The sequence below is a fragment of the Mya arenaria genome, chromosome 3 (assembly GCF_026914265.1).
Source record: "Mya arenaria isolate MELC-2E11 chromosome 3, ASM2691426v1".
Classification (NCBI taxonomy): Eukaryota; Metazoa; Mollusca; class Bivalvia; order Myida; family Myidae; genus Mya; species Mya arenaria.
In genome coordinates this window covers 58,381,585-58,525,763 of record NC_069124.1, presented here as the reverse complement: position 1 = coordinate 58,525,763, position 144,179 = coordinate 58,381,585, and the positions used below count along the sequence as shown (strand labels likewise).

Genomic DNA, 144,179 nt, shown 5'->3' with positions numbered 1-144,179 from the left:
GTGCCAGGCTGCAGTTCTGTGTAGAGATGGAGTTTTCTGTGTAGAGATGGAGTAGGCAACTAGTGCCCCGCTGCAGTTCTGTGTAGAGATAGAGTAAACAACTAGTGCCAGGATGCAGTTCTGTGAAGATATGGAGTGGGCAACTAGTGCCAGGCAGCAGTTCTCTGTAGAGAAAAAGTGGAAAACTAGTGAGAGGCTCCAGTTCTGTGTAGAGATGGAGTAGGCAACTAGTGCCAGGTACCAGTTCTCTGTAGAGATAAAGTGGAAAACTAGTACGAGGCTCCAGTTCTGTGTAGAGATGGAGCGAACAACTCGTGCCAGGCTGCAGTTCTGTGTAGAGGAGTGGGCAACTAGTGCCAGTTCTATGTAGAGATGGAGTGGTCAACTAGTGCCAGGCTGCAGTTCTGTGTAGAGATGCAGTAGGCAACTAATGCCAGGCTGCAGTTCTGTGTAGAGATGGAGTGGGCAACGAGTGGCAGGCAGTAATATTGTGTAGAGATGGAGTGGTTTACTAGTGCCAAGCTGCAGTTCTGTGCACAGCTGGAGGTGTCAACTAGTGCCAGGCTGCAGTTCTATGTAGAGATGGAGTGGGCAACTAGTTTCAGGCTGCAGTTCTATGTAGAGATGGAGTGGGCAACTAGTGCCAGGCTGCAGTTCTGTGTAGAGATGAAATGGCAACTAGTGCCAGGCAGCATATCTATGTAACGATGGAGTGGGCAACTAGTGCCAGGCAGCAGTTTTATGAAGAGATGGAGTGGGCAACCAATGCCTGGCTGTAGTTCTGTGTACAGATGGAGTGGGCAACTAGTGCCAGGCAGCAGTTCAATGTAGAGATGGAGTGGGCAACTAGTGCCAGGCACCAGTTCTCTGTAGAGATAAAGTGGAAAACTAGTACGAGGCTCCAGTTCTGTGTAGAGATGGAGCGTACAACTCGTGCCAGGCTGCAGTTCTGTGTAGAGGAGTGGGCAACTAGTGCCAGTTCTATGTAGAGATGGAGTGGTCAACTAGTGCCAGGCTACAGTTCTGTGTAGAGATGGAGTGGGCAACTAGTGCCAGGCTGCAGTTCTATGTAGAGATGGAGTTTTCTGTGTAGAGATGGAGTAGGTAACTAGTTCCCGGCTGCAGTTCTGTGTAGAGATGGAGTGGGCAACTAGTGCCAGGCTGCAGTTCTGTGTAGAGATGGAGTGGGCAACTAGTGCCAGGCTGCAGTTATATGTAGAGATGGAGTGGGCAACTAGTGCCAGGCTGCAGTTCTATGAGGAGATGGAGTGGGCAACGAGTGCCAGACAGTAGTATTGTGTAGAGATGGAGTGGATTACTAGTGCCAAGCTGCAGTTCTGTGCACAGCTGGAGGTGTCAACTAGTGCCAGGCTGCAGTTCTATGTAGAGATGGAGTGGGCAACTAGTTTCAGGCTGCAGTTCTATGTAGAGATGGAGTGGGCAACTAGTGCCAGGCTGCAGTTCTGTGTAGAGATGAAAGGGCAACTAGTGCCAGGCAGAATATCTATGTAACGATGGAGTGGGCAACTAGTGCCAGGCAGCAGTTTTATGAAGAGATGGAGTGGGCAACCAATGCCTGCCTGTAGTTCTGTGTACAGATGGAGTGGGCAACTAGTGCCAGGCAGCAATTCAATGTTGAGATGGAGTGGGCAACTAGTGCCAGGCTGCAGATCTATGTATAGATGGAGTGGGCAACCAATGCCTGGCTGTAGTTCTGTGTACAGATGAAGTGGGCAACTAGTGCCAGGCAGCAGTTTTATGAAGAGATGGAGTGGGCAACCAATGCCTGGCTGTAGTTCTGTGTACAGATGGAGTGGGCAACTAGTGTCAGGCAGCAATTCAATGTAGAGATGGAGTGGGCAACTAGTGCCAGGCTGCAGATCTACATGTATGTATAGATTGAGTGGGCAACTAGTGGCAGGATGCAGTTCTATGAGGAGATGGAGTGGGCAACAAGTACCAGACTGCAGTTTCTTGTAGAGATGGAGTAGGCAACGAGTGCCAGGCTGCAGTTCGGTATAGAGATGGAGTTTTCTGTGTAGAGATGGATTGGGCATCTAGTGCCAGGCTCCAGTTCTGTGTAGAGATGGAGTGGGCAACTAGTGCCAGGCAATGGTTCAGTGTAGAGATGGAGTGGGCAACTAGTGCCAGGCAGCGGTTCTATGAAGAGATGGAGTGGGCAACTAGTGCCAGGCTGCAGTTCAATGTAGAGATGGAGTGGGCAACTAGTTTCAGGCTGCAGTTCTATGTAGAGATGGAGTGGGCAACTAGTGCCAGGCTGCAGTTCTCTGCAGTGATGGAGTGGGCAACTCATGCCTGGCTGTATTTCTGTGTACAGATGGAGTGGACAACAAGTGCCAGGCTGCAGTTCTCTGTAGAGATGGAGTGGACAACTAGTGCCAGGCTGCAGTTCTTAGTCTAGATAGAACGGACAACTAGTGCCGGGCTGCAGTTCAATGTAGAAATGGAGTGGGCAACTAGTGCCAGGCTGCAGTTCCATGTTGAGATGGAATTGGCAACTGGTGCATGGCTGCAGTTCAATGTAGCGATGGAGTGGGCAAATAGTACCATGCTGCAGATCAATGTAGGCTGCAGTTCAATGTAAAGATGTAGTAGGCAACTAGTGCCAGGCCGCATTTCAGTGTAGAGATGGAGTTGGCAGCTAGTGCCAGGCTGCAGTTCAGTGTTGAGATCTAGTGGGCAACTAGTTTCAGGATGCAGTTCAGTGTAGAGATGGAGTGGGCAACTAGTGCCAGGCCGCAGTTCAATGTAGAGATTGAGAGGACAACTAGTGTCGGGCTGCAGCTCTATGTAGAGATGGAGTGGACAACCAGTTGTCGGCTGCAGTTCTATGTAGAGATGCAGTTGCCAACTTTTGTCAGGCTGCATTCCTACGTAGAGAGTGAGTAGACAACTAGTTTTAGGCTGCAGTTCAATGTAGAGATGGAGTGGATAAACAGTGTAAGGCTGCAGTTCCATGTAGGGGCAGAGTAGACAACTAGTGTCAGTCTGCAGTTCTATGAATAGATGGATTGGGCAAGTAGCTTTAGGCTGAAGTTCAATGTAGAGATGGAGTGGACAACTTGTGTTAGGCTGCAGTTCTATGTAGATATGTAGTGGATGACTAGTGTCAGGCTGCAGTTCTATGAAGAGATGGAGTGGACAACTAGTGCCAGGCTGCAGTTCTATGAATATATGGAGTGGGCAACTAGTGCCAGGCTCCAGTTCTGTGAAGAGATGGGAGTTTTCTGTGTAGAGATGGAATAGGCAACTAGTGCCCGGCTGCAGTTCTGTGTAGAGATTGAGTGGGCAACTAGTGCTAGGCAGCAGTATTGTGTAGAGATGGAGTGGGCAACTAGTGCCAAGCTGTATTTCTGTGCGCAGATGGAGGTGTCAACTAGTACCAAGGCTGCAGTTCTATGTAAAGATGGAGTGGGCAACTAGTGCCTATGCAATTCTGTGTAGAGATGAAGTGGGCAACTAGTGCCAGGCTGCAGTTCTGTGTAGAGATGGAGTTTTCTGTGTAGAAATGGAGTAGGCAACTAGTGCCCCGCTGCAGTTCTGTGTAGAGATGGAGTAGGCAACTAGTGCCCCGCTGCAGTTCTGTGTAGAGATGGAGTGGGCAACTAGTACCAGGCAGCAGTTCAGTGTAAAGATGGAGTGGGCAACTAGTGCCAGGCAGCAGTTCTATGTAGATATGTAGTGGATGACTAGTGTCAGGCTGCAGTTCTATGAAGAGATGGAGTGGAAAACTAGTGCCAGGCTGCAGTTCTATGAATATATGGAGTGGGCAACTAGTGCCAGGCTCCAGTTCTGTGAAGAGATGGGAGTTTTCTGTGTAGAGATGGAATAGGCAACTAGTGCCCGGCTGCAGTTCTGTGTAGAGATTGAGTGGGCAACTAGTGCTAGGCAGCAGTATTGTGTAGAGATGGAGTGGGCAACTAGTGCCAAGCTGTATTTCTGTGCGCAGATGGAGGTGTCAACTAGTACCAAGGCTGCAGTTCTATGTAAAGATGGAGTGGGCAACTAGTGCCTATGCAATTCTGTGTAGAGATGAAGTGGGCAACTAGTGCCAGGCTGCAGTTTTGTGTAGAGATGGAGTTTTCTGTGTAGAGATGGAGTAGGTAACTAGTTCCCGGCTGCAGTTCTGTTTAGAGATGGAGTGGGCAGCTAGTGCCAGGCCGCAGTTCGGTGTAGAGATGGAGTGGGCAACTAATGCCAGGTCACTGTTCAGTGTAGAGATGGAGTGGGGAACAAGTGCCAGGTCGCAGTTCAGTATGAAATGGATAGGGCATCTAGTGCCAGGCTGCATTTCTGTGTAGAGATGGAGTTGGCAACTAGTGCCAGGCTGCAGTTGAGTGTTGAGATGGACTGGGCAACTAGTGAAATGCTGCAGTTCAGTGTAAAGATGAAGTGGGCAGCAAGTACAAGGCCGCAGTTCAGTTTAGAGATGGAGTGGGCAGCTAGTGCCAGGCCGCAGTTGTGTAGAGATGGAGACAGGCAGCAGTTCAGTGTAGAGATGGAGGTGTCAACTAGTGCCAGGCTGCAGTCCTATGTGGTGATGGAGTGGGCAACTAGTGCCAGGCTGCAGTTCAATGTAGAGATGGATCGGGCAACTAGTGCCAGTCTACAGCTCTATATAGAGATGGAGTTGGTAACTAGTGCCAGGCTGCGGTTCTATGTTGAGGTGGAGTGGGCATCTAATGCCAGGCTGCAGTCCTATGTAGAGATGGAGTGGGCAACTAGAGCCAGGCTACAGTTCAATGTGGAGATGAAGTGGGCAACTAGTGCCAGTCTACAGCTCTATGTAGAGATTGAGTGGGCAACAAGTGCCAGGCTACGGTTCTATGTAGAAATGGAATGGGCAACTAGTGCTTGGCTGCAGTTCAATGTAGAGATGGAGTGGGCAACTAGTGCCAGGCTGCAGTTCAGTGTAGATATTGAGTGGGCAACTAGTGCCAGACTGCAGTTCTGTGTAGGCTGCGGGTCTATGTAGAGATGGAGTGGGCAACTAGTGTCAGGCAGCAGAATTGTGTAGAAATCGAGGCGGCAACTAGTGCCAAGCTGCAGTTCTGTGCACAGATGGAGGTTTCAACTAGTGTCAGGCTACAGTTCTATGTAGATATGGAGTGGACAATTAGTGCCAGGCTGCAGTTCTGTGTAGAGATGGGGTGGGCATCTAGTGCAAGGCAGCAGTTCAATGTAGAGATGGAGTGGGCAACTAGTGCCAGGCAGCAGCACAATGTAGAGATGGAGTGGGCAACTAGTGCCAGGCTGCAGATCTATGTATAGATTGAGTGGGCAACTAGTGCCAGGCTGCAGAACTATGTATATATGGAGTTGGCAACTAGTGCCAGGCTGCAGTTCTATGAGGAGATGGAGTGGGCAACTAGTGCGAGGCTGTAGTTCTACGAGGAGATGGAGTGGGCAACTAGTACAAGATTGCAGTTCTGTGTAGAGATGGAGTGGGCAACTAGTGCCAGGCTGCAGTTCTGTGTAGAGATGGAGTTTTCTGTGTAGAGATGGAGTAGGCAACTAGTGCCCCGCTGCAGTTCTGTGTAGAGATAGAGTAAACAACTAGTGCCAGGATGCAGTTCTGTGAAGATATGGAGTGGGCAACTAGTGCCAGGCAGCAGTTCTCTGTAGACATAACGTGGAAAACTAGTGCGAGGCTCCAGTTCTGTGTAGAGATGGAGTGGGCAACTAGTGCCAGGCACCAGTTCTCTGTAGAGATAAAGTGGAAAACTAGTACGAGGCTCCAGTTCTGTGTAGAGATGGAGCGAACAACTCGTGCCAGGCTGCAGTTCTGTGTAGAGGAGTGGGCAACTAGTGCCAGTTCTATGTAGAGATGGAGTGGTCAACTAGTGCCAGGCTGCAGTTCTGTGTAGAGATGCAGTAGGCAATTAATGCCAGGCTGCAGTTCTGTGTAGAGATGGAGTGGGCAACGAGTGGCAGGCAGTAATATTGTGTAGAGATGGAGTGGTTTACTAGTGCCAAGCTGCAGTTCTGTGCACAGCTGGAGGTGTCAACTAGTGCCAGGCTGCAGTTCTATGTAGAGATGGAGTGGGCAACTAGTTTCAGGCTGCAGTTCTATGTAGAGATGGAGTGGGCAACTAGTGCCAGGCTGCAGTTCTGTGTAGAGATGAAATGGCAACTAGTGCCAGGCAGCATATCTATGTAACGATGGAGTGGGCAACTAGTGCCAGGCAGCAGTTTTATGAAGAGATGGAGTGGGCAACCAATGCCTGGCTGTAGTTCTGTGTACAGATGGAGTGGGCAACTAGTGCCAGGCAGCAATTCAATGTAGAGATGGAGTGGGCAACTAGTGCCAGGCACCAGTTCTCTGTAGAGATAAAGTGGAAAACTAGTACGAGGCTCCAGTTCTGTGTAGAGATGGAGCGTACAACTCGTGCCAGGCTGCAGTTCTGTGTAGAGGAGTGGGCAACTAGTGCCAGTTCTATGTAGAGATGGAGTGGTCAACTAGTGCCAGGCTGCAGTTCTGTGTAGAGATGGAGTGGGCAACTAGTGCCAGGCTGCAGTTCTATGTAGAGATGGAGTTTTCTGTGTAGAGATGGAGTAGGTAACTAGTTCCCGGCTGCAGTTCAGTGTAGAGATAGAGTGGGCAACTAGTGCCAGGCTGCAGTTCTGTGTAGAGATGGAGTGGGCAACTAGTGCCAGGCTGCAGTTATATGTAGAGATGGACTGGGCAACTAGTGCCAGGCTGCAGTTCTATGAGGAGATGGAGTGGGCAACGAGTGCCAGACAGTAGTATTGTGTAGAGATGGAGTGGATTACTAGTGCCAAGCTGCAGTTCTGTGCACAGCTGGAGGTGTCAACTAGTGCCAGGCTGCAGTTCTATGTAGAGATGGAGTGGGCAACTAGTTTCAGGCTGCAGTTCTATGTAGAGATTGAGTGGGTAACTAGTGCCAGGCTGCAGTTCTGTGTAGAGATGAAAGGGCAACTAGTGCCAGGCAGCATATCTATGTAACGATGGAGTGGGCAACTAGTGCCAGGCAGCAGTTTTATGAAGAGATGGAGTGGGCAACCAATGCCTGGCTGTAGTTCTGTGTACAGATGGAGTGGGCAACTAGTGCCAGGCAGCAATTCAATGTTGAGATGGAGTGGGCAACTAGTGCCAGGCTGCAGATCTATGTATAGATGGAGTGGGCAACCAATGCCTGGCTGTAGTTCTGTGTACAGATGGAGTGGGCAACTAGTGCCAGGCTGCAGTTCTCTGCAGAGATGGAGTGGGCAACTCATGCCTGGCTGTAGTTCTGTGTAGAGATGGAGTGGGCAACTAGTGCCAGGCAGCAATTCAATGTAGAGATGGAGTGGGCAACTAGTGCCAGGCTGCAGATCTACATGTATGTATAGATTGAGTGGGCAACTAGTGGCAGGATGCAGTTCTATGAGGAGATGGAGTGGGCAACAAGTGCCAGACTGCAGTTTCTTGTAGAGATGGAGTAGGCAACGAGTGCCAGGCTGCAGTTCGGTATAGAGATGGAGTTTTCTGTGTAGAGATGGATTGGGCATCTAGTGCCAGGCTCCAGTTCAGTGTAGAGATGGAGTGGGCAACTAGTGCCAGGCTGCAGTTCAATGTAGAGATGGAGTGGGCAACTAGTGCCAGGCAGCAGTTCTATGAAGAGATGGAGTGGGCAACTAGTGCTAGGCTGCAGTTCAATGTAGAGATGGAATCGGCAACTAGTTTCAGGCTGCAGTTCTATGTAGAGATGGAGTGGGCAACTAGTGCCAGGCTGCACTTCTGAGTAGAGATGGAGTGGACAACTAGTGCCTGGCTGCAGTTCTATGTAAAGATGGAGTGGGCAACTAGAGCCAGGCTGCAGTTCTCTGTAGAGATGGAGTGGACAACTAGTGCCAGGCTGCAGTTCTTAGTCTAGATAGAACGGACAACTAGTGCCGGGCTGCAGTTCAATGTAGAAATGGAGTGGGCATCTAGTGCCAGGCTGCAGTTCAATGTAGCGATGGAGTGGGCAACTAGTACCATGCTGCAGATCAATGTAGGCTACGTTTCAATGTAAAGATGTAGTAGGCAACTAGTGTCAGGCTGCAGTTCTATGTAGAGATGGAGCGGGCAACTAGTACCAGGCTGCAGATCAATATAGGCTACAGTTCAATGTAGGAATTGAGTAGGCAACTAGCGTCAGCCTGCAGTTCAATGTAGAGATGGAGTGGATAAACAGTGTTAGGCTGCAGTTCCATGTAGGGGCAGAGTAGACAACTAGTGTCAGTCTGCAGTTCTATGAATAGATGGAGTGGGCAAAGAGCTTTAGGTTGAAGTTCTATGAAGAGATGGAGTGGACAACTTGTGTTAGGCTGCAGTTCTATGTAGATATGTAGTGGACGACTAGTGACAGGCTGCAGTTCTATGAAGAGATGGAGTGGACAACTAGTGCCAGGCTGCAGTTATATGTAGAGATGGACTGGGCAACTAGTGCCAGGCTGCAGTTCTATGAGGAGATTGAGTGGGCAACTAGTGCCAGGCAGCGGTTCACTGAAGAGAAGCAGTAGGCAACTAGGGCCAGGCTGCAGTTCTGTGTAGAGATGGAGTGGGCAGCGAGTGCCAGGCAGTAGTATTGTGTAGAGATGGTGTGGATTACTAGTGCCAAGCTGTAGTTCTGTGCACAGCTGGAGGTGTCAACTAGTGCCAGGCTGCAGTTCTAAATAGAGATGGAGTGGGCAACTAGTTTCAGGCTGCAGTTCTATGTAGAGATGGAGTGGGCAAGTAGTGCCAGGCAGCATATCTATGTAACGATGGAGTGGGCAACTAGTGCCAGGCAGCAGTTTTATGACGAGATGGAGTGGGCAACCAATGCCTGGCTGTAGTTCTGTGTACAGATGGAGTTGGCAACTAGTGCCAGGCAGCAATTCAATGTAGAGATGGAGTGGGCAACTAGTGCCAGGCTGCAGATCTATGAAGAGATGGAGTGGGCAAGCAACGCCTGGCTGTAGTTCTGTGTACAGATGGAGTGGGCAACTAGTGCCAGGCAGCAGTTCAATGTAGAGATGGAGTGGGCAACTAGTGCCAGGCTGCAGTTCTATGAAGAGATGGAGTGGGCAACTAGTGCCAGGCTGCAGTTCAATGTAGAGATGGAGAGGACAACTAGTGTCGGGCTGCAGCTCTATGTAGAGATGGAGTGGACAACCAGTTGTCGGCTGCAGTTCTACGTAGAGATGCAGTTGCCAACTTGTGTCAGGCTGCATTCCTACGTAGAGAGTGAGTAGACAACTAGTTTTAGGCTGCAGTTCAATGTAGAGATGGAGTGGATAAACAGTGTAAGGCTGCAGTTCCATGTAGGGGCAGAGTAGACAACTAGTGTCAGTCTGCAGTTCTATGAATAGATGGAGTGGGCAAAGAGCTTTAGGTTGAAGTTCTATGAAGAGATGGAGTGGACAACTTGTGTTAGGCTGCAGTTCTATGTAGATATGTAGTGGACGACTAGTGTCAGGCTGCAGTTCTATGAAGAGATTGAATGGACAACTAGTGCCAGGCTGCAGTTATATGTAGAGATGGACTGGACAACAAGTGCCAGGCTGCAGTTCTATGTAGAGATTGAGTTTTCTGTGTAGAGATGGAGTAGGTAACTAGTTCCCGGCTGCAATTCTGTGTAGAGATGGAGTGGGCAACTAGTGCCAGGCTGCAGTTCTGTGTAGAGATGGAGTGGGCAACTAGTGCCAGGCTGCAGTTCTGTGTAGAGATGGAGTGGGCAACTAGTGCCAGGCTGCAGTTCTGTGTAGAGATGGAGTGGGCAACTAGTGCCAGGCAGCATATATATGTAACGATGGAGTGGGCAACTAGTGCCAGGCAGCAGTTTTATGACGAGATGGAGAGGGCAACCAATGCCTGGCTGTAGTTCTGTGTACAGATGGAGTGGGCAACTAGTGCCAGGCAGCAATTCAATGTAGACATGGAGTGGGCAACTAGTGCCAGGCTGCAGATCTATGTATAGATGGAGTGGGCAAGCAATGCCTGGCTGTAGTTCTGTGTACAGATGGAGTGGGCAACTAGTGCCAGGCAGCAGTTCAATGTAGAGATGGAGTGGGCAACTAGTGCCAGGCTGCAGTTCTATGAAGAGATAGAGTGGGCAACTAGTGCCAGGCTGCAGTTCAATGTAGAGATGGAGTCGGCAACTAGTTTTAGGCTGCAGTTCTATGTAGAGATGGAGTGGGCAACTAGTGCCAGGCTGCAGTTCTTAGTCTAGATAGAACGGACAACTAGTGCCGGGCTGCAGTTCAATGTAGAAATGGAGTGGGCAACTAGTGCAAGGCTGTAGTTCAATGTTGAGATGGAATGAGCAACTAGTGCATGGCTGCAGTTCAATGTAGCGATGGAGAGGGCAACTAGTACCATGCTGCAGATAATGTAGGCTACAGTTCAATGTAAAGATGTAGTAGGCAACTAGTGTCAGGCTGCAGTTCTATGTAGAGATCGAGTGGGTAACTAGTGCCAGGCTGCAGTTCTGTGTAGAGGAGTGGGCAACTAGTGCCAGTTCTATGTAGAGATGGAGTGGTCAACTAGTGCCAGGCTGCAGTTCTGTGTAGAGATGGAGTGGGCAACTAGTGCCAGGCTGCAGTTCTATGTAGAGATGGAGTTTTCTGTGTAGAGATGGAGTAGGTAACTAGTTCCTGGCTGCAGTTCTGTGTAGAGATGGAGTGGGCAATTAGTGCCAGGCTGCAGTTCTGTGTAGAGATGGAGTGGGCAACTAGTGCCAGGCTGCAGTTATATGTAGAGATGGACTGGGCAACCAGTGCCAGGCTGCAGTTCTATCAGGAGATGGAGTGGGCAACAAGTGCCAGACTGCAGTTTCTTGTAGAGATGGAGTAGGCAACGAGTGCCAGGCTGCAGTTCGGTATAGAGATGGAGTTTTCTGTGTAGAGATGGAGTGGACATCTAGTGCCAGGCTCCAGTTCTGTGTAGAGATGGAGTGGGCAACTAGTGCCAGACTGCAGTTCTATGTAGAGATGGAGTGGGCAACTAGTGCCAGGCTGCAGTTCTATGTAGAGATGGAGTGGGCAACTAGTGCCAGGCTGCAGTTCAGTGTAGAGATGGAGTGGGCAACTAGTGCCAGGCTGCAGTTCTGTGTAGAGATGGAGTGGGCAACAAGTGCCAGGCTGCGGTTCTGAGTAGAGATGGAGTGGACAACTAGTGCCTGGCTGCAGTTCTATGTAGAGATGGAGTGGGCAACTAGTGCCAGGCTGCAGTTCTCTGTAGAGATGGAGTGGACAACTAGTACCAGGCTGCAGTTCTTAGTCTAGATAGAACGGACAACTAGTGCCGGGCTGCAGTTCAATGTAGAAATGGAGTGGGCAACTAGTGCCAGGCTGCAGTTCAATGTTGAGATGGAATGGGCAACTAGTGCATGGCTGCAGTTCAATGTAGCGATGGAGTGGGCAACTAGTACCATGCTGCAGATCAATGTAGGCTACAGTTCAATGTAAAGATGTAGTAGGCAACTAGTGTCAGGCTGCAGTTCTATGTAGAGATGGAGTGGGCAACTAGTGCCAGGCTACAGTTCTGTGTAGAGGAGTGGGCAACTAGTGCCAGGCTGCAGTTCAGTGTAGAGATGGAGTGGACAACTAGTGCCAGGCTGCAGTTCTGTGTAGAGATGGAGTGGGCAACTAGTGCCAGGCTGCAGATCAGTGTAGAGATGGAGTTTTCTGTGAAGAGATGGAGTAGGAAACTAGTTCCTGGCTGCAGTTCTGTGTAGAGATGGAGTGGGCAATTAGTGCCAGGCTGCAGTTCTGTGTAGAGATGGAGTGGGCAACTAGTGCCAGGCTGCAGTTATATGTAGAGATGGACTGGGCAACCAGTGCCAGGCTGCAGTTCTATGAGGAAATGGAGTGGGCAACTAGTGCCAGGCAGCACTTCTGTGTAGAGATGCAGTAGGCAACTAGTGCCAGGCTGCAGTTCTGTGTAGAGATGGAGTGGGCAACGAGTGCCAGGCAGTATTATTGTGTAGAGATGGAGTGGATTACTAGTGCCAAGCTGCAGTTCTGTACACAGCTGGAGGTGTCAACTAGTGCCAGGCTGCAGTTCTATGTAGAGATGGAGTGGGCAACTAGTGCCAGGCTGCAGTTCTATGAAGAGATGGAGTGGGCAACTAGTGCCAGGCTGCAGTTCAATGTAGAGATGGAGAGGACAACTAGTGTCGGGCTGCAGCTCTATGTAGAGATGGAGTGGACAACCAGTTGTCGGCTGCAGTTCTATGTAGAGATGCAGTTGCCAACTTGTGTCAGGCTGCATTCCTACGTAGAGAGTGAGTAGACAACTAGTTTTAGGCTGCAGTTCAATGTAGAGATGGAGTGGATAAACAGTGTTAGGCTGCAGTTCCATGTAGGGGCAGAGTAGACAACTAGTGTCAGTCTGCAGTTCTATGAATAGATGGAGTGGGCAAAGAGCTTTAGGTTAAGTTCTATAAAGAGATGGAGTGGACAACTTGTGTTAGGCTGCAGTTCTATGTAGATATGTAGTGGACGACTAGTGTCAGGCTGCAGTTCTATGAAGAGATTGAATGGACAACTAGTGCCAGGCTGCAGTTCTATGTAGAGATGGAGTTTTCTGTGTAGAGATGGAGTAGGTAACTAGTTCCCGGCTGCAATTCTGTGTAGAGATGGAGTGGGCAACTAGTGCCAGGCTGCAGTTCTGTGTAGAGATGGAGTGGGCAACTAGTGCCAGGCTGCAGTTCTATGTAGAGATGGAGTGGGCAACTAGTGCCAGGCTGCAGTTCTATGTAGAGATGGAGTGGGCAACTAGTGCCAGGCAGCATATCTATGTAACGATGGAGTGGGCAACTAGTGCCAGGCAGCAGTTTTATGACGAGATGGAGTGGGCAACCAATGCCTGGCTGTAGTTCTGTGTACAGATGGAGTGGGCAACTAGTGCCAGGCAGCAATTCAATGTAGACATGGAGTGGGCAACTAGTGCCAGGCTGCAGATCTATGTATAGATGGAGTGGGCAAGCAATGCCTGGCTGTAGTTCTGTGTACAGATGGAGTGGGCAACTAGTGCCAGGCTGCAGTTCAATGTAGAGATGGAGTGGGCAACTAGTGCCAGGCTGCAGTTCTATGAAGAGATAGAGTGGGCAACTAGTGCCAGGCTGCAGTTCAATGTAGAGATGGAGTCGGCAACTAGTTTTAGGCTGCAGTTCTATGTAGAGATGGAGTGGGCAACTAGTGCCAGGCTGCGGTTCTGAGTAGAGATGGAGTGGACAACTAGTGCCTGGCTGCAGTTCTATGTAAAGATGGAGTGGGCAACTAGTGCCAGGCTGCAGTTCTCTGTAGAGATGGAGTGGACAACTAGTACCAGGCTGCAGTTCTTAGTCTAGATAGAACGGACAACTAGTGCCGGGCTGCAGTTCAATGTAGAAATGGAGTGGGCAACTAGTGCAAGGCTGCAGTTCTGTGTAGAGGAGTGGGCAACTAGTGCCAGTTCTATGTAGAGATGGAGTGGTCAACTAGTGCCAGGCTGCAGTTCTGTGTAGAGATGGAGTGGGCAACTAGTGCCAGGCTGCAGTTCTATGTAGAGATGGAGTTTTCTGTGAAGAGATGGAGTAGGAAACTAGTTCCTGGCTGCAGTTCTGTGTAGAGATGGAGTGGGCAATTAGTGCCAGGCTGCAGTTCTGTGTAGAGATGGAGTGGGCAACTAGTGCCAGGCTGCAGTTATATGTAGAGATGGACTGGGCAACCAGTGCCAGGCTGCAGTTCTATGAGGAAATGGAGTGGGCAACTAGTGCCAGGCAGCACTTCTGTGTAGAGATGCAGTAGGCAACTAGTGCCAGGCTGCAGTTCTGTGTAGAGATGGAGTGGGCAACGAGTGCCAGGCAGTATTATTGTGTAGAGATGGAGTGGATTACTAGTGCCAAGCTGCAGTTCTGTACACAGCTGGAGGTGTCAACTAGTGCCAGGCTGCAGTTCTGTGTAGAGATGGAGTGGGCAACTAGTGCCAGGCTGCAGTTCTATGTAGAGATGGAGTGGGCAACTAGTGCCAGGCTGCAGTTCAGTGTAGAGATGGAGAGGACAACTAGTGTCGGGCTGCAGCTCTATGTAGAGATGGAGTGGACAACCAGTTGTCGGCTGCAGTTCTATGTAGAGATGCAGTTGCCAACTTGTGTCAGGCTGCATTCCTACGTAGAGAGTGAGTAGACAACTAGTTTTAGGCTGCAGTTCAATGTAGAGATGGAGTGGATAAACAGTGTTAGGCTGCAGTTCCATGTAGGGGCAGAGTAGACAACTAGTGTCAGTCTGCAGTTCTATGAATAGATGGAGTGGGCAAAGAGCTTTAGGTTAAGTTCTATAAAGAGATGGAGTGGACAACTTGTGTTAGGCTGCAGTTCTATGTAGATATGTAGTGGACGACTAGTGTCAGGCTGCAGTTCTATGAAGAGATTGAATGGACAACTAGTGCCAGGCTGCAGTTCTATGTAGAGATGGAGTTTTCTGTGTAGAGATGGAGTAGGTAACTAGTTCCCGGCTGCAATTCTGTGTAGAGATGGAGTGGGCAACTAGTGCCAGGCTGCAGTTCTGTGTAGAGATGGAGTGGGCAACTAGTGCCAGGCTGCAGTTCTATGTAGAGATGGAGTGGGCAACTAGTGCCAGGCTGCAGTTCTATGTAGAGATGGAGTGGGCAACTAGTGCCAGGCAGCATATCTATGTAACGATGGAGTGGGCAACTAGTGCCAGGCAGCAGTTTTATGAAGAGATGGAGTAGGCAACCAATGCCTAGCTGTAGTTCTGTGTACAGATAGAGTGGGCAACTAGTGCCAGGCAGCAATTCAATGTTGAGATGGAGTGGGCAACTAGTGCCAGGCTGCAGATCTATGTATAGATGGAGTGGGCAAGCAATGCCTGGCTGTAGTTCTGTGTACAGATGGAGTGGGCAACTAGTGCCAGGCAGCAGTTCAATGTAGAGATGGAGTGGGCAACTAGTGCCAGGCTGCGGTTCTATGAAGAGATGGAGTGGGCAACTAGTGCCAGGCTGCAGTTCAATGTAGAGATGGAGTGGGCAACTAGTGCCAGGCTGCAGTTCTATGTAGAGATGGAGTGGGCAACTAGTGCCAGGCTGCGGTTCTGTGTAGAGATGGAGTGGACAACTAGTGCCTGGCTGCAGTTCTATGTAAAGATGGAGTGGGCAACTAGTGCCAGGCTGCAGTTCTCTGTAGAGATGGAGTGGACAACTAGTACCAGGCTGCAGTTCTTAGTCTAGATAGAACGGACAACTAGTGCCGGGCTGCAGTTCAATGTAGAAATGGAGTGGGCAACTAGTGCAAGGCTGCAGTTCAATGTTGAGATGGAATGGGCAACTAGTGCATGGCTGCAGTTCAATGTAGCGATGGAGTGGGCAACTAGTACCATGCTGCAGATCAATGTAGGCTACAGTTCAATGTCAAGATAAAGTAGGCAACTAGTGTCAGGCTGCAGTTCTATGTAGAGATGGAGTGGGTAACTAGTGCCAGGCTGCAGTTCTGTGTAGAGGAGTGGGCAACTAGTGCCAGTTCTATGTAGAGATGGAGTGGTCAACTAGGGCCAGGCTGCAGTTCTGTGTAGAGATGGAGTGGGCAACTAGTGCCAGGCTGCAGTTCTATGTAGAGATGGAGTTTTCTGTGTAGAGATGGAGTAGGTAACTAGTTCCTGGCTGCAGTTCTGTGTAGAGATGGAGTGGGCAATTTGTGCCAGGCTGCAGTTCTGTGTAGAGATGGAGTGGGCAACTAGTGCCAGGCTGCAGTTATATGTAGAGATGGACTGGGCAACCAGTGCCAGGCTGCAGTTCTATGAGGAGATGGAGTGGGCAACAAGTGCCAGACTGCAGTTTCTTGTAGAGATGGAGTAGGCAACGAGTGCCAGGCTGCAGTTCGGTATAGAGATGGAGTTTTCTGTGTAGAGATGGAGTGGGCATCTAGTGCCAGGCTCCAGTTCTGTGTAGAGATGGAGTGGGCAACTAGTGCCAGACTGCAGTTCTGTGTAGAGATGGAGTGGGCAACTAGTGCCAGGCTGCAGTTCAATGTAGAGATGGAGTCGGCAACTAGTTTCAGGCTGCAGTTCTATGTAGAGATGGAGTGGGCAACAAGTGCCAGGCTGCGGTTCTGAGTAGAGATGGAGTGGACAACTAGTGCCTGGCTGCAGTTCTGTGTAAAGATGGAGTGGGCAACTAGTGCCAGGCTGCAGTTCTCTGTAGAGATGGAGTGGACAACTAGTACCAGGCTGCAGTTCTTAGTCTAGATAGAACGGACAACTAGTGCCGGGCTGCAGTTCAATGTAGAAATGGAGTGGGCAACTAGTGCAAGACTGCAGTTAAATGTTGAGATGGAATGGGCAACTAGTGCATGGCTGCAGTTCAATGTAGCGATGGAGTGGGCAACTAGTACCATGCTGCAGATCAATGTAGGCTACAGTTCAATGTAGAGATGGAGTGGGCAACTAGTGCCAGGCTGCGGTTCTATGTAGAGATGGAGTGGGCAACTAGTGCCAGGCTGTGGTTCAGTGTAGAGAGTGAGTGGGCAACTAGTGCCAGGATACGGTTCTATGTAGAGATGGAGTGGGCAACTAGTGCCAGGCTGCAGTTCTGTGTAGAGATGGAGTGGGCAACTAGTGCCAGGCTGCAGTTCTATGTAGAGATGGAGTTTTCTGTGTAGAGATGGAGTAGGTAACTAGTTCCCGGCTGCAGTTCTGTGTAGAGATGGAGTGGGCAATTAGTGCCAGGCTGCGGTTCTGTGTAGAGTTGGAGTGGGCAACTAGAGTCTTTGTAGAGATGGAATGGGCAACTAGTGCCAGACTGCGGTTCTGTGTAGGGATGGAGTGGGCAGCTTGTGCCAGGCTGCAGTTCAATGTAGAGATGGAGTGGGCAACTAGTGCCAGGCACCAGTTCAATGTAGAGATGGAGTGGACAACTAGTGCCTGTCTGCAGTTCAATGTAGAGATGGAGTGGGCAACTAGTGCCAGGCAGCAGTTCTATGTAGAGATGGAGTGGGCAACTAGTGCCAGGCTGGAGTTCTATGTAAAGATCGAGATTTAAAGTGCTGATCTATTTAGAGATGTGGGTGATTACCGGATTCTGGTTGTTGGGCTATTTACAGATGTTTAAGAGAACTGTATTATTGATGCAAGTCTATTGATATATATGGGAGAGGACTTGATTCCAGATAGTGCTCAATTTAGAGATGAGAAAGTAAACTAAATGTTGAATGCTGGTGTATATATAGCATGTATATATGTGGTAGACAACTGGATTCTGGACGCAGGTCTTCTAAGATGTGTGGGACACCATTGTATTCTGGATGCTGGATGCTAGTCTATTTAGATGAGTTGTAGACAACTGGATGGTTGTCTATTTAGAGATATGGGAGAGAAATGGATTCCAGATGATAGTCTGTTTAGAGATGTGAAAAAAACAACTGAATATTGGACATCGATGTATTGGGAGATGTGAGAGACAACTGGATTCTGGATGTCCGTGTATTGCGAGATCTGGGTGACAACTGGATTCTGGATGTCGGTGTATTGGGAGATCTAGGAGACAGCTGGTTTCTGAATGTAGGTGTATTGGGAGATGTGATAGACACCTGGGTTCTGGATAATGGTGTATTGAGAGAACTGGATTCTGGATACCGGTGTATTGAGAGATCTGGGAGACAACTGGATTCTGGATATTTGTGTATTGAGAGATCTGGGAGACAACTTGATTTTGGATGTCAGTGTATAGAGGGATGTGGGAGACAACTTGATTCTGGATGTCAGTGTATTGAGAGATCTGGGAGACAACTGGATTCTGGATGTCGGTGTATTGGGAGATCTGGGAGACAACTGGATTCTGGATGTCAGTGTATTGGGATATGTTGAAGACAACTGGATTCTGGCTGTCGGTGTATTTAGAAATGTGGGAGACAACTGGGTTCTGGATGTTGGTGTATTGAGAGATGTTAAGAGACAACTGGATTCTGGATGTTGGTGTATTGGAAAAAGTGAGACACAACTGGATTCGGTATGTCTGAGTAGTGAGAGATCTGATCAACAACTGAATTCTGGATGTCAGTGTATTGAGAGATGTGGGAGACAACTGGGTTCTGGATGTTGGTGTATTGGGAAATGTGAGAGACAACTGGGTTCTGGATGTTGGTGTATTGAGAGATATGGGAGACAACTGGGTTCTGGATGTCGGTGTATTGAGAGATTTGGAAGACAACTGGGTTCTTGATGTCGGTTTATCTGGAAAAGTGAGATACAACTGGGTTATGGATGTTGGTGTATTGGGAAATTGGAGAGACAACTGGATTCTGGATGTCGGTGTATTGGGAAATGTGAGACAACTGGATTCTAGATGTTGGTGTATTGGGAAATGTGAGAGACAACTGGATTCTAGATGTTGGTGTATTGAGAGATGTGGGAGACAACTGGGTTCTGGATGTCGGTGTATTGGGAAATGTGAGAGACAACTGGGTTCTGGATGCCGGTGTATTGAGAAGTCTGAGAGACAACTGGGTTCTGGATGCCGGTGTATTGAGAACTCTGAGAGACAACTGGGTTCTGGATACCTGTGTATTGAGAGATGCGGGACACAACTGGGTTCTGGATGTCAGTTTTTCTGGAAAAGTGAGATACAACTGGGTTCTGGATGTTGGTGTATTGGGAAATTGGAGAGACAACTGGATTCTGGATGTCAGTGTATTTGAATAAGTGAGAGACAATTGGATTCTGGATGTCAGTGTATTTGGATAAGTGAGAGACAACTGGATTCTGGATGTTGGTTTATTTGGAAAAATGAGAGACAACTGGGTACTGGATATTGGTGTACTGGGAAATTGGAGAGACAACTGGGTTCTGGATGTCGGTGTATTGGGAAATGAGGGAAACAACTGGATTCTGGATGTCGGTGTATTGGGAGATGGGGGAGACAACTGGGTTCTGGATGTTAGTGTATTGAAAGACCTGGGAGACAACTGGATTCTGGAGTTTGCTGTTTTGAGAGATCTGGGAGACAACTGGGTTCTGAATATCAGTGTATTGAGAGATCTGGGAGGCAACTGGATTCTGGAGTTTGGTGTATTTAGAGATCTGAGAGACAACTGGATTCTGGATACCTGTGTATTGAGAGATGTGGGAGACAACTGGGTTCTGGATGTCGGTGTATTGAAAGATGTGGGAAACAACTGGATTCTGGATGTCAGTGTATTGAGAGTGTTAGGAGACAACTGGTTGCTGTATGCTGGTCTATGAAGATACCTTGGTTCTAGAGGCTGGTCGATGAAGAGACACTTTAGTTCTGGATGCTGGTCTATGTAGTGATGAAGGGGACAAATGTATCCAGAGTTAATGGACCAATAAGTAAACTGTCTGGATGCTGTGTCTGTGTTGAGATGTAGACAGGAATTCAAGAATATGTTCATGAAAGTATAAAACAAGAGCTGTCACAGTATGTGACGAATGCCCCCGAATGTGACATTGACCTACGAACAAGGTCAGTACATGAAAAGTTGATCTTGCCTTTATGTGTCAAATACATATGGCAAGTTATTTTAAATTTCCTCTGAACATAAAAAAATACCATCCATACTTGACAACCTACACTGTTATGTCCTTATATTCAGAATTCCCTTGTGAATAAACACTTAGTGTATCTTTCACCTTAGAGGTAGGGACATGGGTCTTGCACAGGACACGTCGTCTTCGTATGTGGAACACATGTAGCAAGTTATTTTAAAATATGTCCTTACAAGGGTAAGTTACAGCCCAGACACGACAACCTATACTCTATGTCCTTATATGCAACACTCCATTGTGAATAAACACTAAGTGTGACCTTGACCTTTGAGGTAGGGACACGGGTTTTGCACAGGACACGTCGTCTTGGTATGTGGAACACATTTGGCAAGTTATTTTAAAATCTGTCCATACAAGGGAAAGTTACAGCCCGGACACGACAAACTATACTCTATGTCCTTATATGCAACACTCCATTGTGAATAAACACTAAGTGTGACCTTGACCTTTGAGGTAGGGACACGGGTCTTGCAGGCGACACGTCGTCTTGGTATGTGGAACACATGTGGCAAGTTATTTTAAAATCTGACCAAACAAGAGAAAGTTACAGCCCGGACACGACAACCTATACTCTATGTCCTTATATGCAGCACTCCATTGTGAATAAACACTAAGTGTGACCTTGACCTTTGATGTAGGGACACGGGTCTTGCACGCGACTAGTCGTCTTGGTATGTGGAACACATGTGGCAAGTTATTTAAAAATCTGTCCATACGAGGGAAAGTTACAGCCCGGACACGACAACCTATACTCTATGTCCTTATATGCAGCACTCCATCGTGAATAAACACTAAGTGTGACCTTGACCTTTGAGGTAGGGACATGGGTCTTGCACGCGACATGTCGTCTTGGTATGTGGAACACATGTGGCAAGTTATTTTAAAATCTGTCCATATGAGGGAAAGTTACAGCCCGGACACGACAACCTATACTCTATGTCCTTATATGCAGCACTCTATTGTGAATAAACACTAAGTGTGACCTTGACCTTTGAGGTAGGGACACGAGTCTTGCACGCCACACGTCGTCTTGGTATGTGGAACACATGTGGCAAGTTATTTTAAAATCTGTCCATACAGGGGAAAGTTACAGAGCCGGACGGACGGACGGACGGACGGACGGTGCGATTTTAATATGCCCACCTTTAGGGGCATAAAAAGCTTGAATAATATTTACATGTAAATTTTGAACTGAAAATAAAGATTTAATCAATAATTCAGACACAAAACATAAGCAAAGTTTAGAATGAATTAACCACTAACATCTTTACTTTATATGACATAAACAAAATGCACAACATGAAAATGATGAAGCAGTAAGTATTTGTTTTACCTAGCAACCAAATATTCATTAATAAAATAATAAGGCGCTCAAGAGGCACAAAACCGGGACAAAACAAATGCCTAATAAATCCAATAAAAGCATATCTTTCCTTTCTTGTGTATAACAGCAATCTATGTCATATTGAAAACATCTACAATGGGAAAAAGAAATGCCCTAACATAGGCTTTGTCTGAAGGTAAATAATAAGTGTGTATTATGTCATATTGTAGGTCATTTGTTTGATTTTAAATGCACCAACTGCATAAAGATATGACACGTGAATATGTTGAAAAGATAGTTCTCCAAGTGTGAAGCGCAAAAGACGTGTTTGTTAAACTGTCTTATAAATCTGATGTAAATACTTTTGATTAATATGAATATTCAATTAATCAATAAAACAGGCACAAATAACGCCAATGTAATGATACAGGAAAAGAATATGTGCTAAATATACCGTAGATATATTAAATAGAAACTACATGGACATGCCCAGTACCTTTTAAATAACACTTTGAACTTTATCCAAGTGCTACCAGCATAACAAACAAAAGAAAAAGGACCCATTGAAATGCATAAACCATGTTACCTAAACCTGTCAAAAAAAGCAACTAAGGTTGAACATAATGTTATTTAGTGTATTGATTTCATTACTACAAACAACAATTGCTACCACCAACAAGTTACTTTAAAGTCAGGTTATACATAATAGCTGCCAGCAAAGAGTGCCAAAAACAAACAAAATTGTTCAAAATCACAAAATTCATAGATCATGGCTATTTTAAAAAAGCCAAACCCAAACAATGACATCAACAGAAAGATTCTTCGAATGGTCGAGCTAAAAAAACACAAAAAGTCTACAAAATCCCAAAATTATAAAAATGAGAACCTAAGCAAAACAATGACACAGCTGAATTATTTAAATTTAAACATTTACCATAGCTACAAAACAAATGCCAAAACTAACTAAAACTAAATGCTAATATGTTACAGCAGATTTCTTCGAAACAACTTAATATATCAAATATGGCTAATAAAGAAAGCAAAACACACACACAAAAACATCATTTTCATCTGACATTATACATACACAATGGCTACCAAAACATCCTGAAACAAACTAATTCACTTGATACAAACACAATGGCTATTAAAATGCAAGAAAAACTAACAGTATAATAGATTATACAGATACCATGCCTGACAAAAAGAGTAAGAAAAACAGTACAATACAAACAATACATATTAAACAGATTATACATATACCATGGCTAACAAAACAGAACACAAAACAAACAAACAATAAAACAAATTATATATACAAAAAGCTAACCAAAAATAAACTAACAATACAAAAGATTAAACTTTAACCATGGCTAGAAAAAACAGCACAGTCAAAAATTCAACAGATTACACATATACCATGGCTTAAAACAGCACAAAAAACTAACTGTACAAATACAGCATGGTCACAAACAAAAAAGGCAAGAAAAAACAAAATAACAACACAAATAGGAAGCTTAAAACACTAGCAAAATTATTTGTAGCTATTAGCAAAAAAGCACTAAAAAAACTTACAGTACAACATATTAAACATATACCATGGTTAACCAAAAACAGCACAAAACAAACAGCATGAAACTAACAGTACAACAGATAAAACATATACCACGGTTAACCAAAAACAGCACAAAACAAACTAAAAGTGCCTAAAAAAACAGCATGAAACTAACAGTACAACAGATAAAACATATACCATGGTTAACCAAAAACAGCACAAAACAAACTAATAGTGCCTGAAATAACAGCATGAAACTAACAGTACAACAGATAAAACATATATTAAGGCTAACAAAAAAGAACACAAAACAAACTAACAGTACAACAGATTATACATACAACATGGTTAAAAAGAGTAAACCCAAAACAAACTAACAGTTCAACCAATTTTAAACATAGACCATGGCTAATAAACATTTGCACAATTTAACAGTTCAACTGATTATACATATACCATGGCAAACAACACAGGGCACCAAACTAACAATTAAACACATTATACCATGGCTATATATACAAAACAGAGCACAGAAAAACTAACAGTTCAACATAGTATACATGTACCATGGCTTACAAAACAAAGCACACTTTAACAATTCAACAGATTATACATATACCATGACATACAAGATAGAGCACAAAACAAACTAACAGTAAAACAGCACAAAACAAACTAACAGTAAAACATGATTCTTGAAATAACATTCTTACAAACAGCATGATTACCAACAATCAGGGCCAAGAAAAACAATTTAACATCACAATAGGGTGTTTGAAACACTAACAAAATTACACATACTATTGCTAACAATACAGAGCACCACACTAACTAACAGTACAACACATTTAATGCATATACCACAGCTAACAAAACAGCACAATTTAACAATTTAACAGATTATTCATATACCATGGCTTACAAAACAGAGCACAAAACAAACTAACAGTACAACATAATGCTTCAAATTACTTTCTTTTCTTAACAGCATTAATTGTATCTATTAGCAAAAAGAGCAAGATACTAAAATTAAAACAATGAAAATTGAAGTCAATAAATACAAATCATGGGTGTTTATGAAGAGCCCAAAACAACTAAACAAAACAACAATATACTTGTATAAACTTAAAACATAGACTCTGTTCATAAATACCATAAAATAGAAAAAACAACAACTAACAATACAACAGTATTCTTTAGGATTTTTACAATGTAGAACATGGCTTATAAAAGTTATACAGTTGACAACATAAACAAACAAAACAACATACTTAAAAACAAACTTAAAACTATACTATAAAGGCATTTATAACAAGGAAGAGCAAAAATAAACAAAGATAAACAATGTAATTCTTCAAAGCCACCTTATACATAGATAATGGCTTCACAAAAAGAGCCAAAAATAACTACTAACAATACAAAATAATGCCTTAAAGTCACTTATTGCATAGCCCATGGCTACAAATAAATAGGCAATATATGACATAAAAATACAATGGACCTTTTCAAAATCAGTTCATTAAATTAAAACCCATGGCTACCAAAAATCAGTTAAAACGAAACATACAACACAAAATCATTCTTCTAATATAATGTATATATATTTCATGGTCATTAACAAACACAGCCAGAACAAGCTAACATACAACAGAACTCTTCACAGCCACTAAAATACACATTATGGCTAACAAAAAAGAACAATATTAACAATGAACAGGACAACAAAATTATTTCAAGTCACTTTATACATTGTCAAAAGCTTTAGTATAACAATACAATTTACTTCTTCAAAATCACTTAACACTCAGATAGAGCATTAAAAAACTAACAATACATAATAAATCTTCACAGTTAATGCTTAACATATATTATAGGGTTACAAAATCAGGAGCCCAAAACTAAATAATGGTACAGCTGAATTATAAAAATTAGATGTGAAAAATGCCAAAACAAGCTTATTTTACAGCAGAATTATTCAAAACAATTTCAAAATTAAAAATGGTTAGCAAAACAAAACAAAACAACAAACAATACCATATGCTTCTAAAAAGTCACTTATTACATATACCAAGACTACCAACAATTTTAAGAAGCCACAAACAAAAGTTCTCATAGTCACTCAATATATGGCCATGATTACCAACCTTTTACCACAAAGCAAACTAACATTACAGCATAGGTCTTCATAATCAATCAAAATAAGAACATGACTACCAATTTCACCAAAAACTAAACTAAGAATTAAAATGATAATAATACAACTAAATAAAAACAATACAATAATAGTCTTCAAGGTCACTTAACAAATATAGCAAGGTTACTACAAAAGAAAAAAATGCATCACAACAGAATTCTTCAGAATCAGTTAATACATAGATGCTAGTAAAATGTTTTAACACCTAGACCTAGCTAAACAAACTACTAATGAAATTATATAAAACCATTTTACAAATACACAACAGTTACAAAAACAAATACCCAATTTTAAACAAACAAACAATACAACATAATTTAAAAACAATACTATACAACACTATTAGTTAAAGGTCCTGATTAGTTATAACATAGCCAAAGAGCAAACACAAAGTTAAAAAACAAAAACATAATTTTTCAAACTCACTGGTAACAAAAATCATGGCTACCAAGCAAAACACAAAATTTTTACAAAAACATCACACAAACTTGTTCAAAGAGACTAAACACTGTGGCTCCCAAATAATATATGACACAGCACAAATAAACAATACAACATAAGTATTCAAAGTCAATGAATACATAAACCAGATAAATAAAGCCAAAAACAAACAGAGCAACTTGTATTTTCAAAGAAAACTTAAATAGACCATGGCTGCATACAATAAACACATAATAAAAGAACAAGAATGATACATTTTAGTATAATCCTATGACAATTACTACAATAATAAACTTACAATATAACAAAGGAATTCTAAGTCACTTAATACCTACACCATGGCTACACAAAACTAAAAAAAACAAACCAAAAACAATACAACCTTATTCTTCTAAGTCACTTTTAATTTTTACAAGGACCAAAAAATAATCCAAAATAAGACAAACTTACAATATACTTCATAAAAATCACTTATTACAAAAACCATGGCGACCAAAAATAGTCAAAAACAAACTAACAAAATCATTCTTCAAATTAAATGTATACATATTTCATGGTCATGATCATTAAACAAATGATACAGAAAAAGCCAACGTTACAACAGAATTCTTCAATGCAACTAAAAACATAAGTTCACCATCAAGGCTTACAAAAAAGCAGGACAAAAAAAACTAACAATACAACAAAACATACACCATACCTTTTATAACAATACAATATAATACTTATAAATAACTTCAAACATAAACCATGGCTACCATAAAAAGAGCAAAAATCAAACAAACCTAATAATAAGAATAATCCAAAATTAGACAAACATACAACATACTTCATCAAAGTCACTTATTACAAGAACCATGGTTACCAAAAATAGTCAAAACCAAACTTACAATACAAAATCATTCTCAAAATTCAATGTATACATAATTCATGGTCAACAAAAAGACCCAAAACAAGCAAACATTAAAACAGATTTCTTCACAGCCACTAAAACATAGTTCATGACTGGCAAAATAGCATGACAAAACAAACTAACTATACAACAAAATATACACCAAAGCTTTTATAACAATACAACATAATACTTATAAATAACTTCATACATAAGTCATTGCTACCATAAAAAGAGCAAACAAAAACACTTATTTTATAAAGTCACTCAATACATAGAATAGGACTACCAAAATTACCCAAAACAAACTAACAATACAACACAATAATCTTCAAAAATTATGTTTAAAGTCACTTACTACATAGACAATGGTCACTAACAATAAACTACAACTAACAATACAACAAATTCTTCAAAGTCACACAATATGTAAATCTTGGCAACAATAACAAGAGCCAAAGTTTTAAAGTCACTTAATACAAACACCATGGCTTCAAAAAATGACCTAAACAATGGTTACAATACATCACATTTCTTTAAAGTCAACTAAGATATATGCCATGGTTAACAAAAACCCAAACAAACTAACAATAATAACAATCTTAGTCATCTTTCCTACTAGAATGAAAACTACAGGGACAAGCCCAGTAGTTCAAAACTACTGGGACCATATTAAACAAAATGATTGATGTTCATTTAATACATATAATTATCATGGCTTTCATCTAAAAACCCACTAAAATAACAACCATGACTATATACCAAAACATACAAAAAACTCAACAACATAATTCTTTAAATCACATATAAAAGTATGTAATGGCTATAAATAAAAAGACACAACACAAGCTTAAGTTACAACATAATTCTTCATAGCCTTTTATTATACAATCATGGCTTTAAAGAGCCAAAACAAACTAACAATATGCTAAATTGCTAAAACATATATCAATATAAACAATATTAAATACAGAGAAAACTATAGGGACCAATAATCAAACCAAAAATGACAAAATGATTTATGTTCATTTTATACATAATTATGATTATCATGGTGATCACCAAAAAACTGGTCCAAAGTCATTTATGAATAAAACTCAAGTTACAACAAAATTCTTTAATTAAAGACACTTTATAAAACGAGGCCAAAATCAAACAATATATCCTCATTCTTCAGTCAGTTTATAAACAATGGTAACAAAAAATGAGCCAAAAAGTTAAAGAACAGCACAATAATCTTCAAATTTTATTCTTTTAAGCCACTTACTACAAACACCATGGCCATTTTAAAAAGCCACAAAAAACTAACAATAGAACACAATTCTTCAGTAAATTAATATATAAAAGTTGGCTACAATAATAAAAGTCAAATCTTCAGAGTTAATTTATACAAGTCATACATCATAGAAATAACCAAAAATCCAAAACTATACATCCCAAATCTTCAAAGTCAAATAATATGTGTGCCTTGGTTACCAAAAGCTGATCATAAAATACATTTTTTGGGTCATCCTAACAAAAACCATAAAAAGAACCAAAAACAAGAAAACAATACAATAAACATATTCAAATTAAATATAAAAGAAAATGTTATTGTTACCAAAAAAGACAAAACACAACTTTCAGTCACAACAGAATACTTCAAAGCCACTTAATATATATATAAATCATAGCTAAAGGAGTCAAAAACAAACTAGCAATAAACAGATTGCAAAGATATATTTCAATAAATGAATAAGTAAAAAAGAACTATAAACAAATTACAACAAAATAATTGTTAGTCATTTAATTCATATAAGAAACAAACAACTATTAGTAAACAAAATAATGACTCAAAGTCAATTTAAAAACTTTAACTACAACAAAATTCTTAAAGTGACTAAAATATTCATATATCAAGGCTATCAACAAAAAGCAAAAATCAAACTATAATTAATATGTTATGCCTTAGCATGAAACCATTTACTTTGGCACATTAGTACTAATAGCCTTTTACTACTCCTAAAATAACAACAGAATTCTTCAGAGCCATTAAATACGTAAATACGTAAATCATGGCTAAAAAGAGGAGAAACAGACAAACAATGAACAATCAACATAATGCAAAACAATATTTTAAAAAAAATCATGGCTATAAACAAAATAAGCCAAAAGCAAACAAAACCATTAAGAATTTTGATTCTTAATAACAAAAAGTCCATTACTAGTACAAACCAAACTTCCAACAGATCTCTAAAAATTATCCTTATACATAATAATACCATAACAAAGTCATTAAAACAACAACAAATAACAAAACGAGAGAATGCTTATAGTACAAATAGCAAAGCTTCCAACAAAAGGAGCCAAAATAACAAACTATAATAACAACTTAGGGAAACAATATAATTCTACAATGACATTTGATGCATGTATCATGGTTAACATAAAGAGAGGAAAAAACAACTAACAAAACAACAAAATGTTTAAGTTATGTCACACATACTCACTGAATACCAAATGGGTCAAAATAAGGTAAAATATGCAGATAAAGTATGGTAACTATAGTTCATATAAAAAATTACCAAAACATGCAATCTTGACCTACACCCAACAAACTTGATCAAGGGTCACTTATTGTACACTCTTGTGTTATAATGACCTGATATTTATGTAAGGCACCTTCCCAATAGGTGTTTTGTCAGATATCAGTAGTTCAATATATCAGTTTAATGTATGACCCTTAACTCATTTGTTGAGTATAGTACCATGTTCTTGTTTTAAAGAGTTCTAAAACATTGATAGCAAAATATGACTACATGAAGGCTTTCCTATAATGAGTAAGTAAATACTTGTAAATCTGTTTATCAATGAAGTTCTTCTTGTATATGTTATTGAAATCCCTTCTTGTCTCCTTGTGCGTCCTTTCTTGACTTATGTTGTGAACTACTTGTTTGTCCACTCTTGAATAAAGTTTTTGACTTCTTGAATATCCTTTCATGAAATATTTTCTCAACTACTTGTTTTTCTTTTCTTGGATGAAATTAAGTTCTTGGTCCTTTCTTGAATGAAGTTCTTGACTTCTTGGATGTTCTTTTCCAGGAATTTACTGTCAACTGCCTGTGGGCCCATTCTTGAATGAAGTTGGTAACTGTATGCTTTTTATATCATGCACAATGTTAGTCACTACACACTTACTAGATCTAAATAGTTTGAACTCTCATATCTATGATTCACCATTTACATTTCTTTATTTGTTAAAAAACATATTTAATATGATGCCTAAAACTGACCTTTTTCAAAACTTTACAATAAGACCCTTTTTTGCTTGTCATCCAGCATAAAAAACTGATTTTATATCCAAACAAAATCAAAGGGAAATGGAAATACTGTTTTATGTTTATAAAATATTTATAATCTATACTATCCCTAGACTGATAATGAACTATTGGTTAATTTAAACAGAAGGTTTCCAAAGATATCTGGAGAGTGTTAGCTTTTTTGTTCAGTGTAGGGCTTGTCCCTGAAGTTTCATTTTTAGCATTATGGGGACAGATTTTAAAGAATCAAATGTTGCTAGAGCAGAGAAAATAGAATTAAGGCAAAGGCATACCACGCTTTTGGTTATGTCAGAAAGGATGGAGTTAACTACAAACACAGTAAATTATTGTTGGCAGGGGTCAAGTGTCTGTGGTATATATGGAAAGTTCTTTGTTGGAAAGGGTTTCTGCATGCATATTTGGATGAACATAGGAAATCAAGGTGGTTGGCATAGGATGCCTGTGGCCTTATTTGGAGGAACAGACAAATTTTTGATGGCTGGGAGAATTGCCTTTGGTTTATTTGCACAAACGGTCTATTAATGATGGCAGTCATAGGTACCTGCTGTTATATTTGGAAGAACAGAGTAAACAAGAGATGTTTGTCAAACATTATGCCCCCCCCCTGAGCGTCATGTTGTCAGGATTATTAGGAAAATTGAACAATTGAATGAAATATGCATGGACCTCCAAAGTCAAGCCATGGATGCAGGCAGTGTCAAGTTATCACACATACAAGCTTTTTGCATTCAAGGTCACTGTGACCTTGACCTTTGACCCGATGACCCCTTAATTAAAAGGGGTCATCTACAGGTCAGGCCCAACCCCCTAGTCAAGTTTGATGATCATAAATCCAGGCTCTGTTGACATATCACTGGGAGAAGCTTTCTTAACTTTTTCGTGTTAAAGGTCACTGTGACCTTGACCTTTGACCCAAAATCAAGGGGGTCATCTCCTGGTCAGGCCCAACCTTCATGTCAAGTTTGATGACCATAGGTCCAGGAATTGTCAAGTTTGCCTTCAAGGTCACTATGACCTTGACTTTTAATCTGATGACCCCAAATTAAATAGGGGTCATCAACTGGTCAGGCCCAACCTACAAGTCTAGTTTGAGGCCCATGGGTGCAGGCATTGTCGAGTAATCACTCGGACAACCTTTTATCAATCAAGGTCAATGTGACCATGACCTTCGGCCCAAAATCAAAAGGGGTCATCTACTGGTCAGACCCAACCTCCAAGTCAAGATTGAGGGCCATGGGTGCAGGCATTGTAAAATTACCAATCGGACAACCTTTTATCATTAAAGGTCACTGTGACCTTTACCTTTGACCCGATCACCCCTAAAATCAATAGGGGTCATCTAATGGTCAGGCCCAGCCTCCATGTCAAGTTTGATGACCATAGGCATTGACCTAGGCATTGATGATTAATCATTGGACAAGCTTTAAAATCCTTTTACCATTTAAGGTCACTGTGACCTTGTCGTTTGACCCGATGACCCCTTAAATCAATAGGGGTCATCTGCTGGTCAGACCCTATCTTCATGTCAAGTTTGATGATCATACGTCAAGGAATTGTTGAGTTATCACTCTGACAAGCTTTGGTCTACTGATGGACCAACCGACCGACTGACCTACCAACCGACCGACCAACCGACATGTGCAAGGCAATATACCCCTCTTCTTTGAAGGGGGAGTCTTATTATTTATATCAGCAAAAGGGCCAATGGTTATATTTAAAAGAATGAAGTAAGTTGTTAATTATATTTGAATGAACAGAAAATTGTCAATGGAAGGATAAGGGTGCCTGTAGCTTCAATTCAAATTCAAAGAACAGATTAAATTGTTGGATCAAGACATAGGGTGTCCATGGTTATATGTGATTGAACAGACATGTTATGATGGGAAGGACATGATTGATTGATTGTTGTTGTTGTAAGGCAAAGGGTTCCTGTGCTCATATTAGGAAGAACACAGTAAAATGGATGTTGGCACAAATAAAGTGACCAGCAGGAGCTTAAATTAGAAACTAGAAGCTAAGAGTTTTGATTGACCTGAATATTTAGTGACCAATAGGCTGAATGGAATCACCATGTCATGTCTAAGGATAAGGATAAGATCAATATTGAATACTGGTGAATATTTGGAAGAACAGAGTAGATTATTGTTGGAAGGCATGGTATGCCTGTGGTTATATTTAGAAGAATAGAATAATTTGCTGTTGTAAGACATAGAGTGCCTGTTTTTTATTAATAGTGTGCCTGTGTTTTATTAAGAAGTAAATATCTGATGAAAGGCATTAGGTGCCTGTGGCTATATTTGGACGAACAGAGTATATTTTTTGCTGGCTTGATTTGCAAATTGTTCCTGTGTTTATATTAAACAAACACATTCAATTGTTGTTCCAAATAGGGTGTCTCTGGCTATATTTGAACAAACAGAGTATATTTTTGCTGGCTTGGATGGCATAGAATGTCTGTGTTTAAATATAGAAGGCATAGTGTGCCTGTGATAATATTATAAAGTACAGATTCAATTGTTGTTGTAAGGCATAGGGTGCCCATGTTTATATTTTGAAGGACAGAGTAAATTGTTATTGAAAGGCATGTGTATGGTGCCCATGTTTATATTTGGATGAATAGCTTGTATTGTTGTTGAAAGGCATAGGGTACCCATGTTTATATTTGGATGAATAGCTTGTATTCTTGTTGAAAGGCATAGGGTACCACTGCTATATTTAGAAGAACATAGTGTTTTTGTTAAAAGGCATATGGTACCCATGTTTGTATTTTAAAGGACAGAGTAAATTGCTGTTGAAAGGCATATGGTACCCATGTTTGTATTTTAAAGGACAGAGTAAATTGCTGTTAAAAGGCATATGGTACCCATGTTTGTATTTCAAAGGACAGAGTAAATTGTTGTTGAAAGGCATATGGTGACAATGTTTATATTTTAAAGGAAAGAGTAAATTGCTGTTGAAAGGCATATGGTACCCATGTTTGTATTTTAAAGGACAGAGTAAATTGCTGTTAAAAGGCATATGGTACCCATGTTTGTATTTTAAAGAACAGAGTAAATTGCTGTTGAAAGGCATGTGTATGGTGCCCATGTTTATATTCTAAAGGACTGAGTAAGTTGCTGTTAAAAGGTATATGGTACCCATGTTTGATTTTAAAGGACAGAGTAAATTGCTGTTGAAAGGCATGTGTATGGTACCCATGTTTGTATTTTAAAGGACAGAGTAAATTGCTGTTAAAAGGCATATGGTACCCATGTTTATATTTTAAAGAACAGAGTAAATTGCTGTTGAAAGGCATGTGTATGGTGCACATGTTTATATTCTAAAGGACTGAGTAAGTTGCTGTTAAAAGGTATATGGTACCCATGTTTGATTTTAAAGGACAGAGTAAATTGCTGTTGAAAGGCATGTGTATGGTACCCATGTTTGTTTTTTAAAGGACAGTGTAAATTGCTGTCAAAAGGTATATGGTACCCATGTTTGATTTTAAAGGACAGAGTAAATTGCTGTTGAAAGGCATGTGTATGGTACTCATGTTTATATTCTAAAGGACTGAGTAAGTTGCTGTTAAAAGGTATATGGTACCCATGTTTGATTTTAAAGGACAGAGTAAATTGCTGTTGAAAGGCATGTGTATGGTACCAATGTTTGTATTTTAAAGGACAGTGTAAATTGCTGTCAAAGGGCATATGGTGCCCATGTTTGTATTTTAAAGGACAGAGTAAATTGCTGTTAAAAGGCATATGGTACCCATGTTTGTATTTTGAAGGACAGAGTAAATTGTTGTTTGAAGGCATAGTGTGCCAGTGATTATATTAAGACTAACAGATTCAATTGTTGTTGGAAGACATAGGGTGCCCATATTTATTTTTTTATGAAAAGCTTGTATTGCTGATAAAAGGCATTAGGGTGTCACTGCTTTATTTAGATCAGAGTGTGTTTTGTTAAAAGGTATATGGTACCCATGTTTATATTTCAAAGAACAGAGTAAATTGCTATTGAAAGGCATATGGTGTCCATGTTTAAATTGTAAAGGACAGAGTACATTGTTGTTGAAAGGCATATGGTGCCCATGTTTATATTCTGAAGGATAAAGTAAATTGCTGTTGAAAGGCATATGGTGCCCATGTTTATATTTCAAAGGACAGAGTAAATTGCTGTTGAAAGGCATATGCTGCCCATGTTTATATTTTAAAGGACATAGTAAACTGTTGTTAAAAGGCATATGGTGCCCATGTTTATATTTCAAAGGACAGAGTAAATTGTTGTTGAAAGGCATATGGTGCCCATGTTTATGTTTCAAAGGACGGAGTAAATTGTTGTTGAAAGGCATATGGTGCCCATGTTTATATTTCAAAGGACAGAGTAAATTGTTGTTGAAAGGAATATGGTGCCCATGTTTATATTTCAAAGGACTGAGTAAATTGTTGTTTGAAGGCCTAAGGTACGTTTGATTAAATCAAGAAGGAAGGATATTAAATTATTATTGAAAGGCATTATTAAGTGTGCCTATCAATATATTAAGCACAGATTCAATTGTAGTTGGAAGGCTTAAGGTGGTCATGTTCATATTGAAATAATCAGTGTAAATTGTTGTTGGAGGGCATAGGTTGCCTGTCATTACTATTAGAAGAACTGATCAAATTGTTGTTCACAGATGTTATAGGTGCCATTGTTACATTTAGAAGAAATGAGTAAATTATTGGTGGAAGGTATAGGTTGCCTGCAGCTTTATCTAAAATAACAGAGTAATTTGTTGTTGGGAGGCATAGTCTGCTTATGATTATATTAAGAAGAATGGAGTCTTTTTTTGCCTGAGTTTATATTGAGAACACATTAATTGGTTGTTGGAAGGCATAGTTTCTGTGGATATGTTTGCAATAACATATTGAATTTTAATTGGCATAAATATGGTGCCCTTGTAAATTGTTTGTTTTTTTCAAAAGGTCTAGCTTGCATGTGGTTATATTTAGATTCTCACAGTAATTTGTTGTTTGAATTGATATGTACTCTTTGGCATTTTTTCAAAAACAGAGTCATTTGTTGTTGAAAGGCATAGGGTGTCATTACAAAATATTCAAAACCTCATCTTTTTAAAGCATTGGTGAAAGGCAGAGTTGGATCAAACAACAACAAGTTGTTTGTACTACTTTCTAATTAAGATACACATTCTATTTTTTTCAAATAAGCAAAATTGTATAACCTCATTTTTATGTTGTGCATTTATGACATTGAATTTTTCAAAAAAAATATTCACATATTGTTCAATTACTACCTTCTTACACATGAAACAGTAGTTAACTAGAGCTGTCTCAGGAGTGACGAATACCCCCAAATGCCGCCTGGACACAGGAATGGCAAACCATTCCTTTGAAAAGAGGCCATAACTCCAAGGTTAATGCACACTGCATCTTCACATACACTGCATGTATTGTTTTATTTCAATCTGTTGAGTAATTTAGAAGTTACACTGCTGACAAGAAAAACTAGCCTTTCATGAGTTATCCTCCGGAAACCGTTATTCTACTTTTAGTAACAGTGACCTTGACCTTGGCCCCACCAGCCCCAATATCGAACTTGACCTGTATCTTCTGATGTTACACCTGTGTACCAAAAATTGTTCAAATCTGTCAAGCCTTTCATGATTTATCGTCCGGAAACCATATTTCTATTTTTAGTTACAGTGACCTTGACCCCACCAGCCCCAATATCGATCTTGACCTGTATCTTCTGATGTTACACCTGTGTACCAAAAATTGTTCAAATCTGTCAAGCCTTTCATGAGTTATCGTCCGGAAACCGTTTTTCTATTTTTAGTAACAGTGACCTTGACCTTGGCCCCACCAGCCCCAATATCGAACTTGACCTTTATCTTCTGATGTTACACCTGTGTACCAAACTGTATCTTCTGATGTTACACCTGTGTACCAAAAATTGTTCAAATCTGTCTAGCCTTTCATGAGTTATCGTCCGGAAACCATTTTTTCTATTTTTAGTAACAGTGACCTTGACCTTGGCCCCACCAGCCCCAATATCGAACTTGACCTGTATCTTCTGATGTTACACCTGTATACCAAAAATTGTTCAAATCTGTCTAGCCTTTCATGTGTTATCATCCGGAAACCGTTTTTCTATTTTTAGTAACAGTGACCTTGACCTTGGCCCCACCAGCCCCAATATCGAACTTGACCTGTATCTTCTGATGTTAACACCTGTGTACCAAAAATTTTTCAAATCTGTCAAGCCTTTCATAAGTTATCGTCCGGAAACCGTTTTTCTATTTTTAGTAACAATGACCTTGTTCTTGGCCCCACCAGCCCCAATATCGAACTTGACCTGTATCTTCTGATGTTACACCTGTGTACCAAAAATTGTTCAAATCTGTCAAGCCTTTCATGAGTTATCGTCCGGAAACCGTTTTTCTATTTTTAGTAACAGTGACCTTGACCTTGGCCCCACCAGCCCCAATATCGAACTTGACCTGTATCTTCTGATGTTACAACTGTGTACCAAAAATTTTTCAAATCTGTCTAGCCTTTCATGAGTTATCGTCCGGAAACCATGAAAACCGACAGACCGACCGACCGACCGACAGACAGACCGACCGACCGACAAGCTCACTCCTATATACCCCCTCAAACTTCGTTTCTGGGGGTATAATTATTTCAGTCGGTGACAATAGGGTTTGTTGGGTAACTAGAAACAAACCTTTTTATATGAGACCCAACTTATCTAACTAAAAAAATGACCAAGGATTAGGCTAGACAAAGCTGTATAATTTTTGCCTATTTTAACTTATTCAGGGGCCATAATTGGAGACATGATCATGTGATTCCAACCACAATCACAGGGGCAAATGTTCTCACCATGGCTAAAAGTTTGAAAAAGATTCATTCAAAAATGACAAAGGAGTAGGACGAACAAAACTAATTTTACCCAATTTAACTCATTAAGGGGCCACAACTCCACTCAGGATCATGTGACTCCCACCAAATTCATGGAGGCAAAGGTTTACATCATGGCCATTAATATTTGAAAGTTTGGAAAAGATTTGCTCAATAGCTTCAAAGAAGAATCCTGGACAAAGCTAATTTTGCCCAATTTAACTCATTAAGGGGCCACAACTCCACTCAGGATCATGCGACTCTGACCAAATCCACGGAGGCACAGGTTTACATCATGGTCATTAATATTTGAAAGTTTGAAAAAGATTTGTTCAATAACGACAAAGATGAATCCCGGACAAAAAAAACGGACGGACAGACGGACAACCCGATTCCAGTATACCCCCCCCCCAAACTTTGTTTTGGGGGGTATAATTAAGTACTTACATACATTTGATGGCTCATACCATAGTTCATGTTGACCCAAGACGCATCAATTCTCAGGTCCGAGATTCATGTTGTTGGCCGGGCTCATGTCTGCTCTATTAGTCCTTCTGGAATGTTGAAAACAGAATGTATTTTGTCATGTTTCATTTTAAAAGTCTGTCATAGTCATGGGGAAAATACATCCACCTTCTCTCATACAGCACATGATTTAAACAGTTGATCAATGTTAGACTAATAATATTAAAGAACCTTATGCCCCCATAGCACCGCTTTGTCAGAAATTTTTGCTAGACTGTAATTAATAAGATGCATTCTTTAAGAAGAAATCCATTGACAATAAACATTATATAACATCAAACTGTTCCACAGTTATGGTGCACTAAAAGTGTTTATACTGTTGATTGTGACCCTGACCTTTGATTGTATGACAAACAATAGGGTCATTTTACTGGCCCGAAGGGGCAACCTACAACTGAAATTACATGGTCCAAGGTGAAGCATCTTTAAGTGATTTTAAGGACAATTAAGCCAGTTTATGGTATAATGCTTGACAGGCAGACCAAGCAACAGACAGTCTGAAAAACCAAACAACCGGCAGTAAAAACCCATACCCCCCATATTCTTCATAGATGGCATAAAATTCATGGATGTCCCTGTTTCAACAATAAGCATGCAGTCACAGACTGCCATACCCTATTTTGGAGTGCAGAAGGATCTTAAGAGTTTAATACATAGGTAGAAGAAGTCAAATGCTCCAGACAAAAAGTAGGTATAACAAGAGGGTCACTGCGGCCCTTTATTGCTCTAATGAGAATCAATGAGATATCATTCAACCCCAGGGACATTTATAATTAAATTTAACCTTATGGGAACATATAATGCAAAAAAAATCACAATGTCTTACCAAATTGTTTTAAATAATTCGAGTTTGAAAATTTCCAACCAGCTATTTTAGATCGGCCTGCAAGTCATGAAATCTGCAAAGAAGCTAAAATGTATGTGAACAAATGTCTTTAATTACTTTTTAATGAGCAAAGAACATAAGCTTCTGTAAAAATTGTTAGCAAATGAAAACAAAAGAAAGAACAAGACTTCAATATCCCACACCCAATTAAGAACAGTATGAACTTCGCCTCATAGAAAAGGATGACAATTAAAACAAGAGCTGTCGTAAGAGCTCCACTACAGCACTTTGACTTAGAAGTAAATACAATAATGATGTAATATGTGCCTGCATGTCCAAAGCAATAAAATATCAAATTAAAAAGTAAACAAGAATCGCAATGTGACAAAACCAGGTTTTTAATGAGAAGAGATTCAGTTTCAACTGCTTTCTTCTATTTCTTGTAACAGTGACCTTAATTGATCCTAAGGGCCCCAAACACAATCCCATGGAAGTCCTCCATAAACTCTTTCTACATATCAAGTTTGGTCACTGTATGTCAACCATAACTGAAACAGTAATCTATTTTTAGTAACAGTGACTTTGACCCTAGGGTCAATCCACGAAAGCTCTGCATAAACTTGTCCTATATACCAATTTTGGTCACACTATGTCAATCCTTACTTGAGTTATTCAGTACTAGCCATATTTCTATTTTTAGCAACAGTGACCTTGACCTAGACCATAACTCTCGGGGCCCAAAACACAATCTCAGGAAAGGTCCCTATAAACTCTTCCTATATACCAAGTTTGGTCACAATATGTAGACCCTTACAGAAGTTATTCAATATCAACCATTTTTCTATTAATAGTAACCTTGACCTTGATCCCAGGGGCCTTAAACGCATTACCAAAAAATGTCTCCATTTTTGTATATACCAAGTTTGGTCTCTTAATGTCAAACCTAGCTAAAATTATTCAATACATAAGGTGACTTTGACGCTGTCCTCCCACCAGCCGCCAAAACAATGAAGCAAGTCATTCGAATAACTTGTTTTCCCTTTATGAAAATGTGGTTAAGAATATAAAAATGTGCCTTTCAAAAGAAATTAAAAGAAAAAAAAAACATCCAAGGGCCATAATTTGTATTTAGGCTTAAAATGGAGTTATGTTTACTTTAACCTGAAGATCCATAGTCAATCAGGGGCCATAATTTGTATTAAGGATAATATGGAGTTATGTAACCTCATTGTGTGATGGTCCTGAACAACTGTGTGAAGTATTAAGTCAATTGAACAAAGGGTATAGAAGTTTTTTAATTAAAATCCCAACTTGGCCTAAAACTTTAACCTATTAGTTCCATAGTCAATTAGGGGCCATAATTTGTATAAAGGATAATATGGAGTTATCGTACCTCATTAAGTGAAAATCCCAATTTTCCCTAAAACTTTAACCGGCCCTAAAACTTTAACCAGACGCCGACGCTGGGGCGAGTAGTTTAGACTTCCTAATATTCTTCAAATAGTCAAGCTAAAAATCTATGATCTGATTTTTTGTCAGCAATCTTTTATCATTTGTTTGCAGATAATTACGCAAATATTTGCTCTTTCCAAGACAAACAATAAAAAAGTTGTTGAAATGGTTAATCTGTGACAGTGCAGCTTTAAGTCCATTGAATGAAGGGTATGCAAGTTTATTTTATTAAAATCCCAACTGGCCTAAAACTTTAACTTAAAATGAAAAAAAAAGTCTACTGAATGAAGGTTATAGAAGTTATTAATAAATACCCCAACCTGCACTAAAACTTTAACCTCAGTTCCGTTATGAGTCAATCAGGGGCCATAACTTATATTAAGGATAATATGGAGTTATGTAACCTCATTGTGTGATGGCCCTGAACAACTGTGTGAAGTACTTAGTGAATTGAATGAAGGGTATTGAAGTAATAAGTGAAAATCCCAACTTGCCCTAAAACTTTAACCGGACGCCCACGCCAGGGTGGATAGTAAAGCCCTCCTTATTCTTCGAATAGTCGAGCTAAAAAAGGGCAATAACTAAAACAACACTGTGGCCAGAGTTATGATTCCTCTACAATGCGCTTCTCTTCAATGAGATCTATCTGTCTATGAAGTTTAAAGTCAATGCCTTAACGACTTTTCAAGTTATGCTCCAGACAAAAGAGGTATGAATTTTTAATTAACAAAAGGCAATATCTAAATAACTACTGCACCCAGAGTTATGGTTCTTGCGCACTGCACTTCTCCTAAATAAGATAAATCGGTAACTTCAAGTAATGCTCCAGACAAAACCTATAAGCATAAAAACTCCCAAAATTCACAGATTATGTAACTTTGTAACTATGTAACATTGGTGGTTAAGTCATATTTTCATGTCAAATACTTTAATTAAAGCTTAAGCTGTCGGGTTTCAGGCAGTCAAAAAGAAATTGCAATAGTACCCTCAAATGTAGTTGAGTGTCACATTTTAAGGCACTTTTTTATGAATTGTATAAAAGGAGTCCACCAGTTTTCGGGTGTTAAAGACTTTCAAAAGTTTTCAATAATCTTAAGGGAATAGTCCTCAGAGCTATGCTTCCTGAGGAAATTATTTTACCAATTACATATTTTAGTTTAATAACGCCTAAAAAACAACAACTTTTGGTTTAGGTTTCCTGACACTACTAATGAAATAGGGGCCATCCCTACCATTCTTATAGTTTTGCGCAATTCAGACAACTAAGTTTTGTCAAATTTAATTGTGTTTAAGAAAAGATCAAAGAGCACAATTTGTTTACTCCAAAAAAGTTGCAGCAGAAGCGGTTATTTAACTATGATATCTTCAACCTTGAAATATAAATTTCTGAGTAAAGGTCATTCAATGCTCTGGACCCAATCTCTCTAAACTCCTTTAAGCTTAAAATTAATTAACGGGGTTAAAGGAGGTTATTTCAATTATCCTTATAATGCATACTTAAAACAGAATTTTGAAAAAAAAAAACGGTTTATTGAATAATTCCTATGTAATTGTAAAAAAACTTTCAAAGAAGTGAAAATTATGCAAACTATTTAAAACAAAATCAGTGAGCTTAGCTTAATCCTGTTATACGGGACTTAAGATTGAGTTTCTAGAAATTAGGGCCAGTCAGGTTCAATTACATTCTTGTTTGCATGCTAGTGAGGTATAAATATATTTACATATATGTACACTGTTTATCAACGAAGTCAAACTTAATGTTCATTTACTGATTTTACATACAATCAAAGCAGTTAAAATATTGGAATAAACTACAGTTGTTGTTATTTTAAAGCTTTTTTAAAGATTGATGTTATTCCTGATAATGCGTTAACCTGTGTTTTAAGCAACGTGACTTTAAAAATATCCACGCAAATCTGGACCCATCCCTCATCCCAAATATGAAATTCCTTCAGGCACATCTGTATTGAGGGCTTATTCCCTTTCCGTATAAAATCAATGGACCTTGTTTCTAGAGTGGTTACCTGCGAGTGTTCTTCAACATTGTACTCACAAACAGTCTTGTTCTTGTCTCTGCCTCCATAATCCTCCTTCCAATCTGGTATAATGGATTTAGTCTGAAAGCAGCTCCATTTTTATAAGGGGAAGGGGGTCACACCGGGAGGGGGTGAAGGGGTTGGGGGATGAAGGGGGGTGGAGGGTGAGGGGGGTTGTTGCTGCAGTTGGCAATGAAGAAGGAGTAGGCTGGAATCATTTTAATCTAATCAATATATTACTTGTCTTAGAATTGTTTGTTTATTTTCATTTTCAACGCCTCTTTTCAACCTTCAAATGCACGTGTATTCGATTAAATTATTCTTCTTTAAATAAGCCTAAACAGGTAATTATAATGTTCATTTCGAACTTGATTGAATAAGATGCAAAACAATGAAGACAACATACTTTTTAAACTAGTTATTTACCTTTATTCAAGAATTATAAATTATCTTGTCCTAAGTTGCAGCCATGTTTTTTTTTATTTTTTTTAAAATTTAATTAACGAATTGACAGTTCGTAATCGCCAATTTCCTACGCAGTGATCTCCCCTTACAAATATACTGTATATAGGATCACATCGATATTAACCAAAACTAAAGAAATGTTGTAGGCGGGTATTGCGTGCGGGGGGTGGGGGGGGGGGCTTTTCTACTCACTAATGCTTGTGGTGACAACCTAGCGGCGTTTGGTTACTCATGTTACCTTTTTGACGATGCTGTTAAAATGGAATATATGAAGGAAGGAAGCGGTAATGGATTTCAAAATTGGCTTTTACATTCTAACTGCCTGACGACCAAGCCTGAATGATAAAAGCATTAATAAGCCGAATCAATATCTTCGAGTGAAGCCAATAGAGAAAGCTCCTCGTCGGGACAACAAACAAGAATATACAGTCAAATATATTATATTTATACAATAACCAGCACACATTCATAATTTAATAACTGGACAGTTCCAATATAGGTACATAATGACCCTTGTTTTCTGATTGTTTATATTTCCTTTCCTTTTTTTCCAATTAGTACATCCAATCATTGCGGAGCGCACATCGCAACATTTGACGGTCCGCAGAAGAGCTTCTTTTTCTTCAAGAAAAATGCAAATGTCCGTTTAAACATGATACATAGGTAATGCTTTAACTTTTAAAACCTGCAGATGATATTGTTGAACAACTGACGCACATTTCTTTAATAATTTATTTCAACATTCATGATATATCAAATGTAGTAACATTTTGTATTAAAAGGTTTCATCCAGTATGCAAAATAGCGATGCATGGACGCAGTTACGCAAACTTGATCAAAGAAAGTTCCTTAAACGGGTATAATTATTTTGTTTACAATTTGGACGGTCCGAAATGCCACGAACAGGGAGTTGCCCGACGTGTTACCTCAAACAGTAGCTCGCTTTTGCAATGGGTAATGAAATATTAATAAGTACCGCCCTTCCTGTCATTCAGATAGCAACAATTTCGTATTACATGGTTCCACGTATGATGAGGTAGACTGGGTGTCTGGCGCTGGCCAGTACACGGACCACAGACTCGTGTCCAGCTACCAAACTGGGCACCAGGCCAGCTGCAGACAGGAAGCCATCAAAAGTGCGTTGTTCTATGGGGCTCAGTGGATATATATGGGAGGATTATCTTCGTGAAGAAAATGCATACACCATCTGTGGAAATCTGTAAGCACAAAGCTGGTTTATTGCCTTTCCTTCGATCGTACATGCAGTTACATGTCAGCATGGTATAATATGGCTTACCATATTGCTCAAAAGTGATTCTATCAACAGTCAAACACAATATAGAGCTATAAACTACAGCTGTTATATAACGCAAAATAAGGCTACAGCAGTAGCTATATGTATAACAGTTTGTTGAGACTAAAGCTACTTGAGCTATAGCTGTAGTTTTGGCGCCAACAGAAGCTACTACAACAACAGCTATTAATTGCGACTATTGCTATAAATATACAGCTGTAGCTATAATCAATAGCCTTTTATTAATATAGCGTTTTGTCAATATCGGAGAACACGAAATCAAAAATGCACCTTTTCTGACTTGGACTGTTAGAGGATTCGACGTTAGAGGGGGGCTAACTTACGGGGAGGGGAGGGGGTTCGTCCCTTTTTTATACTTGCTTCCCTAGGCTAAGGAAATTAATTTATTTGGTTTTAAGTGTTGGCAGGGGGTTTGGGGGTCCCCAACCCCACGAAAAAATATCAATTTTAGCCCGAAAAGGTGCATTTCGGGCGTATTTTATTACTTTACTTCTCCTATAGTATTGAAATAAAATGTGAACTTGGACGATTTTTATTTTTTTATTTATTTGTTTTATTTTATTTATTTATTTATTTATTTATTTATTTATTTATTTATTTATTTATTTATTTATTTATTTATTTATTTATCTAATTAATTATTTATTTATTTATTTATTTATTTATTTATTTATTTATTTATTTATTTTATTATTATTATTTATTTATTTATTTATCTATTTATTTTTTTTGGGGGGGGGGGGGGTACTGAATCCGCTAGTGGTTATCAACAAACAATACCCTTTCACCGAATAGTTGATAATATGATAATACCAAACTATACGGGTCAATAGTCATCAAAATTAAACATTAAGTTAAACCCCTAACCCATCCACTCCCTGTGCCGCCCCAACGCCAATCTGCATCCGGCGCCTCTGTTAATGTCAATGAGACGATCAATTGACCAACTCATATAATTAAAATAAACCATCGTCTGTTTTTCGTTTTGGTTCCCGTAATATGTTGCTAGGCAGCCTTGTCGCGACGGAAACCAGCTAGCTACGTGATGAGCGTCAGCCAATCGCTGAGCGAGATCACAAATTAACATTTAAAGTCTGGCTCTTACTCATCGTTTCGGCTACATAACCTGAACAGCAGTCAGTCGCCTCAGTAACAAATTTCGAAGCAAAATGAGGGAAATTGTTCATCTACAAGCCGGACAATGCGGAAACCAGATCGGATCTAAGGTAAGATATTTTATACAATATTTTATTTTGTGTTGTTGTTATTTGCCAAATTATTTGAGCTGTTATCCTTTCGTTAACTGCCGGTTTCTAGACTAGTCATGTGAACAATGGCGGCATATCGGTTAAGTATTTCCTCCCAATACTTTCAAGTTCAAAGCTCATGATTTCATGATTAAGTTGCTGGAAACTAATTTATACTACTTATAAAATATCAGAATGTTGTAACTGCAGATTTTCTACATTAACACGTAAATCTGGTTTCTGACATTAACATCCTGATCGCCTAGCTGTGATCAAGTATGCCAAGTATGTGAAACTGAGTTTAAATGTCCGCATAATATACTCGCACGTTTATCACTTGACATTGACATAGGCATACCGCAGACGCTGGGCGAATGTTTGCCAACATAAATAGCGTGATGAACTAACTGCATGGCTGGTCAGAATCCCGGCAGATGCGTCAATCATCCGGCCATGTTTATTGAGTCATTACATGTTGTTCCCATTAGTGGATCCATGGAGAGGCGTCTCCCTCCCTGAAATTAGTGAATATTATTTTGTCAACATGAAAGGGATAGGATGCATAAATTACACCAAAGCGCACCATTTTAGACAGAATAAGCATTTTTCTGGGGCTTTTGTTAATTAGCTAACTTTGTACGTTAAAAACAAAATAATAAAGGCAGAATCTATGCGTTAAATGGGGAAATTTAATCAATCAGCGTCAGTTTAACTATCGCTAGATCAGGAATTCCAGTTACGTGTGAAGCGAGTGCGACACGCTGAATCGACAGTTTTACTTGAAAATAAGATAAATCCAATGTCCTTACGATACGTTTATTGAAACGCAGTTTACGCCACAAACGAGGTTACGCCTTGAAATTTACGATCATTGGGGCAAGCTTATCAACACGTACGACAAAAGAACGTTAGATCACGAATTTCGGTTATATTTCATGCCAGTGTTACATATCAAATTAAACTTTTTGCTTGCAAAATAAAAAGGACTAAATATGTTTGAACTGTAAAACACAACTATTACTTATGAAATAGATGGTATTACTACTTAGAAATATTGATTCGTAAAGACGATCGTACGATAAGATCGTTGATAAGCCGGTGCCATGTTTAGAATTTTTGGGGGAGGGGTGTGGCAAGGGGCTGGAGAAGGAGCACCAGGTGCGCCCTTTAAGCGAAATCCTGGCACCCCCCTGGTTTCATCATGAATTGAACATCGGAACAGGTCGGCGATGTAGGCTATGCCGAACAGACTATTACCAACCTGACCGTCCAATCATAGCTACTCTTCCATATCCGGAAAGTTCGATCTTTTTCTTTGGATTATAGCGGAAAGTGTTCCGACTGTCTGGCAGAAGCCTTGGTACTACTTTTTTCTTTCAGACATTCGCAGAACCAGTCATGCCCTCTGCCATGGCTGGGTTAACAATGTATCGATAGTTTGACACCACAACATAATACAATACTTTAATGGTTTGTTCCATTTTCACCAGTTCTGGGAAGTTATCGCTGACGAGCACGGTATCGACGCCACGGGCACTTACCATGGGGACTCTGACCTCCAACTAGAGCGTATTGACGTCTATTTCACTGAAGCCTCCGGTTAGTTTTTCCTCAGTTACATAATCCTAATATTTATGCGAGACTTGTCGCGTATTTTGCAGTTCTGGGAGGTGATTTCTGACGAGCATGGTATTGACCCCACTGGCACCTACCACGGGGACTCTGATCTCCAGCTGGAGAGAATCAATGTCTACTATAATGAGGCTTCTGGTGAGTAGATGTGCAATACTGTATGAGGTGCACTTAACAATGTTTCGTCCACTCCGCATCGGGGCGGCGAGCATTTAAACGAGACGGGATTCAAGGCATTTAAAGGATGTTTCCCGACTGTCGGGAGTTTGATAGAAGTCAAATTTGAATAGTTCTGAAGACGGCGACAAAGCTCCGGGGGAGTTTCATTGGCAGACGTCTGTTCGGAATTTTACTCAAATTATATCAGCCGGTTTGCTTCTACACGACTTTTTACTAAAATGAAACTAAACAACAGTGTTTGTGGTATTATAATATCTCATGTCATTTCAGGCGGGAAGTATGTTCCGCGTGCAGTGCTCGTGGACCTTGAGCCTGGGACCATGGACTCAGTGCGCTCCGGGCCGTTTGGTCAGATTTTCCGGCCAGACAACTTTGTGTTCGGACAGAGCGGTGCTGGCAATAACTGGGCCAAAGGTCACTATACGGAGGGCGCTGAGCTCGTAGACTCCGTGCTTGATGTGGTACGTAAGGAGGCAGAGAGTTGCGACTGTCTGCAGGGCTTCCAGCTGACACACTCACTCGGCGGCGGCACCGGCTCCGGTATGGGAACGCTGTTGATCAGCAAGATCCGTGAGGAGTACCCCGACAGAATCATGAACACATTCTCCGTCGTACCGTCACCCAAAGTGAGCATCAGTAGACTTGCTGGTTCCATCATGATAAAGCAATTTTTTTAATGAACTTAACTAATTTATAGTCAAACTTTACTGGCTATTTTTAAAAGACCTTGACAACTATCACTCGATAAAGCGATGGCTGTGATAATCTTAACACTCGTTATCCTCTTGCAGGTATCCGATACCGTGGTAGAACCCTACAATGCGACGCTGTCTGTCCACCAGCTGGTCGAGAACACTGACGAGACCTTCTGTATCGACAACGAGGCTCTTTACGACATCTGCTTCAGGACTCTGAAACTGACCACACCAACGTATGGTGACCTGAACCATCTAGTATCCGTCACCATGTCCGGTGTCACTACCTGTCTCCGTTTCCCCGGTCAGCTGAACGCTGATCTCCGTAAACTGGCCGTCAACATGGTGCCATTCCCGCGTCTCCACTTCTTCATGCCCGGGTTTGCTCCACTCACCTCTCGCGGCAGTCAGCAGTACCGGGCGCTCACCGTCCCCGAGCTAACCCAGCAGATGTTCGACTCCAAGAACATGATGGCCGCCTGCGACCCGCGTCACGGAAGATACCTGACCGTCGCTGCCATCTTCCGTGGACGCATGTCCATGAAGGAGGTCGACGAGCAGATGTTGAACGTTCAGAACAAGAACAGCAGCTACTTCGTTGAATGGATCCCCAACAACGTGAAGACCGCCGTCTGCGATATTCCTCCTCGTGGCCTTAAGATGTCCGCCACATTCATCGGCAACAGCACCGCGATCCAGGAGCTGTTTAAGCGAATCTCCGAGCAGTTTACTGCTATGTTCAGGCGTAAGGCTTTCCTCCATTGGTACACAGGTGAGGGTATGGACGAGATGGAGTTCACAGAGGCGGAGTCAAACATGAACGACCTTGTGTCGGAGTACCAGCAGTACCAGGACGCCACCGCCGAGGAGGAAGAAGAATTCGACGAGGAAGAGGAAGGAGAAGAAGCATAAAGATGCTGGTGTCAGACTCATTTTAAACTTTAATATCTGTATAACAAGCTATATAAAAGTATGCTATTAAACAAAAGCTGTTAATAAGTGTTGATACTTCAATGGACAATAAAATACTGTTATAGATCCGTCCGGTTTATTTAATGCTCCCGGAAGCGATTCCGTATAGGACGTCTTATTATTGATGTAAATAAACAGTTTAATTGGTAACAAAGTCTATTGGATATATGTATATTGAATACGGCCCCAGATCTTGTGAAGATAGAAAGTTATGAAATGGTATGCCCGTATAATTGAGTGAGCCGTTATTATTTGAATGTCTTTCAGTGGTATTGTCTGAAAAGGGTATATGGGTGGGAGCTGTCCCCTCCAGTTTGAAATCATTGAAGAAAACAGTAATAAAAGAACAATGTTGAAGCTTTCTAAATATCAACATTCAGTGAAATAACAATAAACTCGAACCAGTTAAAGGTCGATAGTTAAGCACTTGCCTTTTCGGGGGAGCCAAAGATGAAAAGGTACGCCCCTGTATGTGCTTTTTCGACAATTTTGTAGATTTGTATCTGACGGGGTTTTTGTTCAATATTTATATGCATGCAATAACCACTGTATTTTTTCCGATTCAAACACGGTTCCTACCTCGTTTTTCACCCTTAAAAATGCCCGTGATTGGTAATGGCCAATAAATTACCATTGTATGATATAAATGACTAGATGAAAATATTGTAATCTTGTTCCTGATACAACACAAACTGGATGACTGATTTATGTTGACCATACAATAAAATCGTTTGTCTCAATTTGAACCAAACTTCACAATTTTTCACCCGTTCAAAATTCTGGGGTCGGTTTCATGTAAGAGCTAAGTTCAAGTTGTCGGTGGTTAAGTGAACTATCTTACAGTCGTATTTTCGTTATTTTGCCATGTATTTGGAAAAGTTGAACTGAAGCCAGTATTCAACTTGAAAACACTTGTGGGAACGTGATCAAATGAACCTATTGCCATCAGAACCCCTGGATTGAAGTTAACGACTAAAACGGGCCACAGGTTGCTATGACCCCCAGGATAGACCAAAAATATTGGCCATATAGCAACTACCAAAGCATTTTACAGTACCGTTTATTGTTTAAAACTGTTGAAATAGCTCAAGTCCAGAGCAAGGCATGTTTTTGCTGTACTGCATGTATGACTGTTGTGGAAATGACGGATGTTCTAATAAAATACATGTTGACAGTAATACCCAGACAGGCAGTGGCAGTGTCATTGTTTGGACGTCAATGCATACAGCACACGAGGGGGAAGACCTTGAGACCTTGGCGTAATGAAACCCAGACGCACCAATCAATCAGACTGGTGCAGTGAATCAGACATAGCAGACAAATATCGATTCATTCCAAAATGACAGAAATCTGCACATCGTGCTGCGGAAAGCTTCATTAAAGACCTTGCGTATTGGAAAAGATATTTACGGGGGCCGCTAAAATTCAAAAGATTAAATGTCAATTTATTGGTACTAAAACTGGTTTCGGTTTACAAGACCAAAAATAGATGCACTTCTCACTGCAAAAGGAAACAATTCCAAGGTCATTATATAACTTTGTCTGGAAAAACAAAATCGATAATATTAGCAGGGTTACCGTCCATGTTACATCCACCGGGCTTATTCAATAGAAATACGGATTCTTTTAATGCAACGCAGCTTTGCGTCTGTACCATTTTATCGTGGAGGTTTTAATTAACTTATATTAATAAATTAATACATACATTAGCATGATCAAAGAAAAATAGTTCCGACGATTTATTTGTATGTTCATGTAAATATATAACATATGTAAAGACGAAAATTATGCTTTATAACTGTCCATTAAAGCGAGCTAGTATGAGGCCGATAATACATCAGCTGCGTTTCACCGTTTAAAAATAGCGCATGATGGTTTTCCAGTTTAAAAATGCGTGAAATGGTTTCTCCGAATCCCCTGCAACTCGTTTTCAATTTTTTCAGACTTAACCTATTTCCATCGATCAATTTCATTACAGATGTTGACCGGGCTCTTTGTCTACGATGTTGCGCAGCAATTTTCAGGTTTCTTGCAATTTTCGTTCTTCCGGAAAGTCATTAAGTGTATATAATTAGCACGTGAGTCACGTGATGAGTTCAGATAAATATACCGACGCGAGTTTTAAACTTACTGATTTTACATGGAAGACAACCCCATTTGAATAATGCGCAAATACTTCGAAAGATGTATGTGTCGTTAGCACTGTGATACATCAGCAAGTGAGATTCAATCCGTTGTACACACATCACTGATATCAGTTGTATGTACGTTTTGTAACAATTTTCTTTTTTTTCTTGCATTTGTACACTCATGTGTGTCGAGTCCCTTTAATTGAGACCGTCACTAGTTACGATTTGCACATGTTGCATTTGCCGGTCACATCATTCATGGACTGTATACACGACCTAAATAATGATGTTATTATCAGGCCGCACCAAGAATACACTCGGGATAAACAAAAACAGAATAACAAATGTTATGTTTGGTGTTCATGATGTCAGACTGATTTCAATAATTGACTATTCAAGTATTCTTGTTCTGTTGATTGCCTGGTGACGTCATAACACGATGACTTTGATATACATGTGTCGCTGCCCGTGTGAATGGCTCAACATATATCAGAAAATAATGTATACAAATAACAAAGAGGTGCACTATTTCCCAACTAACTCAGTGACCGTGCCCGCTCATTAATTTACACAAAAGTTAGACGTTGTTCTATGGAAGTCGCAGGCGCAAATGCACGTGCAAACGTAGGACAAACTGATTTGAAAATGATATGGGAAACGTGCATTTGATTTTCAATGCGTGGTGTCTCGGTTTGGCTTGCAGCAGATTCACTTCCGGTGCCCGCAACCCGAGTCAGCGCACATGTACAACTTTGGTAAAGATGTACCGTCATTACTCAATACTTTATTTAATAATTAAAGCAATGAAGATTTCTAAGAAAAAGTTATTTTAGTAGGTTTTTTATTGATGGGTATTCTTGTTGTTAAACAAAAAATGTTACTTCTATATTTATTGCATTGAAGCCTGTTTGTTTGACTATTTCTGGCTCAAGTTGACAAGTGACCATTTTGTAACGCTCTTGAAGCGATGTATAACCGTGTTAAGTTCTGTGTAAGTTGTCAATCTTGGTTGTTTCCCTTATTTAAACTTATTGGGAGAAAAACGGCTCCTCTTTCAGCGGGATCAGAGCCCGGCTCCTCTTTCAGCGGGATCAGAGCCCGGTTCCACTTTCAGCGATGTGCTTCATCAATGATAGCGATGTTCTTAATACCTAATATCGATACTAACCGATTGGGTTGGTATAACTAGATAGTTTAAAGTATTCCTCATATTATATTCCGATGACATTGTAGTTTTAAGGAATCCTATTCAAAGCCAGCGCGAAAAATACGCGATATTGTGTTTGTTTTAATGTCGTTTATTTCAATCTATACAGTATTCTGGTTGTTAAACGTCTAGTATAGGTAGTCAATGAGAAATGTATGCGTCGATGCAACAATGAATATCGCGTTGTTTTCTCCATACATACTGATTAATTTATATGCACCGAGGTAAAGGTCAAATCTCGCATCTTTTTTATTCAATTTATCCAGTTTTCCTCTAGGTTGAAAAAATGCTCTCGAGAGTGCAACAATAAATATCGCGGGGTTTTTTTCTAGACTGACTTACAAAACAAAAATGCACCGAAGTAATTTCATTTTTATCAAATTTAAAATGAAAACACAATAAGTACTGTAGTTTTCGTATACAAAGAACACAGAAAGAAAAACAGTTGCGATAATGGAGCAAACAAATGTCGCGTTGTTGTTGTTTTGGACAATAATAATGCATCGTCGTACACCAGAGCGATGATGCTTTGCGTTTAGCATTGTCGAAACTCTGGTGAATGAAAACGATTTTAAGGATCACGATGGCACATGTTTCCGTTGGTGTGAATCCAGCCACTTTCTAGGTGTCAAAGAAATCAACCAACTTAACTAAATTATATGGCATATATATAAGAAAATGCCTAAGATGATAGTTAAGTTAAAAATATTATAACGTATCAATAAAAAATATAGAAATATAAACATGGCCGCTCAAGTTAAAATACTCTGAATGAACAGTTTCTCTGATAATCTGGCGAACTAAAAATACGATTAACACACACTCGAGGTAATAAGAACTAGATACGTATGGCCAAAGATAGTACACAGATATCAATAATTCACCATGCCTCACGTAAACATGATTATATCGGAGAAAATACTAAGAAACTGTCCATGAAAATAAATATGCCCTTGCAAGATTTAGAACTTCGGCTTACAGGTATACTTATACTGTAATACATCATCCCATTCATAATCATTAATCTTTTAATTCATGTCATCTAGAACTTGTTTAGGTGTTCTTTAAATGTACTTAGTTTTGGTAACAGAAAAAAAATCATTAAGTAACGATTTGCCTAATAAAAAAATATATCCGACGCTATATTTGCCAAATATACTTGTAATAAAAAAATTGCGGCTGTATGCAGCCTATTTGAATTTCTTTGCATTGAAAACTAGCTGTCTTTTTAAAAACAAATACCGTCTTTTTATGACATGTATACCAATGCCTTTATTTTTGGGGTCTGTTTCTTGCTTATTTTTTATATTGTTAGTGACAAAACATTACTAGTTTTCATCCATCCAGATTGGTCAGCAATGACCTGTATCGGTTTTGGAGGAAATTGTCTGTTTAAAAACTTTGCCTGGTCTACCATATTTCAAGTGTGAAATTTTATCAAATGCAGCCTTCAAGTAGAGGTAGATTAGTCTACGTCCGCATAGGTAAGGCTACATCCCATTGGTAAGATTTTGGACGAATACGATCAAGAATTCTGCACGAGTGCATTGATAGTACGGCAACATTCCTGGATAAGTTTGGATGAAATAGACACGTTGATAGCATATATATTTTATCGATTATTCAAAGGTGTGGTCGACGACATCAAATCGGGTTAAAACCCAGCCACAATGCCAAGAATGTGTGATTAGGGTTATATCTTGGTTCAGGTAAGCTGCCAATTTATCTTATAATTATACCTTTTAAATTCCATATTACAACACTAAAAATGTTAACCAACGGACTATAAAAACTGAAGGGTCGGATTAGATAGCAAGAACCAGAAGTATTTTTAGGCCTATCTACGTCACGTATGAACCACAATGTTTCATCTAGACATAGTAGCGACTCTGAACATCACATTGAACAAGACTCAACTTTCTTCAACCACTTTATTTATTGGTCAATAACAAATTTGCACATGTCTGAGAGTAAAAGATGAGGTAAACAAGATCAAGAAATGGAAATATTAAAGATAGAAAAGTTATGCATAAGAATGAATTAAGAACCCATCAGACACACATCTATAACATTCGAAAAAGGCACATTTGAAAAACTCGAAAGAGGCCTTGGTACCAACTAAACATGTTTATGATTAAATTGCATTAAGAAAGACATACCATCATTAAAGCATTTAATAAAATGGATTGATGTATAACATTATTGTTATGTTCATTCATGTTTCAGCGATTGTCAACAAATTTTGCTTAATTCCCTTCTATAGATTGTTAAAATGAGTTCAAGTTAAGATAAGATCTAAGTTGGAAATGAGTCTGACACCAGTATCTTTAGGCCTCCTCCTCATCTCCCTCCTCATCAAATTCTCCTTCCTCCTCGGCGGTGGCGTCCTGGTACTGCTGGTACTCAGACACAAGGTCATTCATGTTTGACTCTGCCTCAGTGAACTCCATCTCGTCCATGCCCTCGCCTGTGTACCAATGGAGGAAAGCCTTACGCCGGAACATAGCAGTAAACTGCTCAGAGATTCGCTTAAACAGCTCCTGGATGGCGGTGCTGTTGCCAATGAATGTGCCGGACATCTTTAGGCCACGGGGAGGAATATCGCAGACGGCGGTCTTCACGTTGTTGGGGATCCATTCGACGAAGTAACTGCTGTTCTTGTTCTGAACGTTCAACATCTGCTCATCAACCTCCTTCATGGACATGCGCCCTCGGAAGATGGCTGCTACAGTCAAGTATCTGCCGTGTCGAGGGTCGCAAGCGGCCATCATGTTCTTTGCGTCAAACATCTGCTGGGTAAGCTCGGGAACGGTGAGTGCTCTGTACTGCTGGCTGCCACGAGAGGTGAGTGGAGCAAATCCAGGCATGAAGAAATGGAGTCGAGGGAATGGCACCATGTTGACAGCCAGTTTACGGAGATCGGCATTCAGCTGACCAGGGAAACGGAGACAAGTTGTGACACCAGACATGGTGGCGGAGACCAGATGATTCAGGTCACCATATGTCGGTGTGGTCAGTTTCAAGGTCCTGAAGCAGATGTCGTAGAGAGCCTCGTTGTCGATACAGTAGGTCTCGTCAGTGTTCTCAACCAGCTGGTGGACAGACAGCGTTGCATTGTAGGGTTCTACAACTGTATCTGATACCTGCAAAAAGATAACAATTGTGGAAACTACCAAAGCCATAACTTTTATGATAGCACAATACTACTTTACATTCAGTCAAGTTGACATAAATTTATAAAAAAAAATTAAGCCACAATGATTATTCAGGATAATCTGCACATATAGGATAAGTTGAGTTGAGTTGGGTTTTACGGCATCGCAAGACTGTATAGGTTATATGGCGCCATTCAGGCAGGAAAAAACTTGTTGGATCCACATTGGACACATACTTTTCAAGAATTAGATTGGAAACATATATTTTTGAAGTATTTTTGGCAAAAAAGGGCCGTAACTCCTAAATGACTAAAGCGATTTCCATGACTATCGAACTTGATCAAGATATTATGGTCACAAACATGTGTTTAAAGTTTGGTGAGGATTGGACAAACAGTTTTCAAGAATTAGATTGGAAACATATATTTTTGAAGTATTTTTGGCAAAAAAGGGCCGTAACTCCTAAATGACTAAAGCGATTTCCATGACTATCGAACTTGATCAAGATATTATGGTCACAAACATGTGTTTAAAGTTTGGTGAGGATTGGACAAACGGTTTTCAAGAATTAGATCGGAAACAATCTTCGGGACGTACGTACGTACAGACAGACAGACGTACGTACGGACAAGGGCAACCCTATATGCCGCCACTTTGTGGGGGCATAATAAAAGTGCAGCCCTTCATTTGTATCTTTCACAATTAACTAGCCAAGATTGCACATGCTCACTTTTGGTGATGGTACAACGGAGAATGTGAGCATGATTCTGTCGGGGTACTCCTCACGGATCTTGCTGATCAACAACGTTCCCATACCGGAGCCAGTTCCACCGCCGAGTGAGTGTGTCAGCTGGAATCCCTGCAGACAGTCGCAGCTCTCTGCCTCCTTACGTACCACATCAAGTACGGAGTCTACGAGCTCAGCGCCCTCTGTATAGTGACCTTTAGCCCAGTTGTTGCCAGCGCCACTCTGTCCGAACACAAAGTTGTCTGGCCGGAAAATCTGACCAAACGGACCGGAGCGCACTGAGTCCATGGTTCCTGGCTCAAGGTCCACAAGCACAGCACGTGGAACATACTTCCCGCCTGAAATGACAGAAGCTCATAACAATAAAATAACAGTAATAATAAAGTGGTGCAGGCCTTGACATTAACTTGTTTTGCCACTGGACCCTTCCAGCAACTTTTTGCCCTGATCAATTTCAATGGGGGTTTAGAGGGTGTGTGTGGGTGGATCAAGGTCCTGGTGTCCTTGAGCTGAAAAGATGTTGTCATAGGTCTGTCCACACATTTTGGGACCAATTACTGAAAGATTCTTAGGCCAAGAGACCTTGGAGAGAACTTGGAAGGCAGCAGATAGGTTTTCAATTAGGTCAGTGGGTCAAGTTTGTTAAGAAAACAGTTTCCAAAGAAAAGAACACTAAGGCTGTGAACAATTTGATATCCACTCCATATTGTTATGACTTATCACTTCCATAAACATTACTTGCTCTTTAATAATTGACAGGTGTTAGTTTAATTTACGCTACCTGGTATCTTCATTTGAAACAATTTGTGGCCTTTAAAATTTGCTTCCTAGCATTAATGTATACAAACCATACAACAGGTTTGATTAGGCCTGCTGGTGCTGAACGCTTCTCTAATTTCATCATTTTACGGTTTATTTAATTCATACAATACATTTGATAGCGAACAGGTATTCAAAAGTTTGAAAGTGACAGCTTTGATAGTTTGCTTTGCTTGTAGGTGGCCCAAGCACAAAACTTAAACTCAGACTAGCTAAAACTTACAAAGTCCAAAAATACTAAAATATCTCCCAATCTCCCCCTACCCTTCCAAATGTGTGACTCAAACCTGATTGTCATCGATACATTTGGCATTATCTATTTATAGTCTTTGAATTTATTTTTTAAATCAATCCAACAAAAATTGAAGAAGCTTGGTCGAATTCTCAATATCACCCAAAATCCATCAAAATTGCTGTTTTTACCCCCCAAAACGCGGGAATTCACATTTTTAGGGTACAATGTAAAGAAAGGTATTAGATAAACAAGTTCCCCAAGTTTCAAAGTGATAGGGTTGATGTTTCCATGTAAGTGACCTAAACGCATAACTTCAGACCAAGTTCAAAAATTCTAAAATATCCCCCTACCTTTCAAATGTGTGACTCAAAAACCGGTTTTATATTTTGAAGGCATATCAAAATATTGACGACAGTTGGCGGACAGTCCCCTATCACAATAGTTCACCCAGGTCCTTAAGCACCTATATGAGCTAAAAACAGGAGCCCCAACTATTGAAAAACCACATTTAAAGACATTTAAAAAGTTTGGTGATAACTGGTGTCATTATGTAGGAGGTTATCAAATTTTGCCCATATTAAACAAATTATATAAATATTGTGATGATCAGACAAAGGCTTTTAAGGCTAAAAAATAAATAAGAATGGTTAAGACAGGGCTTGACGCTTATTCTAATACTTGGTTGCCCTTTGGGCAACCACCTAGCCATTTTCACTTGCCCGAATGGATTTTTTACTTGCCCAATTTTTGGGGGCTCATTTTGTTGTTATACTTCACATCAGAACCCATTTCCAGATTCAACCTGCACATCAGGGCTTGCTGTATTTGAAATAAATCAGTTGTCATGAAATTTGTAACTAATAGCACATACATTCAAATTATTAAGGATGAAATAAAATTGAATTATAAGAACCAACAGTCAACCTCTTATTATCTTAGCCTTGTAATCTTACATTTATTTTGAAGTAAATTACAATTTATCGCAATGTAAAGTGAAATCGTAAAGTTCCAAAAACCGAGCATCCGAAAATTGGAGCAGTCCGAAAAATAGCCAAAATGGCCATTCTCGCTGTGTCTGAGTCAAGGAAAATTGTTTCCCCAAGACTCGACCCAGCGTCATTTTCGTTTCTTTTTATAGCTGATCTTTTTCTCGGATGACTTAGCCTTTTTTCGTTTGAAACATTAAAAAAACTTGACAGCGTCGACTGTCAAAACATCATTTGACGTTTCATGTACATTGTGAGGGCATTAACTGGAATGCTAGCTATATGGATTTGGTGCAGCTCACGCGATTGGCCAACGGATCTAGACGGAATTACTCGAGCTCTATCGGAAAATATTCTGCAGTCTTCGCCATCGTAGTTTCGAATGAAAATGTCAGAGGAGCTCCGTTTGACCCGATTTTTCGAGTCAAAAACCAATGAGTGCATTAGTTTCGGTTTGATAAATACTCTCCAAGAAGGAGATTACGGACTACTATTTTTTACCAGAAAAGTCGCCACTATGACAAGTTTTTTTTTGTTACTGCCCGATCGGGCAGTAGATTCTAAAAACTACTGCCCGCCTGCAAAAATTACTTGCCCCGGGCAATCGGGCAGTGGTTAATGTCGAGCCCTGTAAGATAAGGTTACACTATTATCAAAAATAGGGAGGGTAGGTAGGCTTAGGCTTTTTTACTATTTATAAGCAGGTTTTAAGATTTTACATAAGATCGTTATTGTTGAATTGAGGAAATCTTTTGTATAACCCTTTCAAAGTTTTAAACTACATATTGAAACACACTTTTATCTTTTTACCACCTCACTTTGAAAATGGAAGGGCTAGCTCCTATAATTAGTAGATAGGGACGAGTAGGCAGGACCAAACACATTTCTTTAGGCCTCAAGGTACAATACAAGACCCATTTTAAGGAATTTCAATACTCTGTTGGAGTGTCCATACACATCCTGACAAAATTTAGTGACATTTAAACGAGGCAAATTTTTGGTTATTTCTGTGATTTAAGGGCTACCAGTAGGCGAATAGTTCTCGGACACTTTTAGAGGTTTTATCTTTAAAGTATCCTTATTTTAAAAGATATATGATATTCCAATGTGAATAACAAACTTCAGCTCTTCTTCTGTTGAAATAATGCAAAATCAAGTGAAATTAAACAACTTAGGTCCATTCTCATAGGCTCTGAATGTGGAGCTCTAAAGGGGTTAAATTTTAGTTCAACAGAAGTAGTTCTCAGACACTCCCTTCAACAGAACGGGGAAACATGCGCGGAAGTGATTGTTTTTATTAAATATATTTTAAAGTGGAATTTTCAAAATAGTAGGTAATATATATCTTATTATTTTTCATTAAAAACTAAATTAATTGTATATATACATATAACATGAAGCTCATAAAAATGAAATAAATGGTATCTTTTTTTAGTACATGTGTAATGTAAACGCTCGACTTAACATGAATATTTTCGTAAATGCATAATGTCATCTGCGTCAAAAAAGGAAGTATACCGAACAAATCGTTTAACCTAACTGTTGCCCGTATTTTAAATTGTGCTTTTTGCGCAAGCGTACTACAGTTGTGATTCCCAGTGGAGGTAAATTGTGATTTTGTAAACAACTGTAAACCTTTGGAATTTAACGTCTTATAATCCTTACCTAATGAAAAGATTTGGTACCTGCTGAAACTTTTCAAACACCTGATTGATTTAAATCAGATGCTTGACATGTAACTTTCAAAATGAGGCGAAAATCGCGAGTGTCCGAGAACTACTCGCCTCCTGGTATAATTCTACAGCAAATAAAGCATTATTTTGCATTAGAGAACTTGTCCCCAACATTATGTCTATACACATTCCGACCATATTTAGGAATGATTAGACAAAGGGAGATAACTCTGGAGCGACTGGTGATGATTGGAGAGGGACTTCTAAAGTTATTGACGCCTCCCGCACGCCACAAGTAAACCTATAATACAGCTCGATCTATGAACAAGTGTATTAAAAATTAAATGCAAATGGAAGGAGATAAATTTGTTAACCTCAAAACAACATAGTTGCTTTTAATGGTGCATTGACGTATCCAGTCAAATATACACACTGTTTGCTTGCTGCCCCAAGGGGAACAAATCATTTACAAGTGTGACTCCGAAGTTTCACTTCTACTCACCTGTAGCCTCATTATAGTAGACATTGATTCTCTCTAGCTGGAGATCAGAGTCCCCGTGGTAGGTGCCAGTGGGGTCAATACCATGCTCGTCAGAGATCACCTCCCAGAACTGCAAAATACGCGACAAGGCACACATAAATACAAGAGTAACATAACTGAGGTAAATACTGACCAGTGGCTTCAGTGAAATAGACGTTGATTCTCTCCAGTTGGAGGTCAGAGTCTCCATGGTAGGTGCCTGTTGGATCGACACCGTGCTCATCAGAGATCACTTCCCAGAACTGAGAAGAAGGCCATAAATTATTAAATTATGTTGTCATATCAAAAAACTGTTTACTGTGATTATGACTAGTTGAATTCCTGGTTCTGTAAACGATGTACAACAAAAAAATTATATGGAAAAATGGTCTCCGCAGTTGTAGCCTCCAACATGTTCTGGTACTTTATCACAGCACTTGGGAACATTTGCAACACATTTGAAAATATCCTGTTGATTGCTTTGGCTGGACAGGATCTGTTGACCTCATGAATCTTGCGTTTTGACTGGATTAATCAATTATCAGCCTGATAAGGTTTTAGTCAATACAAGTGATACGAAAATGTCAACCCAGAAAATCTTGCTTAGAAATGAAGCTTAGATTAGAGACAGTCAGACCAAGATACTGTAAGGCATATCAGCCCCCTTTGAAAATCTAGAATTGAAAGTTTTCAATCCTGAGGACAGGATTAACAGACACAATTAACAGGATTAATCCCAAATTTTAACAGTTCTATAAATTGCACTTAATCTGATATCAGCAATTTCCCTTATCAATCAATCAAGTCGCATTTCCTGATTTAAAACTATATGACCTCATTTTCTAGCTATATGAATGTGCCATTCATGAAAACAATACACTGTCATTACATGATGTAAATTATTCTCCCCATTATATTAAACTTCAGGTTTTATTCAAATGACCCTTCCCCCATTCAGGTGAATTATATTAAAAATGTGTTGTTGAAGCAATTATGTTGGTTTAAACTAATAACCAGTGGTAAAACCAGATTAACAGATTAAAAACAGGGTTCAAAACAGTGAAACTCATGCATCCCTTAATACCAATTGTTCTTTTTAATATTCTGATCTGAAACACAAAGAATTAGTACAATTCCAAGGACCTGTTGGCCATACCTGATTTTAAAAAATCTCTTCTTGCAGTCATACTTTTTCTGGCAGTATAAACCTGAAATAAATTTTCCTAAGTTGACCTAACCCTAAATTGGCTAAAATAGTAAAAAAGGCCAAATTATATTACTATATAACGATACTCTCAATCTTAACACACTTTCAGATTATGTTCTCAATTCTCAAAATGACATTGCATAAAACCTCAGATGTCAAGTAAGATAAAAAAAAAACACCTCATTTTTGAGTTTTGTATAAATTAGCGACAACATGCAGTTCAATCAAATACAGGTTAACTATTGATTTAGACTTCCATTTACGTGTCCAAGTATTACATGTGAATAGTTTATGATTTAAAGATTTAAATAAAGTTCAGTTCTGTGTCATTCCTCTACATATAAATAAAATGTTTTCTTGAGGTCGGTGAGTTAACTCTACCAAACTAAATTGGAAGCGTTAACTCACTGACCGCCAAAATTAATTTTAACAACTGAGCTAGGCTACCTGCAACCATTTACACTGTTTTAATAACAACGCAGTACATGTTATTTAACGCAACAAAGAACATATGCAGCTACAGTTATTTCCTTTAGCGTTTATACGCAGAATAAATAGTTTTAAACCACTGCCTCATGACAAGTTTGAACTTGAAAGAAAAAAATCTGAAAAAGCGCAAAACCGATAAGCCGCCATTTTTTCACTAGATTGAAAACGTATGAAAGTAAAAGTAATTTACAATGTATAAAGCTACAAAACAAATATAACCTTAGCTCCGATCTGGTTTCCACATTGCCCGGCTTGAAGATGAACTATTTCTCTCATTTTGTTTCGAAAGTGATGACTGACGCGGTTCAATTCTGTTCAGATTCTGTTTTCAACGATGTCTTTAACGGTAACGATGAGTAATATTGCCACGCTTGAATCTCGGTCAGTGATTGGTTGGCCCGTTTAAATGTATCTAGCTGGTTCCCCACGCGACAACGCTGCCTAGCAACGATTGCGCGCGAATACGGGAACCGACAAGTCAAACGGAACAGGCGATGTTCCAGTGCAGGAAATTGAAGCTATTCCATTGATTAATTTGAAAGTCATGCTTCTAACCAGACAAAAGTTGGTTATACCTAGATATGTAATAAGTTGTTATGATCACCAAGAATTGAGAGTGATTTTAAAGCACAACTCGATAATGGATTTGCCTATGCATTTAATAGACTAGTCCGTTTTCTAATTCAAAATCAATATTCACGGATGTTTCGTCAACTAGATCACTATGTAGCGTAAATAAAATATGTACGATATCTGGTTCGATCTGGTTCGTCTTACAAATATGTATTATTAGAAATAGGCGTAGAACCGGTTGGGACAGGTGACACGTTGCCCCATTTCTTTCTGTAAAGTGACAAACAATTTAACAAATATTACTGCATTTTCCCTTTTGATACTTTTTTTCCTACTTCGGCAACCCGGGCCCTTTTGAAATGTTCACTCAATGCATTGGCCATTAAGCATAATAGCGCGCACATGTACGCCCGAATGCTTGAAGAATGAGAAGTGGACATGTGAAGGTGTAGTCTCAAAATGCAGGGACATCATGGAGATGGGAGGCGTGTACTTCATGTGTGATTTGTTTGAAGAAGGCAGTAAAGATCCAAATTTGAGCATTACGAACGCCACTATCTAAACCAAATGCAATGAACATTGACTGGTATTCCTATATATTTACACCCACTTTGCATTCGGGTTTTTAAAGCTGCACTCTCACAGATTAACAGTTTTGACTTTTATATTATTTTTTTGTCTCAAAATCAGCGATTTTGGCAACAATGCCTTCAAATCAGTCATATAAGATAACTCTATAACTGTCGAAAAAACGCATTTTTCTTAAAACGTTAATATTAATTAACGCTTAACAAAAAAATAGGCATAAAACATCAATTTTCGAACATAAATATGAAAAACTGCGATCTGATCTTATATCACTGGTTTCCAGACATTAACGCAGTATGCCTAAAAGGTACGTCTCTGACATGTATTGTTTACTAGTGATTTAAAGCTGCACTCTCACAGATTTACCGTTTTTAAAACTTTTTTATTTTTTGTCTTGGAACGAGCACATTTTTGCGTAAATATATGCAAACATATGATATAAGATTGCTGACAAAAAATCAGATCGTAGAAATTCATATTTCCGTTCGAAAATTAATGTTTCATGGCTTAAACCGTTACTAACGCATAATTAACATCAATTTTTGAACTTAAATATAAAGATCTGCGATCTAATTTTTTATCAGCAGTCAGCAGTCTTATATAACTGGTCTCCATAGATTTTCGCAAAAATTGGCTCGTTCCAAGACAAAAAAATAAAAAAAAAACGTTCAATCTGTGAGAGTGCAGCTTTAAATCTAGGTTTAAGCGTTACGGTTTTAACTCGGGCTGCTACGCTCCTGGAAGATTCCCATCACGGACGTAAACACCGCATACATTGACAATATGGCCTTGACGTAATTGACACTATCTGAACCATATTCTTTAAATACCACAAATTGCGTTTGATCATGATATTATAGTGTCGACTTTCGGGCTGGTGCCGCGGCGTGCCCTCGTGAGTATCGACCCCTTCTAGGCCGTGCGCCAAACAATTAAGGAGTTTTTAGCCAGCAAAGTCTACAGTTCTCAATAACTAGTTAGTTATTGCATACTGTCACCTACTACTAGTAGCTTTGAAGTGCTCCCATAACTCCTCATTGAAGAAAAGTATTTCAAAAAGTTAAAATTCCTTAACTGGTCTACACTATTTGGAGAACTTTTAACTGTGTTTCAACGGTTTATCAAGAAATTAACTAACATCGAGGTAACATAAAATTCATCAGTAAACTGACCACTATTCTTTATTTTTCTGATTTAGGACAGACCTATGACAGACCAAATCTTGCGGCCTAAAATCACAGGCAGTTCAAGATAGGGACAACCTCAAGCATTCATGAATGCAAGTGTCTGTGCTCGAGCCTCGTCTGTGCTCCCATTCTCTACTTTGTTTTTAAAATACACGGTAGCGAATTACAGTGAATATTTGACAAAACAAATACTCTTTGTACGATTAAATCCGATTACTATCGAAAATTTATTTGAGACAAATAAAGATGACCACCTCAGGGGTTTTATGGCGTTTACTCACATGAGAAAATGCTATGGCACAGATCATGTTGAGTATATCATATATACATGGCTAATTTTGCTTGTGAAATACTCTAAACCAAAACATGTTTTTTTTGTTACGATGCCAAAATAAAAAAACTCAATCAAAGCACCGAAGGCTTCCAGCATTTGAAGCTACCCAAATATGAGAAATCGACAAAGACAAATAATCTTGTTTTCAACGAAAAAAAATAACAATATTAAGTCGCGTCTCACACGCGATGTTACCGTTTGTTACTACAGCCTATCGTCACCTGGTTTTACAAGTTACCTTGTGCACGTGTACTTGTCTTTTTTCCGTTTTCTTTTTTTTAATGTCTCGCAAAAAAGTTGCAACGGAGACATTGAATAACAGCGGTATGCCATTTCACAGTATTTTGAGCACCTTATACAATTAAATGGTATAAACGGGATACTTGTTTGATTGTTTGTTTCAGTGTAAGATCGAAATATAATTCACCGAGTGAGCACTAAATTCATATTTTTACGAGTGGTCTCGGCACGAGTGAAGTATTCACTGTTGGTGTTCACGAGGTGAAATATATTGCTATCTTACACTGAAACAGACAATTTGCCAAATCATGATTGGAATTAACAGTCATTTAATTACATTTTTTTAGAAAAACGCGCCAATTTGTATGCGCACATAACGTCATTTCGGAGATAACGTCGTAGGAATTGTGACCCAGCCCTGTGCGCGCTGACCGATGATTTGATTTGGAACTGAGAGTGGGCTTAAATTTAAAAACAGTGAAAAATATCAAATGATGATTTCACTGTTTAAACAGTGAAATACCAGTTTTATTTCACTTATAATAAATTTCACCGAGTGAGCACTATATCTATATTTCACGAGTGGTATCGGCACGAGTGAAATATTCACTTTTGGTGTTCACGAGGTGAAATATATTGCTACCTTAAACTGAAACAAACAATTTGCTTAATGTTCGAATTAAAAGTCATTTAATTATTTTTTTATTATTAAATCGCGCCAATTTCAGTGTGTGTATAACACGTGATGAATTACGTCATAAATGCTACATCGAAAGGCAACATTTTGCTGAAAACGAATACTTAAAGATAACCTTTCTTCTACTACACCATTTTAAAATGAATCGAAGGGCAGTCTATACCGCTTTAAGAGCCCAGCCTTCGTTGTATTACTGGAGTTTTTCTCAAACATAATTATTTGAAACAAGTTATTACAACATTATATTAATCACTTTCGTTGGTCCGATTTTACGCGAAAGTGTGGTCTTGTGTTGACGGGGAAACCGGAGAACCCGGAGAAAACCCACTTGTCCGGCTTGGGACCACGAACCAAACGCACATGCGCCCGAGCTGGGAATCGAACCCGGGTCGCCTAGGTGAGAAGCGAATGCGCTAACCACTGCGCTAACCTGGAGTTTGGTGAGATGATTAGTTTCATCAAACACTTCGACAGACCTGTTTCCAAATGAATGTTTTGACAGTGCTCCGTCAGACGGCCGTTTTGTGAAAAGGTTTGTCGAAACTACTCTCAATAAAACTCTGGTAAAAGACCGAAGGCGAGGCTCTGTAGGCGGCGAAGACTGCGCTATGTTTCATTTACAATAGGAATTTAAATAGTGAAGTTATCTTTTTTTAAGGTCTTCATTTGAAGCAAAATGTTGCCCTCCGACATGGTATTTTCACTGTTTGAAAACAGTGAACTATCAGTTTTATTTCACTTAAAAATCTCTATAAACTACCGGAAAGCATATCATAAATATTTTTATTCGAAGCTATGTACACTTTTCTCTTTTTCATAAACTAAATTTATTTTAAGGCATTCAGGATTTTTAACAATGACCATTTGTAGATTTCGTGATATATCTCTTTTCTATTATTTTAAATTAAAAAAAAATAAACATTTTGTTTTTACTAACTTGTGAATCATTTCTTATTGTTCAGAACTATGCCAAAGACAACATCGTTGTTAGTGGCATCGTTGATGACTTTCAAATCGTTACTGCTCTGGAAGCTTAATGGATACACTTGTGATCTGCTGTATTCCTAACAAGATATGAGACAACTGGTTGAGTTGTACTTGTTTATATTTTATCAATATATGAACACATCATCAAATATTTCACGTTTAAAAGTTAACAATGATGTCGTTAATCGTGTTGTTAAAATTAGTACAAATAATGGTAAAACTGTTGGCAACGTCACGGCCACTGCGACTTCACGGCCACGGCCACTACAACTTCACGGCCACTATAACGTCACGACCGACTACAACTTCACGGCCACTACAACGTCACGGCCACTATAACTTAACGGCCACTGCAACTTCACGACCACTACAACTTCACGGCCACTACAACGTCACGGCCAATACAACTTCACGGCCACTACACCTTCACGGCAACTACGTCGCAGCTACTACAACTTCACGGCCACTACAATGTGACGAACACTACAACGTCACGGCCACTACTACGTCACGGCCACTACAACGTCACGGCCACTACAACGTCACGGCCACTATAAGGTCACGGCCACTATAACGTCACGGCCACTACAACGTCACGAACACTACAACGTCACGGCCTTTACAACGTCACGGACACTACATCAAGGTATTTTGCATCAACATCAGACAGGTTTCTAAACTTTAGCCATATGAATAGTTTAAGAGGTATTTCAAACATAATATGGTTGATATCAAGTATTAACGAACCTATATGCTTGTACTACAATTGTATTTTAAGGCTAAATGAATTTTCTACATTTAAATGTTCACAATTATTGATTTGTCTACGGATATTGATATATATATATATATATATATATATATATATATATATATATATATGTTTTTGTGTATGAAAAAACATCACTTTTGTTGCGTTGGGAATGCCCCTTTTTAGGGTAATGTCCGAGCAGATGGTAAACAAGAGCTGTCGTAAGACAGCACGTCGACTACGCTGCTTTGACTTAAAAGTGAATACAATAATGATGTATGTGCCCGTCAAAAGCAATAAAAATCAAATTTAAAAATAAACAGTGACCTTAACTCTCGGGCGCCCAAAACACAATCTCATGAAAGGTCTCTATAAACTCTTTATATATACCAAGTTTGCTCGCAATATGCCGACCCTTACTTAAGTTATTCAATACCAACCATTTTTCTATTAATATTAGCTTTGACCTTGACCTTGATCCTATGGGCCTCAAACGCAATCCAAAAAAAGGTCTCCATATACCAAGTTTGGTCACTCAATGTCAAACCTAGCTAAAAAAACTAGAAGCGCCGCAATGCGACGAAACCAGGTTTTTGTTATGGGCAATCAGAAATTATAGCCAATTAATTTGTTGTCTGACTTTATCTTTACTTTTATCAAAAAGAGACGTAATTGAAAATTACTGTTGGCGGAAACCATTTTTCTATTTTTAGTAACAGTGACCTTGACCTTAGCCCCACCCCCCTCAAAAGCAGTCCCAAGCTAGCTCTTCACATAAGCTACCTACACACCAAGTTTCATCAATATTTGTCAATGCTAACTTATGTTATTGGGCAGAAACCATTTTTCTATTTTTAGTAACGGGCGACCTTAATCTTAGCCCCACCCCCCTCAAAAGCAATCCCAAGCTAGCTCTGTACATAAGCTACATACACACCAAGTTTCATCAATATCGGTCAATGCTAACTAAAGTTATTGGGCTGAAACCATTTTTCTATTGTAAGTAACAGTGACCTTGACCATTTTTCTATTTTGAGTAATAGTGACCTTGACCTTAGCCCCTCCCCACTCAAAAGCAATCCCAAGCTAGCTCTTCACATAAGCAACTTACACACCAAGTTTCATCAATATCGATCAATGCTAACTAAAGTTATTGGGCAGAAACCATTTTTCTATTTTAAGTAACAGTGACCTTGACCTTAGCCCCTCCCCCCTCAATACCAATCCCAAGCTAGCTCTTCACATAAGCTACCTACACACCAACTTTCGTCAATATCTATCAATCCTAACTAAAGTTATTGGGCAGAAACCATTTTTCTATTTTTAGTAACAGGCGACCTTGATCTTAGCCACACACCCCTCAAAAGCAATCCCAAGCTAGCTCTTCACATAAGCTACCTACACACCAAGTTTCATCAATATCTGTCAATCCTAACTAAAGTTATTGGGCAGAAACCATTTTTCTATTTTAAGTAACAGTGACCTTGACCATTTTTCTATTTTAAGTAATAGTGACCTTGACTGTAGCCCCTCCCCACTCAAAAGCAATCCCAAGCTAGCTCTTCACATAAGCAACTTACACACCAAGTTTCGTCGATATCTTTCAATGCTAACTAAAGTTATTGGGCAGAAACCATTTTTCTATTTTTAGTAACAGTGACCTTGACCTTAGCCCCATCCCCCTCAAAAGCAATCCCAAGCTAGCTCTTCACATAAGCTACCTACACACCAAGTTTCATCAATATCTGTCGATCCTAACTAAAGTTATTGGGCAGAAACCATTTTTCTATTTTAAGTAACAGTGACCTTGACCATTTTTCTATTTTAAGTAATAGTGACCTTGACCGTAGCCCCTCCCCACTCAAAAGCAATCCCAAGCTAGCTCTTCACATAAGCAACTTACACACCAAGTTTCGTCGATATCTATCAATGCTAACTAAAGTTATTGGGCAGAAACCATTTTTCTATTTTTAGTAACAGTGACCTTGACCTTAGCCCCACCCCCATCAAAAGCAATCCCAAGATAGCTCTTCCCATAAGCTACCTACACCCCAAGTTTCATCAATATCTATCAATGCTAACTAAAGTTATTGAACAGAAACCAATGTTTGACGCCTGCCCGCCCGCCTGCTCAACGACAACCTCATTCTAATAACCCGGTTTTCGTTGAAAACCTGGTTAAATATATATAAGGCGACTTTTGAATGAAGGGTATTGGACTTATAAGAGAAAATCCCAACTTGCCCTAAAACCTTAACCTGCCCTCAAACTTTAACCTAAGTTCCTAAGTCAATCAGGGGCCATAACTTGTATTAAGGATAATATGGAGTTATATAACCTCATTGTGTGATGGTCTTGAAAAACTGTGTGAAGTATTTAGTCAATTGAATGAAGCGTATAGAAGTTATTAATAAATATCCCAACCTGCCCTAAAACTTTAACCTAAGTTTCATAGTCAATCAGGGGCTATAATTTGTATAAAGGATAATATGGAGTTATCTAACTTCATTATGTGATAGCCCTGAACAACGGTGTGAAGTATTAAGGGAATTGAATGAAGGGTATTGGACTTATAAGTGAAAACCCCAACTTAACTAGAAGTTTGAACTTGAAAGAAAAAAATCTGAAAAAGCGCAAAACCGATAAGCCGCCATTTTTTCACTAGATTGAAAACGTATGAAAGTAAAAGTAATTTACAATGTATAAAGCTACAAAACAAATATAACCTTAGCTCCGATCTGGTTTCCACATTGCCCGGCTTGAAGATGAACTATTTCTCTCATTTTGTTTCGAAAGTGATGACTGACGCGGTTCAATTCTGTTCAGATTCTGTTTTCAACGATGTCTTTAACGGTAACGATGAGTAATATTGCCACGCTTGAATCTCGGTCAGTGATTGGTTGGCCCGTTTAAATGTATCTAGCTGGTTCCCCACGCGACAACGCTGCCTAGCAACGATTGCGCGCGAATACGGGAACCGACAAGTCAAACGGAACAGGCGATGTTCCAGTGCAGGAAATTGAAGCTATTCCATTGATTAATTTGAAAGTCATGCTTCTAACCAGACAAAAGTTGGTTATACCTAGATATGTAATAAGTTGTTATGATCACCAAGAATTGAGAGTGATTTTAAAGCACAACTCGATAATGGATTTGCCTATGCATTTAATAGACTAGTCCGTTTTCTAATTCAAAATCAATATTCACGGATGTTTCGTCAACTAGATCACTATGTAGCGTAAATAAAATATGTACGATATCTGGTTCGATCTGGTTCGTCTTACAAATATGTATTATTAGAAATAGGCGTAGAACCGGTTGGGACAGGTGACACGTTGCCCCATTTCTTTCTGTAAAGTGACAAACAATTTAACAAATATTACTGCATTTTCCCTTTTGATACTTTTTTTCCTACTTCGGCAACCCGGGCCCTTTTGAAATGTTCACTCAATGCATTGGCCATTAAGCATAATAGCGCGCACATGTACGCCCGAATGCTTGAAGAATGAGAAGTGGACATGTGAAGGTGTAGTCTCAAAATGCAGGGACATCATGGAGATGGGAGGCGTGTACTTCATGTGTGATTTGTTTGAAGAAGGCAGTAAAGATCCAAATTTGAGCATTACGAACGCCACTATCTAAACCAAATGCAATGAACATTGACTGGTATTCCTATATATTTACACCCACTTTGCATTCGGGTTTTTAAAGCTGCACTCTCACAGATTAACAGTTTTGACTTTTATATTATTTTTTTGTCTCAAAATCAGCGATTTTGGCAACAATGCCTTCAAATCAGTCATATAAGATAACTCTATAACTGTCGAAAAAACGCATTTTTCTTAAAACGTTAATATTAATTAACGCTTAACAAAAAAATAGGCATAAAACATCAATTTTCGAACATAAATATGAAAAACTGCGATCTGATCTTATATCACTGGTTTCCAGACATTAACGCAGTATGCCTAAAAGGTACGTCTCTGACATGTATTGTTTACTAGTGATTTAAAGCTGCACTCTCACAGATTTACCGTTTTTAAAACTTTTTTATTTTTTGTCTTGGAACGAGCACATTTTTGCGTAAATATATGCAAACATATGATATAAGATTGCTGACAAAAAATCAGATCGTAGAAATTCATATTTCCGTTCGAAAATTAATGTTTCATGGCTTAAACCGTTACTAACGCATAATTAACATCAATTTTTGAACTTAAATATAAAGATCTGCGATCTAATTTTTTATCAGCAGTCAGCAGTCTTATATAACTGGTCTCCATAGATTTTCGCAAAAATTGGCTCGTTCCAAGACAAAAAAATAAAAAAAAAACGTTCAATCTGTGAGAGTGCAGCTTTAAATCTAGGTTTAAGCGTTACGGTTTTAACTCGGGCTGCTACGCTCCTGGAAGATTCCCATCACGGACGTAAACACCGCATACATTGACAATATGGCCTTGACGTAATTGACACTATCTGAACCATATTCTTTAAATACCACAAATTGCGTTTGATCATGATATTATAGTGTCGACTTTCGGGCTGGTGCCGCGGCGTGCCCTCGTGAGTATCGACCCCTTCTAGGCCGTGCGCCAAACAATTAAGGAGTTTTTAGCCAGCAAAGTCTACAGTTCTCAATAACTAGTTAGTTATTGCATACTGTCACCTACTACTAGTAGCTTTGAAGTGCTCCCATAACTCCTCATTGAAGAAAAGTATTTCAAAAAGTTAAAATTCCTTAACTGGTCTACACTATTTGGAGAACTTTTAACTGTGTTTCAACGGTTTATCAAGAAATTAACTAACATCGAGGTAACATAAAATTCATCAGTAAACTGACCACTATTCTTTATTTTTCTGATTTAGGACAGACCTATGACAGACCAAATCTTGCGGCCTAAAATCACAGGCAGTTCAAGATAGGGACAACCTCAAGCATTCATGAATGCAAGTGTCTGTGCTCGAGCCTCGTCTGTGCTCCCATTCTCTACTTTGTTTTTAAAATACACGGTAGCGAATTACAGTGAATATTTGACAAAACAAATACTCTTTGTACGATTAAATCCGATTACTATCGAAAATTTATTTGAGACAAATAAAGATGACCACCTCAGGGGTTTTATGGCGTTTACTCACATGAGAAAATGCTATGGCACAGATCATGTTGAGTATATCATATATACATGGCTAATTTTGCTTGTGAAATACTCTAAACCAAAACATGTTTTTTTTGTTACGATGCCAAAATAAAAAAACTCAATCAAAGCACCGAAGGCTTCCAGCATTTGAAGCTACCCAAATATGAGAAATCGACAAAGACAAATAATCTTGTTTTCAACGAAAAAAAAATAACAATATTAAGTCGCGTCTCACACGCGATGTTACCGTTTGTTACTACAGCCTATCGTCACCTGGTTTTACAAGTTACCTTGTGCACGTGTACTTGTCTTTTTTCCGTTTTCTTTTTTTTAATGTCTCGCAAAAAAGTTGCAACGGAGACATTGAATAACAGCGGTATGCCATTTCACAGTATTTTGAGCACCTTATACAATTAAATGGTATAAACGGGATACTTGTTTGATTGTTTGTTTCAGTGTAAGATCGAAATATAATTCACCGAGTGAGCACTAAATTCATATTTTTACGAGTGGTCTCGGCACGAGTGAAGTATTCACTGTTGGTGTTCACGAGGTGAAATATATTGCTATCTTACACTGAAACAGACAATTTGCCAAATCATGATTGGAATTAACAGTCATTTAATTACATTTTTTTAGAAAAACGCGCCAATTTGTATGCGCACATAACGTCATTTCGGAGATAACGTCGTAGGAATTGTGACCCAGCCCTGTGCGCGCTGACCGATGATTTGATTTGGAACTGAGAGTGGGCTTAAATTTAAAAACAGTGAAAAATATCAAATGATGATTTCACTGTTTAAACAGTGAAATACCAGTTTTATTTCACTTATAATAAATTTCACCGAGTGAGCACTATATCTATATTTCACGAGTGGTATCGGCACGAGTGAAATATTCACTTTTGGTGTTCACGAGGTGAAATATATTGCTACCTTAAACTGAAACAAACAATTTGCTTAATGTTCGAATTAAAAGTCATTTAATTATTTTTTTATTATTAAATCGCGCCAATTTCAGTGTGTGTATAACACGTGATGAATTACGTCATAAATGCTACATCGAAAGGCAACATTTTGCTGAAAACGAATACTTAAAGATAACCTTTCTTCTACTACACCATTTTAAAATGAATCGAAGGGCAGTCTATACCGCTTTAAGAGCCCAGCCTTCGTTGTATTACTGGAGTTTTTCTCAAACATAATTATTTGAAACAAGTTATTACAACATTATATTAATCACTTTCGTTGGTCCGATTTTACGCGAAAGTGTGGTCTTGTGTTGACGGGGAAACCGGAGAACCCGGAGAAAACCCACTTGTCCGGCTTGGGACCACGAACCAAACGCACATGCGCCCGAGCTGGGAATCGAACCCGGGTCGCCTAGGTGAGAAGCGAATGCGCTAACCACTGCGCTAACCTGGAGTTTGGTGAGATGATTAGTTTCATCAAACACTTCGACAGACCTGTTTCCAAATGAATGTTTTGACAGTGCTCCGTCAGACGGCCGTTTTGTGAAAAGGTTTGTCGAAACTACTCTCAATAAAACTCTGGTAAAAGACCGAAGGCGAGGCTCTGTAGGCGGCGAAGACTGCGCTATGTTTCATTTACAATAGGAATTTAAATAGTGAAGTTATCTTTTTTTAAGGTCTTCATTTGAAGCAAAATGTTGCCCTCCGACATGGTATTTTCACTGTTTGAAAACAGTGAACTATCAGTTTTATTTCACTTAAAAATCTCTATAAACTACCGGAAAGCATATCATAAATATTTTTATTCGAAGCTATGTACACTTTTCTCTTTTTCATAAACTAAATTTATTTTAAGGCATTCAGGATTTTTAACAATGACCATTTGTAGATTTCGTGATATATCTCTTTTCTATTATTTTAAATTAAAAAAAAATAAACATTTTGTTTTTACTAACTTGTGAATCATTTCTTATTGTTCAGAACTATGCCAAAGACAACATCGTTGTTAGTGGCATCGTTGATGACTTTCAAATCGTTACTGCTCTGGAAGCTTAATGGATACACTTGTGATCTGCTGTATTCCTAACAAGATATGAGACAACTGGTTGAGTTGTACTTGTTTATATTTTATCAATATATGAACACATCATCAAATATTTCACGTTTAAAAGTTAACAATGATGTCGTTAATCGTGTTGTTAAAATTAGTACAAATAATGGTAAAACTGTTGGCAACGTCACGGCCACTGCGACTTCACGGCCACGGCCACTACAACTTCACGGCCACTATAACGTCACGACCGACTACAACTTCACGGCCACTACAACGTCACGGCCACTACAACTTCACGGCCACTGCAACTTCACGACCACTACAACTTCACGGCCACTACAACGTCACGGCCAATACAACTTCACGGCCACTACACCTTCACGGCAACTACGTCGCAGCTACTACAACTTCACGGCCACTACAATGTGACGAACACTACAACGTCACGGCCACTACTACGTCACGGCCACTACAACGTCACGGCCACTACAACGTCACGGCCACTATAAGGTCACGGCCACTATAACGTCACGGCCACTACAACGTCACGAACACTACAACGTCACGGCCTTTACAACGTCACGGACACTACATCAAGGTATTTTGCATCAACATCAGACAGGTTTCTAAACTTTAGCCATATGAATAGTTTAAGAGGTATTTCAAACATAATATGGTTGATATCAAGTATTAACGAACCTATATGCTTGTACTACAATTGTATTTTAAGGCTAAATGAATTTTCTACATTTAAATGTTCACAATTATTGATTTGTCTACGGATATTGATATATATATATATATATATATATATATATATATATATATATATATATATATATATATATATATATATATATATATATGTTTTTGTGTATGAAAAAACATCACTTTTGTTGCGTTGGGAATGCCCCTTTTTAGGGTAATGTCCGAGCAGATGGTAAACAAGAGCTGTCGTAAGACAGCACGTCGACTACGCTGCTTTGACTTAAAAGTGAATACAATAATGATGTATGTGCCCGTCAAAAGCAATAAAAATCAAATTTAAAAATAAACAGTGACCTTAACTCTCGGGCGCCCAAAACACAATCTCATGAAAGGTCTCTATAAACTCTTTATATATACCAAGTTTGCTCGCAATATGCCGACCCTTACTTAAGTTATTCAATACCAACCATTTTTCTATTAATATTAGCTTTGACCTTGACCTTGATCCTATGGGCCTCAAACGCAATCCAAAAAAAGGTCTCCATATACCAAGTTTGGTCACTCAATGTCAAACCTAGCTAAAAAAACTAGAAGCGCCGCAATGCGACGAAACCAGGTTTTTGTTATGGGCAATCAGAAATTATAGCCAATTAATTTGTTGTCTGACTTTATCTTTACTTTTATCAAAAAGAGACGTAATTGAAAATTACTGTTGGCGGAAACCATTTTTCTATTTTTAGTAACAGTGACCTTGACCTTAGCCCCACCCCCCTCAAAAGCAGTCCCAAGCTAGCTCTTCACATAAGCTACCTACACACCAAGTTTCATCAATATTTGTCAATGCTAACTTATGTTATTGGGCAGAAACCATTTTTCTATTTTTAGTAACGGGCGACCTTAATCTTAGCCCCACCCCCCTCAAAAGCAATCCCAAGCTAGCTCTGTACATAAGCTACATACACACCAAGTTTCATCAATATCGGTCAATGCTAACTAAAGTTATTGGGCTGAAACCATTTTTCTATTGTAAGTAACAGTGACCTTGACCATTTTTCTATTTTGAGTAATAGTGACCTTGACCTTAGCCCCTCCCCACTCAAAAGCAATCCCAAGCTAGCTCTTCACATAAGCAACTTACACACCAAGTTTCATCAATATCGATCAATGCTAACTAAAGTTATTGGGCAGAAACCATTTTTCTATTTTAAGTAACAGTGACCTTGACCTTAGCCCCTCCCCCCTCAATACCAATCCCAAGCTAGCTCTTCACATAAGCTACCTACACACCAACTTTCGTCAATATCTATCAATCCTAACTAAAGTTATTGGGCAGAAACCATTTTTCTATTTTTAGTAACAGGCGACCTTGATCTTAGCCACACACCCCTCAAAAGCAATCCCAAGCTAGCTCTTCACATAAGCTACCTACACACCAAGTTTCATCAATATCTGTCAATCCTAACTAAAGTTATTGGGCAGAAACCATTTTTCTATTTTAAGTAACAGTGACCTTGACCATTTTTCTATTTTAAGTAATAGTGACCTTGACTGTAGCCCCTCCCCACTCAAAAGCAATCCCAAGCTAGCTCTTCACATAAGCAACTTACACACCAAGTTTCGTCGATATCTTTCAATGCTAACTAAAGTTATTGGGCAGAAACCATTTTTCTATTTTTAGTAACAGTGACCTTGACCTTAGCCCCATCCCCCTCAAAAGCAATCCCAAGCTAGCTCTTCACATAAGCTACCTACACACCAAGTTTCATCAATATCTGTCGATCCTAACTAAAGTTATTGGGCAGAAACCATTTTTCTATTTTAAGTAACAGTGACCTTGACCATTTTTCTATTTTAAGTAATAGTGACCTTGACCGTAGCCCCTCCCCACTCAAAAGCAATCCCAAGCTAGCTCTTCACATAAGCAACTTACACACCAAGTTTCGTCGATATCTATCAATGCTAACTAAAGTTATTGGGCAGAAACCATTTTTCTATTTTTAGTAACAGTGACCTTGACCTTAGCCCCACCCCCATCAAAAGCAATCCCAAGATAGCTCTTCCCATAAGCTACCTACACCCCAAGTTTCATCAATATCTATCAATGCTAACTAAAGTTATTGAACAGAAACCAATGTTTGACGCCTGCCCGCCCGCCTGCTCAACGACAACCTCATTCTAATAACCCGGTTTTCGTTGAAAACCTGGTTAAATATATATAAGGCGACTTTTGAATGAAGGGTATTGGACTTATAAGAGAAAATCCCAACTTGCCCTAAAACCTTAACCTGCCCTCAAACTTTAACCTAAGTTCCTAAGTCAATCAGGGGCCATAACTTGTATTAAGGATAATATGGAGTTATATAACCTCATTGTGTGATGGTCTTGAAAAACTGTGTGAAGTATTTAGTCAATTGAATGAAGCGTATAGAAGTTATTAATAAATATCCCAACCTGCCCTAAAACTTTAACCTAAGTTTCATAGTCAATCAGGGGCTATAATTTGTATAAAGGATAATATGGAGTTATCTAACTTCATTATGTGATAGCCCTGAACAACGGTGTGAAGTATTAAGGGAATTGAATGAAGGGTATTGGACTTATAAGTGAAAACCCCAACTTGCCCTAAAACTTTAACTGGACGCCGACACCGACGCGGAGGCGAGTAGTATAGCCCTCCTTATTCTTCGAATAGTTGAGCTAAAAAGGACGCAGTATACCGCTGACTTAGTAATAACATCACCAGGGACATATGATTTAAACTGTCTTTATTACAAATGCACAGAAACTTGTGCACACTAAAATATAACATTGAAAACACTACATTACTCAAAATACTGTGAAAATGGAGGTAGCGAAAGGACACCAGGGAAAACAATAATTTAAAACTTTGATGGTGTTATTGCGGGCAAGGCTATACATATTTGCGACAACCAAAGAATCAATGTGCAAGACAAACATTCTGTGGCTGACTTTCCCTTGTCCTACTAAGTACTAGTCACAACTCTATGTCGTTTTTCCTTGGAAACATAATTGCCGAAAAAGACATAACCTTTGGCAACCGCTAAATAGTTAAAAAAAAGAATTGGACAGCAGAGGTGACATTCAGTGTGGGTTTTTTGCAAACATTAATAATACTAGTTTTTTTTTAAATGTTATCAAAAAATACAGCTTGTTTTTTAAGGAAAGCCCCAATTCGGTTTAGCCCTCGATATTCGAATCTCCAACTACCAACAACATCCAAACTATACCATCATATTTTGAACAGCTGTCTTAAACATCTTTCATGAGTTGATTTAGTCAGCCTTCAGCTGTACCTTTAGAGTCTTCATCTTACACTTTAATATTATCCACTCTCTCAAACCATTAACCTTTTAATGCATCACTAAACTATGACTTCCCAAATTATAACGAATACTACTTTTGAATGGAATTTTACAGCCCATTTCATCTTGTTCAATAATGCATCAATCCCCTAAATCCTGATCTAAGTCCAATTTTGTTATATAACCCTGTTTCAGGTTTGACAGTTACTAATTTGACTAACACAACTGGGTTTGTGAATTTTGTACAAACAAATTTACCTTCTATTTATATAACCAGACCAACCAAAAGCACAACTTTTGTTAACTATGCTTAAAAGTGATTAGTAAATGTATTTAATTCAGAACTTCATTGTTAATCTGCATGGTGATTAAGATCCATTAAAATTAACTGTATTTTTAGCATGTATTTAGTTTCAACATTATATATTTTACAGTGATTGTGAAGAAAGTTATGATAACTTATACTAAGTCACTTTCATTGGCACGATGTTGCGTGAGAGTGTGGTCTTGTGTTGTGGGGGAAACCTGGGTACCCAAAGAAAACCCACTTGTCCGGCTTGGTGACCAGAAACCAAACTAACATGCGCCCATCCAGGAATGGAACCCGGGTCACCTAGGTAAGAAGTGAGTGTGCTTACCACTGTGCTAACTGGACATCCAGCATGTATTTGTCAAGATTTATTAGAATTTCCAGAATAGTCTGTTTATTCTGTATACAAAACATTTAGAATAAACAATGTTTCTTTTATAGAAATTGAGAAAACCTTTAGTATGACCTGGAACATTCTCTTTTGCTAGATGAAGAATGACAGGTTAATAGTTAATTTGTATATCAAACACATTTTATAGTATAGTCTTAATAAGTAAAAAATATATTTATTTACCAAATAGTTGATATGATGAAAACAGTTACTTCACACTCAGATATATTAACATGTATTTTGTTGAGACATTATTACTGATTCAACTCATGGGTTAAAGCTAATAAAATTCTTCTTTTTCTATTGAAGGGCAAAATTCTTTAATCTAGGTGTCTCGAGGATAAGTTTAAGTTTCTTTAAAAAGTTAACACGTCTTTATAAATGTTCACCAGAGCTAGAACATATCTCAAGTTTTGGAATAATTTAAATTTTATTCTCTGAGGATTACATTTTAACCTTTTGATGGAATAATTATGCTAATATTGATGCATTCAATATTTCATGTGAATTAAATTCTGTGGTTATTAATATATCAGTAAAGACAGTTTGTGAACTTTTTTACATTATTTTTTTATTATTCTAGGTCTAGGTATTTAATTTTGTTTATATAACTTATTGAAAAAATACTGGGGTATTGGTAAATAAAATTTGTTGTTTTCAGTTTGTTATGGTTTCTTGTCGTACTTGATGCTTCAAATGGTTGAGTCGAGTATTTCATCCCTATATTTTGCAAAATGTTCTCATTTGGGCTTGTACAACCACCAAGATATTAATACGTACAATATAATATACAGTGGCCGTGTATAAATACAATAATTTTTCCACTCTTAATTTTTTTTGTTCATAAATGAAGTTTCTTTCATTACCAATTTTCAAAATCACAACTAAACTGGAATATTTAATAGGTTTAACATAATGTATTTGCTGGAAATGGATTAACACCAAAACATTAAGTTTCAATTCAAACACCTTATAAATCCCAAAACAACAACATCCTTTAAAGTTTTTACTAGTTAAAAGTTTTTTTGTATATATATATACTTTCCACTACACTCTGTTAAAGAGAGCAATTAAGATAATAATTTAACATAAAATTCATTTTCTAAAACATATGGCAGCATAAGATCAACTTGATGCAAACTTGTAACATTATGAGGTTCTCCTATCCCATTCAGTAATTAACTACCCTCAAACAGGATCATCACTTAAAAAACCAACAAAAAGTACAAGATTATGAACAGTAGTACTCAAGATTGAAACTTTCTTCTTAAATATCTGTATAACTGTTTATTAAAAGAACAGTACATTTACATTGTATCTAAATTATATGAGCACTATACAATAGTTCGAACATATTGTGAAACAATGAAAGACTAAGAAGGGTGGAGCAAGTGAAGCAATCTAGCAATTCTTTATCTTTGCAATTATAAGTTTTATTTTAACCAACTATATTATCAAGTGTTTTTCCCAATGGGGAACCAAACAATGATGTCCTGTACACTGAGTTGCAAACTGTCATTCTTAATGATTAACCACAGTACTTATTGAAGGCAAATATGTAATTTAAACTGGCAGGAAATGTAGGTTATACTTTAACAAAATATTCTGTTCACATTCAAAATATGCTTCATCTAAATCATTTAATATGACAGTATCGGTAAGCTTATTCGAACACCTCATCTCAATTCCATTCCCTCCTTTGTACCACAAGTCTTTTGAAAAGGTCCTCCGACAGCACATCACACATCTATCAGTGAATCAGGATTAGCTGAATCTCCCAAAATCAGGAATCAACAAGGAACTGACTGATGTGTTTTAGGTATGACCCTGTCCCGACATACTCGTGTAGGGAGTCGATTGTGACCCACTTCCAGTCACCCATTTCCCCTGTCTCCTGCACGTCCCCGGAGAGGTATGTCGCTTTGAAGAAAAACGCCTGAAATGAAAAGCAAGACTAAAATTTTTTTTTTTTTGTTTTGTCACATGACAGTGACTGGTTCAGTGATACTTATGCTATATGGTTACAGACTTCAGGGACATAGGAAATACATTCAAATCCTTAGTGATTATTTGAACAAATTTGATTGAATCTCTGTCGTTATCATGACGTCACTTGTTGTACCCGGGCATGCTCTGGGTACGCCTGACTGCGTTTTTGTTATTTGCTGTAACTTTTTTTTAATGTTTTATGTATTTATCTTATATTTATACATCATGGACAAAAATATCATACAATATATATGTGCTTTCCAAAGATATAGAGTTGCATTTTTATTTTTCTAGCAACAGCCTACAAACTTCCCAATCACCGCTCATATACATATATATATATATATCATATGTATATATATATATTCCAGAACAACCTATTTTCGACCACAACCTATTTCTGATCGCCTCCTGAAAATAGGTAAAACACTTCTAAATTGCGTCACTTCCGGTAAAAATAAGCTCCAGTTGTTAACCATAACAGTAGAACTGTCAGAAAACTTCATTTGAAAAAAAATGGTAATGCTAGTGTTAAAAAACCCCAGTTTTACTTGAAACAACACCAATTAGTCATTTTTAATTAATGCCAAATCAAACCCTTCATTAAGAATGATTTCACATGTAAAATACTTCTTTAAAATCGTGTTGTTTTTGTTTGCCAGATTGTACATATCTACGAAAGCCTAAAACCTATGCCCTATTGTTTTCTAAGTATAGTGGACAACATTAAAAGCGCATCAAAATATGGTATGTTATTTATTCTAAAATTAATGAAATTTATCTACAAGTAAATATATTGAATTGCAATTGGGCTCTCAGTTATCATAAAATTATACATATTGCAGCCTAGGCAGGTCATATGAGGCTTATTCAGAGTTGGACGAGTGATACCAGGGTTCATGATGGGTAAATTTAATATTTTGTACCCATATGAAAGCCATTAAAAGGGATGCATTCCTTTGCCCCTCTTGTGGTGATAAGTAACTATAAAGTGACTGTATGGCAAATATGTAAACATTTAAAAAAAAAATTTAAATAAAATAGTTTCAACACTTAAAACAAGTCATAAAAATTAAAATGAAAAATATTGTGCACAAACTTTTGTTGTGAAGTATAGTTAAAGGTCATGGTCGAAAACAGGTTGTATCTTGGTCAAATACAACATGTGACAGCCACCATTTTGGATTCAAAATGTAAACAACAGACGATTGAAACAGATTTTATTTTTTTGTTTTTTGAAAGATGAATGAATGCTTTAAATGGTACACACAAATATTTATCTTTTATTATCACTTATTTATTGTTGAAATGTAAAAAATCCTTAGGCGGTCAAAAACAGGTTGTTCCGGGATATTGACAAAGTTGACAATCTTCATTTAACACAATAAGACTTTTAAAATACAAGTCAGATTTTGTTTGAAAGCAGGTGAAAACTAGATTATTGTTTTTCATATATTTTTGTATCTTTTTTTACAAATGGCTGTGGGGTGAATTTCTGCTTGAGAAGCATGGATACCCCTTCATCAGGATACTTTTTTCCTGGAAATGAAATATTTACAGATTTATCTATTGAATTACCAGTCATAAGCGACAGCCAATCATGTGCTAGCGTGCTTTCATTACATTAGGAATTGAAGTTGAGAGCAAGTTATACCCTCTAATCTAGTTATATATATGGATAAGTGCTGTAAACTAACAGGGGGGCATGGCAGTTTAGATGAGAGAACTTTACTAGGTATTTTGAATTGAAAGATCGTACACAGAAGAATTCTTATTTAGTTTGTCAACTTATTATAAACATTGCATGTGTTTATTCAACATTGACCCAGTAATACACAGCACTCGAAAACTAGAGCTGTCACAGGAGTGACGAATACCCCCAAATGCCGCCTGGACACAGGAATGGCAAACCATTCCTTTGAAAAGAGGCCATAACTCCAAGGTTACTGCACACTGCATCTTCTTTTATCATGCATGTATTGTTTTATTTAAATCTGTTGAGTAATTTAGAAGTTACACTGCTGACAAGAAAAACTAGCCTTTCATGAGTTATCGTCCGGAAACCGTTTTTCTATTTTTAGTAACAGTGACCTTGACCTTGGCCCCACCAGCCCCAATATCGAACTTGACCTGTATCTTCTGATGTTACACCTGTGTACCAAAAATTGTTCAAATCTGTCTAGCCTTTCATGAGTTATCGTCTGGAAACCGTTTTTCTATTTTTAGTAACAGTGACCTTGGCCCAACCAGCCCCAATATCGAACTTGACCTGTATCTTCTGATGTTACACCTGTGTACCAAAAATTGTTCAAATCTGTCTAGCCTTTCATGAGTTATCGTCCGGAAACCGTTTTTCTATTTTTAGTAACAGTGACCTTGACCTTGGCCCCACCAGCCCCAATATCGAACTTGACCTGTATCTTCTGATGTTACACTTGTGTACCAAAAATTGTTCAAATCTGTCTAGCCTTTCATGATTTATCGTCCGGAAACCATGAAAACCGACAGACCGACCCACCGACAGACCGACCCACCGACCGACAAGCTCACTCCTATATACCCCCTCAAACTTCGTTTGTGGGGGTATAATAAGGAAGGAAAGGCCATGTCATACATTTGCACGTGGCAAGTGTTCAATGTACAGCGTAACATGTTTATGTGTTTTTTCCCTTGCTTAGAAAGTGTTCAAATCCATTATAGCAAAGGAAATAATTTATAAACTTCTAAATTCAATATTTACTTCATACCTTGACCCCATACTCAGGTCCCTGATACCTGGCTGGCATTTTGTATTTATGGTAACCACATGGGGCATTTCCCAGGAATATGGCGTCTAGCTCTTCTCCGCATGTTGACACCAAAGACCGCTCAGCTGCCTGAAATTATGGCAGTTATTTCTGTTCTTGTTTTCAAACAATCAAATGTTGATTATGTTAAACAACAAGAGGCCCAAAAGGGCCTATGCTCTACTGGCATGGCTTTTGTGGTCATTTTCAATCCAGAGCATGTACATTTGAGTAATAGGCAACAAATATATAGTTCACTTTTAGTGTTTGGGTAAGCTGAAAACGCTGCACGTTCAACATCTGAGGACAGGAAGTGTTGTAAGCAGATTAGTTGCATGAACTATTTTAATATGTGCCAAGTAAAGGTAATCTGAGGGTAAAAAATATTTGCTTTCAAAACTGTACTCATCGTCAAAATTTCATTTCTGTAGCTTTAAAAATAAAAAGTCGGTCAAAGGTCAAAGTCAAGGACATCTGAGGACAACATTAATGCTTGTTTGCAAAACTGTTCACATGGTCAAAATTTCATTACTGTAGCTTTAAAAATTAATAAGTAAATCAAAAGGGGTGGGGCCAGCTTTTGCCCAAGGGGCATTATTTCAAATGTTTTCAATTGCATCATATGACGCTCCACAGCATATCAAAGGTATGGGCCTTGTGGTTCGAAACAAGAAGATTTTGAAAATATTTCTTAAATAAGTCTCTAGGAAAATAGTGACACCCAAGGCAGTGCCAGTTTTGATCCAAGGGGCATAATTTGAACAACCATGGTAGTGGATCACTAAATAAAGCCTTGTTCAAAATAGCAAGGATTTGCATAGTGGTTTCAGACAAAAAGGTTTTTAACATTTCCCAATTTAAGGGGGGGAGGAGTCTGTCCCTTACAAAGAAAAGAGAACTCTTCCCTGGGCCTCCGCCAACGTCGCCGAGGTCATTTGCATTTGCCGCCCTGGTCCCTTGCGGGACAATCTCCGTGGGGGGGGGGGGGGCAGTAATGACCCCAGGGGCATAATTTGGACAAACCTTCACAAGCAATTGTGAATTTACATGTAAACTTGGCTAAAAATAGACTTCGCTCATGTAGACTTGGCTAAAAATAGACTTAGCTTAAAATAGCATTTTTTACACTTTCAAGACCCATAATCCAGGCATGCATGGGCAGATCTTGCTGGTTTTCAAAAGGAACCGAGTTCTAATGGATATCTAAATACTGTACAAGTGTCATCGAGATACAATCAAAACTGAAGACTGTATCATGTTCACAAGCAATTGTTTACAGACGAACTGATTTTTTAATACTTTCAAGGCCCATAATCTAGGCATGCATGGTCGGATCTGGCTGGTTTCCGAAAGGAACCGAGCTCTAATGGATATCTAAATACTGTACAAGTTTCATCGAGATACAATCAAAACTGAAGACTGTATCGTGTTCACAAGCAAGTGTTTACACAATAGCATTTTTTTATACTATCAAGGGCCATAATCTAGGCATGCATGGGCGGATATGGCTGGTTTTCGAAAGGAACCGAGCTCTAATGGATATCTAAATACTGTACAAGTTTCATCGAGATACAATCAAAAATGAAGACTGTATCGTGTTCACAATCAATTGTTTACACAATAGCATTTTTTTATACTATCAAGGGCCATAATCTAGGCATGCATGGGCGGATCTGGCTGGTTTTCCAAAGGAACCAAGCTCTAATAGATATCTAGATACTGTACAAGTTTCATCGAGATACAATCAAAACTGAAGACTGTATCGTGTTCACAAGCAATTGTTTACAGACACACGAACGCACGGATGCACATACTACGTACACATTACCATCGCATAAGCTCTTCTGGCCTTTGGCCAGTAGAGCTAAAAACGTTTTTGCTCTTCACTTAAATGCCAAAAAGTTCTTGAAATGGTTAAAGTAGAAGGCATTATCACAAATCAGAATGGTAACACAATGATAATAAGTACATTTTTTGTGTATATATAATCTAACTTCCTTTTACCAAATAGATTTGCTTTTAAATATCAGAAAAAATCTTTGTTTTAATAAAATTTCAAAAAAAAACCATCAAATGCATCTATTTCTTTTTGCTTTGTCAATCATGGGGCATATCTCTTCAATTGTCAAAGCCAGTGCAAGTATTCATAAAACATCTTACAGTCAGTCATTTACCATAGCGCGCTCAACTTCGCCGCTTTGACTTAGAATACAATAACGATGTAATAATACCAAGTTTGGTCTCTTTATGTCAAACCTAATTAAAATTATTCGATACATAACAAGGTGACTTTGATGCTGCCCTCCCACCAGCCTGCCCAAACAATTACGCAAGTCATTCAAATAACTTGATTTCCCATTATGAAAATGTGGTTAAGAATATACAAATATGCCCTTCAAAGGAAAAAAAAAAAAAAAAAAAAAAAAAATTCAAGGGCCATAATTTGAATTTAGGCTTAAAACGGAGTTATGTTTCTTGTTGTAAGATGGTCGTAAATAATTTTGAATTTTATTAAGTGCATTTAATGAATGGTATAGAAGTTTTTTTATTAAAATCCCAACTTGCCCTTAACTTATACTTGCCTAAAACTTTAACCTAAGTCAATCAGGGGCCATAATTTGTATAAAAGATCATATGGAGTTATCTAACCTCATTATGTGATGGCTCTGAACATCTGTGTGAAGTATTAAGTCAATTGAATGAATGGTATTGGAGTTTTAAGTGAAAATCTTAACTTGCCCTAAAACTTCAACCTGCCCTAAAACTTTAACCTCAGTCAATCAGGGGCCATAACTTGTATTTAGGATAATATGGAGTTATGTAACCTCATTGTGTGATGGTCCTGAACAACTGTGTGAAGTATTAAGTCAATTGAACAAAGGATATAGAAGTTATTAATAAATATTCCAACTTGCCCTAAAACTTTAACCTAAGTTCCATAGTCAATCAGGGGCCATAATCTGTGTAAAGAATAATATGGAGTTATCTAACCTCATCATTTGATGGCCCTGAACAACTGCCTGAAGTATTAAGTCAATTAAATGTAGGATATTGGACTTATAAGTGAAAATCCCAACTTGCCCTAAAACTTTAACCCGACGCCGACGCTGGGGCGAGTAGTATAGCACACCTATTCTTCGAATAATCGAGCTAATAAGGTATTTCAGATATTATAATACCATATGAATAGATTAATTCTTAAATTACAAAAGTGACTTTAGCCAGGAAATGGCATAAGATGTTTTATAAACACAGGCCCAGGATTGTTTTACATAATAAAGACAGGCCAGTTAGCCCCAACAGGTGGCTGGTCATTGGCTTACATCTTAATATTATACAACTTTGGGGCTGACTGCCAGGATGCTAAAATGCCACATGACCCTAAATGGTGTGTTATATTTCTTAATTATAACCTGCACTTACCTGTCTCATAGACTCCCCAGGCAGTCTGGCACTCTGCGGAAACATCCACTGTGGCTCCCCTCCGTCCTCCCATTGTTTTTTCACGATCAACACAAGTTTTTTCTCCAGAAGGCGGTTGGCACTCTGCTCATTACCTGCCATATCTGCTTCTGAAATTGGAGTATACTGTCATATGAGCAGTCACTGAGAAGTAAACATTTTAAAAATTAAAAACACAAACCTTTGGACAATTCATAATACAAGTAGCATAGCAGTCAAACGATCATAATAAACTCATAATACAAGTAGCATACCAGTCAAACGATCAGTCAGTTTGAACTCTTCGAATTCCTTCTGCCAGTCTTCTTCTTGCTCCTTCATAGTGAGGAGATCCTGCTCAGCGATCAGCTTCTTCTTTTCATCTTCCGTCATTATCTTCATCTTTTCAAAAAGCTCTCTGAGGTGAGACAAACAGGAAATTAACATGTTTTGTATTACAGAGCACTAAGTTTAAAAAAGCAGCAGCATCTTCGGCATCTGAGTTCATTATTTACATTGCAAAGTTTAAATACAGTTGTTTTTGAAAATAAATATGATATTTTAAACAGTATTGATTTTAAAATAATTTCAGTGATGTTTTGCCTTACAACGTATATTATCATACATATTAAAAGTAATTTTATATATACTAAATAATATCTGGGTTAACAATACTTACTTTTCTTTGGTAAGATCTAACTCATAGTTAGAACGTAGACTTCTCCTGTATTCCACTTTGTTGAGGTGCTCCTGAAATCGTTGCTCGATATCATTCATGGGTGCGGTGAGGCGTGGGTATCGTTGAAGACACACAGCACTATGTAACTGCCAGGTTCTGGATTCCTGTGGGGCAGCTGAAGCATATCTTCTGCCAATTCGGCATTGTGGAGAGGCTGGAAAAAAGATAATCTTAAATCCTTATGAAATTGGTGAACGGAAATGTTAAGAAAATAATCCTACAAGCGCATATAGGTAAACCTCACAACAGGAAGGTATTGACTAACACCATCTTTTGTTTTTTTCCTGAAGAAACATTTCACCAAAGGGTCAATCAAGTGTCTGATATTTATCTCAACTTTGAATAGGCTTAGCTATACATACTGTAGAAATGCAAGGAGTTTGAAAATACCTAAATTACGAAAAAGACCTATCATGTCTCTCTCTCTCTCTCTCTATATATATATATATATATATATATATATATATATATATATATATATATGTTCCATGGTTGAACTCTAACTTATATTTGGCCCAAAATAATTTTAAATGAAAAATATGAATCGAAACGTTTATGTCCAAAAACTCCTATAATAGGCCTGAATCAGCAGCGGAACTCCTTGACTATACTATACTCTGCCTAATGGAATCTCTTCATGCATAAAAATTCAGGGGTGCAAATGAGGATATTTTAAGTAAACCAATCAGTTGTTAATTTTAATAAATGCACCACACAATTAGAGAGATATATAAGGTATAAGTCACAGTTTAAGCTACCCAAGTTTGAAGGTCAGTTTGAAGTTTTAAGGGAGTCAAATATTCATTGCCTGTCAAACTTGGTTCCGTCACAATTTGTATTTTTAGTTTACACTCTGTGATAGTATATTTTGTTTGATTATGATTGAAATGGAACTAGCATAATTTTTAGTTTTTTACCATATCTATTTTCATAATTAGAATAGGTTAATTCCAAATAAACTTCAATAATATTGATTGGAATATCATATTTTTACTAGCCAAATGTAGTCAGGTCAAAAAGGCCCAGTACCAGAAAGGCCCACTTTGAAATAGAAAAAAACACCTAAACTGTGTTGGAGTGGGTTGGATTTTGATAGGCTTAGTGGTGCGTGTCCTTAATGTGGTGCTTATGATAATAATTATGATGTCCCAAAACTGGTTACATTTTGTCTTTAATGTTTCACGGTTTGTTTCGTCGTGGACCTATAATCCATATAGGTCCGTGGTTTTGTGAGAAAGAAAAGTGTGATAAAGATGTATTAATTTTATTTTTGTGTTAAATATTTTACTTTTTATTACCAAACACATTAATGTTAAAAAAATGATCAATGGCTTGCTTGTATAGGTTTTTGAAAACAACATTCATGTGTCAAAGAAAGTCATTAGAATTGGGCCTTTCTGGACTTGGCCTTTCTGGTACCGGCCCTTTTTTTAAGTGGGCCTTTTTGACCCGCATTCAGCCAAATATTATCAAAGCATGAAGCCATTGAAAGGCCATACATTCCTAACATTGATTGGATAACCTATCCAATCAACAGATCAATTGTCGACCAAGACAGGAACATGATGGTGAAAATATGATTAGGTCAAAAAATATTTAAAGTACTGTTGATAAAACATAAAAGATAAAGCAAATATAGTTTACACATGTACCCGGTAAGTGTTTTATGATATCTGAACATGTTTTTTTGGCATAATGACATAAATAAATATGTGTTTAATAGTAGGCAATAATATTTCATAACAAGAGCTGTCACAGAGACAGCACGCTCAACTATTCCGCCGAAACATGGATCACTGTAAACTTAGCTTAGATTTCAATGAAATACATGATGTATTTGCTGAGATATTATCATAAAATTGCTGAGATATTATCATAAATGTGGTAACATGCAAAATTTAAAGTAGGTTGCGTGGTTGAGTACCCTTGCATAAAGTCTAAATGCAATACATGAAGTAGTTGCTGAGATATTAACCTATGTGTGCTAACATGCAAAACTTTAACCATTATTTCTAAGTCACATAATAAAGGGGCAAAAATTATATAAAATGCAAGATAGAGTTATCTTTCCTGATTAATTAAGAAGGTTGAATGGTTGGGAGCCTGTGTATGAAGTTTCAATGCAATACATGATGTATTTGAATAAAAAGGGCCATAATTTGAATTAAATGCAAACTAGAAATATCTTACTTGGTTAAAAATGTAGATTGGATGGTGAAGTACCATTGTATAAAGTCTAAATGCAATACATCAATTAGTTGCTGAGATATTAACCTATGTGTGCTTACATGCAAAACCTTAACCAGAATTTATCAGTCAAATAATAAAGGCCAATAATTTGCATTATATTCCAAAAAGTGTTATCTAACTTCATTAAATTAGTAGGTTAGATAGCTGGGAATACATATCTAAAGTTTCAACGAAATACATGATGTATTTGCTGATATATTGACTTAAATGTGGTTACATGCAAAACCTTAACCAGAATTTTTAAGACAAATAATAAATGGCAATTATTTGCATTAAATGCAAACTATTACTGTATCTAACTTGGTTAATTAAGTAAGTTGGATGGTTGAGTACCATTGTCTAAAGTCTTAATGCAATAGAACAAGTAGTTGCTGAGAAATTAACCTATGTGTGCTTACATGCAAAACCTTAACCAGAATTTCTAACAAGGTGTGATGCCGATGCAAACGCCGACGCTGATGCCAACACTTGGGTGAAAAGTATAGCTCTCCATATTCTTCGAATAGGCGAGCTAAAAATGTGAATTTATAACGGAGATAATTTCAAAATTGTGGCCCCATGGATTATCTGCGCTAGGACCGTTCGCTACTTCTTGCTGGGATGGAGGACGTCACGAGTCTGCCATAGTATAAAAATCGTCAAAAGACTCGTTGACGGTCACTAAGGTGGACTAATGACCTTCCCGGCTTCCGAAAAACGAATATAGCGAAATTATCTAATATTCTTATTAAAAAATCTTATATTTAATTTTATTTATTGGAATAGTAAAAAAAGACTTAATATCGATAATATAAATATATTTCACTTGTATTTAAGTTAAATATACGGCACCTTTTATTAAACCTAGTAATATTTTGGAAATTCTTATGGGCGCTGCCATATTGGAATTTAAAATTTCCGTACAACACCGTACCGGTTTCAGGTCATTACGGACCAACGTTTGAAACGTCTTGAATCAAAATAGAGGCGGCTTTCTCTGTTTACCCCCTGTTGCATAGATTTGGTTGTTAAACGCTCAATAACTCACCAAATATAAAACACCTTTTATGACAATATCATAGGTCATAGAACACACCAATTTAGACTAATGAGTTGCGCCCCAAAAATTACGCACTCCCCAAACGCTAAACGCCAATATGTTGCGTTCTTCTACGAACCGATGATGCTTGCACGTTGCGAGGAGTCCCTGATTTTACAACTTCATTACATGTATCTGGAACTAATAACAAAATCCTACTCCTATTCACGAAGAATGAACTCTATACTAAACTTAGCCAACAGAAGCCAGTTCACGGGTTGAAGAGAAAACATCATACCCCAATGACGCGATGACCGGTGTTCCACAAGGTTCCGTTATTGGTCCTCTTCTATTCCTTTATTAATAATTGTGGGATCAGGACTGATCCAAGCAAGTGTGAAGTCATCCGCACCACAAAGAAGGTACCGCCCCTCATAACACCACACTTCATCCATGATAATGAGCTGCATATATAAAAGGCTAAAGGATAGCATACATTGTAGGAAAGCATACCTAGACTGACAGCCAATTGCACATCGCCTCTCCATCGTCATTCTTGCTATGATGAATCGCATAACCCATGGTATTTTATTAATTCAGCACAGAGAAAATTTTGTTGAGCGATGAAAATGCCCCAACGAGTTTTCCGCTGTAGTGCCAATTAGTTAAAAATGAAGGTCAATGGTGAATAAATTAGTTTAACGTGTTGTTTTTTCCTGTTGTTTTCAGATATTTAAACCAGTAAAGTGAAAAAAAATCGAGGAATGTAGTGCTACATTGAATCGACTATCTGTTGTGTTAATTGTATAAGTTGTGTTCAAAATCTGATCGTCTAGAACGCCCATACCTTACCAGCGCTTATTTTGACAACGGTCTGATTCTTTAAATTTTGTTTTTACACTTTCTTTGCTATACTCGGTACACAAGCCGGCTTGATTTTGCAAACGGTGTCTTGAATAGGTTGTGGTGCTTATTTATCTTTTTTGAGCTCTTGTTTTATTTAACTCTTAATCCATACTGTGTATTCATTTGATGTGATTAAAATTTGCAAATACAAGGATAAAATGTCATATATATACACGTATTAATCATGAACACTGCACCCATTTACTGATATCTTTAAGGGAAAAATGAATACCAAATGTCAATATAAAGTAGTTCACCCAGTTAAAATATGTTTGGACCGCCCCTTAGGCTCGGATTATCCCGGGTTAATCCCCGACCCCGTCATACTGGAAGACGTTGTCAAGGGTAGTTCCGTTGACAAGCGCCCAGAAATCGAAAGCAGAAATGGGGAATTTGGAGTTTTCATTGCTGCTTAATAGGACAGGACAGTCAGCTTGTATCTCATTCCGTTTCTCCAACAGCTATTGTTCGGATAATAAATAGTATGACTTGAAATTGTGGTCATTTTTGAGACCATCATATTAATAACATAGTAGTTATAAATGCATTGAATTGTATTTCCGTTTAGGGCATTCATAGCCCTCGAACTTATCTTGTAATATTAGTTATTAACAGGAGCTAGACTGTTAACTAGTCACAGCTTGTTCTTTGGTTGTACTAAAAAGTTATATTTTATCACACCCTCTAAAAATTAGAACTTTTCTAGTTGGTCAGGTAATGTCACTGAGAGGTGACATTTTTTTAATAAAATAATAAATGGACTTGGAAGTTAACTTTGTGCATACTTGTTTATTATGCATCATGACAATGAAAAATGTAACAAATACATTTAGAAAATGGCTATGTACATGTAAAAGGGAGCATAGTAATGACATTGTGTACATGTAAATATCACAGAAATTCAACAAAAGAAAGACAAATAAAAAACACATTTCGTTAAATGTACTAATAATGCATAAAATATTATATACATGAATGTGTATATTTTGGATGATATAATATTCCAATACTCTTGATATTTTCTAAAAAAAAAGTTAAATGTTTAACTTAAATATAATAAACTATGGACAGTTTTGGAAATACATGTATCAATTAATATTTTAATACAGTGATGAATAAAATTGTTATGTGTATTCATGATTTCATATATCCGAGTCCACTCAAACATGATAGAAGTAATACACAATCTATACACAATTTCAGTCAATATATTTTCAAATACAGACATGCAATACATTATTAACGATTTATAAAAACAAATAAGTTAAAAATGGCATTGTTAGATTAATGCAGTTCTTTTCCACATACTGATAATGCATTTAAAAGCAATTGTTCTCAGATGATAGGTTTTATTTATTTTTTCCCAATTCAAATTAATGCTGTTTTTAGTGGCAAAGGGTGGTAATGAAGACAGTTCTGGCATGATTTAGTACCCCTGGATGGGCATATTGTAGAGGGCATTCTTGTCGAGCTGGCGTACTTGAACCTCCTTGAAGTGTACACTAGGCTCCCTGGAAATACCACTACCACCTGGAACAGGAACAAATAAATATATGCCATGTTCAAGTAGATAGAACAATTAGGAGAATGTAGATTCCAGAAAGATATCCTATACATACATGTAACTGGACATTAGGACCATTGAGTTAATTGGGCTTATCTCCCTCAAAAATATTGGGTTCAAATTAGTTTCATATTTGTGATATTACTTCTGTAGCTATTTAGATTACTATTCCAACTGTGACATGGCTGAAATTTAAAACAATAAATTAGTGCCTTTAAGTAAATCAAGAGAGATATATTTTTCGATTATACAATCCTAACTCCTTACACTCTGACTGCATATAATTAATACAATGTAACAAAATTACAGACGCAGAAAATCCCTTATGAAGTTGTTGCTGTCCCACTGGGAAATGGGACTCCCATTTACAAACAGTACTGGGCAGTGTTCATTATAATGACAAAAAAATATTCATTTTTGTGTCTTACTATTAATATTTTCCTTTGTGATGGTTTCAAATTAGCATTTATTATTACATATAATTTATTGTTATCTTACAATCAATAATTAGAAATACCAGTTACTGCGAAATGGAAGATCATGCTTTTTTCTCCATATGATGTGACTACTATGCATTGAATAAGCAAAGCATATAGTTGTGAACAACTAAGTAGTTTAAGGCTGATACATAGAAACAAATTACTGAACTGTTCTGACTCATGCCTTTGCCAATGGGACCACAGAATAGATTCACATTTTACAATTTTTCATTTCAGGGTTTTGAAAGTGACCCTACTTCTCTGCTGATCCTGGGACTCTCCCCTTTCCTCTGTAACCCCATCTTCCTGTTGCTGTGGGAATGGGCGGCGGAAACTAGCCTCCCCAACGGAAGGTCGGATGTTGAATCGGTCAGGGTTCTCCTGGCGCTCCATTCGCCTGTGGTCAATGTGTTCATTGATTATCTTCTGAGACTGCAATTGTTAAAAAGTATGGTTATTGGTCATAGTGTGTTTACATAATATCAGAATTAAATAAAAACTCAGTACATAAAATGTCACCTTATCATTAATAAATATTCTACAATTTTTCTCCCACAATAAATAGTGTTTTCAAGTTATTCTAAGTTAAACTCTGGTTTGACACCATGTCAGAACTGGCTGCCTTGATAAGAACATGCATTTTTTTTATAATACTGGTTTTTGTCTCTGATTAACTCAAACTACTGTCATCATGTACAGTCTTTTCTTCCTTTCAGAAGCAGATAACTGGTATTGAAACAAAATAAAAGGTCACCTTTTGAGCATTTAGAATAAGACTAGAATCTGCCTGTATTTCTGTAATTCTGAGGTTGTTTTTCACTGACTGAGATGCTGTAGAGCGGGCATGCATTGGCAGTTTGCTTTGGTAACCCCGATCTGTAAAGTCTGTCTCAAACTCTGGCGGAGTTTTCCTTATACTGAAATTTGGAATATCCCAACATATTGAATTTCAAACATTCAATTAGGCAAACAGGCTCTGATTTGTTAAGAAGGACACTTATAAAAAAAGGAGATTACATTACCATTATAAGCACTATATTTTTACAATGTCCAAGTACTTTCTTGTTATGATAATTTGATGAAAATTGAACTCTTTTATTTTGGATTTCATTTTCATTTATATAGAAGTGTTACAAAAGAAAGTGAAACCAAATCTAGCAGAAATGTGATAGCTTGTGAACTTGCATTTGACTACATATATTTGTTTACAAACTTTTTTATTACTTATACTATTTCACTGTCGTGTAAATAATTATTTCATCATGCAATATAATAATTGTAATATATTTAACACAACAACAGTATTTAATAGTCGGTGAACTAAGCAGAAGTGAACTTCTACAATAGATGAATTAACAATGCCATCATTGCAAATTTATCAGACAAAATAATTTAAAATGGTATGAAAGTAACATTATGTTTTTAGGGTTTTGTAGCTTTCTCTAAAAAAATGAAGAAAATACATAGTTTTGATTTAATGATAACTCTCTAAGCATTCCAGTTGATTTAGTTGTTTTAAAAAGTTGGCATGTTAGGTATCTATTGCACAAAAACATGAAAGAAAGTTCAAGCTGTATACATTCCATGCGAACTAATAATCACCTTGATGTTGGAATTCTTTGATAAAAATAAAACACATTTTCAAAATATATTTTTCAAATTCTATAGAACAAATTCATGCAATTGATAAAAAAACATATGATGTAAACAAATAATGCAAAATAAAATTAAAATACACTTAAAGAATAGTTATGGGATTTATTGTATAAAGCCTTAGTAAGATAAAATCTACAGTAATTAAAAAAATCTAAAAAAAAAGTTAAGACTAAAATATTCTCATGTAAAAAAGTTCTACAAAGACGAAGTTACAACTGAAAGTCAATGATTTTCATTTTTTTTAGTTTATTATACACTTTTTAACTACAAACAAGAGCTGTCACAGTATGTGACGAATGCCCCCGAATGTGACATTGACCTACGAACAAGGTCAGTACATGAAAAATTGATCTTGCCTTTACGTGTCAAATACATATGGCAAGTTAAATTTCCTCTGAACATAAAAAATACCACCCATACTTGACAACCTACACTGTTATGTCCTTATATTCAGAATTCCCTTGTGAATAAACAGTTAGTGTATCTTTCACCTTAGAGGTAGGGACATGGGTCTTGCACAGGACACGTCGTCTTTGTATGTTGAACACATGTAGCAAGTTATTTTAAAATCTGTCCATACAAGGGAAAGTTACCGCCCAGACACGACAACCTATACCCTATGTCCTTGTATGCAGCATTCCATTGTGAATAAACACTAAGTGTGACCTTGACCTTTGAGGTAGGGACACGGGTCTTGCACGCGACACGTCATCTTGGTATGTGGTACACATGTGGCAAGTTATTTTAAAATCTGTCCATACAAGGGAAAGTTACAGCCCGCACACGACAACCTATACTCTATGCTTATATGCAGCACTCTATGGTGAATAAACACTAAGTGTGACCTTGACCTTTGAGGTAGGGACACGGGTCTTGCACGCAACACGTCGTCTTGGTATGTGGAACATATGTGGCAAGTACATACAAGGGAAAGTTACAGAGCCGGACGGACGGACGGACGGACAGTGCAATTTTAATATGCCCACCTTCGGGGGCATAAAAACAAACAAATAGTTTAATGAAATCCCTGGAAATTGAAAGATTTGTTACTTACACTCTGTTTGTGAGTAGTTCATACATTCTTTCTAACAACATGGCTGCAGCCCCCTCTTTACAATGTATTGTTCCATCTATCACTTCACTTGGGATGTCCAATCTGTGTCTTTTAATAAACTGGAAGAGATCAATACACTAAATACAACACTTGAATGAATGATATCAACTTTAAAAAAGGAACATCTTTTAAATGGGTACAGAAAGTTAAATACTGGAATGAAACTGAAGTGAGAATTTATATTTTTTTATATAGACCAATAAATTCAGGGCTTTTTCTGCCCATTTCGGGAAAAAGACCATAGACATTTTGGTAAATTATTTGTCGTGAAAATGCCGAAATTGGGTTTTTTACAGTTAAAAGAGCAAGCTGTCTATAGTCTCCTGCAATGAGGAAATTATTTAATATTAGTTTCTTTTCCCTTTTAAAGACCCAAAATGGCTGAATTATCAATCCTTGGGGTGTAAATATCTATTGCAATAAATCATGACAGATAATATTTCATATTGGTCTCTGAATGTGATGAAAATCAATGATTTCTGAATTCAATTATCCCCAAAACTGAACCAGTACAGATAAAAAGACTTTCATATTTTTTTATACTTTCATTGGGATTTTTTTATGAAGATTGGGAAAAATATCTTATATTTTGCATTGGGAATGGGTCCGATAGTCGGACCCGTGGGTACTATAGAAAAAGCCCAGACATTTCATGTGCATGGATGGTTGTGATCAACAGAATAAAATTTAACACTTCTGTCAATTTATTTGTATCATCATTGACGGAAAAGAAGAAATACCAGTTTAATTAAAATCAAATGCAATCTGTTTGACTTTTAAACATTTATTACATAATAAAACTATACATACATTTTTAAGGAGGTCCCAATTTTTCTGCTTTGAATCAAGAGATTTTCCATTGTTATAAGAGTGCATCTGAATGTCTTGTGGGAAGTACCAGGAGAAGATTTCAGCAGTCAGATAGCCATTTGTAATGTCCCTAGAATTTCAAGAGCATATATGTACATGTTATATCTTAGACAACACATACATGCTATTTAAAAGTTCAATAAATTATGTTATAAGTTGCACAAAATAAGAGCTACACTGTATTGCTGAATTTGCAAATATGAAGGGATTTATGTTGCAGTACATTTTTCTTTCATTAGGCCTTTGAAGGAAGCTCTACCTACTGATATACATTGGTACAGATAAGTTGGTAGAGCTCCCTGGGAAGGCCTAACAAAAGATAGCTGGTTCTTTTGTAAAACAGCAATTAAACCTTTGCCAAAGCACTACTATATTCTGTAGTATAGATTGGACTTCACTAGCTGTAAGCTTACAGAGGGCAGCTGGTTCATTCCCATGCACAGTTGAAGAAATAATGCATGCTGTGCAACACTAGTGTGGAGCCCTACATACTGGTCAGTGTTACGTTGTTTGCTGCTAAGGGAAGTCACTCACATGTGATATGCTGTGTTTAGAATTCTATATGATGTTTTTGTTACTCAGCTTCATGTAACCAGACTGATGGTTTTCAACCAAAAACATAACATTATTACACTATTATGCACCAGTCAATTGTAACCACGGCCCCGCCAGGTACACAGGCTATATCCTGGATGTACCAATTACCGGTGTAATAAGCAACTATCCAATGGAATTTTGGCCAGGTTATATGCAAGCTTCTTTAAATTTCACTCATATTTATGAAAAATCATTTTGCCATCAGTAACAAAAAGTTTTGTATACCAGAGAACACAATTATTGATTTCTAGTCGCCTTTTGTTTACCGACCGTGGCTGCCATCTTGGATTTTTTAGTTACCAAATTCCGGTGGAATCATGGGAAATGTAGCTACTGCATTAAACTTCCAGTTATTAAGCTAAAATTATTATGTCAGCAATGTTGGCAGGTCTGGGTATAGAATTATAATTTACCTTGCAGAAATAAAGTGCATATTAAAAAAAATATTGCCATGAGAATGCACAGGCATCTGAATCATTGTTTGTCACTTAAATGTTGTTTAAAACCATTTTGGGTGCATACAATGAGATAAACAACACATCTCAAGATATTTAGTGTCTTTGATATACAAAAAAGAAACAAGGCTTGTTTCTTTTATGTATATCAAAGACACTAAATATCTTCAGATGTGTTGTTTATCTCATTGTATGTAGCCAAAATGGTTTTAAACAACATTTTAGTGACAAACAATGATTCAGATGCCTATGTGAGAATGTAGATAAGTTAGTTAGATAAGTAAGTATGGCAAAAAGTTAACAATTAATAAATTATGCTTATATTTCCCCCATTTTTATCAAAACAATGTTATTTTAGCCCTATCAAAGAATCCCACCACCATTTCTGGAGTTCAATATTGGCATCTTTATTAAACATTAAAAAGTCAGAAGTTTAGTCAAGTAGCACCCTAAGGAACTAAATATTTATTGAAAGTTTCATATTGAGATATACGAAGAGATATTGTAAACAAAGAATACCGGAAGTGCTCTTCATGACCTAGAAATTCAGACTTTTCGGATTACACCGCTAATAAGTAACCACCGGTATTTTGTACGTTGGGGATACCCGTGGAAATGGGCTGTGTGTTTTAATTTTACCTTTCAGGTGGCCCCCCAGTGCTGGGTGAATGCGGTGGTTTTGTCTTCGCGCAAAATATAGTGGGAATCGGCCTTTCCTAGGTCCCTTGGGTGCTGGGGCATTTAGTGGGGATTTTACCATCAGTTCATCCCCGCAGGGCGGGGATTTTTCCCGGGGCTGGCTGGACCGAAAGTCAAAATCCCAAGTATTCCACGGACCTGGGGGGCCGTGGTTACAATTGACTGGTGCATTACATCTTCTATTTTGAATTTAAAATTCACTCACAGCATGATACACTGTAACAGGGTAAAACATCAACAACAAGTGAACAACAACAGTAAAGTGAAACTTAAGTTGTTGTTGTTGTTGTTTTTTACAAGAACTAGAACACAAATAAAAGTAAATTTTATCTCAGAATCCTACCATTTCGGAGTTTTGACCTGCCATGTCAAATCCAAGCTCTGGATCCACTTTAAAACTTCTCTAGGCAGTCCAGACATCTTTTTGGCTGTGTTGTTTCCGGGGATACGACAACTTCCGTCCTCCTTAAAAATAAATTGTCATGAAAATTGCAAAAGTGCACAGAAAGTCATTGCCCTGTAACCTATCAGATATTGAGTAGTTATTTCCCTTAGTAGCAAATATTGTAAACAAATTGTAAGTAAAGTTGTAAGTTGAGTTTGCGATGTGCTCTGATATTCAAGAGCTCTTTTTGTTATTGTTTTCTTGTTATGCACTACTGTATACTTAAACAACTTTCTTAAATTATTTTTTTTATTTCTGATCTTGATTCATCTGTCACAAAAATCTGTAAACAATAGGTGTGGTGATTCAGACCAAAAGCATAGTCATTCTAAAATGCCGTCCAGGCTTTTTTTAATGATGGTTAGCCTGGACGGCATTTTAGAATGACTAACCAAAAGCATAGACAAATCAGTCTATTTAAATCAAATGATTCTAGAAATGTATCTCTGCGCATCTTTGGCTCGAATATTTATGACCTGGTATCAGAGGGCTTGACCTTGATGTTGTGTTTCACAGGGGCCTGGTTTGTGGTTTTGCGCCATGCCCCACTAGTTTTTCCTATACACAATTTCTAAGTGTCTGACTGGTTTTTACGACAAATTTCAATACAACTTTAAAAGATTATATGCTTTGCTTAACAAAGCGCTAGCATGAAACTTTTTGAAACAGATTACTCTGACCTTTATCTCTTCAGGCAGAAAAGTCACACTTCAGCATCGCAACAAAAGATAGCTTAATAGCGGAACAGTATAAGTAAAAACATTGTAATCTATAGTCTCCTCTAGCTTAGTTGTGAACATGTAGTACAACTTATCTTTTGCCAGAAATATCTTGTTCTGAAACATTTATATTACAACTTTTTCACTTTGTTATATTGTAAATGCAGAAAAATGCTATTGAAGTATGAAAAAATCAACTTACCCAGACTGGACAGTCAAGAAAAAAATAGAAAAACAGATTGCTAATCCACTCACCCATAGGGACTGATACTAAACTGATGTCAATGGAAATGTTAACTTTTATTGAATACATTGGTAGCATCACATGATAATGTTGATCAACCAATTACACTATTGTTAAATCCTGTTAGTTATGCTGTTCAAAATTGTGGACCTCAAAGACAATATTATTTGAGCATATTTTAATATTTGTTGAAGGGTTCCACACTTCAGTATATTAGTTTTAACATTACTAATGATTTGCTGCATTTGACATGTATTTCATAAAAAAAAACTTTTAAAAAATCAGTAAAAAGTGCATTTTACAAACCATGAATGAAACCCTTTAAGTCAGCTGATAAAAAGACAAGAAGTATAATATATACATGTATCAATGACCCTGTGTTCAGTTTGCCGCATGTTTAATTGTAATGACCAATATTGAAGTAATTAAAAGATCTAAAGGTAAGTTAAGGAAATAATTCAGTTTCAAAATGCATATTGCAATAGGATCAGGTCAATATTGTCAAGCAATACAAGTTACATGTTTTATTTATTTATGGCAGTTATCTTTTTCTGCAGACAGTTAAACAGTATATCCTTCAACGATGGCAGATAAAATGTCAGGTGTTCTGGCATCAGCAGGCTCAGTTCTAACTCGAGCTGTGGAGCTTGACAAAACTTGCCGCTACATGGAGGCTGTTGTCTGCTACCAGGAGGGGTTGCAGCTGATGATGGATGTTCTGAAAAGTTTGTGATATTATACGACACTAAGGACAAATAGTATGGCTTGTTGTAACTTAAATCAAATAGTGGACTTAATTTCAATGAGTTTGTTTCTTTCATTGTTCGGTAATAAATTCCCTCTCAGTAAATGTATAGTTTATTGTATTGAACTGTCAGCTTGTAGAAAAAGCTAAGATACCAATTGGAAAATAGTTTGTTACTTAAATTCATAAGTGCCATGTAAAACATATTTCTTCATACAAATTAACTCATTGGTACCTTCAGTTGCTCCTGCTGATAGAAAAGAAGGGTACAGAGCAAAGATAAAGGAGTACATGGCCAGAGCAGAGGAACTCAAGAAAAAGGTGGAGGAAGAAAAAGAAGGTATGGGGAACCAAACAGTGAGTTTCGAACAACATTCATAGACTTTATCAATGCATTTTTTATTGGTTTTCTGTTTCAATAATACTTTTCGCTGAATTTCAATCCATTTAATTTTCAATAGCACCTCTAAATCTTTTCAGCAAATTGAAACATTTTTCCGCCAGAGTTTCAAATGCATATGAAGTATGTATTTTGTATCTGAGCTGGTTATTTCAATTGTTACTAGCAATTTTTTAACGTTGCACACGTAATAAATTTAAAGATGTCTGACTGCATAAAACATTTGGGAACAGTTTGTAATGAAATTGCAAACGGTAATTCAATGAGACATTTTTATTTTTCACAGTAAAGAATTTTGTTCACCTTAAACTTTCAGCTGGAAAGTACCATGAGCAGCTTCGTATTGAAAACAACTCAACAGGCCACAGCTATGAGCGGCTGTTTGGACGGTTCCTAGATGAGCAGTTGACGTTAGTGACAGTGGAGGACCCCTACATAAGATCTACACATCAGGTATAAGGGTATTACAAGACTGCATTCTTTTACTATGTTTAAAACATTGAGGGTTAGTTTGCCCTTGACAACTTAATGATCCATATTGATTTTTGATTATTAATAGTTGGAAGGTCACGGTCAACAGTCCTATGAAAATATTGTCCACTCGTTAACATTAACATTAACAAAGGCTTGATAAAACGCCATGATGCTTCAGTGGTAGCTCTCACTTGACCAATACATAACCCCTGCTGGTCATGGCAAATCCTTTTTTGTGTTTGTCAGTAGGTCAAAGGTCACAATCAATGATTGTACACCATAACTAAAAAATGAAATTGACGAATGACCGTGACCTATAAATGAAGTACATTTCATGTATTTATGTCTCCCCCTCTCTGGGGGAGACATATTGTTTTTGCCCTGTCCGGTAGTCCGTCAGTCCGTCCGTACGTCACACTTCGTTTCCGATCGATAACTGGAAAACCGCATGACCTAGGATCACCAAACTTGGTAGGGAGGTTGGTCGTGAGGTGTAGAGGATCCCTATTGTTTTTGGGGTCACTAGGTCAAAGGTCAAGGTCGCGGCGACCCCCAATATAAAAAACATTTCTGCTCAAAATCTTGAGAACGGTTTGACCTAGGTTCACCAAACTTGGTAGGGAGGTTGGTCATGAGGTGTAGAAGATCCCTATTGTTTTTGGGGTCACTAGGTCAAAGGTCAAGGTCGCGGCGACCCCCAATATAAAAAACATTTCTGCTCAAAATCTTGAGAACGGTTTGACCTAGGTTCACCAAACTTGGTAGGGAGGTTGGTCATGAGGTGTAGAAGATCCCTATTGTTTTTGGGGTCACTAGGTCAAAGGTCAAGGTCGCGGCGACCCCCAATGTAAAAAACATTTCCGCTCAATATCTTGAGAATGGTTTGACCTAGGTTCACCAAACTTGGTAGGGAGGTTGATCATGAGGTTTAGAAAACTCCTATATTTTGGGGGGTCACAAGGTCAAAGGTCAACGTCGCTGTGACCTCTAATGTAAAAAAATATTTCCGTGCAATATCAGGAGAATGCTTTGATCTAGGTTCACCAAACTTTGAAGTGAGGTTGGTCATGATGTCTAGATGATCCCAATTGTTTTGGGGGTAACAAGGTCAATAGTCAAGGTCGTGGTGACCTTCCATGTAAAAATCATTTGCGTGTAATATCTTTATGTCTCCCCCATTCATGGGGAGACATATTGTTTTTGCCCTGTCCGTCAGTCAGTCCATCAGTCTGTCAGTCAGTCAGTCAGTACGTCACACTTCGTTTCCGCCCAATAACTATAGAACTCTTAGACCCAGGAACTTCATACTTGGTATGCTAGTTGGTCATGACTAGTAGATGACCCCTATTGAATTTGGGGTCACTAGGTCAAAGATCAGGGTCAACGTGACCTTGAGGTGAAGAAACGGTTTCCACTCAATAACTAAAGATCCTTTGGGTCCAGGAACTTCATACTTGGTATGCTAGTTGTTCATGACTATTAGATGACTCCTATTGATTTTGAGATCAAAAGGTCAAAGGTCAAGGTTACCTTCAGGTAAAAAATGTTATGTTGGCAGTGACCTTAAGCTTAAAAATGGTTTCTGCTCAATAACTAAAGAAAGTTTGTACCCAGGAACTTCATAGTTGTTCATGACTAGTAGATGACTCCTATTGATTTTGAGATCAGTAGGTCAATGGTCAAGGTCACCGTGACCTTGAGGTGAAGAAACTGTTTCCGCTCAATAACTAGAGAACGCTTGCAACCAGGAATTTCATACTTGGTATGCTAGTTGGTCATGACTAGAAGATGACCCCTATTGATTTTCAGATCAAAAGGTCAAAGGTCAAGGTTACCTTCAGGTAAAAAATGATACGTTGGCGGTGACCTTAAGCTTAAAAATGGTTTCTGCTCAATAACTTAAGAACGCTTGTACCCAGGAACTTCATTCTTGGTACGCTAGTCGGTCATGACTAGTAGATGACCCCTATTGATTTTGAGACCAGTAGGTCAAAGGTCAAGGTTGCCATGACCTTGAGTTGAAGAAATGGTTACCGCTCAGTAACTAAAGAACACTTGCACCCAAGAACTTAATACTTGGTATGCAAGTTGGTTATGTAGATGATCCCTATTGATGTTGTGATCAGTAGGTAAAAGGTCATGGTCACGATGACTGTGAGCTGAAAAATGGTTTCCGATCAATAATTGAATAACGCTTGCGCCCAGGAACTTCGTTTACATTTTCCACGATTAATCAACAACACTTTCTTCTCTTCACTATTTAATATAATCGAATAAACCAAACTTCACTGTTGGTTTGTCTCCAGTCCAAAGTTACAAATTTCATGTCCATCATTTATTTTTTCTCACCTACGACCACACAATAGGGGAGACAAGCGCTTTTTCAAAAAAGCAATCTCTAGTTTAGTTTTAGGTCAATTTGTCCTAGATCAAGTTAGTGGTGACATTTATTGAGAAAGAAATGATGTGTCATGCTTAATATATCCAAGTCACTTGAGCCTGGTATCCTCAAACTTAAGATTATTGATCATGCTCAGTAGATGAGTCCTATTGATTATGAGGTCATTATGTCAAAGGTCAAGGTCATTTTGACATTTTTATCAAAAAAATTATATAGATTATAAATGGAAGGTGTCACCTTTACATGGGCAAATGCATTCCAGTTATAACCAAATTTGTTCACAATGCTGAAAGAAACCTTTCAGTCATTCTAGAGTTATGGCCCTTTAATCAATCAAGAATACAGAATTGACTCTCTTAATATGGCAAAACTATTCACCAATCATAATAAATACAATCACAAAGTTTATAGTCAAAATATCTCAGCTTAGTTGAAAAAGTTGCCAGAAAGTCCTGGCCTATCAAAAGTAATGACAATTGCATTGACCCAATATTTCTCTATTCAAGTATTGACACTATATGCTTACTAACTGTGGCGAATGTCCTGTACTCATCACAAAACATTGGGTCCTAAATAAATCATTGGAGTAATTTTGTGATACACCACATTTTTGTTCTTTTATGTCCCAGTCTTGTTAATCCGGTTCTCAATATTACTTCTCAACAAAGGCATTAAAGCTCTCTCTTATTCCTTCCAGTTGTACAATCTCCTGCGTTTCTGTGAGATGGTGGTGAAGTCCCAGGCCAAGGTGAAAACCATTAAGCTGATCACAGGACAAGATGATGTATGTTGTTTGCATGCTCTAAAGCTTGTTTAGTTGTATAGCTTTTGCATGGACAAAATAAATGACTAAAAGGTTACGTTTATCATCAATTAAACACAAACAGTGAAAAGTAGTCCTTGTAATTATGCAGACTTTATTGAATCTATGCTTCAATATAATTGACAATGTGTCCATTGAGCAAGAGCAAATTACTGTCAAAGCAGTTAGTACATATAGTTCACAGCTTACATCCCTTTTGTATCTCAGGTTTTGTTCAAATTAAGTACATGGCAGCTGATATTTCTTAAAACTCTATTGCAGCATCCAGATCAGATAAGCATGCAGACAAAACGGCTACAAGAGCTAGCAGCCAGTCTTTTGTCCTACAATGTAACCCTCGAATGGGAGTTCTCCAACACACTGCATGATAGAGAAATCAGGTCAGGGCAGTCTGACATTGTGTATATTTTATTAAGTGTGCGGTTCTGGTAATGCACTTAAATCCATTGAACATTTTTAGCTGAAAGAAAGTGTCATTTTAGATGTCTTAATGGTTACGCTTTAATACAAAAGTATTCCAATGTTCTGTGTTTTAAAAGTTTGAATAATCATAGAAAGAAATCAGTGTGTACTTTGTACATGGTCAGACATGCGAAATAGATTAACTCACATTTAGTTATGCAGGAAATGATTAAGGAGTTAGTACATCTAGTTTTTAAGTGCCTCTCATATTTCTTGTCACTGGAACATAATCCACTGAAGGTTGGATATAGATCTGGCACTGACTGTTCATATTTCCAGAGCCATAACTTATGTAATAAGAAAAAACAACAAATTAATGAAATGTTTGTGAAGTACATTTATTACTATAAGAACAGTGGTGCACATGCATGTTTTGTCTATATTGGATCATTATGTATGAAGTCTTTACATGTAACTAAGAGACTGGAATTACTGACTTATATCCTTTTTATTAATCACAAAAACTTTAATGTGTCCGTCCAGCAAGCCTTATCAATCATTTTTTTTACTTTTTGAATTAATAGCTACGTGGCCATAAAATCCATAGTTAAAAAAACACCAAAATATCGCTAATATTTTTTATCTGTACCTAAACCATTATGCATTTCTATGTTTTGATCATTAAAGTCAAATGAGTTAAACACAAAAATACATCATAATTAAAAAAATGCATCAATCAGTAGTGTGCATCAATCAGTAGTGTGCATCAATCAGTAGTGTGCATCAATCAGTAGTGTGCATCAGTCAGTAGTGTGCATCAGTCAGTAGTGTGCATCAGTCAGTAGTGTGCATCAGTCAGTAGTGTGCATCAATCAGTAGTGTGCATCAGTCAGTAGTGTGCATCAGTCAGTAGTGTGCATCAATCAGTAGTGTGCATCAATCAGTAGTGTGCATCAGTCAGTAGTGTGCATCAGTCAGTAGTGTGCATCAGTCAGTAGTGTGCATCAGTCAGTAGTGTGCATCAGTCAGTAGTGTGCATCAATCAGTAGTGTGCATCAATCAGTAGTGTGCATCAGTCAGTAGTGTGCATCAGTCAGTAGTGTGCATCAGTCAGTAGTGTGCATCAATCAGTAGTGTGCATCAGTCAGTAGTGTGCATCAGTCAGTAGTGTGCATCAGTCAGTAGTGTGCATCAGTCAGTAGTGTGCATCAGTCAGTAGTGTGCATCAATCAGTAGTGTGCATCAGTCAGTAGTGTGCATCAATCAGTAGTGTGCATCAATCAGTAGTGTGCATCAATCAGTAGTGTGCATCAATCAGTAGTGTGCATCAGTCAGTAGTGTGCATCAGTCAGTAGTGTGCATCAGTCAGTAGTGTGCATCAGTCAGTAGTGTGCATCAGTCATTAGTGTGCATCAATCAGTAGTGTGCATCAGTCAGTAGTGTGCATCAGTCAGTAGTGTGCATCAGTCAGTAGTGTGCATCAGTCAGTAGTGTGCATCAGTCAGTAGTGTGCATCAGTCAGTAGTGTGCATCAATCAGTAGTGTGCATCAGTCAGTAGTGTGCATCAGTCAGTAGTGTGCATCAATCAGTAGTGTGCATCAGTCAGTAGTGTGCATCAGTCAGTAGTGTGCATCAGTCAGTAGTGTGCATCAGTCAGTAGTGTGCATCAGTCAGTAGTGTGCATCAGTCAGTAGTGTGCATCAGTCAGTAGTGTGCATCAGTCAGTAGTGTGCATCAGTCAGTAGTGTGCATCAGTCAGTAGTGTGCATCAGTCAGTAGTGTGCATCAATCAGTAGTGTGCATCAATCAGTAGTGTGCATCAATCAGTAGTGTGCATCAATCAGTAGTGTGCATCAATCAGTAGTGTGCATCAGTCAGTAGTGTGCATCAGTCAGTAGTGTGCATCAGTCAGTAGTGTGCATCAGTCAGTAGTGTGCATCAATCAGTAGTGTGCATCAGTCAGTAGTGTGCATCAGTCAGTAGTGTGCATCAGTCAGTAGTGTGCATCAGTCAGTAGTGTGCATCAATCAGTAGTGTGCATCAATCAGTAGTGTGCATCAATCAGTAGTGTGCATCAATCAGTAGTGTGCGCCTTTAAGATTTGTTTGCATGATGACATTTAATTAACTTCAATATGTAATTTTTGAGTCATTACTTTGTAACTTATAGAAATGAATTAATGAAAACTTCAACATGGTGTGCATACATAACAATACCTACATAACTAATGTGCATATTTTCAGTTCCATGTTGATTTCATTTAAAAGTCAAAGTTTTACAATGAACAAAATAATGATAGCAACCTCTCTTTCCTAGGTTCAACAACGGCTGGATCATCAAGATAGGCCGGGGTCTGGACATGTACAAGGCCACTCAGGGGAAGTTTGTAATCGGCTTCTGCGACTTTGATCTCCGCAAGTGCCACGAAACCACCATTGACATTTTCCACCAAAAGCACCTCAATACCGCACACAGTGTATCATCTTAGCATACATTAATTGATTATATCTGATTTACATGGTAAATTGGTTGCTAGTGTCTGCGGTGCCTTCATTTTAAAAGGATGGCGGAACTGCATACACAATCATATGCTCTTTTTATGCCTCCGTAGGGCGGCATATTGGTTCCATCTGTCTGTTCATCTATTTGTACATCCGTCCCCATGATATCTGACCAATAACTGGAGAACGCTTTGGCCAAGTAGCTGACCCCTACCAATTTTGAGGTGACCTTGAGATGAATTACTGTTTCTGATTTATAACTGAGGTACGCATGGACACAGGAATCTCAAACTTGGTATATAGGCTGGTCATGACAAGCATATAGCCCATATGAAGTCAGTAGGTGAAATGTTAAGGTTGCGATGACCTTGTTACATATTAATATAAATTCACAAAATTCATCTCTTCAAGGCTTTTATTAAGGTAAATGGGATTTTAATCAAACCTTTCAGTTAACATATATGTAAGTCCCAATCGGGGGCATTTGTCATGTTCTGTAACAGCTCTTGTTTGTTATCTGCAATCTCCTTTGTTTTTTTTTTGATAATTATATATTTAAAAGTAATTTTTAGAACTGACATTGTATCAATTTATTTATGTTTAAATATCTTTCACAAGTAAAAATCGGTGCTCAGAAGTGAAATTGGTGTCCATTTCAGCATACTTTCACTATGTAAATTTTCTGTGATACATATTTTAATTCTAATTAATAAAAATAAATAAATAACTATTGTCATTGACTTGGTCCTTGTTATAGCCGTTAGTGTTTGTATGAACATATACATTCATATGTATACATGTTATATTGACTAGATCTTGTGACAACAGCTTGATCATCTGATGATTCAAATACATAATTACTTCATATTTAACCATTTCAGGTCAGCATGCACCAACATACGTACGTTCAAACTATTACATGTTAATGTAACCAGCTGTAATGTTAATTATGCCCCCCTTCAAGAAGAGGGGGGTATATTACTTTGCACATGTCCGTCCGTCCGTCCGTCCGTGCGTTGGAAGACTTAAGCTGGTCAGAGTGATAACTCAACAATTCCTGGACCTATGGTCATCAAACTTGACTTGAAGGTTGAGGCTGACCAGTAGATGACCCCTATTGAATTTAGGGGTCATCTTGTCAAAGGTCAAGGTCACTGTGACCTTTAACGCGAAACGGTTGTGAAAGTTTGTCCGAGTGATTACTCAAAAATGCCTGGATCTATGGTCGTCAAACTTGACATGGAGGCTGGGCCAGACCAGTAGATGACCGATTTTGAGTTTAGGGGTCATCGGGTCAAAGGTCAAGGTCAAAATGATATTGAATGCGAAAAAGTCCGAGTGACAACTCGACAATGCCTGCACCCATGGCGCTCAAACTTGACTTGGAGGTTGGGCCTGACCAGTAGGTGACATCTATTGAATTAAGGGGTCAAAGGTCAAGGTCACAGTAACATTGAACGCAAAAAGTTTGTCCGTGTGATAACTCGACAATACCTGCACCCATGGCCCTCAAAATTTACATTTAGGTTGGGTGTGATTCTTATTGCATTTGAGGTCATAGAAACAGAGGTCAACGTCACAAATCATATTGGTCATTAAAATTTACGTCATTTTTACTTATTCCCTGCTGCTAAGAGGTAACATGTTTATCTACTAATGTCAGTCAGCATCTGAACATTAAAAACCTACTATCCTCACACTTTGAATGGTCATCTGAAAACTGCCTGAAACGCAGCCAATGTCAATGACAAATCAGCTGTCATTTCGGTCCATGGATTTTTTTCATTTAAATGTCCAAATATTCCTGACAACATGGCGCTCGGGGAGGGGGGCATTATGTTTGACAAACATCTCTTGTTTATAATTGTGGAACACACGCTGTATAAGAATAACTCCGATTAACTTCGTCTGTAAGTATATAGCAGTCAATTCCAAAATGTTGACGTTGCTCTCTCAGGACATATTCAGCCTCCATCTACCCCACGGGAGAAGAACTTTTTTAACAAGCTGTGCAGTGAATATAGTAGAACCGAGGCTAACTAAAGCCCCACTGATGCCTAGTAGCACGTAGTTGACGGTTCTCCACTCCACTGGGCGGACCAAGACGATCGCTGAAAAAGTTTTGAAAGAAATTACTAAAATAACATTTAGCTCATGATACAAGCAGCGTCGGTGCCGAATCAAACGGTTAATCATTCTTTTTATACCATACTGTTGTTACAAACGAACTTTAATTCAGTCATTTGCTAATTATTGAATATATATTTATGTTTATTCTTCTTAAGTTTCTATAAATATTTTATATTAAAATATGTCTCTTACGCCTATTCACTGCCCAGAAGTACAATATAAAGCCGGGATAATCGTTTTTCACAAAATTTGTCTCGAACATAATTAAGGCTTCTCTGCCGGTGGTCGTCACCACACTTGAAGGCCAGTCCCGGCCGCACCACGTTTCCAACTTCCGGTGGAAGTCAGCGGAACCTGTCAGTATTTAGTGTTTATTTAGTTTGCAATTAACAGTAAACATATGTATATGTATGGATACCAACTATCGCAGATTTGTATTATACATGCTTATTTGCACATTCTGCTTTAGGTTTCTCAGTTATTTAGTGACTTACATTGTAATAAGGGAAGAGATTCGTATATTCAAACTGGCAAAAGTATACGTCTAAACCATTGGCACCGGATTTTCAAACTAAAACATTTTTTTTAAAAATCATTCCTCACTAAAAATTATAATACCGAATATGTGAAAAAATATTGATTTTTTTTAAATATGCACTTTGTACTATACAGTACAAAGTGCATATTTAAAAAAAAAAAAAATTCACATATTCGGTATTATAATTTTTAGTGAGGAATTACAAGATTTTTTTTTGATTTTTTAAAAAAATGTTTGAGTTTGAAAATCCGGTGCCAGTGGTCTAAACGGTTCGCGCGTATTACCGTCAATGATTGTGGCTGAGTCACGAACGCAGGCCGTGGACGGTTCCATGGAGGAGTTGTGGACGCGCACTTGCAAGATGACGTCATCAAGCTCGGGTGACGCACGGATCAACCAGTAGCAATGCAGCCGCCTACAGAAGGAGGGAATGAAATGGATACGGGTGTCGATGAACTAGAACTTAACATAGGTGTAAGTAAATGCAAACATTGGCTGCTTTGGGGCTTATAAGGCTATCGAGTGTGTCTATCGCTTTATTGACTACCCGGTGTACAGCATTCTTATTCATCAGAGGTTTGATAATGATAAATCTAGCATTAGCATCATTACTCTGGTGAACGAGAATGGTAGGTTACATAGGATATTATCGATGGGGAGATGGGCACCCACGGTCCACAGTGGTCGAGTATTCGACCTTTCATACAGTCAATTAGCTTACCTACGAGAAGGAATATTAACCCTTCGTAGATCTACTTTATTTTACTTCCATAGAAATCACGTCAGACACAATTTATGTATAGATTCTTATTATGTATTTATAGTTTGTACATGGAGTGAACAGAAAAAAAAGCAGAAACATCTTTTATAATGCAAGTTACAATTTTTTCTTGGTTATTGCGTATTTATTACGATAACTGTACTGGTTAAATTCGCCGTAGTTGCGGGGATGGTTTGGAGACACGAGGCGCCCCGGATGTGTGTCGGCCGTCAGAAGCAGGGGTCTGGTGGGGTCCATGGAACATCCGGGTACTCCGGTAACTGACGACGGAGACACGGATAATTGAATAGAGAATATAAATTACTAGATATGTGTTTTCCCCGTGATAACACAATAAACTACATTTCAACAAACATCCAATAGAAGTAAAACCCTTTGGTCTGAACCTTATGGCATGCTTACTTTTGTTGCTGTTTTTAATGCATTTTCTGATTTGATAAACTCTGTTTTTTATTTGATTTACCTAGGAGTAGGATTAACCGGTTGCTATTGGTCCCAGGATTTATTAACATATACAGTATCAGTTCCGTATGAGTCTCTGTTTAATAATGTTAATTATAGTTCATGTGTACGTCTGCATAGATAACTTTCGTAATAATTTATATACTCACTACTTCTAGGGCCCAACATCCAAAACACATACATAAGAAACCAGACATATGTCAGTTCCATTTTTCACAAATAAAGTCTAACTTGTTGACATTTTGTTCATATGTTGCAAGTATGGCAGTATAAGATTTAAAGAAATCGTATTAATCGCCTTTGGATTATCGTATTACGTTCATGTTATATCACAGTGCCTGTATGGAATCTAAACAATTAATGTGTAATTATAAGGAAAACAGACCTTTCATTTCAAATATATAATTCCTGTTTTGATGAAATGTAATGCGCCTTTGGTTTAAATTTAAAAAGAAAAGTGAATTCTTAAACAACATTATAATCACAAAATACTATTTCAAGACAATTTACAGAGCTTACGGCAAGATAAAATCACCTTTTCAAAACCTTTCCCCGCCAAACATTCTGGCCTGATTACCTACTGGTCAATTGTTGTATACGAGATGACGAGATAAAGACAGACATCTAGATGGTTTGATTAAAGCTGCACTATCACAGATATACCGTGTTTACAACTTTTTTATTTTTTGTCTTGGAAAGAGCAATTTTTTGCGTAAATATCTGCAAACCAATGATAAAAGATGTCTGACAAAAGATCAGATCGCAGATTTTCATATTTCCATTCGAAAAATAAAGTTTTATGGCTTAAACCGTTACTAACAGTTTAAAAAATGCATAAAACATTATTTTTTAAACTAAAATATAGAAATCTGCGAACTATTTTTTGTCAGCAGTCTATAACTGGTTTCCAGGCATTTTCGCAACAAATGGTTTGTTCCAAGACAAAAAAAAAGTTGTCAAATCTGTGAGAGTGCAGCTTTAAAGGTGATTTCCATTTACCACACAATGCACGTATGTATGGAGACGTGTCTTGAGTCTCGGTATCGATCAAAGTCCTCTTATGTCCACTTTGACCCGCATTAGTTTGAAGAATACATATAATACAAATGCAAGTACATATGCATCGTCCAGACTTTTAATGTTATGTCTTATAGCAATATGAATAGCTTACAGCGTACATTTCGATTTTTAAATCATTTCCTAAAGCGACAGTACTTGAATTTGGATTTCCAACGGCATGTAGCTGCCCTTCTTGCGAAGACTCTTCGCTGTTTATATCGTAAGGTGAACTAGATTCCTGGCACATGACTTTACACCAAGCTTGAGGGCATTCCACAATGCAAAATTAGTTTGAAGGATCAACACATACATGATTAAAAAAAAATTAAGTTTAGTTTTGAGGTTCAATATTTAGCAAGCATAATACATACATCCGCTGCAGCATTTGTAGGTGTAAAAGCAGTTGAGCAACCTTTATGGAATAATATTTAATCAGATTTTTAATAAAACAGTATTTACATTTTTTACAGAAATGTCCGTATATAAAATAACCATGGTTTTGTGTCAAGATATTCATGACTTCCCGATCAATAACGTCTTGCAGTTTTATGGTGATCCCAACTATATTGAGAAAGATCTTTGCATTTTTGTTTCCAGGAAATGAATTGAATCCACTATTTTGCATTATTTTCTTGAACATCTTTCTTATTTGCAAAGATATCATCAAAAACCCGCAAGACATTACTGATTGGGTAGTCAGGAGCATTTTGACACAAAAATATATTACAATGTGATATTGTCGACAGACTTTTCCGAAAAAATGCAAATGCTTTTTAAACCAAAACAAAATTTGATAAAATCTTATTTCGTAAAATTTACTCAATATCCTATTACCCCGAAATATCCGGACGCTATCCGTTCATTCATTGCTTTGTTATTGAGCGTCTGTTTGACCGCTGTGTGGATCTTTGTTGCCTTGTAATTTATATCGGAAATCGAATATAACTCAGTTTCATCAAGCTTACCAAAAACATTTGTGTGTGGGTTTTTTTTGTGCACGGAGCTCGAAACCTAGGCGCATGCGGACGCTCAACACAATTAAAAATGGCTTGGCCTAACTCGATTAAGAGAACCATTGTAAGGCCTCATACAGCTCATTCAGCTGCATTTATATGCGGTGCATCATCATATGCATCATATGTAAAGTGATCATATCATTGGACATGGAATAAGACAAACACAACATAAAAATAGACCTCGATTATAACGAACTCATCATTTAGTCGTTTGGACATTTCCAATTCTCATGCGTAAGCTTATGCGGAGTGAGCATGTTTTGTTTGCATGTGGGATACGTGTACGCATGTAACCCAAGCGTGAGCTTCATTGGAAAGAGCATGCCTTTGTTTGCATGTGGCATAGCTATACGCATATACCTAAAACGTGAGCTTTATGGGGAATGAACATGTCTTTGTTTGCTTGTGGCGTAGGTGTACGATTATATCTCAAACCAGAGCCTTATAGGGAATGATAATGTCTTTGTTTGCATGTGGCGTAGCTGTACGCATATACCTCATGCCTGAGTTTTTTAAGGATTGATTCTTATTTTCTGTGCATTCATGCAGTGTGAACGCTCGGCCGCGAGAAAATTTGCAAAATCTCTACCGAGCGTTCATACTTCAAAAGATATGAATCAATACTTATATTTGCATTTTCCCTTTTTATTTGTTTATTTTTTTTCGACCTAATAGTGTTTGAGAACAAGTCTTTAATTACAACAAAGTGGAACAAAACGTGTAGAGCGAATGTAAATGGTAAGAGCATTTGTCGCCCTTGGCGTTTTAGCTAGGCGTTCTTTTTTCCTCCGCATAATAAATAGTCCATAAGTAATTTGCAGAAAGAAATAAATTATCAAAGAATTTTCGATACATTTTAACTCCTGTTTTACATATGCATGGCTCATGTGAGAGGGCATAAAAATGTGGTCATGGTGTTTTAATGGATACCTTCCAGTTCAAGATAATTATAACGTCATAATAAATACATTTGTTCGAACTCGCGAACATAAATGACACTTTGACAGTCTCAAACCATTTCATGTATTTAAATGTAGACGAAGATATCGCCTTATTCTATCGTAGAAAGATATTCATTGTCTGAATCCGATAATGGGTCATATATATGTACTACAAAGAAGTCGCCGAACTCAGAATCATCACCCATGTTTGTTTTGACAGTTGTCACATACGAACCGTAGTAAAAACCGCGTCAATTTTTATTTGTTTTTATTATTTGTTCAATGCGTGTTCTTTTGTAATCAAATGCAAAATCAAGCATTTTTCAAATGATACTTCTAGAAAATAATGTCTTTCATTTAATTATTCGTAAAACATCAAAAGAACATGTAAACAAGCCGGCATCAAAAGAACATGTGCCCTGTTATATGTAGCAATACAGTAGATCGTACTAGTAAGATCACTACGCGCGGGGATTCACTAGCGCCCAATCAGAGCGTTGCTTTCTTGCCAAACTCCACCTACAAAAGTCACGAAAGGTCGACCGGTTCATGCAAAATAAACTCATGTTTTATCGTTCAGAATATCAAGTACGGATGTAAATATATGGTGAATGAGCATGCCTTTGCTTGCACGTGGCTTATGTGTACGTATATGTACCTTATGCCCATAAGTGCATAGACTATAAATAGTTACATCAATAAAGTCTTTATTACATCAGGAAACAAAGTATTTTCACTGTTTCAGAACTGCCCCTTAAGAATATAATATCTTTGTTTGGTTTATGTCTAACTTGTTGAGCGAACAGTCGTAGTAGTCAATGATTTTGCAGAGGAATGTGTCAGGAAAAGATGAATATCTATTTCACATATACTTTTCATTTTAGGAGTGGACCCAAATCACAAACAGCAAGAGACAATGCTTCAAATAGTAATGCAAGTAGTAGACTTGCAAAACAAATGAACCGATTGTTTTGTTCCTTTCCTTTTAGTGGTTGAACATTTTGATAGAATTAGAAATCTTTTCAACTATTTACGATTACACGTCTATGTACATGGTAGTGAAACAAAAGAACGATGCAGAGAAAGAAAGACTGGAAAATGAAGAGAATGATCCGATTAATCCGATTGTCATAGATGAAATTTAAGAAGATTTCTTGAAAGAGATAGAAGCCAATGATCAACTGGTCATCAGAATGTCTAAGTTTTACCAAATTTCTCATTTAAGTTACCAATTGTAATGAAAAATTTAAATGGAATATTAAGGAGACAGCTGTACATAAGAACCATATAAACCTGAGGTGGAACTATCTGGTTTTCGTTAAGTGGGAGATTCCACTATGGAACATCCCGTGACATTGTCATTGTCAATACGCTTCAGGTTGTTGGTCCTCGAAAAGTATCGTAACCGTTTATTTTAAATGAATGATTTTTATTCCTTTAATTATACTTAAATGCACTTGAATGGACGTTTTTTATGTTCACGTCGGTATAAAGTGACATTAGCCCACTTTCTTTCTTGCGAAAAGAGCTATGTAAAAAGTGTGTATCTCAGACACTTCTACATTCACTTTGAACATGATTACCTCAAAAATAGGCTAAAATTCTGTTAGATCTACTTAGTCCAAATGGAAAAGCTGAATTAAAAACATAGTTCGGAGATTCCTGATTAAGTGTAAATACAAATCCGATTTATCATTTGGTTTCATTTTTTTAATGAAAACATTATATATTATTTGTATGTGCATAAACGCTTATAAATCACGATTCTTGAAAGCGTATATTGAAAGAAAGTAAGATAATTCCTCGCGTTCCACACTCAATTTTTCAAAGCTGTTCCATAGAAACGTAAGATTATTGTTCTTGGCCTTGCCTTTGTTCCACACATGCATGCGCACACACACTTACTCGTCCATGTACACGCACATTAGCTTCAGGCCTGCTGGAGGTTTAATGCAGCCGAGAACCAGCTTCTGTCTGACATCGTAACTTGGTGAACTCGCTGCATTAAATATCAGTTTTTATATGTTGTATTTGTTCGCTATAACAACGCAATTATACGTGTCAATTGGATTATTCCAGACAAGGTACATGTTCAACAGAATATTGTAAGAAAATATAAATCAGACAAATACAATGTCAAATCTTCTTACGATTTCATTGGAATGCTTATATAAAAAAACCCACAAGGAAAACAAGGGAAAAACCCAAAGTTTCGAAACAGTTGTGGATCTGTAAAGATTTAAATGTATGTATGTATGTCTATGTGTAGATCACGATAAACCTTACACTGTTCGATTCAAGTAAAGAACGACGCATGGTTTACTTTTCAAAGCAATGTAGATAATGACAATTTTCAAAACATACGTTTCCTGAAGAATAACTAACCGGAGTAAATGGTGTTGTTTTCTGGCATGGGTAATTGAAATATTTAGTTATAATTTGGCGTAAGTGGAACAGATACATATTGACCAATAAATGGAATAAAAATGCACACAGACAAATTAAAATAATACTGAAATACATGCTGCCATTATTTCACTGAAGTATTCGCATTGTTGAATGTCAATACAAGTAGATATAAATAAGAAATGAAATAAAACAGGTACAGATGAAAAGAATATGAATGAAAATGGACAAAAACCTAGAAATATGTACACAGTATGCATGTGCGCAGTATTTTAATGCTGATGTGGTTAAAATGCAAAATGCCATTAATTTTAACGTTTGAAAAGCCAAAAATCACAGAAATGAAAAAAAAAAACACAATGGAATGGTTTAGGGTCATAGCAAAAAGCAGGGTAGGTTGAGAAGTTGAAACAGACATATGTTTTAAGCATTAAGAACATCATTTTGAATTTTAATGTTTGTAAATAAGTATGGAAAGTCAGTGCCTAAAAGAGCCATTGAATAATATTTTTTTAAATGTAAGTAAAACAGATACAAAAGAAGGGTAACATGGCCAAATAGCAAAAAGACATAGTGATATATATACAGATTTTCTATTTGAATGAACATTTTGTCACTTTTCAAGGTAGATGTTAAAAAAACAGTACATTGTGAAATATATGTACGCATAAGAAATGAATTTAAAAGTTAATGGGAATGAAACGTTGCAAACGTATAGTAATATGTACAGTCCATTATGTCAACATCAGTTTTCAAGATAGACAAAACCTTGAATGAGAAGTCTTATAATACTGTCAAATATCTCTGATTTTAGGAAGATATTTTGTAAATAATTATTGGAATTGCAGGACATTTTAAGAAAACAATAGGATGATAAATAATCATTATGGTGAGGTTTTCAAATAAAGTTTCGATTCTGTTAAGTCATATATGGTGATTGTAAGATATTGGCACAATTAACACCGAACAATTCTGTTTAAAATAACATAATGGTAACACACAGCAATTGCAGAAATGGAGATATGCTTCACCTGTACAAGTATTCTAAAGTTTAATAAATACAACATTGAATAAAAAAGAAAGAAAAGCACAAAAGAAATTGTGAAAGGAACAAAATTTACATCAAAATGATACTGGTTGAATTTTGCAAATTATTTGAGATACACTCTAAACATAGACCACGGTATTGTCATGTACTCAAATTAAAAGGATTTGCTTAAAAAAAACTGTAAAATTGATATTGCAGGATAAGGTGAATACAAGAGGTATGAGAAAGTTATTGTAATGAAATGTCGTAAAAGAAGAAAATATTAAAAGTATGTTTGAAGGGATATATGGAAATCATTATCATTATAAGTAATGTATACTATTTGTACATACAGTGTGGTTGTATGATTTGGAAATGTACTTTTTGAATGATTGTGAGTTTGAAATGAAAAATAAGCAATAGTAATTTTGATTATGGTCAAGGATACGGTAGTTATTATGGCTAAGAGTAACATTACTAAATCCTGAGACACAGAGTGATATGGTATGATGTGTCAGCATGTGAAGTTAGCTTGTTTGAATGCAACATTTGCAATGCAAGGTTACATTTAAAAGGTAAGGTGGTACAGAGTTTTACAATGATATAACATTACAAATACAGGTAAAAATGATGTTAGTATTTTAAGAAACCTATTGTTAACATAGTGCAGACGTTTTGTTGAAAGGAACACTATCATATAAATATCAGATCGCATAAAGAGTGTTTATATAATGTTAACTTGATATAGTGTCAGCCAAAGCGTTGAGGCAGGTTGTTTCGTTAAGAATCAATTGGTCTTTCACGCTTGCAATGACAAGTTTCCCATTTTCAAACTTTCCTCTAGCGTTTATAGGGGGGGGGGGGGGGGGGGGGGGGGGCTTTGTGATGTAGAAGTGAAGTGCAGGATCGTAACCGATTGTTTTCAGTTCAGGTATTGTGACGAGGAGTTGAAGATCAGGTTGGAACAGTTTCCGCATTTCATACCCACTGCTGCTTTTGATAACAAGCTCAGCTGTGCAATAGTAGGCCACTTGTGTAAGGGACTGGCCCTTACAAAGAGGCGATTGACAAGGTCCATTACTTGTTGGCAGTTGCGACACTCTAAAAAGATACGAAAGAAAATTGTTATGATATCATGATAAGTGAATGTAGCACTGAAGATTTGATATCATGATACACGAGGAACAAAATAACTCTAAACATTCAACTGAGGTGAAGTTGTAAGGTTTCAGGGTTGATATCATAAGCTATATTAGAGATGTGCATTGACAGGGAATTTGCAATTTGACCTCAATTGTGAATCAGGTTATGCAAATCAAAGATCGATGTATGAAACTTCAAATAATAATTAAGATTATTAGTATGTATATTCAAGTAATAATATCATTCATTAATTCAGCTATTGAGTTAAACAATTTTGTTCAAGAGATAGTAAATAAAAAATTATCAATCTTTATGAAGGTTTGTTTATAGGTCGTGTGTTTTGTGCAACATAAATATCTAAAAACTGATTTTTCTAAAAAGTTTATATTGTGAAATAATGTAGATTTTTTTTTTTTTTATACACTTGTCATTATTTGAAATTGTGAATAATTGTAAATACAATCAATTATTGAATTAAAATGCATCGACACATCCATATTTTTTGTGTTTTTTAAAGGTTGAATGTTAATACCAAAAGCAATGCTATTGAAAGTTGTAGTTAAAAACTTACCAAAAAGATTTGCCTAACTTTACCTATGTAACATAACAATACAAAATGCAGAAGGTTTTGGATTCCATGTTGATGATGAATGCTGGCTATTGTTCTGAAATGATAAAGTTAACAGAAAACTAAGAAGGAGAAAAAAACCTGGTTTTGGGCAGCACTTATATTTTTGGGCTGAAGTAATGCCCATTACTTGGAACTCCTCAGTCATGGCACCAATACTGTTGGTTCTGTCTTCTGCAAAGTTTTCATCTTGAAGATGAAGCCCCATCTGTTCAAGATGTAACGGTGGTCTTATATATATATATATATATATATATATATATATATATATATATATATATATATATATATATATATATATATATATATATATATATATATAGTATTGTATGCACTGTGCTGTTTGTAGAGTTTTGTGCTGTTCTGTGTTTCTTGTTTGTGATTTTGTATTCTATGTCTTTGGCGTTAGCCCATTGCCACTAAACCGGGTTTATGTTTAAACTTTTTGCTGCTGGGCATGTTTCTGTAGCTTTTTGCATATATATTGTGGTAGAAACTGTTATGTAGGATAATATATGTAAATATACATTTTATTGAGACAGTCGACATGAAGAATAATAATATAAATAAAATGTGCTTTCTGACCTTTGAGCTGTTGTTTTACTGTAATTTTAATTTAAAGATGTGACTAACTGTTAAGCATAGTTTATGAATTATAATATGATGACTGTCAAGCATTTCCAATTGTCCATGGAATGTATATGGATGGAAATGCAAGACAGTTTTGAAGGACTAAAGTGAAAACTGTATGAGTTACAAACATTTACACTTGATGCTGATCATGTCTTCCAAGCATTTGAAATTGTGAAGTTTTTAAAACAATATGAAGATTTTTTTCCAGTTGTATTTACAGACGTAAATATGAATATGAATATGAGTTTCCCAGTAAAAAATGTGAGAGATAACAGGAGATTGTATGAAAAAAAGTGAAATCAGTATAAGGGGGTTGATCTAATAATGACAAAACAGTATTAAGAGGATATAATAATTATAAAGCATTATATTACAGGGGGTATAATGATGACACAACATAATTAAAGGGTGATATAATCATGACAAAATAGAATTCAGGGATGAAATAATAACAACAAAACAGCATTAAGGGGTTGTACTAATAATGACAAATCAGTATTAAGGGAATATATAGAAATGCGTCATTTATCATTATTATATTTTCCCTAATACTGTTTGTCATTATTATTATTTTATCCCCCTTAATACTTTTTTGTCATTATTATATCCCCCCGTAACACTGTTTATTTATAATAATAATAATAATAATAATAATAATAATAACAACAATAATAATAATAATAAATACTACTACTACTACTACTACTACTACTACTACTACTACTACTACTACTACTACTACTACTACTACTACTACCTACTACTACTACTACTACTACTACTACTACTAATAATAATAATAATAATAATAATAGAGACAAAACAGTATTCAGGGGAATATAATAATGACAAAACAGTATTACGTGGATATACATATAACAAAACAGTATTAAGGGGGATATAATAATGACAAAACAGTATTACGTGGATATACATATAACAAAACAGTATTCAGGGGAATATAATAATGACAAAACAGTATTACGTGGATATACATATAACAAAACAGTATTCAGGGGAATATAATAATGACAAAACAGTATTACGTGGATATACATATAACAAAACAGTATTAAGGGGAATATAATAATGACAAAACAGTATTACGTGGATATACATATAACAAAACAGTATTAAGGGGGTATAATAATGACAGAACAGTATTAAGAGGATATAAGAATGACATAACAGTATAAAAGAGGATATAATAATGGCAAAACAGTATTAAGGAGGATACAAAAATGACAAAACATTATCCACGGGGATATAATAATGATAAAACAGTTTTCACGGGGATATAATAATGACAAAACAGTATTAAGGGGGTTATAATAATGACATAACAGCATAAAGGTGGTTATAATAATGACAAAATAGTATTAAGGGCGATATAATAATGACAAAACAGTATTCAAGGGAACATAATAATGACAAAACATTATTAAGGGAGATATAAGAATGACAAAACATTATTAAGGGAGATGGTATAATGACAAAACAGTATTAAGGAGGATATAATAATGACAAAACAGTATTCACGGGGATATAATAATGACAAAACAGTATTAAGGGCGATATAATAATGACAAAACAGTATTAAGCGGGATATAATAAAGACAAAACAGTATTAAGGGCGATATAATAATGAAAAAACAGTATTAAGGGGGATATAATAATGACAAAACAGTATTCACGGGGATATAAAAATGACAAAACAGTATTGAGGGGATATAATAGTGACAAAACAGTATTAAGGGCGATATAATAATGACAAAACAGTATTAAGGAGGATATAATAATGACAGAACAGTTTTCACGGGGATATAATAATGACAAAACAGTATTCACGGGGATATAAAAATGACAAAACAGTATTGAGGGGATATAATAGTGACAAAACAGTATTAAGGGCGATATAATAATGACAAAACAGTATTAAGGGGGTTATAATAATGACAAAACAGTATTAAGGGGTTTATAATAATGACAAAACAGCATTATGGTGGTTATAATAATGACAAAATGGTATTAAAGGGGTAATAATAATGACAAAACAATAATAAAGGGATATAAGAATATAAAAAAAAAACAGTATTAATGGAATCTTAGAATGACAAAACAGTATTAAGGGGGGTCTAAGAATGACAAAACAGTATTAAGGGGGATATAATAATGACAAAACAATATTCACGAGGATATAATAATGACAAAACAGTATTAAGGGGGATATAAGAATGGCAAAACAGTTATAAGGGGATATAAGAATGACAAAACATGTGAAGGGGGATATAAGATTGACAAAACAGTATTAAGGGGGATATAATAGTGACAAAACAGTAATAGGGGGATATAATAGTGACAAAACAGTATTAAGGGGGATATAATAGTGACAAAACAGTAATAGGGGGATATAATAGTGACAAAACAGTATTAATGGGGATATAATAGTGACAAAACAGTAATAGGGGGATATAATAGTGACAAAACAGTATTAAGGGGGATATAATAATGACAAAACAGTATTAAGGGGGATATAAGAATGGCAAAACAGTTATAAGGGGATATAAGAATGACAAAACATGTGAAGGGGGATATAAGATTGACAAAACAGTATTAAGGGGGATATAATAGTGACAAAACAGTAATAAGGGGATATAAGATTGACAAAACAGTATTAAGGGGGATATAATAATGACAAAACAGTAATAAGGGGATATAAGAATGACAAAACAGTATTAAGGGGATATTATAATGACAAAACAGTAATAAGGGAGATCTTATAATGACAAAACAGTATGAAGGGGATATATTAATGACAAAACAGTATTAAGGAGAGATATAATAATGGCAAAACCAGTTCGAAGGGGGACATATTGATGACAAAACAGTGTGCAAGGGTAAATACTAATGGCAAAACAGTTTTAATGGGGATATAATAATGACCAACAGTATTAAGGGGGGTATACTAATGACAAAATAATGACAGAGCCGATATAATTCGAGACAAATTTAACATTACCTTTAAGCCTATTTTTTCTTCTTTCTTAGGATACCAACTAAATGTATTTTAAGAGACAGTGAATATATCGCAAAACAGAAAGCAAATGGTCAAAATTATGGCCGTGGACGAATATCTGACGTTTAGTCTATAGGGGCGTACGTCACTGTAGGCCGGGTTACAATCCGTATATCCGCGAGCAATATATAACAAAACAATTTGTTCTATGCCGGTAATTTCCAAATTTAGGATGACTAACTAGCGGCAAACGAGTTTCATGAGTTTACAACATCTAACGGATCGGTTCCGCCATTTTGTATTCAGCTTGGCCCATTTGAGACATGTGACCGGCCGATGAAGTATTAATGAAATTGGCTCTATATCTCTTTCAGTGACAATGGGAGTGGACCTGCAAATATACCGCCAACGAATAGGAGGGTTCAATGGTTACCGAACAAGCGGCAGCGCCCAAAGCACGGAGGGAACTCGAGCCTCAAGCATCAGTTGGAGAGATGTGCTCGGAGCCGTTGGGTTTATTGGAATGCTGCTTCTTATGGCAGGGATTGAGAGCAACCCTGGCCCTGGTAAGATTTGATAAAAAGAAATACCCAATGAAACAAACAATTATTTTCTTGGTGTTAAGTTTGAAATCATTCATTACTTGTACCCTTTTTCTTAGCTGTTATAACAAAATCCATTAGAAGAGGGAAGTTATTATACAAGTGGCAGTGGTTTATACAGACAAGTTCATGGTTTCTATTTCTAGAGGATTGGTTCAGATGTTAATTGTTTTTGCCAATCAGGCAACCGCAGGTTTTCGCTTTCAACCCATAACACCTGATGTTATTCTCTGTTGAAATGATGTATCATATATTTTGTAGAAACCAATATGTTTTTTATGTTAAAGGACAGTATCCGGATAGAGGATTGACTCCGAAAGATATTGCAAAGGTTTCCCAGTACATAACACTGAACTGGCAACTTCTAGCAGTGGAATTCGATATTAGTACTGTCGAAATTCAGAGGATAGAAATGGAAAATAGCTCTGTAGCGCTGCGAGTTAACAGAATGCTCAACCTTTGGACAGACAACAAAAGAGATGGTGCAAATGTCTCCACACTTTTGACAGCACTAGAAGAATACCCCAGCATAAGTGTGAACTGGGAAGAAGTAGCAAAAGTTTTTGGCGTCGATGGTAAATGACTATTTTGCCTATAAAGTTACAGTTAATATTTATACAAATAAGATTAGTGGACAATAACAATTAATGTACATGTATCTGAATAATCGATAAGTTCCAAAGACTTTGATTGGGTTTTCTATTAAAACAGTTGGAAAAGCAGTAGGGGATATTACAAACAAGAAAAACAAATGCAGGAAATATACTTATAACACAAAATATCAACAAATTGGCTATTGCTATAGATAAAATAAAATAAAAATATGTATCGTAGATACCAAGTTAGTTGCTATGGAATGTTGAATTGTTTGACGATATGGGTAGACTATGTATCATGGGTCTCTCAGGATGTTAGGGATGTAGATATGGTTGTATATACTTCAAATTATTATGTTACTAATTGCATAACGCAAAATAGGCACAACGATATAGATATATCCTCTCGTTGAAACACTTACACATATTTTAAATCACTGCCAACCCCGTATAAATATTTAACAATACACTTATCGTTTAAGATAAAACGAAAGCTCTACATTCATTGTTAAACAGGCTGCATTTATTGCACAAATAATGACTGCGTTTGAAAACACACAAAGTAGTCAAGAAAGCGAAATGACACTGAATATATTATTGTTAAGATTGTATTCTGGGCAAAAGGCCGTAATTCACAAATAAAATGGAGTTAAGTTGATAAAACAATATTATTTTAAAAACATGAAAGGGATTGTTACTGTACATAATCATACATGAATGTGAACTGATAATGTCATTTCATTACAAATGTATCTGTATTTTTTTCAGTCTTGCATCAACGTCAAAAAAGGGTATGTACTATTTGTAGGGCCTGTCACGCTGTCACGACTTTTGCTGCGAGTTGCGGATGGTTAATGACAAGTTTAAATTTCTCGCTGTCCAGAATGTTCTCATACAGTTCTCTCCTGCATATTGTCGTACAGCTGCCGTACACGGTGTCGCCTATTGAATGTTTGTCGCCCGTTCCTATCGTAAATAAACAGTTGTCATCATTGCGACAGAGTAAGGCAACAGATCTTTACTCGACGACGACATTCACTATGCGAGTGGTCTACGAGTATCGTCCGAATTCGCATGGGAATTTAGGTAGGCTGCATCGTTTTAGCACTATTTGTATACTGCAGATCAAACGGCATAAGCGATGTATTGAAATATCAAATGCAGTATTATTTTAACATTTTGTTGTTAAGAGACCAATACACTCGTTCAGAACTGTTCATGTTTCCTACATAGTCTTACTCATACCGTACGTATGTCGCATATTGTAACACTATCGTACAAATTCGTACTTATAACCGTACAAAACACGAACCCTTTAACACGAACCATATCGTACATATAGCTCTGCATTCTCGTGCATTCCCGTAATTATGTCGAACACGTATCGAAGGAATTTCGTATTTATTTAAATTCGCGAGGTGTCGTAAAAGGCTCGTTCGTATGTCCATATCGCACAACAGTGCACACATTTTGCCCACTTGAACATTTCTTGCCCATCTCGTGGCTATTCTTTGTGGTTTCTGGCGACCTATTTATAGATCACGGCATGTCCAGAAAAAGATGTGACAGTGTGACAGTGTTTTAACATTGATTTTAATATATTATTAAAATAGCATCAACTTGATATACTTAACACTTCTTTGAGCCAACATTTCTTTGAGCCCACCCAAAGCATTAGTGCACGAAACAGTTTTCCTTGAGAACTTCCGTCTAATTCTTTATGTAATAGAAATAATGAATGCCTATGTAAATATAAATGTGCACCCTAAACAAAGAACTGAATAGTTATGTTGCCAGTCGTTATTGTAATGAATTTAAAACCAAAGAGTTACTTCTGTTGCAAACTCCCCCTCATAAGCGCAAATATTATAGTGTGTTTTTGTTCCACAAGAAAACGGTGCATTTTTACTGTTTCAGAACTGCATCACTTATCTGCTCTAATTTCAAATTGACATTCATGTCTTTAAATAATAAAGCGTTTTGGTCAAGTTTGATAGTCTGCCGAAAAGCTCGGTCAAAACACAACCTGTGCCATAAGTTGCATAACAAGACTTTGGAATACCATCACTCTGGCATTGGACATGATGCTGATTGTGATTAGTGATTGTCTGGAATGGTAGAAAAATACATGAGGCCAACATTTTTTTCAGGTGCATTCCACTGTTTCCGAATCGGACTTCAACGAATACGTTGTACCGGGTAAGATTATTTTATCCCTAACAATCTTATTCTTATTTCAGCGTGTACTTTATACATTGGAATTATTTTTGGAATTGCCAAAACTGTATAGTTCTTTATAAACAACTATTTCAGAATTAAGAGTTTGTCAAAATATAGTATAACTACAATTACACAGAAAATAGGGGTTTTGTAGAGAATCAAATCCAGAAATTCTGCGATGAATTCGATAGAAATGTGATTAGAAAGTGTGTGAACAATTTGATGTTAGAGCTTCTGGTATTCTCCTTTTGGTAAAAAACAAACAAAATTAATTGATTGTTTTTGTATCAAAACATATATCTTGGATCCTACAAACATATTCTTAAAATGAATGTACCTGCTTATTAAAATACTTTACTTTTATATTTCTTTTTATAAGCAAATGACTATAGATACATTTGAAGGAAAGATGAATATCTGTACTTTCGGATATGATATTCATTTTAGGAGTGGACCCAAGACACAAGCGGCGAGAGACAATTTTTCAAATAATGGATATCCTTGGATTAGAAAAACATAGATTGTCTGATAGAAAAATATCAGTGCACGATGTGATTGCGAATGGGTTCTCACAGCGGACTGGCAACCCCCGAGACGTTGTCTGGATATTACTGAACGGGATTTTAAACGCAAACTCAGATATAAGAGATAGTATAGGAAAAATTTGTTTTTCTGAAGAAGAAAATAGAAAACCGGCTACAAAATCACGAGCCATGGACTTGCTTACAGGTTCCGATACTATGGAATGCAAAGAGCTGAGTCCGCTTGATGTATTCTTTGTTGTTTTTCAGTGCTGTGACTCAAGATTAAGGATTTTGATTGCAAAAAGATTATACATGTGTAAGCTGGCAATTCCATTTATGTTTGATAGCTTCGAGGAGAACTACAAGTTTATGGTTTCGATTTGGCCTATGAGAACAATTGCTGTGCAAACGGTAGAGAAATATAGCGAAACGCGTATGTTCAACTCCAAATCTCGGTTGATCGCATTTGCAAGATTTGGAAATACAGGAAGTACGTCTAAATCGTTGTTGCTTAATGCAGTATTATCGAACGAGAATTTCCCAACGTTTTATAATAGGGAGTGCCAATCGGGGATGTTAAAAAGAAATGTAAGTAATGGTTGTATGGAGATCTTTTTTGTTCCAGCATTTGAAGAGGGAGGAATTTGCACATATGTTAACTTAAGGGGAAATATCAATGGCGATTTGGAAGAAAACTGTCTTCAATTCATTGGAAAGATTTCAGATGTTCTCATTATTCTTACCAGAGCAAGCTATCTTAGTGAAAACCTTTCCAAGTTTGAAAATTTGGTTGTCGGATTTGGAAAAACAGTCGTTGTATTTACCGATGAAAAGCTCAACGCAAATGAAAAGATCATAAAGGCGTTTGAAGGTATAGATTCTCTTAAATATCGTGGTATTCCTATTGACATAACTGATAGCCATAACAAAGGTGTGTTGAAAAACACTAGAGCTATAGCAACTAAATTATTAGATTATATTCGTGACCTGCCTTTATCAAAATCAATGTCGGACCGACTGAAGTATCAAGACTTAAATACATCGATATTGATCGACGAAAAGATAAACGAATCTGTGATTGGGAGGAAGCAGGCATACGAGGTAATGGTTGCCATGAAAATAGACTTGTCCCACGTTGAGAGTAGTGAAAAACACATTCGAAAAAATACATTTTGGAAACGGGCTGTTACACCTGGTTCTTATAGCTACTCTCGAGAAATTAGTAGAATTATAAAACGAATTCACAGAAAGCCTAATGATGAACAAAATAATAGTTTAATAAGCTTGAGAAAAGAAATGGTTGGAAAAGTCTCAAATGGAATTAAGAAGCTTGTTCAGTGCTTCATAGAAGACAAAACTAAGCCGATTGTTTTGTACTTTACTTTTGAGTGGTTGAGCATTTTGATAGAATTAGAAACGTACCCAACCCTTCACGATTACACTTCTTTGTATGTGAAAGTGAAACAAAACAACGAAGCGAAGAAAGAAAGAGTTCAAAATGAAGTGGATGATCCAATTGTCGTAGAAGAAATTAAATTGGCTGACGATTTCTTAAAGCAGATAGAAGCCAATATTCAACAAGCTTCTATAACTGTAGAACATCTCTTTAGAGAAATTGTGCACATTTGCGATGCCTCCATTGAAACAGAGGAATATAGTGAAGCAATCGACAAGCAATCAGTACATGATATCGCCGATGCCTTTTCCAATGAAATGCTCAACTGCACCTCTTTCGAAATAATAGACAGTGACACCGATTTTATGCCTAGAGAATGGATGAGATTCGTCACAAGTAAAGCTTGCAAGAAAATACCTCAGTCAAGAATAATAACAGTTTCTGTGCTCGGATGCCAGAGTGTAGGAAAATCCACATTGTTGAATCTCATGTTTGGAACAGACTTCAAAGTTGGTTCAGGTTGTACTACAAAAGGTGTACACGCACAACTCGTACCTATCCAAGACTCAAACTCAGGCCTTCCATTTCAGTACATTTTTGTAATTGACACAGAAGGTTTACGGAATCCGGAAACTGAAACCGTAATGGGACCTAATTTAAGAGACAAAGAACTGGCAACATTTGTGATGGGTTTAGCTGATATTTCACTTATAAATATCATGGGTGAGAACCCTTCCTATATGAAGGACATTTTACAAGAAGCCGTTTCAATACTTGTTCGACTTTACCGCACAAATAAGTCCTTACATGTCGGAACATCTTGCATGTTTATTCACCATAATATATCTGAGTCAAATGTTTATGCTCAAACAAAAGAAGGTATAGATAATACAATACGGAATCTCGATGAAGTTACCAGGACAGCTGCTGAAAATGAAAATATGCATACAATCAAAACGTTTAAGGATGTTATTGAGTTCAGTGCCTCGACTGATGTTTTGCATGTTCCAACATATTTACAAGGACCATTAAACAGAGTTAATCAGGCTTACAGTAAACGTTTATCAGAATTGAAAAGAACTATTTTAGAAAAATCTAGAAATTCACGAAAACTGAAATCTTTAGAAGAAGTGTTTACCCGGGCAGACAATTTGTGGGAAGGTCTACTAGCCGAAGATTTTGTAATTTCATTTCGAAATAGCCTTGAATTGAAAGCTTATCGGGACATGCAAGTAAAGATTAATACCGAACTAGCAAACTTTGAGTCACACTATTTGGAAAAATACATAACGATAACACAGACTCGGTTTTCGCAAGCAACTTGTAAGAAGCAGTTAGATATCGAAAAGAAAAACATTCTTGAGGAAACCCGTCAACACTTGCTCTATACAGCAGAACAATCAGAGGTGAAAACAGTTGAATCAATTTATCAGAAAAAAGCCCAGGAAGAATGCGAATACACGGAGTTAATTGGAAAGTGGAAGCAAGGCATACAATACAGAGTTCATGGATGCATACTGGAAATGATACATGACGTAAAAAATACAACTGATAAACTTTTTGACAAAAGGCTTATGGAAATAGAGACCTCATTGCCCGAAGATAAAAACCACAAATTTATCAAAAGGGTGACGGAAGAAGCAGCACAATTAAGTTCACAGCATTTGACAGAAGCATTAATAAATGACAGATTTGAGGCGTGTTGGAGTAGCTATTTAAGTGATATCGACCTCAGTCAAACGACAGATCACAAAGTCGATTTGAAGGCTGCCTTTGATAGATATTTTCAGATACAGTATGGATGTGAGAATAGTGCTGAATGGCTGGCTACTCATCAAAAATCTCAAATAGATCCAGAAACGTTCACAGAAACAGTTCAACTAGATGAAAATGACTTTAAATTGTCCAAACATTTTAAGTCAAATTGCAAAATGATCGTGGAAGGAATACGCTTTAAAATATTAGCTTTGTGTAGTTCGGAATGTGAGGTCAATAAGAAAGATGTAAATGAATTTCTAGCGTTTATGGATTCAGAAATAGCACGGTTTACTTCTGGCGGTTTCGAAATAAGTGACAATTTTAAAATGAAATTGGTAACTCACTTTTGTCACTTTGCTTTAGACCGGTTGAATGATCACAACGATAATTTCTACAGCATGAACGGTACCACGGCTCATATTGAACGATTCAAACGAAGAATGAGAAGTAAATTTGATTCAATCGTCCTCAACTGGACAAACAAGAAAACAGTGGCTGAACGGTTTTGTGACGAGATCAAAACGGCCATTAGAAAAACCATTCCTGTTCGTTTGCAAACCAAACAAAAACAAATGGTGTTCGAGAAGATGACAGATAAAGGGACATTCCTGCTAATGATTCACACAGATTTGCTAGAAAAAGACGAATTTTTGGAGTTTGATTTTTACATTCAGCACCCAGAGATTTCTGCAGAACGATGGTTTCAAACCCAATGCGAGAAACTCTTAAAGGACAAGGAAGGCATTTGCAAATTTGCCTGCGATGAAATTGTCTTAATGTTTGATGAAATATGTACGGTCCTGAATAATCACTTTCAGCGTTCACATGGTGATTATGTTATGTCTTTAGATGAATGGTTTACACGGATATTACCTGGCTTAGCAAAGTATGGACTTTGTAAACAACAGTTCAGTTATTTCGAAAAGGTTTTCGGGAAGAACATTGATGATGTTAAGGCTTTTATTTCGTTGATAACCAGTGGCGATGGTTTTCTTAACAGATGCAAAAAGGAACTGCAACAGGAGATACAAACAAAGCCAGTGTTTTGTGATTCAAGTCTCCTATTTAGAAAGTTTTCGCGCATTTGGGGATGTTTGGAAAGTTGCCCGTTCTGTGGTGAGCCCTGTAGGTGGGAGACCGGTCACTTACACAACGAACAGAAACACTCCTGCTTTCAGCATAGACCGGGTTGTTGTAAGGGAAATAATTTTCTGAAAACAGATGAGGCTTGTTTGGAAGCTTGCAATTTTAACGTACAGTCCAATATCTCCTTTAACTGCGAAACAGCGGGCAATATTTGCGGACCGGAATGCACAGAGAAATGGCATAAATTTAAGGAATACAAAAAGTTGTTTCAAGATTGGGATATTTCTCCTTCTACGGATACACACAACAGTTCTGTCTATTGGAAATGGTTTGTAGTTCATTTCAAAAAAGAACTCCAAGAGAAATATGATCTAAAGCTTGGCAACATTCCTGAATCATGGACAAAAATTAAGAAGACGCAAGCTAAACGGTCTTTGAAATCAGATTACTGCATTTAGAAAGTTCATCTCTCTTGTTATGTATGCTTACTAATGCATAATTGTTTGATAGTTTGCATTATGTTATATTTCTGAACTTTTTGCTCGTCCACAAGACAATCGGGCTTTGCATGAAATTATGTCAACATATGTGTTACTTACACTGTTTCTGCATACAAATATGTATCCATTGTATTGTAATACATTGCATTGTACAGTTTTGTGTTGTATAGGTGTGTGATTGAGTGTGTGTGTTTCGGTGCTTCAATTAGTATTGTTCTGTAACATAAAAGTATTCACTTTAGCTTAATATATATTTGCCTGAAAATGACTCAAGCAAATTGATTAACATTAAATGTATCTTTATGCATATGCAATTGTATAATTATATATGTTTATATCAATATGTAATATTTATGGAGATATTCGATGTATTTTGATAAATTTTTTATAAAGTTCGTAGTGCTGTGTTTTTCAATTTGTAATTTTTCGTGTTTATTTTTACATGTACATGTATTTTATAGATAGAAATTAAGGCATGAATCCACATATAACTGTTTTCCCCTGTATCTAAATTTTTTACGTGTATTCAATTGCAGACATGAGTATATGTTTTGTACTATGTTTGCATCTTCTATTATTTTTTAACTATTTACTTATTCTCAGTAAATCAATAGTGGTTCGGGCATATATACTTTATTGCGACCTTTATCGTCCAATTCACTAAATAAGTGCTTTATGGATACTGATGTAAATATTGTATTTTATTTGTTAGATATATACAGAAATGTAATGCTTTCATACATCCAAAGTTTTGTTTACAAGTGAAATAAAATTAGTACAAAAACTTTAATCTTGAAATAAATTATTAACATGCAAAATGCAATACAATTACCAAGCAGCCTTGTTTAATTGCAAAGAGGTCAAAGGCTAAAGTAACGAACAAGACAAACAAACTGACATGACGTCATACAACTATATATAGGCATCGGCCGCACTGAGAGCATTAGTCTTGTGTGGGACATACAACACAGACATGATTTTATCCTTGTTTCCCTGTCAAATCTTCATCAAACAGTCTAAATAATAGCTAGTTCAATTATCGGCCGTTCAAATCTAGGTTATTGGGATATAAACACAGGTATATTGAAATAATGTGTGCATACTGTAGATGCTAAATGTAGACTCGGATTTTTTCTGACCAGTTGGTGTTTTCAAACCACCCAGGGTTTGGTAAAAATCATTATTCTTCTAATTTGGGAGTATTTCACTAAGTTTTTTAAGTCAACACAACAAACATTCTGTACAACCAAATTTTCAATAATGACCAATATTGTGCTATCTGTTTAGGCCAGTGGAGAACGACAGACGGACTCGGACCATTTCTCGGAGCTGCTCCAGGCGGTCAAAGTTCTTATAGTTCTTCAGATCCACGTCCGCGTCCCTGTGGAGGCGCGCTATCCGCCGTATATGCTCCTTGTATCTCGTCTGTAGCTCACTAAAAGTAATAACCAAGGGCGACTATTTCACAAATAAAGCTTCGAAAAATTGGATTAGCGTTGTGAAGAAAGTATTCTTAATATGAAGATAAATGTTGGTAGTAAAAACATACATGTCGGAAGTAAAATTATGCCAGTTTACTGGAACTGTATCGGTAAAACACAAATTTACCTGAAATCCACTTGGCCGTCCCTATTTATGTCCAGTCTGCTCATCAGAATGTCCAACGATCGCTGACTCAATGGAATATCTATTTCCTGGAAGTCAAAATGAGATTCTCTCTGAAAACAAACTTTGCCATGTTTCTCATTTATTTTACAAAGTGTTCAAAAAGTGAACATACCTAAAATGAAATCTTTAGGGAATAGCTGTACAAAAGAATTATAGGCTAAACAACCTTGTTTTCTTTAAACTGTCTACCAGCGTTCTCCATGCCTCTTACCTGAAGACCCCGGCGTAGTTCCTCCCGTGACAATGTGTCGCTCCCGTCTTTGTCTAAATTCCTGAGAAGGTCAATAAGCCTCAAGTTCCGGGTCTTGACACATTCAAACAGGATTGTGAGCGGATCATCTGTGTCTAGGACTACGGGTGCCTCCCCCTTCCGAAGGTCCTCGTGCCGGAGAGCCGTCCCGTGCCGCACCACCAGTCGCCGCCGGCCCTGTACACGCGACAGTAGTGACAAGAATTCACCGTCAACGGATACGTCCTGTAAAACAGAATATGCTTCAAACAGGGAATAATTCAAATTATTTAATTACATCAATTGCTGCCTGTCATAACTATACTACTCAAAATTTGATAAGGATCACTTGATTAGTTATTTGTAAACACTTAACCAAACAAGCATGCTTATTTAATTACAAAGCATTAGTTTTATCACTTCGTAGGCCTCTAGAATGTTCGATGATTTTGATTGTATTGCTACCAGCGCGTGAACGGGTGGCACGGAAAACTGCATACCCACGAAATAAGGCATTTGGCATACATGTTACAACTTAAACATGTGGTCATTTCTTGTTTTTCGCTTCGTGTATTCGATTTTCACTCGGACCATCTACCACATTGTGTTCAAAATGCCAAACAGAAGACGTTTAACTCCTGATGAAATGCATGTTGGCATTGGAATGCTGGAGGCAGGGTTGTCTCAGAGGACTGTGGCAGAACACCTGAATGTGTCACAAAGTGTAGTTTGCATGATGTGGAATCGTTATCAAACGAATGGAAATGCTCAACATCGACATGGTGGTGGTCGTGCAAATGCAACATCTGACGTTCAGGATCGTTACATTGCGGTTTTAGCCTGACGTAATCGCTTTCGTAAAGCCACTTCGTTACGTAATGACTTCCAGAACGCCACAAATGTAAGAGTTTCAACGTAAACCATCAGAAATCGTTTTCATAGTGCTAGCTTGATGGCACGACGACCGGCAAATCGCATCCCATTGACCCGATACCACATCCAGGAGCGTTTGGACTGGGCACGTCAACACGTTGGATGGACGTTTAACGAATGGACCACAGTGCTTATTACAGACGAGTTAAAGTTTTGTATTGACTTTACAGATCGACGTTCGAGAGTGTGGAGGGGACGTAATGAACGGTTTTGCTCCAGTTTGTGTCACCAAACATGACCTTTATGGCAAGGTCTCAGTTATGGTATGGGCCGGAATCAGCATGCACGAGAAAACAGTCTTACACGTAATTGAACGCGTAACGTTGACGGCTGTTCTTTATTGTAACGAGATCCTGGACGTTTATGTTCGACCATATGCATGTGCCATCGGTCCTGATTTTATTCTCATGGATGATAATGCGGGCCCACACAGAGCAAACATCACAAACCAATTTCTTGAAAATGCTACCATCGAGAGAATGGACTGGCCAGCTCGTTCCCCCGACATGAACCCGATCGAGCTTCAGAAAGCTGTTTCTACTCGTCCGGTCCAGCCAACAACGGTTCCTCAGCTCAGAACAGAGCTTCAGGAGGAATAGGCCAGAGTCCCTCAGCAACAGCTCTGGAGGCTTATCAGCAACATGCGGAGGCGATAGCAAGCCGTTATTGACGCTCGTGGACATCACACACGCTACTAACATTGGTTTAAGAAAAGCTCAAAGATATTCTGTTGACTCCGAATTTGTTGACAACCTGATATACGCCTACTTTTGACCCCTATCATGTTTAGGAGTCCGTTACGCTTGAACGGAATAGGTTTGGTACTGATATCTGATGACATTTGAAACCTGAAACAATGCCATTTGATAACATTTAGTGTTGATATATCGTTTTCTTGAAATACGTATGTACTTTATATTAAAAAAACATGATCCCTATCAATTTTTGGGTAGTATATTTGAGCGTTTACTATTTGGAAATGCAAAGTATCTATTAAGTTGCCAAAAATAAGTCATCATGATATAAGGATCGACATACATTATGCTAAACAATATTGAAAACATTATTGTATCTTCTTCATAATACGATATTTGTATTTACCGCCATGTCTAGATAGACAAGGGACTTGCACCTATCATCACATACTGCTTGTAGTATCGCCATAGCACCGTCCGTTGTGATCGGGTTGTGGCCGATCTGAAGATTTAACGACATTGGTTTAAAAGCTTTTAAGGGAAATATTGAAAATATAAAATAGGAATAATCAAGTGCATGCTTGAGTGTGTTAGTTACACATTTAGTCTGTCTGTCTGTGTGTCCGTCCGTCCGCCCGCCCGTCCGTGTGTCTGTTTATACAAGTGCGATGCTTTCATCCTGCATGGTACATCATTTATAAACAGTTATAGTTAAAGTTTTGATATGTATTTAAACATCAATCAACAATCTAACCTTTAATGTTATAACTGAATTGTTTCTCTTGAGCCCTCGTAGGATCAGTTTAAAGCAGTCAAAGTTGACCCTGTTAGCGGAGAGGTCAAGATCTGTAATTGACCTGTTAACCTTTAGCGCCTTGCCCAGCTCGTGGCATCCCTCCAACCCAAATCCGTTCCAAGAAAGGTTGAGGGTCTCTAGGGTTGAGTTGTTCTGGGAAAAGATTCAATTTATTAGCATGCAAGTACATAATAAATTCAAAAGTAGTCATTGTGTAGCGTATGTTGGGCGGCGTTCAGCGGTGTTTTGACAGTTGGTCGAGCTGACCTCAATAGAGCCTCTGGAAAGCCCCTTACGCCGATTCACTTTCTACACTTCAAAACTCCCAGCATAGTTTAGATTGCGATGGAAGACGGGCTTTCAATTAAATGTCTCTTATACACTACGTAAGCCTACGTAAATGCCTAATGATTCAAAGTAACTGGTTTTTGAGTCCAAGAAACTGTCACAAACAAGAGGACCAAGATGGCCATTTATCGGTCACCTGAGTAAAACTTTAATGCTGCTCTAGACATTTCTATAATTAAAGGGCAGCAACTTTCGGGTGACTACAGCGATTTGGCTAGTTATCGAACACGTCCGAGGAATTATGCCTCATTGGTCATGATTGGACAAAGAATTCTAAAAAGCTATTGAACGAACAGCATATTGGGCTGCAATTTCTGTAAAATCATTTTAAAATCGGGCCAGCGGATTCCGCGGAGTTTTCAATATAGACATATATAATGACAACTAACTCCGCCGCCTGGCGGCCATGTTTTTTAAGAATCAACACGGGATGAAGTTATTTGATACGTGATCACGTAAGGAACATTTCTGTGAAATTATTTTGATATCGGGCCAGCAGTTTCTGATAAGAAGATTTTCAAAGTTTTTCCTTTGGTTGCCATTGGCGAACAGGGTTCTGCATGGAACCCTTTTTATTGAAGGAATCTGAAAGGGGGCTACCCACGCTGAATGAACATTCCTTTGATTTTTTTTGTTGAAAATGTCGAAGTGTTTTAGGACGAGAATTTGTTGAAATGACGACGGACGGATGACGGACATTCAATCTATCACAATAGTGCTCAGGTAAATTACGTTTGCGCGCGTTTATATACTTATCAGACGCAGCAGAAAATATCGGGTCTATGAATAACCTGGAGAAAAGAAATATACTGGCATGATGGTTTGTAACAAAGGGAAGCAACCGATTAACTAAGGAACTCTGTAACGTTATTAAGACTCCTGACAATTGATTAAACTGTATCAGCGATGAAAATGATATAAACGTCAGCTTTGTTAGTTTGCCCGCCTTAAGAGACCACCTGAGTGAATGGTGCGTGCTGAAATCACATCTAGTGTTTGTATTAATTTTGTTACTTAAATATTATTTTATATAAAGGTGAGTGGGGGAGGTAAAATCTGCTTACCAAATGCAAAGCCTATCTTGGTATCATGTGTAACGCTGTCTACTGATTGCATACCAAATATTCTTTTCAAATTCTTTTGAATACCACGTACCTAGAAGGCACAAAGGGCAGTTTTGCCATCCCAGCACCTCACCTGTATCCCCTGACAGAAGGTGATGGCGCCCCGGTGCCGTATGTGGTTCCAGCTCAGGTCCAGATTCTTCAACGTACTGTTATGACCTTGAAATGGGATAGGTCAGGTTCAAGGTCACACAATTAAATCAATTAACTGACCACATGATGAAAGTTTAGCCGTCAATGTAACGCATCAAAACTATGTATAAGAGATGTTACTACCATGAAGCACCTTTTGGAAGAAGGAAATGTGAATCCCTATTACAGTACTTGACTTGGAGAATTTACTATCACCTACTTACGCCTTATTCATGTTCGTATTTGTTTAAATAAACGCCTCTATTTTATTTGGTTGTATTTAAATAAACATATCTTAAATCTTTCAGTATAGCACCTACCTAAAGCCTGTCCAAAGCAGTCCGCCGCTTTCTCGCCTAAAGAGTTCTTGCCAATTCGAAGTTCTTTTAGAACAGTATTTTCCTGAGATTAATAGAGACATACCTTCATGGGATAATTTGTACTTTTTAATAACACTTAAAGGATAATATCTGTTATTAGATCAATCATATTTGAAATCCATTTCCACACTCTTGTTCGAAATAAATACATACACATGTATAACAAACATAAATTTTGAGTGACACAACTTACCAAACACGCATTTATGGCAAAAATTATTGAAAACAATATTGTAATCGTGTACTTTATAGCTGAAAACGCAAAAATATTAAATGATTGGTGGTTGCTAAAAGATTTACTGTGATCTACTATAGTCTCATAAGGTAGATATACCATGTTTTCTGCACCTTTGTTTTTAAATTAAACTCGGTATCCTTCATAAGAACCATTGTTGTCGACATGTCCATCCTTTTTGGTATATCAAAACATTTGTATTTATTGTGGTAAATTTTATTTGGGAGTAAGAGTGCATCTTTAAACTTTTAAAAGAAAGGTTGCTTTATTTTGCAAAGTGCAAAATGGCGGCCATTGAGGTTGTTGATGAACTTACTAACGAGAACAGATTTTAATATATTTATTTCTGCAGTGCTGGTCTTTTCCATAAAGCTGTTATAGTTCGAAACTAAGTTAATGCACGATGGTGTTCTATACCTGTATAATATCAGCCAAGAACCTTGCGTCGTCGTCCCTGTATCCATTACCTGAAATCACACAAAAAAGACAAAAAATATCAGCAATAAAACAATTATAATTATAATAATATGAACCTGCCCTTTCATTGGAGAGCTTGGATGCACTAACACTTTCGCGAAAATCCCATATGAATTTTTTAACGAATTTCGGGAAATTTACATTCTGCCCCATGCAATCGTGTTCATTTTTAACAAGCACTTTGTCGGATTCAGAGACTTAAACATGGTTAATTGCCTTCTGTCGTGCAATAGTTTGAAGACAATTAAAAGCACATGCCTACCTTAGTATTTGACACTTAATGTTTTCTGTAAGAAACAAAAAGCTTATGTATACATTCGTAGTAAATAAGAATAACGTTTACATTGATTTAAAGATTTGAATCCTGTGGATCATATTTAGTCTTCAAAATACGGTTACTCATGGAGCAACTGTGCACAAGATGATCAATTTGCACGAAAAAAAGAAAATTGTCGAAAACTAACATAAACTTGGTATTAATGTGTACAATGCATTGAAACTTACTAACTGAAGTACCACTTAGTTTACAATTTATTTAAGTTTTATAGCAGTTATTTCGTATTTTTCCATTAGAAAAGATTACTGGGTATGTCTACCTAGTAGAATTCATTCCTTATGCGTGATTGGCTAGTCGATGTTATCACGTGATATAACCGAGTTAGGTCTTTTGCTTAATTATGTCACCCGATTAGTGTAAGCCTTCGTATCTCAGTGGATACGAAGCTAAACTGCAATTTTGGCGACACGGGTTCGAACCCGGTCTCCGAAACATTTTTTTTTTTACATTTCGGCACTTTTTTTTACGATATGATATCAAAGCGTAACACATTCTATTAAATAATTGTCCTGAGATTCGTTATAGAAAAACACTTTTTTGGTGCCAATCTAGTGTATAGTCCCTTTAAGAGTACAACCTACATTTCCTGCGAATGAAATGGTAGATAGGCAAATATTATATACCAGGCTTAATCATTCGCTAAGCTCACTCCGCCCACTCTTTATCATTAAGATACTACTTCATGTTGTCTAACTATTACTTTGAACTCAACTCAGCGGGTAAGCTGTAAGGCATTTTATCATCATCATCATCATCATTTAATACGATGAACTACTTGTAAAGTTTCCACCATAAAAAAAGAAAAAAACAAGTTGGATTTATTGAACATCTTTTAATATTTTTAAACACCGAGAAAGTGTTTGAACCTCCAAGTTCCTCAATAAGAGCACATGTTTGCGTTCATTAAAAATTGTTTTATTACTTGAAATCTAGAACGCCACAACTGTCTTATGGTGCGACCTTTTATGGTATTATGTCTAACTGACTTGATAGTATGTCTAATTGACATGTATTTATAACTAATTGATATGCAATTGGGTCTAACACACATGTTATTTTATGTCTTAACATGAAACGACGGAAATGGACAGTACGTGGGTTGGATATGATTAAACATGTCACTTATACATAATATGACATAAGTAAATGCAAGTTAGATATAATAACATATCGGTCTGACATAAAAGTATGTCAGTAAGACATAATCGCATGTCGGTTAAACATAGTAGCATGCTAGTTAGACATAATAACATTTAATTTAAACATAATAGCATATATGTTAGACAAAAAAGCATGTCAGTTAGACATAACAGCATAAAATGTCATTAAATAAGGCAGTTGTGGCGTTCAACATTGAAACGTTCATGTGTATTGGGTAACGGGTAAAAACGATCTTAATAACACTTTATTAGTATGTAAAAGAGTGCGCCATCCCTGACAGGTTCAGCAACCTTTGACTACAAAGTGAGAAAGTGGTCACCCACAGCGCATACATACGCATGTACGAGGGGTGTCCCGGAAGTTCGCGAAATAACGTCATTATTCACAAAATAGCTATTATCTTGACATTTATTGAGAATGTATTTCAAACTAATTGGGGTTTTTTTTGTTCAAAATAAGCGGTATTGCAAAAGTTATTATACAATTCCGCGAACTTTTGGGACACCCCTCGTATTAGTTGACAAAGTTCGGAATTTGTATGTTACCGGTGATGTCCAGCGCTATGATAGATGAGTTTCTGACGAATTCGTCCCGAAGTCTCTGTGCGCCTACTGGGCCTATGTCGTTGTTCGAAATATTCTGGAAAAGAAGAGAGCTATATAACGTCTGATTCTTTCAAGGGATAGCAATGTCCGTCTTAACGTGTAAATGTATATCACTTATATGTGACAATAACGTTTAAAATGAGAAGTACGTCCAGATGAAAATATATGATTATTTTTCTCTTGACTGCCACCACCACACGGTAGGTTTTAAAACAACCGCTTATTCTTAGACAGTGTAAAGGTCGACATTGTTACTATTGTCAACTTTGATGTATTGAGATCGTTCTACAAACTTTTAAGTCTAAGAATGACATTCAGACAAAAATCGTTAAATTGCAGTTGGTGTAACTATTTCGAAGGTTCCTCGGTCGGGCAAAACTGTAAACGTGTAACATGAATACGTACAAACGTACACTACCTACCAATTCCTTGATGGTTGTGTTGGCCTGTAGCAAATCAATCACGTGACCTAGTCCCTCCACGCCCATTCCCGTCCACGCAAGGCTTAACCGCTTCACCGTCATGTTTGTCTGCAAGCGTTTTTTTTTGCGAAAATAACTTGTTATATTGGCCGAAACAAAAATCGGAGTATAAAGTTAGTTGTTGGTGATCATTTTATAGATATAGCAATATGACAAGCGGGCTCTTGTATTAATTCAGATAGACTTTAACTTAAGGCGGCTTAGGACAAGTAGGTGATTACAGGCAAATGACAACATCAACAACATAAGTAGTAGGATATGTGTAGCTCACCACTAGGGTCGTGGCGATAGGCTTGATGCCACTATCGCCTAATGGCCGGTGGTCCATGGAAACATCTATATCTGCGACGCTATGCAGGAAGTGGCTGCTGGGGGTCACCCGGAACATCGTGCATGCGCGTACGTAGAGCAACTGGTTGGTGTTCCTCGACTCCTCCTCCTCATCATCGTCCGCGTACGGATCGTCAACCACCAGGGACACTTTCGGTTTGGCAATGGCGCTACTTGGATGCGTGCTTGACGTTGCTAGATTCTCGCTGATTAAGTTATTATCAGACTTCTGATCGTTTCGTAAATGTTCCCCGCACTGAATGCATACTGATGTCCCGGCTTTCAAGTCTAACACACCATTTACCGGTTGAACTTCCATTTCAGTCAATATTATGCGAAGACTATTGCATATGTTTTTTTGTTTTATTTCAAAGTCCTTATGAACAGGTAATTTTATATATTGTTAAACATCTCATCTGTTTTTACTGTTCACTATTTGGCTTAAAACTGTATTAATTGGTATCATGTGTCCCTAGCATTTTTATTTAAGTCATTTTAGTAATCCAAACGTCCATTTCAACATAATCAGTTTTTTATTATTATGATGAAAGAAATATCACTATGCTTTCCTATTTAATATCAAGCTCAGTTTAATATTCATACTAGACCATATAACACCGAAAATGATATGGCCTTTACAGTAAAATCACGAAGCTGCGAGTCTGACTATTCTAAATATAACGTGCGATGATTTGGTCAATAGTCTTTGTTGAAGTAACATTAAAGGCGCACCATATAAGTTGGTGCAAAAACGAATTTAAATGTTAATTCTTTATCATGTTTAAGTCAATGACTTTAATGACCAAAACAAATAGAGCATACGACCTGTATACAGATATAAAGCATTAGCGATAGTTTTAGGTATATCTTTGGCTTTCTTAACTAGTGAACGTAGCTATTGATAAAAAAGGCTATTTTTACACACAAAATCATATGTTGCTTTTTATGTTTTTATCATTTAAGTCAAATGAGTTAAACATAGTAATGCATTAAAATTTGAATAAAAATGTATTGCATCAACCTACAGTGTGTCCCTTTAAGGCTACGTATAATGAATGTGAGGCCAGTACGTTTTAATTTATTGGCTTATAAAACTGGGGAGTCCAGTCGTTTGTTGTTACGGGGTTTGGGGTCGGGGAAATAAAATGTTACTTTTTTTATCTCCGACGCTTAACGAAATATACAAATAACGAAAAATTAAAAAAAAGCTTTACGAAAATATAGGTATCAATTAAATTTAATGAGTATATAGTTTCTTATTTCATATCGTCAATACTAAGATTCTATCAATTAAGTCAAAAAGTCGGGGAAATTGATTTAGAAAACAGTTTTAGCATACCCCCACCCCCCCCCCACCCCCCCAAAAAAAGAAAAAAAAAGTACAAATAATTAAATGAAAGGTAGTGGCCTTTCAAGCGAGAGTCAATCGGCATTTTATTAAAATCCTTCATTGTAATTAGATGGAAAATACAAACAAAGAGTATGCAAATCAATGTTTGCTCGACAAAGAGCCACTTGAAATCAATGGATCCCTACAGTTTTATTTGTTTGTCTGCATGCAATTAAAACCCATAGAAAAGTTGACATCTCCTCCAACATTGATCCTTACCACCATTCAATCATACGAAGTTCATCTTTTGGTCACTATACTATTTTACGCTCTTGGAAAGAAAGATTCTTTTTTATAACGAAACCAAAAAATAGAATCGTGATTAGAATTAAAAAATTTTATCAACCGATATTTTTGTGAAGCTGATTTAAGTTTACAGACGTAATGATTTGCCAGTTTTCAAATTAACTAATTCCAGTTTACGCAATGTGAAAATATTGAAGCTTGTTAAATTGCTCAGCAAACATTTTCAAGTATCATACTTAAATGCCGCAACTTTGAAAAGGAATCAAGCAGTGGGCTTTAATAGAGAATTATTCGATAAACACCGTGCCATAAAACTATTAGTTATGTCGTAATTCTTGATTTTGACGTGATTGAACTGTTTGGTCACTGAGTCCTGTAAGAAGTGGTCAATGTTTAGCTTACTGTTGAGGCTTTGGATAAATATTGTTGAAAGAATTACAGCTCTTTTAAAAATGTTTTTCATTAAACTTATTAAAATGTATGAGAGATCTGACAGATACAGCTCTTGTATT

At 37.6% G+C, this 144,179-nt stretch overlaps 7 protein-coding genes across 13 annotated transcripts; 3 read left to right on the top strand and 4 right to left on the bottom strand.

The window, feature by feature from the left end:
* Positions 1-43,840: 43,840 nt before the first annotated feature.
* LOC128227457 (tubulin beta chain-like) lies at positions 43,841-47,568 on the top strand. 2 transcript variants are annotated; one of them, XM_052938016.1, is made up of 4 exons: positions 43,841-44,000; positions 45,512-45,620; positions 46,104-46,459; positions 46,625-47,568. In XM_052938016.1, the coding sequence occupies exons 1-4, from the start codon at positions 43,944-43,946 to the stop codon at positions 47,438-47,440; spliced, it is 1,338 nt and encodes a 445-aa protein (XP_052793976.1). In that variant the 5' UTR covers positions 43,841-43,943; the 3' UTR covers positions 47,441-47,568. The 2 variants fall into 2 exon arrangements, with proteins under 2 accessions (XP_052793976.1, XP_052793978.1); XM_052938018.1 differs by lacking the exon at positions 45,512-45,620 and adding an exon at positions 45,683-45,791 and having other exon boundaries at positions 43,847-44,000.
* A 5,185-nt stretch (positions 47,569-52,753) lies between these two features.
* Positions 52,754-61,078, bottom strand: LOC128226545 (tubulin beta-4B chain-like). 2 transcript variants are annotated; one of them, XM_052936480.1, is made up of 4 exons: positions 60,888-61,078; positions 59,127-59,235; positions 54,722-55,077; positions 52,754-53,979 (listed from the first exon to the last, which is right to left on the bottom strand). In XM_052936480.1, the coding sequence occupies exons 1-4, from the start codon at positions 60,942-60,944 to the stop codon at positions 53,164-53,166; spliced, it is 1,338 nt and encodes a 445-aa protein (XP_052792440.1). In that variant the 5' UTR covers positions 60,945-61,078; the 3' UTR covers positions 52,754-53,163. The 2 variants fall into 2 exon arrangements, with proteins under 2 accessions (XP_052792440.1, XP_052792439.1); XM_052936479.1 differs by lacking the exon at positions 59,127-59,235 and adding an exon at positions 58,955-59,063 and having other exon boundaries at positions 60,888-61,075.
* Positions 61,079-76,702: 15,624 nt separating this feature from the next.
* LOC128225860 (39S ribosomal protein L46, mitochondrial-like) lies at positions 76,703-90,017 on the bottom strand. 2 transcript variants are annotated; one of them, XM_052935757.1, is made up of 6 exons: positions 89,956-90,017; positions 86,815-87,028; positions 86,411-86,553; positions 86,118-86,266; positions 82,656-82,784; positions 76,703-79,855 (listed from the first exon to the last, which is right to left on the bottom strand). In XM_052935757.1, exons 1-6 carry the CDS (start codon positions 90,002-90,004, stop codon positions 79,703-79,705), a joined length of 837 nt encoding a protein of 278 aa, XP_052791717.1. In that variant the 5' UTR covers positions 90,005-90,017; the 3' UTR covers positions 76,703-79,702. The 2 variants fall into 2 exon arrangements, with proteins under 2 accessions (XP_052791717.1, XP_052791718.1); XM_052935758.1 differs by lacking the exon at positions 76,703-79,855 and adding an exon at positions 79,919-81,447.
* Positions 90,018-91,817: 1,800 nt separating this feature from the next.
* Positions 91,818-98,936, bottom strand: LOC128229218 (spermatogenesis-associated protein 4-like). Its single transcript, XM_052940968.1, has 6 exons — positions 98,826-98,936; positions 96,672-96,801; positions 95,802-95,920; positions 93,846-94,008; positions 93,349-93,523; positions 91,818-92,578 (listed from the first exon to the last, which is right to left on the bottom strand). Exons 1-6 carry the CDS (start codon positions 98,900-98,902, stop codon positions 92,475-92,477), a joined length of 768 nt encoding a protein of 255 aa, XP_052796928.1. The 5' UTR covers positions 98,903-98,936; the 3' UTR covers positions 91,818-92,474.
* Positions 98,920-108,369, top strand: LOC128229220 (MIT domain-containing protein 1-like). Its single transcript, XM_052940969.1, has 7 exons — positions 98,920-99,059; positions 100,448-100,615; positions 100,877-100,975; positions 101,352-101,488; positions 104,608-104,694; positions 104,995-105,113; positions 107,453-108,369. The coding sequence occupies exons 2-7, from the start codon at positions 100,474-100,476 to the stop codon at positions 107,622-107,624; spliced, it is 756 nt and encodes a 251-aa protein (XP_052796929.1). The 5' UTR covers positions 98,920-99,059; positions 100,448-100,473; the 3' UTR covers positions 107,625-108,369.
* Positions 108,370-116,511: 8,142 nt separating this feature from the next.
* On the top strand, positions 116,512-132,872 carry LOC128228039 (interferon-induced very large GTPase 1-like). 4 transcript variants are annotated; one of them, XM_052939073.1, is made up of 6 exons: positions 116,512-116,648; positions 123,792-123,983; positions 124,307-124,594; positions 125,384-125,406; positions 126,766-126,814; positions 127,283-132,872. In XM_052939073.1, exons 2-6 carry the CDS (start codon positions 123,797-123,799, stop codon positions 132,055-132,057), a joined length of 5,322 nt encoding a protein of 1,773 aa, XP_052795033.1. In that variant the 5' UTR covers positions 116,512-116,648; positions 123,792-123,796; the 3' UTR covers positions 132,058-132,872. The 4 variants fall into 4 exon arrangements, with proteins under 4 accessions (XP_052795033.1, XP_052795036.1, XP_052795035.1 ...); XM_052939076.1 differs by having other exon boundaries at positions 127,215-127,306; XM_052939075.1 differs by lacking the exons at positions 116,512-116,648; positions 123,792-123,983; positions 124,307-124,594; positions 125,384-125,406 and adding an exon at positions 125,432-125,701 and having other exon boundaries at positions 127,283-132,869.
* Positions 132,873-133,020: 148 nt separating this feature from the next.
* Positions 133,021-142,572, bottom strand: LOC128228040 (leucine-rich repeat-containing protein 74B-like). Its single transcript, XM_052939077.1, has 11 exons — positions 141,973-142,572; positions 141,642-141,749; positions 141,160-141,253; positions 139,057-139,106; positions 138,345-138,426; positions 137,966-138,051; positions 136,379-136,573; positions 136,031-136,126; positions 133,979-134,242; positions 133,708-133,793; positions 133,021-133,534 (listed from the first exon to the last, which is right to left on the bottom strand). Exons 1-11 carry the CDS (start codon positions 142,348-142,350, stop codon positions 133,375-133,377), a joined length of 1,599 nt encoding a protein of 532 aa, XP_052795037.1. The 5' UTR covers positions 142,351-142,572; the 3' UTR covers positions 133,021-133,374.
* Positions 142,573-144,179: the final 1,607 nt, after the last annotated feature.

Bases quoted from the DNA above. Each gene is read 5' to 3' on its own strand.
- LOC128229218 (XM_052940968.1), bottom strand. From the start codon at position 98,902: ATGTCTGGACTGCCTAGAGAAGTTTTAAAGTGGATCCAGAGCTTGGAT. The intron at 95,921-96,671 runs GTATGTATAGTT...GATCTCTTCCAG, and splicing joins ATTGGGACCTCCTTAAAAAT to TTTATTAAAAGACACAGATT. The intron at 94,009-95,801 runs GTAAGTAACAAA...TCCAAATTTCAG, and splicing joins GAACTACTCACAAACAGAGT to TATAAGGAAAACTCCGCCAG.
- LOC128228040 (XM_052939077.1), bottom strand. From the start codon at position 142,350: ATGGAAGTTCAACCGGTAAATGGTGTGTTAGACTTGAAAGCCGGGACA. The intron at 136,127-136,378 runs GTTAGATTGTTG...TTAAATCTTCAG, and splicing joins ATTCAGTTATAACATTAAAG to ATCGGCCACAACCCGATCAC. The intron at 133,794-133,978 runs GTAAGAGGCATG...TTTGACTTCCAG, and splicing joins AACTACGCCGGGGTCTTCAG to GAAATAGATATTCCATTGAG.
- LOC128227457 (XM_052938016.1), top strand. From the start codon at position 43,944: ATGAGGGAAATTGTTCATCTACAAGCCGGACAATGCGGAAACCAGATC. The intron at 44,001-45,511 runs GTAAGATATTTT...CATTTTCACCAG, and splicing joins GAAACCAGATCGGATCTAAG to TTCTGGGAAGTTATCGCTGA. The intron at 46,460-46,624 runs GTGAGCATCAGT...ATCCTCTTGCAG, and splicing joins CCGTCGTACCGTCACCCAAA to GTATCCGATACCGTGGTAGA.
- LOC128228039 (XM_052939073.1), top strand. From the start codon at position 123,797: ATGGGAGTGGACCTGCAAATATACCGCCAACGAATAGGAGGGTTCAAT. The intron at 123,984-124,306 runs GTAAGATTTGAT...TTTATGTTAAAG, and splicing joins TGAGAGCAACCCTGGCCCTG to GACAGTATCCGGATAGAGGA. The intron at 124,595-125,383 runs GTAAATGACTAT...TATTTTTTTCAG, and splicing joins AAAAGTTTTTGGCGTCGATG to TCTTGCATCAACGTCAAAAA.
- LOC128229220 (XM_052940969.1), top strand. From the start codon at position 100,474: ATGGCAGATAAAATGTCAGGTGTTCTGGCATCAGCAGGCTCAGTTCTA. The intron at 100,976-101,351 runs GTATGGGGAACC...TTAAACTTTCAG, and splicing joins GGTGGAGGAAGAAAAAGAAG to CTGGAAAGTACCATGAGCAG. The intron at 105,114-107,452 runs GTCAGGGCAGTC...TCTCTTTCCTAG, and splicing joins CTGCATGATAGAGAAATCAG to GTTCAACAACGGCTGGATCA.
- LOC128226545 (XM_052936480.1), bottom strand. From the start codon at position 60,944: ATGAGAGAAATAGTTCATCTTCAAGCCGGGCAATGTGGAAACCAGATC. The intron at 59,236-60,887 runs GTTATATTTGTT...CCTTCTTCTCAG, and splicing joins GAAACCAGATCGGAGCTAAG to TTCTGGGAAGTGATCTCTGA. The intron at 53,980-54,721 runs GTGAGCATGTGC...ATCTTTTTGCAG, and splicing joins CCGTTGTACCATCACCAAAA to GTATCAGATACAGTTGTAGA.
- LOC128225860 (XM_052935757.1), bottom strand. From the start codon at position 90,004: ATGGCAGCGCCCATAAGAATTTCCAAAATATTACTAGGTTTAATAAAA. The intron at 86,554-86,814 runs GTAAGTATTGTT...GTCTCACCTCAG, and splicing joins TTAGATCTTACCAAAGAAAA to AGAGCTTTTTGAAAAGATGA. The intron at 86,267-86,410 runs GTATGCTACTTG...CTCCAATTTCAG, and splicing joins ACTGACTGATCGTTTGACTG to AAGCAGATATGGCAGGTAAT.